Here is a 144,179-nt window from a genome sequence, read left to right on the forward strand (position 1 = left end):
GCCCGGCCCTGGGCTGAGAGAATCCCGCCCAGGACGTTTTCCAAGTTACAAACCCTTTACTCCTCTTTGAAATTGAACAGCTCAAGATCCAATCTCACACTTATCTCCCAGTACATTTTAGTCGGAAAAATGGGACGGCAACTTATTATCTAAATGGGGAGAGACTGTGGGGTGCTCCGTTGCAGAGGGATCTGGGGGTCCGCATTCATGAATCACAAAAAGCGAGCATGCAGGTACAGCAGATAATAAAGAAAGTGAATGGAAAGTTGGCATTTATAGCTAAAGGAATAGAGTATAAAGGTAAGGAAGTGTTGTTGGAACTATACAAGGCATTGGTAAGACCGCACCTGGAGTATTGTGCACAGTTTTGGTCCCCTTATTTGCAGAAAGATGTAGTGGCCTTGGCAGAAGTTCGGAGGAGGTTCACAAGATTGATTCCAAAGATGAGCGGTTTTTCACATGAAGAGAGATTAGACAGTTTAGGCCTATACTCTCTAGAGTTTAGAAAATGAGGTTAGATCAAATTGAGGTATACAAGATGATAAAAGGTATGGATAAAGTAGATGTGGAGCAGAATCTTCCTCTAGTGGGGCATTCTAAAATGAGAGATCATAGTCTCAGGATAAGAGGTAACACATTTAAAACAGAGATGAGGAGAAGCTACTTCTCCCAAAGGGTTGTGAAACTGGAATTCACTACCCCAGGTTGCGGTGGCTGCAGGGACAGTGAGTAAATTTAAGGAGGTGTTAGACAGATTTCCAATTGGTAATAGGCTGAAGGGTTATGGAGAACAGCCAGGACGGTGGAGTTAAGGCCAGTATGGGATCAGCCATGATCGAATGGTGGAGCAGACTCGATGGGCGAGATGGCTAATTCTGCTCCTATATCTTACGAACTTAGGAACTTATAATATAAATTTCTTCCCACTGCTGATTCAATTATGAAAAAATTAACTTGCTTACTTCAAGAGCATGCCTTTAACACCTACATTCATTTGATGTCCTAAACCGTGTAGACAATCAGTCCCCGGCTTAATTAAATTACGTTGACATAAGACACAGACACATAAGCCTACTTCACAAAATAACACAACAAACCAACACATATTAAAAATAATACTTTTTGCCATCACATAATTTGTTATTGGATTGAATGATTATGAAAATAAGGACTGCTCTTTCATTCAATAAGATCATTGTTGAATTTCAAGAATACTTCTGCATTCTTCCATATCCCTTGATCCCCTTGAGGCTCAAGATCAGTACATGTCCGGTTTGAATGAACGCAGATTCTGAGCATCTACAATTTTCTGGGGGAGTCATTTTGATATGAATTTTGAGATTTTCGCCATGTTGCGTGAATGGAGTTCAGAACTCAGAATTAAAGGCAGCGCCCGAACAGGGACTGGAACCCTGGACCTTCAGATTAATAGTTGGATGCTCTGCCGACTGAGCTATCCAGGCAAAGGGATAAAAAAAGTGGGCACCAATCAGTGGCCCACTCAAGCATTGCAATGTGAACTAAATGGGCACAAATGACTCATCAAGGAATGGTCAGGGACTTGATTTGGCATCTGGATTCCCTTTGTGGCAGACGAAGCACATGAGATGCGTGTGAAGACTGAAATTAGTATGCCGCCTTCCTCCTGAGAGGGCACCCTCATTCCCACAGCTCTCAAGCGCTGCAGATTAGCAAATCTTCCAATTTGAACAGTCAGCCACCAGGACACTAATCCCTGACAGCCTGGCTTTGAAAACCAGTTGCCTTCGACTTCCATTCATTTCATGCCCTCTGGTTTCACAATGCTGCCTGTGTGTGGGGGTTCATTCTCACTGCAGTTGTCCTCCCCCCTGTGTGAGGGTCTTCAGGCTTCATGAGGCTGGAAAACACGTCTTGTGAGAATCCCCCACTCTGTTCATGCAGCGTGGCCTCTCATGGGCCCCCCCATCCATGAATCTCAATGCCAGCCCAAGTGCTGAACCTATGGATTCACCTGCACTCACCCACTTCCCAGCTGCCATTCTGGAAGGGCAATCCCTCAGCGAGTAGCCCAGCAAGGTGGTTATGGGAAATGCTGCCTGCAAACCAGCCACCAGACCTCTTTAAACCTAAAGGATCACAGCCATGAAGGGTAATTAGGGCCTGTGAGCGCCCCCCCCCCCCCACCCCCCCCCCACCCCGTCCCTGAGATGCCAATACTGAACCCTACCACCCCTCTCCCTGCCCTGGCCCCAAGTTGAACTTATCTGGGTCAACCGCACCCTTTCTGTTGTCCACTCGGCGACTGGCACCCTGGAGGGTAATGGCGAACCTGAATGCTCACTCCCATATCCCCTTTGGAGGTGAGGTCGGCAAGTCCAAATTTTTATACAGGTGTTGTAAATCACCACCGATGTGACGTCACGACAGCTACCGCCGAACATTCAGTGAGGGGGGATGTCCCGGCAGGAAGAGTTGCTAATGATATCATAAAATATTTAAATAAGCTTCCTGGCCTTTTATGGCGGGATTGTTGTTACACCACCGACAAGAGACTTGAAAAATCAGAAAACGTGATCTTGTCAGCGAGAATCAACACATTTTACACCCACGTCGCTGTTCTCGTTGACAGCTAACCCGGATTCAAAATTCTGCCCTTTGTTCCTAATACATGCCATAAACTTACATTTCAGTAACTGAAATGTTGCCCTCTGATCCTAACACAGGTGTTATTGAAGACTATGAAAATGTTGGTAACCCCCGGAAGGTTAGCTTCAAGGGGCTTGGGTACTCACTTCATTCTCTCCCGAGTTTAATGCAAGACTCGTCTTCTTAAATGTTGACAAGATCCATTAAAAATTCATTCTTCTTCTTCACAAGAGTAAGATCAAAGTTTTGTCATTGTTCCTAGGTTGAATTGCCAAATGCTCTGCAATGCCATTGACATCAAATTAATCTTTAGCATCAAAAAATTGAAGTGTATTCAATGTTACCCCATAATAGCCTTGATATTAGAAAACAGTAAAATGTAATATTGTTCACCAGGAGCATTAGGTTTCAGATTGCAATCTGTATAATGTAGTAGAGAGGAATGGGATGACAGTAATTTCCTGAAGAAGAAATATCGTGCAAATGGGGAGCTTTCACAGAAAAACAACAACATGTGTGGATGATTCTGACTCTGCTCCAGTTGTTACAATAACACAGATATCTTTTATATGAACCATTAAACCAGCTGGTGATGATTGGGGCTCTTTTTGAGGAAGGACAGAGAGTTCTACCAGTGTCCTGCCCAACACGCCACACTTAACCAACAACAAAAGCAAATTATCTGGCAGCATCTGTGGGAGAAAAACATTTCACAGATGGGGGCGAGCCTGGGTACAGGTGGGCATGGAAATTCATGCCATCAGCTGGACTGCCAGTCTGCCAATAGAGTTACGTGAACTCTACCTACTCCGACCCCAGCAGCAATGGGGGACAACCAAGCTACCTAAAGGCGACCTCGTGACAGCAGAACAGAGAGGGGAGACTGGTGGGGAGGGCAAGATAGGCCTCCAGGCAGGCTCTGAGATCCACACCTTCTGACACCCCCATCTCTCTGGCCAGAGCTGCAGCTGATGGCTGTCCTGTGGAGGGCTCAGCTGCTTCATTTGTTTTACTTCGAATGTTTAAAATGTTGGAGCGAGAGCACCTCCATCTTATAGTGCAAAAAAGCAAATTACTGCAGATGCTGGAATCTGAAACCAAAAATCTGAAATCCATCTTAAAGTGTCCTCTCTCTCACTTACCTCCAAAATAGATTAGCAAGGCAGGTCAAAGGCTAGGCATCCTAAGGTGTGTAACTCATCTCCTGACCTCCCAAAGCTTGTCCACCATCTGCATGGTACAAGTCAAGTGTGTGATGGAATTCTCCACTTCCCTGGATGAGTGCAGCTCCAACAACATTCAAGAAGCTCAACATCATCCAGGGCAAAGCAGCCCCACTTGATTGCACCCCTTTCCACAAACATTCAATCCCTCCACCAACAATGAACTGTGGCAGCCATGTCTGCCACCTACAAGATGCACTGCAGTAGCTTGCCAAGATTTCTTAAACAACACCTTCCAAACCCACGGCCGCTACCATCTAGAAAGACAAGAGCAGCAGATACTGGAGAACCCCCACCCCCCCACACCTGGAGGTTCCACTCCAAGTCACTCACCACCCCAACTTGGAAATGTATCGCCGCTCCTTCACTGTCGCTGGGTCAAAATTCTAGAACTCCCTCCCTAACAGCACAGTGGGTCGACACCCCAGAACAGGCAGCAGTTCAAGAAGGCAACCCACCACCACCTTCCGAAAGGCAATTAGGGACGGGCTATAAATGCTGGCCTAGCCAGGACTCCCAGATTCTGTAAATTAACTTTTATAAAAGGTTGCAGCTTCTACTAAGTTGGAGGGTTCCATTTGGCTGTTTAGCTGCAAGAGCCTGCCTGACATTCTTAACTGGACGTCGAGCCTACCCTACGGGGCCACCAATTGGTTAGTTCATGGAAAACGAGTGATTGTTTCCCACACATTGGGAGCATCCGGTACCCTTTGACCCTTGCCTGTAGACCAGGGGGAATGTCCTGCCTGTTAACTCTGTTCTGCTCTCCACAGTTGCTGTCTGGCTGGCTGTGTATTGCCAGCATTTTCTGTTTTTACTTTATATTTCTAACAAGGCCAAACTTTGCCTTTGAGTAAAAGCAGATCAATTGGACATGCATCTTCCTGTCTGTATACAAAATGGCTTCCACAGTTCACCTTTGAATGGCTGCTCCTCTGCTTCAGAGTACATCATTGTATAAGAGGTGTCATGAGGCACTATGTAAATTACAAGCTCTTTTTCTCTTCGCTTGGTTTCAAAAAACCTTCAATTTTCGAAGGTAGAAAAAGTTTCAATATGACCCATAGAACGATAGAATCCTTACAGTGCAGAAGGAGGCCATTCAGCCCATCGAGTCTGCACTGACCCTCTGAAAGAGCACCCTACCTAGGCCCATTACCCCGCCCTATCCCCCACAACCCTGTAATCCCATCTAACTTGTGGACACTAAGGGCAATTTATCATGGCCAATCCACCGAACCTGCACATCTTTGGACTGTGGGAGGAAACCAGAGCACCCGGAGGAAACCTATGCAGACACAGGGAGAAAGGGCAAACTCCAGACAGACAGTCACCAAGGCCAGAATCAAACCCGGGTTCCTGTGAGGCAGCAGTGCTAACCACTGTGCCACCATGCAGCATACAGCACTATCATTGTCAAGCCTACCATCTCAGCAGATCATGCCTGTAGCTCAGGCTACCCCTCATAATGTTGATGGAGTACAGATATTAGTCTGTGATGCCAGCACAAAAAAGCAGGAACAGAAGCGAGAAACAAGACAGAAAAGAATATAATAATAACCTTTATTGCCACAAGTAGGCTTACATTAACACAGCAATGAAGTTACTGTGAAAATCCCCTAGTCGCCAATTCCAGCGCCTGTTCGGGTTCACAGAGGGAGAATTCAGAATGTCCAAGTCACCTAACAGCACGTTTTTTGGGACTTGTGGCAGGAAACCGGAGCACCCGGAGGAAACCCACGCAGACACGGGGAGAACGTGCAGACTCCACACAGACAGTGACCCAAGCCAGGAATCGAACCTGGGACCCACGTTTGATTCTGCTGATCCTGCGCCCGAGAATGCTACTCATCAGTGCAATGAGTACCAGGAATTTTGGGTGGATAGAATTACACATCTCTATCAGGCCGCTGGTCAGATTCACTGCCCAATCGAACAGAACAACAGTCAGGCTTCCTTAGACATGTGACTCTGTCGGGAGTTGAACTTCACCCTCAGGCTTGCAATCCTTCATCAGAACTCAGGCAACCGACGTGAATCATTTGAGAAATATATGCTTTTATTACAATCGAACATTTTCTGCAAAAAGTAATCATCGCAGGTCGGCACAGTACAACCTGGAATGTAAATTTTAAGCATGCAGCACTGCAATTCTGTATTCAAGTAAAATGACAGTGCACTAACATTATCAAACAGATTTGCTTTAATGCTTTCGCTCAGCTCATTGTTTTGGTAGTAACGATAAAAATCAGTCACTACTTAAGGCTTTTCTCAAGCCTGCAATCACATGCAAGTGCTTTGTTAAAAGAAAGCTTTCATAGCCCCTTCTTCTGCCAGTAAACTGAATCCCTCATTAGTGTTGGAGTTGACTTCCTAAAAGTGGCTGCTGGCTGCGATCATTAAGAAGTTTATTAGCATGATAAATGCCTCATTCTGTGAAAATCAGCCAGCGATTTTGGAGACCAAGGTCTTTCTGCTCATGGGCGATTTTGAAAAGTGTAAATAGGTGAATAAACCTTGGTGTTCAGCTGTACAAATCCTTAAAGGTGACAGGGCAAGTCTATTCGATGCTTAAAAATTAATTTGGGTCACTTGGGTTTGTAAATAAAGGAAGAGAAGACAAAAGCAAAGGGATCATTGTGGACAGTTCTGGGCACCACACTTCCAGGAAGACATATTCGCCTCAGGAAGGGTACAAAGGAGGTTCACAAAGACGTGACTAGGGATGAGGGGCTTCAGTTATGGGGGCAAATTGGAGAACTTAGGGCTATTCTGCAATGGGGAAGGTAAAGAAGTGACATAATAGAGGTGTTTTCGATAGTGAGGTGCTTTGACAGGTGTAGGTAGAGAAATATTCTTCCCTCAGGTGAATGAGTCAGTAACCCCGAGGTCATAGATTCAAAATCGCTGTCAAAAGATTGAGGGGCCACATGAAAATAATTTTGTTTTCATTCGAGAGTTATTGGGATCTGGAACACTCTAGGCAGGTTTCTCCGTCCCGCTGTGCCAGATTTCTGGTTCGGCACACCAGCGGGATGCTCCGTTTCGCCGGCTACTCAATGAGGTTTCCCGTTGTGGGGCAGCACCACTCCACCGTGAAACCCACAGGCTGCCAGCAAAACGGAGCATCCCGACGGTGGAGAATTCAGCCCCCTACCTAAAAAGGTGATGAAAGCTGATTTCTGTGTTCTCTGATGAGAGGGGAAGGAAATAATGTCTTCTTAAATTTATTGTCTGCCACAGCTAATAGCTTCCTCTGGATGGCCTCATTATTTACCCCGCAGACTAAACAGTCCCGCAGAATTTGGTTGAGAGTGTCTCCGAAGTCTCAGTGCTCTACGATCTGTATTAACTTGGATTGGATTAGATTTTGTTTATTGTCCAAGGTACAGTGAAAAGTATTTTTCTGCGAGCAGCTCAACAGATCATTAAGTACATGAAAAGAAGAGGAAATAAAAGAAAATACATAATAGGGCAACACAAGGTACACAATGTAACTACTTAACACCGACATGGGGTGAAGCGTACAGGGGTGTAGTGTTAATGAGGTCAGTCCATAAGAGGGTCGTTTAGGGGTCTGGTAAAAGCGGGGAAGAAGAACTTCAACATGACTTAATACTCGCGATCTTTGGACCACTTTTTTAAAATCCTCATTGCTAATGCAATATGTCCCATTCACCAGTTAGGTAAATAACAACTGCAATGTTTATTTACATATAACTACAATGCCGAGGTTTGTAGCCTTGTGGCAGCTAGTCAGCTTCCAGGATCGAACTGATACAGAAACCCAGGCTTGGTCGGGTGATCCCCCACTCTGGTCCCTGATTGGTTACCCAGATCATGTGACCCTCTTAGCTTGCCCTTAAAGGGGACAAACATCACAGGTTTGATGGGGTGAACGCTGAGAGATTGTTTCCATTGATCGGGGAATCTAAAATATGGGGGCAGAGTGTCAGGATAAGGGGATGATCGTTTAGGACTGCGATGTGGAGAAATTACTTCACTCAAAAGGTTGTGAATCTTTGGAATTCTCTACCCCAGAGGGTTGTGGATCCTCCATCGTTGAATAGATTTAAGCCTGAGATGGACAGAGTTTTGGTCTCTTCGGGAATTAAGGGATACGGGGAGTGAGCGGGAAAATGGAGTTCAAACCCAAGATCAGCCATGATCTTATTGAATGGTGGAGCAGGCTCGATGAGTCATATGTTCTACTCTTGCTCCTATTCCTTGTGTTCTTGTCATTCCTAAATAAGTAATTTGGGCTGGCAGATGAGAATGAGGAGGTTATCGGGCTATGGACAAAAATCAGGGAAGTGTGACTAAGCACAGCTGCTCTTTCAATGAGCCAACACAAACACGACAGGCCGGATGGCCTCCTTATGCTTTGGAAGTTTCTGCAATTCTTCTAATAACCATTTTCTTTTTTCAACCATTGACATTCAGTGAGTGAAACTCTAACAAGTAGATTCTTGCTTGGGATGATCTAATAAAAGGAGAGAAGGATCAAGGACCCCATAGCAGCAAGGTACATTGAATTAAAGTGAGATCAAGCTTCACTCTTGCCTCATTGTGGCCTCTATCACTTTGACGTGCAGTTGATTAACTTTACTATACTTTGATTATCTGAGTCCTTAGAACCACAGCATTTGGACCATCATGCCCGTTCAAAGAGCTTTCCGATTATTTGCACACTGCTCCTCTTCCATAATAGTCTTTCTTATATTTTCTTTTCACGTGTTCCAGGTTTTGACATTTAAGTAGACAAGAAGAAACGTAGAGCTCAGCCAATGCACCTGGACCTTGTTTCAAAAGCAATTTATAAAATCTATTTGGGGCTGTAAGATTAATTAATGGTTAGCTTGCTGCTGTAACGTAAGCACCAGATTCAGGGCTGATTTCTGATATGATTGGATTATTTTATTCAGTTACCAAAACCTGTAAGAATAAATCATGAACTATCACATCTGCCATTTAATAGAAGGGACAAGCACAAGATTAGAATTAAGAATGATTCAGCAATGAAGGTCAAGCCAACTCATCAATTGAGACTGCAACAATTGTTAAGATCCCAGACCAGACCTCAACAAGTGGTCATGCTGGCGCTGATTAATACTCCTTTTGAAAAACGTGAATCTTTAGGGAGCCAAGGAGGTGAGTATCCACCTTTGCTCACAGGCAGCAAGTCTGGAGGCGCTGTGCCTGCCACACAATGTTCGGCGGGGGGTGGGAAAACCCCCAGCTGGCGGTGGGGAACCCTTTGCAATGGTGGCCGCCATGGGAAGGAGGGGAAGATGCTGGGGGGGCAACTGGGGGAGGCAGTCGCTCACGGCACCACAATGCCAAGCCCTGGGTCGTGTGTACCAATTCCTGGGGCAACCCTTGTCCCTGCCAGTCTGCTCCACCGACCACCCATAACTCCCACCGACTGCTGAGGCCTTAAGCCATGCGACTGAAGGCTACCGCTAACAGGGAATTGGCAATAGTGGCTAAGTGAGCACTTCACACAACCCATGTGGATTCCCATAGGTATGCAGGCCATGTGGGAGTCATTGCCTAAGATCCCAATCAAACCTTGGTACCTGGCCATTGTGCTTCAACACTGCGGGAGGCAACACCACACATGTAACAGCCAACATCCGAACACCCAGGGGAGGGGACGCAGCTCTGGGCACATTTTTGCAGCGTCCGCCAGCCTCTGCGTTAGTGACCACTCTGTCCTCGGCCACACCGGTCTTCTCCAGGGCCTTCGCCTCAAAGGTGGTGAAGATTCTGATGTCTGGCACCCCTCTGACAGTTTGGACCCTCTGCCGGCGATTGTGAGAGAGGTTTTCCTGAGGAGACTTTGACGGCATCGTTAGCCACACGAATGGTTCACAGTGGTGGGAGGGTGTGTGTGAAGGAGGGCTTGGGGGGTTTGAAGGGGGAGGGGGTGGAGGAAGGGTTGGGGGGATTGAGAGGTTTGTGTCTACTCACTTGTACTGCCCGGTGAAGGTCATTGACCTTCTTCCTGCATTGGAGGCCAGTCCTTCTGGTCACACTCCCCGAGCTCACTCCTGCAGCCGCCTCATCCCAGGCAGTGCTAGCTGCCCTATGGCTGACCCTCATGGACCCCTGGGGGAACAGGACATCCCTCCTGTCCTCCAGAGCATCCAGCAGGCTCCCCAGGTCAATGTCCCTGAATCTTGGGGCTTGCCTCCTCGGTGCCATTGTTGCAAGCTGGCTGGGGTTGACTGAGCCTCAGTGCTGCTCGACCTTGTTAGCGAGGTGCTGGCGAGTGCGATGCCGGTGAATCAGCTGGTGAGCCTTAATTTGCAGCGAGAAGCCCGTAAGGCCTCATTAAGTGAACCAGTTAACATTGAATTGTGTTGCCGGCCTCGCTGGGCTGAGCACCTGGAATCACGCGGCATTTCCCACTCATTACAACACTTTGAAATCTTTCTGGAGAATCGTATCCCTTCACCTTGAACTGATACTTGCTCTATCTCCAATTAAGCAAAGCCTACCACAGGTCAAAAGTCAATTATAAATAAAGTTCTCTTTTAAAAAAAATATTTCTTGATTCTCCTCCTTTTTTGCATTTTCTCCCAAATTTACACCCACCAACAATAAACAATGATCAGTAATAAACAATAATCAGTAATAAACAATAATCAGTCACAAATATGTCAATCCCTATATCGATAACAATGATCCCATCCTCCCACCAAACCCAAAACATTTGCCCACATGTTCACATAAACAACTGGCAAAAAGGAATCAGGAATCACCCATGGCCACCATTAACACCCACCGCCCCCCTCCCCCCAACCGTCCCACCCACCCTCCCCAACTAATGTTCAATGTTATCCAGTTCTTGAAAGTGCATAATGAATAATGTCCATGCATTGTACAACCCCTCCATCCTTCCCCTCAGTTCAAACCCAACCTTCTCAAGAGTCAACAATTCCAACAGATCCCCCTGCCACGCCAGGGCACAGGGTGGAGAGGCTGCCCTCCAACCCATCAGGATCCGCCTTTGTGCGATCAACGAGGCGACGGCTACAACATCTGCCTCAGCACCCGTTTTCAACCCTGTCTGGTCCGAAACCCCGAACAGGGCCTCCTGGGAGCCCGGGTCCAGTTTCACGGGCACCACTTTAGAAATTATCCTTAACACCTCTTTCCAGTAATCCTTTAGCTTTGGACAGGACCAAAACATATGAACGTGGTTAGCGCCCCCCCCCCCCCCCCCCCCTCCCGCAATGTTCACACACATCTTCTACTCCTTCAAAGAATCGGCTCATCCTTGCCCTCGTGAGGTGTGGTCTGTATACCACCTTCAGCTGTATCAGCCCCAACCTCGTGCACTTGGTGGAGACATTCACTCTCTGGAGCACCTCGCACCAGAACCCCTCCTCCATATCGTAAATAAAGTTCTCTTTGATACTGATTTTACTAGGCTGTGATTGACAGTTTCCACACATTCATAGCTGTCAGCCTTGTTCCATTCACCTCTGTTCATGGTTGAGTAACTCTGAAGTGCTCTTACTGCAATGTTTCTAAACATCAAGCGTTGATTGACAGCTCCTGTGTCTGAGGCAGCAGGTGTATTGCCCACGTGAGTGTTACAGCAGTAATGTTTTTCATTGCCTCTGCCTGGACTGGTCTCTAGCTTCCAAACAGGGGTCTCTCTTCAGGGGGGCTTCCTGACAGAAGTTTATTTTCTGAGGGGCTACCTGACACTGGTTTCTCTTGCGGGGCAGGGGGGGGGGGGGGTGCTTCCAGATAGGGGTCTCTCTTCAGGGGGGACAGGGGTCTCTCTTCTGGTCTTGTGGGGGGCTTCTTGGCAGGGGTCTCTCTTCTGGCGGAGCTTCCTGACAGGGATCTCTCTTCTGGAAGGCCTGTGGGGGGTTGGGCACCAGAAGATAGAAACCTTTACAGCCCATTGTGTCCACATCTTCTGAAAGGCAGTTACTCAGTTTAATCCCGCATTCTAGCTCTTGGTCCATGGCCATCTAGGTTGTGTCACTTCAAGCACACATCCACATTTTAAAGTACGCTGAAGATTTCTACCATCCTTTCAGGCAGTGAGTTCCAGACCATCACCACCTGCTGAGTGAAAAAATTACTCCTCTAACTCTTCTACTAATTATCTTCAACCTTTGCTGCCAGATTATTGACCTCTCTGCTAATGGTCCTTCCTATCCATTCTATCCAGGTCCCTCATAATGTTACACACCTCAATTAAATCTTCCCTCAGCCTCCTGTGTTCCAAGGAAAATAAACCTAGCCTATGTAATCTTTTGACATAGTTAAAATTCGGAAATTCTGGTAACATTCTCTTTGGTACCTTCTCTAGTTACAATCACATCATTCCTGTAATGCAGTGACCAGAACTATATGCAGCACTTAATCTGTGGCCTAACACCTGTTTTTCGTAGTTATCAGCTATCGTGGGCAGATAAACTCCCTGCTCTTAATAATAATATTATAATCATCTTTATTAGTGTCACAAGTAGGCTTACATTAACACTGCAATGAAGTTACTGTGAAAATCCCCTAGTCGCCACACTCCAGCGCCTGTTCGGGTACACTGAGGGAGAATTCAGAGTGTTCAATTCACCTAACAAGCACGACTTTCGGGACTTGTGGGAGGAAACCAGAGCACCCGGTGAAAACCCACGCAAACACTGGGGGGAACGTGCAGACTCCGCACAGACAGTGACCCAAGTCGGAATCGAACTTGGGACCCTGGTGCTGTGAAACAACAGTGTTAACCATTTATACTCTAAGCCAGCACCAACAGTTTTAAAATATAGCAACATAGAATCCAGGAGTAGGAGTAGGTCATTCAAGCCTTTGCGCCTGCTCCACCATTCAATATGATCATGGCTGATACTCTATCTCAATGCCATATTCGCGCTTCCTCCCCATACCCCTTGATGCCATTAAAATTCTAAAAATCATCTATCGCTTTCTTGAATACATTCAGTGATTTATCCTCCACAGCATTCTGTGGCAGAAAATTGCAGAGGTTCATTGCGCTTTGAGTGAAGAAGTCATTCCTCATCTTAGTCCGAAATGGTCTACCCTGCATCCTGAGACTGCGTCCCCTAGTCCTAGATTCCCCAACAAGGGAAAACATCCTCCAAGCTTCTAGTCTGTCCAGCACTGTTATAATGACATACTTTCCAATCAGATCTCCTCTCATCCTTCGAAACTCTAATGAACATAGGACTAGTGAACCAATAATAATAATAATCTTTAATTAGTGTCACAAGTAGACTTACATTAACACTGCAATGAAGTTACTGTGAAAATCCCCCAGTCACCATACTCCAGCGCCTGTTCAAGCCCACTGAGGGAGAATTCAGAATGTCCAGTTCACCTAACAAGCACTTATGGGGACTTATGGGGAGAAGGCAGGAGAATGGGGATGAGAAAAATATCAGCCGTGATTGAATGGCAGAGCAAACTCGATAGGCCGAATGGCCTAATTCTGCTCCCATGTCTGATGGTCTTATGAACTAGTGGGAGGAAACCGGAGCAGCCAGAAGACACCCATGCAGACACAGGGAGAACGTGCAGACTCCGCACAGTGACCCAAGCCGAGAATCAAACCCAGGTCCCTGGCGCTGTGAAGCAACAGGCTGACTACTGTGCTACCGTGTAGCCCACATTGGACTCTCCACAATCTCTGCACATTGGACAGCCCCACTGTGATGAATGTAGGAAATTGCTCTATATATTTTGCATTATATATCTGTTGCAGCAATATTTTTATAAATCCTGGTTTAACATTCAGGCAGGCAGTGTGTTTGTAAAATATGCAATTAAGATGTCCTAAAAGTGAGATGATCATTAATTTTAACCAGTTAATTGTTTATCTATATAGGGCTAATGGACTTTTGTTTGTAGAAAGATGATTCCTTGGGGTTAAAATAATTGCTGGGTTGCATTTAGCCTTAATAAGATCGTCATAATTCAGTTACTGGGATAGAGATTATGTAATTAATTGGAGGAGCCAAGTCTGTAGCATGCAGTTTAGCCTTTAGTCTGCCAAAGACAGAGGACTAGTAGGTTGTGCCTGGAAATAATCTCTCTCCTTTGCTAAAAACAACTCTCTACACAAAGAGCAGCAAGTATCTCTGGTTTGCTCACTTTATTTACAAGTGGCTTTTGACCTGAAATAGGCTTTGATTAATTGGAGATAGAGAAGGTTTAAGTTAGAAGTAAAAATATTTTTTTTTATTGTTAAGAATTGTTCAACTGTTAATTGTAAGCTATTTTCTGTGATGTTAATGTACTTGGTCCTATGTTAAAAATACAGTTTGTTTTAATATAAATGATTCCTATTTGTCAGTGGACTTACTCCTGGGGGTGCTGTATCCTTTCCTCACAATTAACAAATTGCAACATTCTTGGTGTTTCTCATCCAGTTTCCCAGCATGCATGGGGCTCTGGTCCGGTACCGTAACGCCACAAACCCTGGCATCAGCCTAGCGAACCTCCGCTGCACTCCCTCTATGGCAATTATATACTTTCTTAGGTAGGCAGACGAAACATGCATACAATACTCCAGGTGTGGTCTCACCAATGCCCATGTATAACTACAGTTTTACATGAGTTGAATTTGTTGAGGCTTGACAGTACCTATTAAGATTAATACATTCTAGACTCTTAACTTGCTTTTAATTTTGCTTCAGAATTGCACAGTAACTCACTGATTCCTGTCTATTTAATGGGGAATATTTTCTGCTGTTCCTGTTAGTACTATTCAGAGAAATTATACAATCAAATAAATTTCTGCATTATCTTCAAACTATTGAAATCCAAATATAAAATTCTTCAATGTCAAAAGAAGTTTAAAAAAACCCCACAAACTATGAAAATCAACAAGGTGAGAGGGCGTTCATTCTTGACATTATTGTTGCTTTGTGGACTTTCATATTTTTGCAAATATTGAGTTCTAAATAAAGTCACCATAGTCCCAGATGACCATAGGCTGCTTTCCCCTTTTGCAGGGCAGAGCAGACTGCTGGTAATTTAACAGGCAAGGGACAAGGTTGAGAAGGTGGAACTTTCATGAATACTCCCTGACCGGTACAGGAATTGAACCTGTGATTAGACTCAATCTGCATCACAAACCAGACATTCAGCCAACTGAGCTAAACCATTCTGACTAGATCAGTTTGCTACTGACTAGTCTTTGAGATAACTCCCCTCAGTACTATGTCCCTGTTCTTGTGCACCAGGGTCAATTTTAGCTCACTGAAATCAGTGTTAATGAGCTTTGAGCATTAAATCCCGCTAATATGAAAATTGAGGTTCTGTGATGAATGCACAGCTCCCCTTCCTATCTGTTCCTGTATCCCTTTGAAAATTGTATCTCGTTTTCAGGAAATAACATATAAGTTAGGGGCTGGTTTAGCACAGTGGGCTCAACAACTGGCTTGTAAAGCAGAACAAGGCCAGCAGCGCAGGTTCAATTCCCGTACCAGCCTCCCTGAACAGGAGCCGGAATGTGGTGAGTAGGGGCTTCTCACAGTAACTTCATTTGAAGCCTAATTGCGACGATTTTCATTTCATTTCATTCAGTTGTAATTCGGTAACCTGGAGAAACATTTCCTTGTTCACTATATATAGAATGTGATTCATTTATGAAGACTCAGCACAGATTGTCCCTTGAGTAATTTTTCTCTATTGATTGTAGTCTGAAAGCAAGTAATAGTGATGGTTGCCAACTGCTTCTGAGAATCCTGGGAATGCTTTCAATAGGACCTCTGGTGTTTCAGGAATTAATCTACAAAATCACTAAGTGATGGTTGCATGGAGGGTTCATACTGAAAAGTGAAGTTTCAGGGTCACAGAATGCAATGGCCTTTCACTCCTGAACTATTGATAGCTTGCCCCTGCAAATTACTTACACTGGCCAACCTGAAAAGTAGAGGGAGCATTAACCTTCTCCGCAGGCACAACAAACATGGGTGGATTTACACTTGTGCGGTATTTCATTTGCAAGGAAAGCCATTTCCATGGGAAATTCTTAAACCATTTAGGGTAAACGTGCCTGAGCAAGGCTGCTTAGAAAATCTTCGGAACTCTTATCTTAACTTTGCAGCTTGAACTCAGTTCCGTGTTAACTTTATAATTCAGGGTACAAACTGTTTGCAAAATATTTAACTTTTTATGAAACCACTCCAATCAAGTACCTTTTTAAAACTTAAGAGTCTGAAATTTTACGAATCCTGCGTTCATTTAATTGGTTGAGGCTGGAATTTAATAGTTAGCCTTATCCTGCAGAAATATGCATCTCCATCGTGAGTTTTAAGCTATTGGTGAACTGGCAAGCGAAAGGACCCTTTGATGATTAAATCATTTGATAGGGTAGATTGAGAGAAACTATTTCCTCTGCTGGGGAATCCAGAATTAGGAGTCATAATCTTGAAACTGGAGCTCAGCCATTCAGGGGTAACGTCAGGCAGAATGTCTTCACACAAAACGGTTGGGGAATTCGGGAACTTTTTCCTCTCCCTCTCCATCACAAATAAAAATACCTCTTGAGGGTAAGTCAATGGCAAATTTCAAAACTAAGATTGATAGACTCTTGTAGACTCAGACCATTAAAGGTTATGGACAAAAGATGGATAAATTGAGTTAAGACACAGATCAGCCATCACTGAACACACCAGAGGAGCTGAATGGCTTACTCCTTCTCCTATGATCTTTTGTAAGCTGTAATTTAAAATCAAAGCACTGCATGGTTAATTTACCTTCCACAATTAATGCAGTGACTACACCTCAAAAGTACTTAATTGGTTGCACAGCACTTTATGAAGTCCTGAGGCCATGAAAGGCTCTATATAAATGCAAATCTTTCTTTATTCTCATTGTTCTGATCTTTCCAACTGAGCTGATGTCCTGCATTTGGAGACTTGGATGTTTACATTGACTGCTCAATTACCTGAAGAAAGACTTGCATGTCAACATTTTGCCCAGTACTGCTCTTGACTGTCAGCTCAGGCAATGACCATCACCAACAAGAGAGAATTTAACCATCTGCCCTTGACCATTGCTAAATCTCCCACCATCAAAATCCTGGCGTTTGCCACCAACCAGAATATAACTGGGCTGGCTGTACGCACACTGTGGCTGCAAGCTTGGGTCAGAGGCTAGGAATCCTGCGATGGGTAACTGACCTTCTGACTTGCATGGTCTGCCTACCATCTATATGGCACAAGTAAGGGGTGTGATGAAATATTCTCCACTTGCCTGGATGAGTGCAGCTCCAGCAACACTCAAAAAGTTTGAGACTATCGGCAATGAAGAAGCTTAGTGTTTGGCATGCCATTTTCCACCTAAAGCATTCACCCCCTCCACCATTGTTGTAAAGTCAAGTGGCCGTAATAGCAGATGACCATGGGCTGTTCTCTCCTTTGAGGGAGAGAGCTGACTGGTGGTGATTTATCCTGAGGATTACCACACCTCAGGCAAGGGGCAAGGTGGGCCTTCTAGAATAACCTCAGCTGGTGTAGGAATTGAACCTGTGCTGTTGGTATCCTTCTGTATCACAAACCACCTGTCCAGTAGACTGAGCACCCAGCCAGTGTTGTGCAGGGCCACCTGTGTCACCATTTGCAAGATACATTGCAACAACTCGCTAAGGCTTCTTTGATGGGGGATCTTGAAAATCCACAACATCTCCCATCTAAACGGACAAGGGCAGCAGATACATGGGAACACCGCCACTTTCAAATTGCCGTCCAAGCCACTTATCATCCTGACTTCGAACTATATCCCTGTTCTTTCACTATTGCTGGGTCAAAGTCTTGGAAAGAACTACCTAACAGCATTGTGCGTGTGCTTACACCACTTGGGGGAAGACAGCTCACTACTACTTTTTCAATTAGGGATGAACAATAAATGTTGCCCTTACCAGTGATGTCCACATCAATAAACAAATAAATGTCTCTGGAGTAGGTCTTGAACTAACAACCTTCTGAATGTGAGATTGCTGCTACTGATCCTTGACTAAGAATTTAAGTTTATTTTTGAAAAAATCTTTTTCAATATTCAAATGCTGCATCAAGAAAGTTGAATAGCTGCGCCCCCTGTTTGCATTAAAATCAGGAGAAGCAATGTCATGACTTCCTGCAACCTGCTTTCAAACTGTTAACTTCAAAGTCGGTCTAGTTGAAGTCGCAGTTTGTGGACAATATATACAAACTTATCTATTCCGAAAGTATAAATGACCACTGCCCAAATATTAACAACTGGGGCAATTCCATTTGCAATGTCTGCAAGGGGCAGCATTCAAGTCAGAAACAAAGTACCCAGGTAAACATCATTATAATTTAAGGGATTTACATGCAAATGTATTCCTGTTATCTATGAAAAGCATTTTGTGAATCAAGCTGACTGGGTTTACTTTCTTAATGTGATCACGATTTCAGAAGCGGTACTATTTGCAAACACTACACGCTGTTGGGATCTGCACCAGATTGTGGAATCATGCCAAGATACTTTGCGCTCTGTTGAAAAGAAATTTGGTTGCACTTTGCATTAAGCGTGTGCAGAATGCTTTCTTCTGACAGGACAGAATAAGGTGCTTGACGGTCAAAGGATTGACATTCATTGTAGCCGATTTAATGAAGAGGACAGTATTTACATTGGGTCACTGCATCAAATGCAATAGGCATTGCGCAGACAACAGGATTGACTACCAGTTATACCCCCTGCCCAGTTTGCCTTCGCACTGAAGTTCATCACCAGTTTTCTGCACAGAGGTGAAAGTTAAAATCTTATTATTACATGTGGATGGTGCAATGTTTTCTGTGTTATATGGCAGCAATATGGTTCCAGAAATGAACAGTCTCCACCATCCTGGCTGAAAAGTGTCCTCCTGATCTTGTGCTTGGGAAAGCTGTTGGACTCGTTGTCCATGCCAACAAGTGGCCTTATTCCGATACGAAGCCCCCTTTATAAAATTGGCCTGATGGGCTGGCCACGTTCAAGAAAAAACAGGCTTACATGTGGCCCGACTAGTTAAAGATCGTGCTAAAGTGGTAAGTTTGTTGAAAAGTACAAACCTGAATGTGGAGGCTGGGGGGACAGGAGCGGTCCTCCCAACTCCATGGCAGTGCTGAAGACTGTTCCCTTCTTCCGCTCAGCTCCAGCCCACCAATCTCTAACTCCTATCTCTGGAACTAGCTAAGGAGTGCTGCTGGCGACAAAACTCCAGTGCCATTTTGCTGATGGCTATTGCTGTTTCTGGGAGTTTGCTGAGCACATATTGGCTACCACCCTTCCTTCATTACTATAGTGGTTACATTTTGAAAGTATTTTATTGGCTGTAATTCTTTTTATAAGCTGCCTGGGATGCTCAGCATGTATTAGCAGCTCACCGGTCGCATGTGGCAAAAAAGGCACAGGCATTTCCAGCATTGGTATCATTCCCAGGAAGGCAGTGCAAACTAATAATAATCTTTATTGTCACAAGTAGGCTTAAATCAACACTGCAATGAAGTTACTGTGAAAAGCCCCTAGTCGCCACATTCTGATACTTGTTAGGGTACACTGAGGAATAATTCAGAATGTCCACATTACCTAACAAGCATGTCTTTCGGGACTTGTGGGAGGAAACCGGAGCACCCAGAGGAAACACACGCAGATACGTGGAGAGCACAGACAGTGACCCAAGCCGGGAATTGAACCTGGGACCCTGGCGCTGTGACGCAACAGTGCTAACCACTGTGCTACCATGCCGCCTAATAGCTTGGCCATGGAGTACGAGACGTGATTGGCGATCTTTGCGAGGCAATTAATCAAATGATAATGTCCTTTTAGTAGAGGGATACACTGAACACAGGCAGGGAGCACTCCTGATGTGAAATGCTTAGTAACCGCTAGGTATGCTGGGCACTAAATATGAAAGTACAGCTTGGAGCTAAGAAACTGCGGTGATAATCATTTGTTTCTAAACAAAGCGATATACGCTTTTGGGTTAAGGCAACAAATAGTGGCTAACCTTCAACTGGTTTCGAATGGAATGTTGTTTTTGCTTCTCTACTTAATCTCTTTAATCTGTTATTGATCAGCAAGGATCATGGGGCAATGCATCCAGGCATGAAAAAATATCAGGCCGCTTTCTTCAGAACCTGGCGCTATTTGTTCACATTACACGGTTAAACCTAATTATGAAAGCTAAGCTGTAATTTTCTGCTTTTATGTCTTCCTCCAGTAGACCTTTGTTGCAGTCAAACATGTGCCCTTTGAATTCACTGCATACTTTTGAAGCAAGCAGGCTAGATGTACGTTCCCTGTGACAATACTGTGCTAATGCAGGACAAGCATCCCTCAATGCTGATTGCTGAGATGCTATTTCATTAATTTTGGGAAAGGGCAGTGCTTCAGTGCACACAGAATAATTCCCGGTTGGGAAAAAGCCCATACAATAGCATACCCTCCCTCACTGACTGATTTAGTTTGCTGCCCGTTCCAGCTCTCTCGTCTCGCAGATGCCTAGAACTAATTAGCAATAATAAGACCACTGGGATCAGCACTGTGGGTTCATTGTGCTCGCGGAAGATCAAACCAGAAAGAATTTGACACCAAAAACCTCAGGTGCAAAATACTGTAGATTCTTACGGTTGATAAATCTGTCCATCACTCATCCTTCTTGCCACCTTTTGTCTCTTCACATGAAAACTGTGCTCTCTCACTCCATGGTTCTTTTGCTATGAATAATCAGCCTTCTATGGGGCAATGCCGCCTTCTACCCAAAACTGACCTCTCTCATTGTTTTCCGTGTCATTCGTAGCTAGCCTCCTGACAACAACGCTGTCGTGTTGAGCACCTGGTGCTGGAATCTGGGCTTGGTTCTTCTGAACTATAAATCATACACTCGCTTAAAAGTCAATAAGTCAACATTTTCTGTCGCCCTTGTTCGCTCAGGGACTCAGGTATTTGCTCTTTTGTTCAACTCAAACTTCACTAGCAAAGGACAAAGGGAAAAAAAAATCCATTCGGTGATATACATTTCTCAGGAAGACTGGTGGGAAAGGCAGTACTCAATCAAGTTCAGCGATCTCATCCATAAGATACTCCTTCATTCTGACTGTAACTGCTACACTCTACAGTGACACCAATTGAGACGAGTGGCCTAGGAACTTGTTTGCGCTGCCTACCAATACGAAGTGGGTATCTGTGTAGGCTGAGGCACATTTGACGTTGAGCCTCGCAAGCCTCATTCATACCTACTGGATGCACTGAGGCTGCTTGCCTTGTGTGGTGGGGGAGATAATTGGGAGTGTGGGAAGCAATTGAGAGGGAGGGGGAGGGCTGATGTGGACCTGGCAAGTGTCTTCAGCGTTCCTGTAACTCCCAAATCCACAAATAGCTAAGTACTTTTAAGCAAACTTACCATTTGGTGACTATCAATTATTACTTTTCAAAAGTTCCTCATCGCATGTGAAGTGTTTTGTGAAGCCTTCTGAATGACAATACACAAGATTGAGTGTCTTGGGTTACAGGAAGACATATATGGAATGCTCAAATGGGCGGATAAGTGGCGTATGGAATTTAACCCTGGAAAACGTTAGGTGATCCATTTTGGAAGGAATCATTTGACAAAAAGTATTCAATGAGCAACATGAAACTGGGAAGTTCCGAGGAACAAAGGGACTTTGTCCATAGATCTCTGAAGGCGGGAGGGCAGGTTAATAGAGTGGTGAAAAAGGCAAATGGAACACTTTCCTTTATCAATCGAGGCATAGGTTATAAAAGCAGGGAAGTCATGTTGGAGTTGTATAGGAATTTGGTGAGGCCACAGCTGGAGTACTGTGTGTAATTCTGGTTGACAAATTATAGGAAGGATCTGATTGCACTGGAGGGGATGAAGAGGAGATTCACTCAGCTGTTGCCTGGGAAGGAACATTTTAGTTATGAAGAGAGGTTGGATAGGCTTGGGTTGTTTTCATTGGAGCAGAAAAGACTGAAGGGCAACCTGATCAAGGTCTACAAGGTTATGAGGGCCATGTACATAGTGGATCGGGAGCAGCTGTTCCCCTCAGTTGAAGGGCCAGTCACGAGGGGACACATCTTAAAGGTGAGAGGCAGGAGTTTTAGGGATGGGATGTGAGGAAAAACGTTTTTACCCAGAGGGTGGTGACGCTCTGGAATGTACTGCCTGGGAGGGTGGTGGAGGCGGGATTCCTCACATCCTTTAAAAAGCACCTGGATGAACACTTGAAACATCACAACATTCAAAGCTATGGGCCAAATGCTGGCAAATGGGATTCAGTAGGTAGGTCAAGTGTCTTTCATGTATCAGTGCAGACTCGACGGGCTGAAGGGCCTGTTCTGCACTGTATTTTCTGTGATTCTGTGAAGTGCAACTACTTACGACTATGTGACAAAAGGAAAGTTTTGTTAAGTTGGACAGGACTGTCATCATGGAAAGAGATGTGTCAAATCTTAATGTTCCCCATCAATCTTCCATTTTTGCCTATCCACAAATCTTGCACCATTTGTCCGCAATTGGCTGCGCTGGAGGGAGCGTTACCCTTCATTGCCACAGTGTCAATCCAGTTCAGAGTCATCTCCATGGACACCTCTCAGAGCCAAAGCCATCATCATTTCCATCACAGTGTAAAATGACTTAATGAAAGCATATCACAAACCTTAGGGCCAGAATTACTTTGAACATTCCACCCAGTTCTGTGAACTTCACAGCACTTAACATACTGTATTGCCTCTATTAATGATGGGACTGTTTTTGTGGGAAGGCTGTGGATTAGGTGCTGCCACAATAATTTTCATCCTCTTGACCTCAGCACCTGTGATGTAGATAGCGGCATTCCAGAGTCAGGGACCACAACGCTGTTAGAAAGGAAACTATGTTCTGACATTAATGTTGTCAAAACAAAATGGAAAAAACAACAATATTTTTTAAAAAGGTAGCAGAAGCATCTAATTTGTCATGTATGCCTTTTCTCAACATTTACTTAGCGCCACATCACAACCTTCTCAAGGGCAATTAAGCAGGGCAATAAGTGCTGTACTTCTCAGTGAAACCCAGATCTCATGAATTAATTTTAAAAATCTGAATCCCTTAAGGGAACTGCAGTTTGCAATTTTTAAAAAAGCAATTTATTCTTTCTTATTACCTGGCAGTTTTCTGGTGGTGAATGATCTCCAGAAACCTTATGAGCCAATATATAATCACTTCATGTGCGGGACACTAATCTTTGGAAGTCTAGTGTGTGGGGATTGTGGAGGTGATTGGTGTCTTTCCTCACCAAAAGTTTGAATTTACAGTGCCTGCAATGTACAGAAATGGGCAATGCACAAGAAATGGGTGCTCAACTACAGATAAGAAAAAGTAAAATGGGAGATCAGAGGTCTTCTGCAAAGAGGTGAGCATTTAAGGAGGGATTTAAAAAAGGGGGGAGGAATATGGAGGGATAGTGGTTTGGGGGGTGGGGTGGGGGGGAGTTTCCAAAGGGGAAATCTGAAGGAATGGCATCTCACCAAATGTGCTGGATGCAGCAACAACCTGCATTTACATAGCAACTTTCGGGCAATGAAGTGTACTACAGAAGCTCACAGAAGTGTCATCAAACAAAATTTGGCTTCTAAGGACAGGCGCAGTTCGGTTTTATGGACGAGAGGAAGCCAGGTAGGTTTAATGTGAGAATTTCAGAGTTAAGGCTGAAGGACACAGCTACCATTGATGCCTCCTGAGAACTCCAGCATTGACAGCATTCAAATGCGAGGGCTCGGTACTGTGGAGTGTTGACATCAACATCATTAAAACAACACCAGCTGGAGAAATGGCACACATTATGACGGAGATTGGCAGCAGCTTGGCTTAAATCGTGACCTTGGAAAGAGGGCCAAAAAAATTTCAAAATTGGCAGAAAGACCCAAATATGCAGGCCCTGACCAAAACTCTGCTATCGCCTGTCACAGTCCAACCTTAGATCCAGCAGGATCACCCAGGTAAACCACGGACATCTGACATCTTTGGATTCTCAAACATTCCGAATTTTACAACTGGCAAAACTAAAGAGAAACAGCGAAGAAACAAAATAATTCCTCAATTATCTGTCAGATCAAAAGTAAAATGTATGAATTTCAATGTTGTTAAAGGGAAGAGAGACGTATGCTTTTATTGAAGCTACTCGGCCCAAATAGGTCTTGTTTTTATTTTTTTACTGAATCTTGCCTCGTAGGGAGAGGTAAATGTCAAGGTTACATTGGCAGTCACAACATTCATACCTCTCCAGCAAATGAGGCTGATTCTGTGCCAAGCCTTTGCATTATTTATAGCGGGGGGTGGGGGAGAGCTTGTTTAAACCATGCCATTTGTACAATTTAAGGAACAAGTAGATTGATTGATAACCCCCTCTTTCCATCCATCTGGACAATAGTGCAAGACTGTCTCGTAAACAAGAATCGGTGATTCCCCCTTTCTCGCTGCACATAATAATAATAATCTCTCATTGTCACAAGTAGGCTTCAATGAAGTTACTAATGAAAAGCCCCTAGTAGCCACATTCCGGCACCTGTTCAGGGAGGCTGGTACTGGAATAATTGGAAATAGTTTGGCGCCAGGAGGTAATGATCGAAGTTTACATCATCAACCAGCAGCGGAAAGAAAAAGCGAAGTTAACAGTTTACCAGGACGGATCTTTTCTGCCTAATTTATAGCTTTTCCAGATTCATGTTAATGTTGCTCTGCATTCCAGGATTATTCCAGATTTCCACTGTTGGTGGTTTCGCTTTTATCTATTTTCTTTTTATCTCCGTGACTTCGACAGATGTTAGCGTGAACTCGAAAGCCCTGACAGGCAAGGAAGGTAATGATTGAGCATGCAAAATAAAAGTGGGCACCATATGAACAAGCAGAAATAAATAGCAATGTCGGCGTTTAAAGTGTATCGGCTGGGATTCCCCGTTGCGGGTCCGACCCGCTACCGCTGCTGGAGAGGACGGAAAGTTTGGCGCTCAGCCAAATCTCCCATTCACTGCAGCAGGAATGGAGAATCCTGCTGCGTGAATGGTGGGAGAATCCCACTCCGATGCCCAGTGTATTTCACTATTGCACGGCCGGAAACATGCCACATACTGCAGACATGCCGTGCGCTGTTTGGTTGATTGACAGGATTATGCATTGAGGTGGAACTTTCCCCTTGAAAGCTAGTGCTTTATTTAATATAGTACGAAGTCTTACAACACCAGGTTAAAGTCCAACAGGTTTGTTTCGATGTCACTAGCTTTCGGAGCGCTGCTCCTTCCTCAGGTGAATGAAGAGGTCTGTTCCAGAAACACATATATAGACAAATTCAAAGATGCCAAACAATGCTTGGAATGCGAGCATTAGCAGGTGATTAAATCTTTACAGATCCAGAGATGGGGTAACCCCAGGTTAAAGAGGTGTGAATTGTACCAAGCCAGGACAGTTGGTAGGATTTTGCAGGCCAGATGGTGGGGAATGAATGTAATGCGACATGAATCCCAGGTCCCGGTTGAGGCCGCACTCATGTGTGCGGAACTTGGCTATAATTTTCTGCTCGGCGATTCTGCGTTGTCACGGGTCCTGAAGGCCGCCTTGGAGAACGCTTACCCGGAGATCAGAGGCTGAATGCCCTTGACTGCTGAAGTGTTCCCCGACTGGAAGGGAACATTCCTGCCTGGTGATTGTTGCGCGATGTCCGTTCATTCGTTGTCGCAGCGTCTGCATGGTCTCGCCAATGTACCATGCTTCGGGACATCCTTTCCTGCAGCGTATGAGGTAGACAACGTTGGCCGAGTCGCACGAGTATGTACCGCATACCTGGTGGGTGGTGTTCTCACGTGTAATAGTGGTATCCATGTCGATGATCTGGCACGTCTTGCAGAGATTGCCATGACAGGGTTGTGTGGTGTCGAGGTCACTGTTCTGAAGACTGGGTAGTTTGCTGCAACAATGGTTCGTTTGAGGTTGCGCGATTGTTTGAAGGCAAGTAGTGGGGGTGTGGGGATGACCTTGGCAAGATGTTCATCGTCATCAATGACGTGTTGAAGGCTGTGAAGAAGATGACGTAGTTTCTCCGCTCCGGGGAAGTACTGGACGACGAAGGGTATTCTGTCGGATGTGTCCCATGTTTGTCTTCTGAGGAGGTCGGTCCGGTTTTTCGCTGTGGCGCGTTGGAACTGTCGATCGATGAGTCGAGTGCCATATCCCGTTCGTACGAGGGCATCTTTCAACGTCTGTAGATGTCTGTTACGCTCCTCCTCGTCTGAACAGATCCTGTGTATACGGAGCGCTTGTCCATAGGGGATGGCTTCTTTAATGTGTTTAGGGTGGAAGCTGGAGAAGTGGAGCATCGTGAGGTTATCCGTGGGTTTGCGGTAAAGCGAAGTGCTGAGGTGACCGTCCTTGATGGAGACAAGTGTGTCCAAGAATGCAACTGATTTTGGAGAGTAGTCCATGGTGAGTCTGATGGTTGGATGGAACTTATTAATGTCATCGTGTAGTCGTTTCAGTGATTCTTCGCCGTGGGTCCAAAGGAAAAAAATGTCATCGATGTATATTTATTTAATATAGTTAAGGACATGAGCACAATTATTCTGAAGGGACTTGTCAGGGTAGACACTGAGAGGTTGTTTCCCCTGGCTGGGGAATCAAGAACATGGGGGCATCAGGATAAAGGCCCAATATTTTAGGCCTGAGATGAGGAGAAATTTCTTCACTCAAAGGATTGTGAATCTTTTGAGTTCTCTCCTTGAGAAGGTTGTGGTTGGTCCATTATTAAATATATTTAAGGCTGAAATAAACAGATTTTTGGTCAGTCAAAAAATCAAGGGGAGTGGGCACAAATGTGAAGCCAAGGGTCAGCCATGTTCATATTTAAATGCAGGGCAGGCTCAACAGGCCATCTGGTCTACTCCTGCTCCCATTTCTTATGCTCTAATGCAGTTAATTCTGAAGTGATCATTCAGTTGGTCTGGGCCAGTCTTTTTACTTAAGTTTTCTGAGGAAATGATCTGCTCGAATCTCTAATCGTTGGCTAAGTCCAAACAGGATTAAGTAACACTTAAGAAAGCTCAAAACTGTTGCTCATTGGATGCTGCATTTGCCTCCAGTGCCTTTCGCCAAGCAGCCAACATAATGTAGGCTGAGCTCACTTGTGATATTTGTGGAAGCATAGTGTGCTGCCAAGTGTTTCAGGATGAGAAAATGGATCATCTGGTGTCAGCAGCACTTTCCGGTCTGCTGGTCACCTTAAAAGTTACCCTGCTGCAAACAAAGGGCCAAAATGGATGGACCAAGGCAGCAGTCCAACATTATTCCATCTAGCGAAGCAAATTTGAAGCTCTTGCTGTGAGACAAAGAACAAAGAACAATGCAGCACAGAAACAGGCCCTTAGACCCTCCAAGCCTGCGCCGATCATGATACCAACCTTTGCCAAAACCCTCAGCACTTCCTTGTGCCATATTCCTCTCCACCCATTCTATCCATGTGTTTGTCAAGATACCTTTTGAATTCCATTAATGTATCTGCTTTCACAACCTCCCCTGGCAACGCGTTCCAGACACTCACCACCCTCTGACTAAAAAACCTGCCTCGCACATCTCCCCACGGACCTTAAACCTATGCCCTCTGGTGACTGACCCCTCCACCCTGGAAAAAAGTGCCTGCCATCCACTCTATCCATGCCCCTCATAATCTAGTAGATCTCTATCAGGTCACCCCTCAACCTCCGTGTTTCTAAAGAAAACAGTCTGAGTCTATTCAGCCTCTCCACATAGCTAACACCCTCCAGACCAGGCAACATCCTGGTAAATCTTCTCTGCACCCTTTCCAAAGCCTCCAAATCCTTCTGGTAGTGTGGCAATGAGAATTGTGTGCAATATTCCAAGTGCGGTCTTAGACAAGGTTCTATACAATTGTAGCATGACGTACCAATTTTTATACTCAATGCCCTGTCCAATGAAGGCAAGCATTCCGTATGCTTTCTTGACATCCAGAACGGAGGAGTAAATATCACATTCAATGAAGTTTGGTTGTCACAAGAGTCAATATGATCTCACCAGGAGCCAAATGAAGAGCAAGTCTGCTAAGATGACTATTACTAAGCTTTGCTCCAATCTTCAATGTTACTGCATAATGAATCTGACAAGATATTTAAAGGGAAGCAAATAGATAATGCTCTTTGAGTTGGATGAAGAAGAGTTAATATCAGTGGTGGTGGAATGAGGTCCTTAGGCGGTCATTAATTAGCCATTTAAGGGCCTCAATTGGCAGTGGGGCAGGAAGGCCGACCAAGTGCCTTCTCAGCCAGGACTAATTCTGGTGAAGGTGGGATCTGGGTACACCACCATCCCTCCTCAGTGCATGCCCTTTCTGCCTCCAAGCTGACTGACCATGGGAATTCAAAATTCCACTCAATGTAATTTTGTGTATCTATCTTAACATCGTCCTTCACTGCAGGCTTGCAGAAATATCACAGCACTTTGACAATTAGACATAGTCATAGAATCTTACAGTATAGAATAAGGCTATTCAGCCCTTCGAGTCTGCACCGATCCTCTGAATGAGCATTCTACTAGGCCCACTCCCTCGACTGATCCCTGTAACCTCACCTAATCCTTTGGACACTAATGGGCAATTTAGCATGGCCAATCCCCTAACCTGCACATCTTTCGACTGTGGGAGGAAATTGGAGCACCCGCAGGAAACCCACGCAGACACGAGCAGAACATGAAAACTCCACACACTCACCCAAGGCCAGAATTAAACCCAGGTCACTGGCGCTGTGAGGCAGCAGTGGTAAACACTGTGCCAAAGTGCCGATATTGTTCATGTATTTTCAAGCGGAAAGGAATGCTCATGCTTCACTGGTTATGTCGTGGAAACTTAAGTGATACTCAGCTTCACCCAGAGAGTGGTGAATTTATGATGGAATTGATGACCACAGGAAGTGGCTGAGGCCAAAATGTTGTGTAATTTTAAGAAGGAGATAGATATAGGTCTTGGGATTGAAGGGATCAAGTGATATGGGGGGAAGGTGCGATCAGGTTATTGAACTTGATGATCAGCCATGATCAAAATGAATGACAGAACAGGCTTGAAGGGCCGAATGGCCTCCTTCTGCTTATTTTCTATGTATGTTTCCATGCAATAGATAAGAATGTTGCAAATAAAATGAATGCAAGAAGTTTCAGTCGATTAGGTCTGTGGTCGTTGAACTTTTCAGGAGAGGATCCCGGATGTTCTAGGTTTGGAGGCAAGATAGGAAGTGTAGACATTGAGTCTGTGATTTCCCACAACTTCATGGTGAGTACAATCTTTTACTTCACCTACCTCATTTGCGCAATACCTCGTACACAGCTACACACTGCCTCATTCTGCATATAACTGGCAAGTTCTATTTGAAAGATGCCTTCGTGCTATAATTCTGAGATGTTCCTTTTCCTTTTCTTCCATTTGCCCAACAGGATGAGATTGCCTCCATCGCATCTGTTCCGATGATACCATTTTCCAAAATGGTGCTGCAGACGTGTCTTCATTCTTCCTCAATCGTGGTTCCCCACCAACTGTGGTTGACAGGGCTCTCAACCGTATCCGACCTATTTTCATCACCTCTGCTCACTTCCCCTCCCTCCCTCCCAGAACCTGGATAGGGTCCCCCTTGTCCTCACTTTTCACCCCACCAGCCTCTGCATTCAAAGGATCATCTTCTGGCAGTTCCGCCAACTCCAGCATGATGCCACCACCAAACACATTGTCCTCTCACTCCCCCTGCCAGCATTTCATGGGGACAGTTCCATCCAGAATACCTTGGTCCACTCCTCTATCACCCCCAACACCTCACCCTGCTCTCATGTCAACATGTCCGTTCTTGGCCTGCTGCAATGTTCCAGTGAAGCCTAGCGCAAACTGGAGAAACTGCAACTCATCTTCCGATTAGGCATATTACAGCCTTCCGGACTTAACACTGAGTTCAACAACTTTCGACTGTGAACTCTCTCCTCCACCTTCACCCCATTTTTATTATCAATTAATTTTACATTTCTTCCATTGACCTGTTTTTCCCTCACTATTGCAACCTCTCCCCCACCCCACCCCTCTTGGTCTATCTTGGAATCCAGCCTTTGGTAATCTAACTTGACTTTAAAATGAGTGATGAACTAGGTAATGCATGACTTCAATAGTTTCCGTACTGCCCATCTATCTGCTCTCACAACTATTGCTGCTGTATTGTGTGAATGCAGGGAGCTGGAGTGGCTCAGTGGATGGCTGTCCTGCCTCTGAGCTGCAATGTCCTGGGTTCAAATCCCACTCCAGGCCACAAATGAACCCAGTCATTGCTACAAGCAAACCTGCCTGTAATGGTGCTGGTCTCCCGCCTGGATTAATGGGACAACACCTCACCAACACTACGTGGAGAGGCATCGGAGGTCAATATAAATTTGTTAGATATGGTGAAATGTACTATGTTGAACGCTTCCTCTGCGGGAGCCTTCCAAGACCAACAATAGTGTTTCTTGCGCCAACATCATTGATAAGTATGGTTAAAAGAAACATCTACAGTAGTTTACCCTTGCCAAAAAGCGATTTGAGTTAAGTTCTGTTTTTGGGGTCAGGCACCTCCTTTATCGCTTTGACCGTGCCTTCCATGTAGTGTAATCCTTGTGCATCCACACGGTGCTCCAGTCGGTCCCTTCGGTGGCTTGAAAGGCGCACTTATCTTTCTTGAGGTGTACTCAAGCCTCCTGAAATCTCTTTAGCATCTTTTCTAAATTTCGAGATATTCGGCCTCTGTCGGTCCAGTTATAAAGACATCATTAATGTATACTACAATCTGTGGTAGCAGACTCTCCATTGTCCTTTGGGATATTGCATATGCTGAAAACACTCTAAAGAGCAGGGCATGTACAGGAATAGGCCTTTGTGTCTGTTTATTGTGTCATACCCCGGGAAGCATTAGCTAATTTGAGTTGCTGATATTCAGCTTTGTGTAAGTGTCGTGTGAGAGTACCTTTAAGAAATGGATGTGTAAGCAATGTACCTTTAAGAAAACAGTGATGTCAGAGAGTGGGTGGAACTCAGCTCAGTTCAGCCATTTTGAAGTTTCAGTTGTGAAAAGTGCCTGGCTGGTTTTGCTGAGAGCAGTTTAAAAGTGCCTGGCTGTTTTGCTGTGAGCTGCTTAAAAGGAGAAAGCCAGTTTGAGACAGCAGCTTGAGAAGTTCTGGTTTGCTGTGATCTGCTTGAAGGGAGAAAGCCAGTTTGAAAAAGCAGCTTGGGTGTGTCTGTATGTTTCCAGAGAGCTGCAGGAAGAAAGCAAGGTGCTGGAGCTGAAGTCAACCAAGCATATATATCTCTGCCATAAAACAGAAAATATATATTAACTGTGACTGGGGTGTTACTGTTCTGAAGGTTTGAAGCTTTTTGGATATTTGAAGGAACATTTTGAGGGATTATTTAGTGGTGTATTATTTTCAGGGTTATCTTTGAAGTCAGGGGTGTTAAGGGATCCGATGTTTATTTAAAAGGTTAAGTTGAGTTCATAGAATAAACATTGTTTTGTGTTTAAAACCCCACGTGTCCATAATTGCAATATCACACCTGGAGAACAAGCCGCGTGCTCGGAAAAGCAACAAATCCATTAAAGGGAGAGGTTGGTTGAACTCCATGATACATTTTGGGGTTCTAAAAACGCCTCGCCCATAGCATAAGATTGACCTCTGACAGTTTTGCATACCGGTCTTAAATTCCCTGGTTTGGATTTTATCCAGCCTGGTGGCCTAACTAATTGTTAGCTTACAATCACCACGTTCAAATGGACTAGACCAGTTTCAATACGGAGACTATAGTTGCTGTCCATTCTGATAACTCAACTGGCTGGATAATGCTTAGTTCTGTCAACCTGTTTAACTCAATATCCACTTTTTCTCGTAAGGCATTTGGTACTGGTCTTGCCCTAAAGAATCGGGGAGTTGTCTCTGGATCAATATATATCTCAGCTTGTAGCCCTTTGATTTTGATTAATTTATCACAGAAGACACTCTCATAGAATAGAATTTACAGTGCAGGAGGAGGCCATTCGGCCCATCGAGTCTGCACCGGCTCTTGGAAAGAGCACCCTACCCAAGATCAACACCTCCATTCTATCCCCATAACCCAGTAACCCCACCCAACACTAAGGGCAATTTTGGACACTAAGGGCAATTTATCATGGCTAATCCACCTAACCTGCACATCTTTGGACTGTGAGAGGAAACCGGAGCACCTGGAGGAAACCCACGCACACACGGGGAGGATGTGCACACTCCACACAGACAGTGACCCAAGCTGGAATCGAACCTGGGACCCTGGAGCTGAGAAGCAATTGTGCTATCCACAATGCTACCGTGCTGCCCACATACTCTTGGCATGGTAGCACAGTGGTTAGCACTGTTGCTTCACAGCTCCAGGGTCCCAGATTCGATTTCCAGCTTGGGTCACTGCGCGGAGTCTGCACGTTCTCCCCGTGTATGCGTGGATTTCCTCTGGGTGTTCTGGTTTCCTCCCACAGTCCAAAGATGCGCAGGTTAGGTGCATTGGCCATGATAAATTGCTCTTAGTGTACAAAAGGTGGGGTTACGGGGATAGGGTGGAAGTGTGGGCTTAAGTAGGGTGCTCGTTCCAAGGACCGGTGCAGACTCAATGGACCGAATGGCCTCCTTCTGCACTGTAAATTCTATCAGAAAAAATATATATTTTCAGATTGTGCAGTCTCGCTTCCCTTACTGGAAACATCTCAGCCCAATTCACTTGATTTCTTTAAACCAATCGTTGCCGAGAACACTTGGTCTTCCACCCGTCACTATTATGACTGGGAGTTGGGTAGACTGTTGTCTATACCTTAAAGATACCATTGTGGTGCTTTTTATTCTTATTGTTTCTCCCCTATAAGCCTTCAACTATGCAGAAGTGCTCTTCAGGTTCAATGATTGGGTTCCTTCTTTTAGGTACCAAAATGTATGCTCACCCATCACAGTGGCTGATACCCTTGCATCACTTCCAGCTTAAAAGGCTTCCCATTTATCACATGCTACCATTGAAAGATTACGTCAATGCTTTTCAACTCATGGACTACCTGAAGTCACTGAACCATATTCACAAGTGCTCAGTTCCAAAACTTCACCGTTCTCAATAATATTAAACATATTAGACCTGTGCCTTACTATTGTCATGTGAGAGCACCTTTAAGAAATGGGTGTTTATAAATGGGTGTGTATAAATATCTGTAGTGAGAGTACCTTTAAGAAATGGGTGTTTATTACTGCAGTGATGTCAGAGTGTGGGTGGAGCTGGGCTGTCTGTCAGCTTTTTACATTCGTTTTTGAGCAGGCTGCAGGGTGTGTTTTAGTTTCGTTTTCAGTGTTGGAGCTGAAGCCAGGCAAAGCAGGTGTGCTGCTGTTCTCTCTGCCATCAAAAGACTATCTCTTGATCATTTGGTGAATTCAGAATTATAAATGTTCTCAGTAGTGAATGTAAACCTAATGTGCTTCTGTTAAAAGGTGTTTATTTTGTCTGGATGTTGTTCGGGAAGTTATTAAGCATTACTTAGTGTTGTATTCTTTGGGGGTTGTATTTGAATTGATGGTTGCTAAGATGTTCACTGTATGTTTTAAAAAAGGTTAACTTGAGTTAATAGAATAAACATTGTTTTGCTTAAAAAAATACTTTTCCATTTCTGCTGTACCACACCTGTAGAGTGGGCCGTGTGCTCCCCATACCACAATCTATTAAAAGTTGTGGGTCAGGTGAACTCCATGTTACACTTTGGGTTCTCTAAACCCTGGCCCATAACACTATCCAGCAGGGCGGCACAGTGGCACAGTGGTTAGCACTGCTGCCTCACAACGCCAGGGACCTGGGTTCAATTCTGACCTTTGTCTGTGTGGAGTTTACATATTCTCCCTGTGTCTGTGTGGGTTTCCTCCGGGTGATCTGGCTTCCTCCCACAGTCCAAAAATGTGCAGATTAGGTGGATTGGCCATGCTAATTTGCCCCTTAATGTCCAGGGAATTGCAGGATATGTTCTGGGTTAGGGCAGGGTGGATGGGCAGTGTAAATGGGTAGAGTGCTCATCCGAAGGGCTGGTGTAGACTCGATGGGCTGAATGGCCTCCTTCTGCACTGTAGGGATTCTATGATTCTATCAAATGGACTAGATGAGGCAGCTGTCTAAACTTTCAAGTCTGTCCTCAAGAAACTGTCAGGAGAAACCTCAGAGACAAGAATCTTGTGATCCCTTCTTACCTATCAGACCACTCCACATGCAACAATGGGAGTTCCACCATCAGAACTGCCAATGAGACGTCACTTCATAATGAGACTGAGCCTCATATTTCCTAAATTTCCACGTGTACCGAGGTACAGTGAAAAGCTCAACAGATCATTAAGTACATGAGAAGAAAAGGGAATAAAAGAAAATACATAATAGGGCAACACAACATATACAATGTAACTACATAAGCACTGGCATCGGATGAAGCATACATGGTGTAGTGTTAATGAAGTCAGTCCATAAGAGGGTCATTTAAGAGTCTGGTAACAGTGGGGAAGAAGCTGTACAATAAGAATTGTACAGAAGCTTCATGGCAGTAGGCAGCTCGCAAAATACCTCTTTGATTAAAAGACATTCTCACCATGCGGTGATTCCACACTCTGAGAGTGGTTGCACAGGCCATGTGATCCTTACTCTGCTGTGCTGCCCTTAAAGGGACAATCACCACATCCCTCCCCCTTTAACCCCTTTATACAATTTTCAGTAATTTATTCACTCAGTCCTAAATTTTAACTAAACATTATGTACATGATTTGGACAGTTATAAATTGAGTCTTGGAGGGGGTTTTCTGTTCTTTGTAGAAGAGCGTAATTATGTTGGCTGAGATGCCTCCACAGGATTGATGATAGCAGGAACTGCAATAACCGGTACCTCTTCTGGCACAGGCGATTCATCACTATTTGTTTCCACGTTGCCATCAGTTATGTCAATAACAGATCGATCAGGTCGTTCGGTGCTTACGAGTTCGAAAACATTTGTTGATGGCAACGCTAACTGTTGGAATGTCTCTCCCCTCCTAAAGTGATCCACATGTTTGCAAACGATCCGCCCCTTCAAGTCCACTTGGTATGAATGGGGTCCGGTCTGAGAGACAATAGTTCCAAGGATCCAACTTGATCCACAACTGACATTTCTCAGGTACATGACTTCATTCATCATAAATGATCATGCTGTACTATATGAATCATGGTACGAAGTCTTACAACACCAGGTTAAAGTCCAACAGGTTTGTTTCGATGTCACTAGCTTTCGGAGCGCTGCTCCTTCCTCAGGTGGCCGCCGAAATCCAAAGGGCTGCTCCTGTAAAGGTAAGTGGTTTTAAAGTCGCTACTCACCTCCCAGAAGGGAGGGTCATACCATCATGGGGTATGGGGAGAGCGCTGAAGTGTGGAGTTGAGATACAGGATCAGCCATGATCACATTGAATGGCTGAACAAGCTTGATGGGCTGAATGACCTACTCCTGCTCCTATTTTCTGTGTTTTTATGGCCTAAGATCAATCTCAGCGTGCGCACTTCTCTGTTCTTGCAATCTGAGTGGTTTGCGTGTGTATGAACTCAGTGTGCTGCAGAGGTGCAATGGATTCGACAGAGGCTTGGATTGAGCCAGTGTAGGTCAACAGACCATGTTCAGAGAGCCTTAAAAGGAAGAGGGATCTGAGAATGAACATCCATATCTTTGTTTCTTTTAGCATTCTTTAGCACAAGTTGGCTTGAATGCGTATGCGCAGGATCTTAAAGGATTTAACTTCTATTCGGATGTAATTGCCTAACTTTCTGTCAATGGGAAGGTGTCCAAGTCTCCCAAAGTCTATTCACATGGTACTATGTTTCGTGGCATTTTACAGCATACTGTGTTTCCTCACACCATTCATTGAGAACATTACGAATTTCCAAAATTCACTGTCTGTACCTCGCAGCCTACATTCCACAATTGTCATATTGTCCTTGTATTTCCAGTATTTGAGGTCGGAAGAAGAGAGAACATTATTAATGAAGATTAGGAAAAGAATTGACCCTAGCCAAGTGTCCTGAGGCCAACCTATTGTTAACTAAACACAGAAAGAAACCACGGGATCTGCAGTCAATGAGGTAGGTGGGGGTGAGTGTGGTGTGGGTGATGAGGTAGGTGGGGGTGAGTGTGGTGTGGGTGATGAGGTAGGTGGGGGTGAGTGTGGTGTGGATGATGAGGTACGTGGGGGTGAGTGTGGTGTGGGTGAAGGGCGGGGCATCTCAGGATTGAAGTGACCTCTGAAGAACCTTCACTAACTTTGTGAATTCATAAAGGCAAACTGCATCCAGGTCATCATAATTGAGGGGGGACAGTGGTGTAGTGGTATTGTTGCTGGACTAATAATCCAGTGACCCAGGGTAATCCTCAGGGGACCTGAGTTCAAATCCCGCCATGGCAGATGGTGAAATTTGAATCCATAAAATCTGGAAGTAAATGTCTAATGATGACCATGAAACCATTGTGGCTTGTCATTAAAAACCCATCAGGTTCACTACTGACCTTTACGGAAGGAAATCTGACCTATATATGACTCCAGATCCTCAGCAATGTGGAAATGCCCTCTGAAATGGCTTACCAAGCCAATCAATTGAACAAATGTTGGCCCAGCCAGCAACGCCCACATCCTATGAACGAATACAAAAAACTATCTGTCACTGGGAAGCTGCCTCCATTCTTCCGCCGTGTTTCATCCTCAGGGAAATTTCCAGTCAGCGTCAGAGGAATGGCCTTATTGACCGAATAGACTACCCACTGACTGTGGACAGGTAACTGTCGGCACAGCACTACACCCCACCCTATACCACTACCCTCACCCCACCCGATCATGCCTGAACAAAAATAGCCCGGAAGAGTGACCATGGTGGGACGCTGGCACACAGGCTGATGTTATAAATTTGTAGCCTGCCCATCTGTCCCACCTACTGAACAAGGATTCAGCTCTCACTGTCTGTATATTAAACAGGCATTCGGCATCTACATGCTTGTTTTGTGTATTCCATGATCTGCGGCTCTTCTCTGCATCAATGTAGGAACAAATCTTAGGTTGACATTTAATGCCAGTCTGAATCAGGCTACAGTACAAATTCCATGCCCATTACCCATTCACAAATACCATGGTGAACTGTCCATTCATTATGTAGGAAGTGGCGAAGTGAGAAGAGAAAGCCTTTTTAACCATAGGTTGGGATTTCTCGCAGCTGAGCTTGATCTTATCCCCACTGGACGTACCTGCACTTTTCAACAATTCTTCCAGATACGGCCCTAGTTTGGAAGTGACGTGGTGGGTGTGCCAATATCAATCAGACGCAACCAATCTGCTGCTTTGTGTTGGAGTAACATACTCCTGCAATGCAACCCCTTTCAAAACTTTCCCCATACGTTTTCATTCCAACGGTCACACAGAGGAAATGAAGTAGATCTACGCAGAGGGTGAAAGGCACACATAAAATCTGACCATGAATTGGGTGCGCAAGGGAAATTAAAACCGTATTAAAAAGATTAAGTTTTTCCTATTACAACATTTCTCGCATTGCTGGTATCAAAATTGTTGAGTGAAGTGAAATATCCACTCTGAACTAGGTGACTTAAAGCACTCATATAAGTGATATTGACATTGCCCCAAAGTTACAGACACAATTTTCTGCATAAGTCATATTCTGACCAGTGGTAAGTCTGTGAAAAAGACTTGAGGGTTATTAAGAATTGATTAAGTTCTTGCGTTAATAATGGATTTGCAACGGAAATGTGTTGGCACAATTCCATGTGTGCCTCAGGCTGCCCATCTTTCTACCCAGTCCAGTCACACATCAGTTTTTACAAATGCGTAGTCACTCAGAAATGCCCGACATAATTAAAAAGCATCTTTTTAATGTTTTCTTTAAAACAAAATCGAAGTAACGGTGATGAAGTTTCCAAAACACACTGCGTTGCTTGTGGATTAAAAGCTGCTTGACGCAGAATTTTCATTTGCGTTGTACAGTCATATGGCAGAATGTCAAGCTTGTTTTAATAACTAACAAAATGCATAAACATTTGGCTGACGATCAGTGTCCCTTAGCAACCTAATAACATGAAATTCATTTTGATATGTTCGCTTAGCTCCCTGGAACACATCACAAATGGAGAAGGCAGACCTATCTGTTTCCTGTCACAACCATTTGTTTCCATAATAGACGAAAGCATCAATGCAAACCATAACAGAGAGCAGGCAAATAATTCTATGTCATCGCTGGCCCTTGGGGATCAGTTGTGATGATGATATTTTAATATTTGTTTCAATTGGTCACTCAATTTTGCACCGGCTTCTGCGATATGTTGCTTGTGTAGTTTGACTCCATGGTAGCAATCTCATCGCTGAGTCAGAAGATCATGAACTGAAGACTTGTGTTAAAGACCAAAGGAACTATTCAACACAATACAGTGAAATTCTCATTGTGTACAAGCCAGTATTCTCCCCTTCTCCAACACCACAAACACAACATTAATTTGTGATTTGAGACATTTCTGAGATACATGTTAAGTCGCTATATAAATGCAAACACATTCTTCCTTATATGTTCCTGCTATTTGTACCTACATTATCAGGGCCATTTTTTTGACTTCAGGATACAGCCCAACCCCTTCTCACTATCTGTATCTGGTTTTGCAGGAGCTCTGACTGAGTAAGTCAAACACAACTAATTAAGACAAAGCAACATGTCTGGCCTCTTGAGCATCCTCAATTGATTACTCCACAAATAGTTCAGGATGTATGGGGTAACACATTAGCATGGATGAAAGACTGGTTAGCTACCGGAACTAGAGCGTAGGCATAAATGGGTCAATATTGGTTGTAAAAAATGGATTGCCATAGGGACCAGTCCTGGGCCTCAACTATTTACAATCTACATTCAGAACATGGATAAATGGACTGAGTGTATGTTAGCTGAATCTGTCAATGATATCAAGATAGGTAGGAAAGTCAGTTGTCAAGAGGAGGTAGGGATTGAGACAGCTGAAGCAAGTGGGCAAAAACGTTGCAGTTGAATATCATAGAATCATTGAATCTACAGTGCAGAAGGAGGCCATTCAGCCCATCGAGTCTGCACCGCCCCTTGGAAAGAGCACGCCACCTAAACCCAAACCTCCACCTTATCTCCGTAGCCAAGTAACCCCACCCAACATTTTTGGACACAAAGGGCAATTTATCATGGCCAATCTACCTAGCCTGCACATCTTTGGACTGTGGGAGGAATTTGGAGCACCCAGAGGAAACCCACGCAGACACGGAGATAAAGTGCAAACTCCGCACAGACAGTGAGCCAAGCCAGGAATCGAACCGGGCACCCTGGAGCTGTGAAGCAACTGTGCTAACCACTGTGCTACCGTGCCCCCCAGTACAATGTGGGACAATATGAACTGGTCCACTTTGACAGGAAGAATAGAAAGACAGTATATTATTTGAACCAAGAGAGATTGCGTAATTCAGCAGTAGAGAGGGATCTGAGTATCCTAGTAAATGAATCATGAAAGCTTGGAATACAGGTACAGCAAATGATTAGGAATGTTGATGTTCATTGCAAGGGGAATGGAATAAAGATCTTTTGCTGCAGCTGCAGGACTTGGATGAGGTCACATCTGGAATGCTGTGCACAATTTTGGTCTCTTCATTTGAAAAATAATATAATTGCATTAGAAGCAGTTCAGAGAAGGTTCACGCGACTCATAGAATCATTACAGAATTTACAGTGCAGAAGGAGGCCATTCGGCCCATCGAGTCTGCACCGGCTCTTGGAAAGAGCACCCGACCCAAGGTCCACACCTCCACCCTATCCCCATAACCCAGTAACCCCACCCAACACTAAGGGCAATTTTGGACACTATAGGCAATTTAGCATGGCCAATCCACCTAACCCGCACATCTTTGGACTGTGGGAGGAAACCGGAGCACCCGGAGGAAATCCACGCACACACAGGGAGAATGTGCAGACTCCGCACAGACAGTGACCCAAGCCGGGAATCGAACCTGGGACCTTGGAGCTGTGAAGCAATTGTGCTATCCACAATGCTACCGCGCTGCCCAATTGAGGATGCTCAAGAGGCCAGACATGCTGCTCATTCCGAGAACGAAAAGCTTCTCTTAGGGAGAAAGGTTGAACAGGTTGGACCTTTGTTGTGGGGCTTGTCCCTTTTAAGGGGCGATATGCCCGAGGGGGTTACGTGGCCCAGGTAACCAATCATGGACCAGGGCGGGGTATCACCCGAGCAAGCACGGGTTTCTGTATCAGTTCGATCCTGGACCCTGACTTGTAACCACAAGGCTGCAAGCCTCTGCATTGTAGTTATCTGTCAATAAACTTTACAGTTGTTATTTACCTAACTGGTGAATGGGAAATATTACATTTATCCATTATACTTTAGAAGAATGAGAGCTTATTTAATGGAAATTTGTAAGATCCCAAGGGGACTAGGTAGGGTGAATGGCAGGAGGGTAGATTAGAAGGAGGGGAAACAGTTTCAAAATAAGGGCTGGATTCTCCCAAAATGAGGCTCTGTCCCCACGCCAGCATAAAAACGGTGGAGTTTCATTCCCGGAATTCCTATAAAATATTGAACTAATTCAGTGCCCGGCAGGGGGCTAGCAGGGACCCGGAGTAAATCTCGCAGCTTTAGCTGTGCATACAGACCCCTGCACGTCCGGTTTGGAGTCCGCGCATGCGCATGGCGGCGGCCTCGCCGAGCTACATAGCAGACTCGGACTGCGGAGCCACACCGAGAAAAGAGACCCCTCAACCCCATATCGGACTCGCGCCCGAGCCTGAAACCACGCAGATTTAATCCCCGCTGCCTATAAGGCCCCCCCTGGCCTCCGATCCCCCCGCCCCTGAACTGGGCGGCCACGGCCAGAGTCCGCAGCTGCCACGCCAGCGTCCTGACCGGCAATAGGTGGTTAGTTCCACGCCGTCGGGAACTCAACCGGTCGGGAGTGGAGGATTGCTGTGCGGGCCTCTGGCAATGGGCCCCAGCTGGGCGGCGTATTCACGGTCACGCCGATTTTCGGGGCCCGGAGAATCACCAGACCGGTGCCGGGCCCGATTACGGCGCACAAGTGGATTCTCCGCCCCCGCACCGGCCGCGAATTCGGCACGGGGTTGCGCAGAATCCAACCCAAGGAGTCTCCCATTTAAGACAGAAAAGAGGAGATTTTCTTTCTCCAAGAGGTTTGTTAGTCTGTGGAATTCTTTTCCTCAGAGAGCTGGGTCAAGGACTTTCTCAAGTCTGTTTGTTATGGATTCGTGATAGCATTGTGATCCGGCAGGTGATAAGTGCGGTGCGAACCAAATCCCAAAAAGGGAAACTTGACAAGCGATCACAACTATTTTCTATTTGTATTTTACCACGAGAAAATACATGTACTGAAGTCAGGAGTCACAAATTCCAGGAACGCTTTTGGAGATTTTAACTTCAAATACTTATTAATGAAAGAAAAGAAAACTTACACATCTCTGGAATGCTCTTCCTCAAAAGGCAGTAGAAGTAGAATCTTTGAATATATGTTTAAGGTAGAGCTGGATAGATACTTGATTAACAGGGCGGGTGAAAGGTTATCAGGGTGGGCATGAATGTGGGGTTGAGGATACAACCAGATCCGCCATGATCTTATTGAATGGCGAAGCAGGCTCGAGGGGCCGAATGGCCGACTCCTGCTCCTAATTCATATGTTTGTACAATATTACATTTGCACAGTTAAAATTTGCCTGACCGAGCACTCCCCCAAAAGATTCTTACATGGTTATAAATCCAGATAAATGCCCCTTTAGGCAACATACTTAATCTATAAAAATCCCAGTAATATTGCCACAAGGCACAACCCATTGTTGCTGTAGGGGAAGGTATTTCCCAGGGCCTCTCTATCTCACTCCGTCACCCACTCAACAGTTGAAATTCAAGATTTTAACTACGACCCTGCTTTCTGGAACTACTGAAGGCTGCGGCTCACTGCATTTCTTCACAGTTCTGTTCCAGCACAGAGCACTCTCTTAATGAGAACTTACATGGTCACCCCTATAGTAATCTCTGTATGTGAATTTACATTATCAATGTATGTAAATGCAGTACACTAATTTCAACACTAGATGTCTCATTATCAGATGGTATAAGAACAACTTTCCCGCTCATTCTGAGTGAGTGTGCTTCAGGAGAGTGAACAGACAAGACCTATATTATGTAGAGGGAGAAGTTGTAAGTTATTTCATTATTACATTGTATAGTTAGTTAGTTATCTTTACTGTATTTTATTTCTTTTACTAGTTGAGTATTAAGTACAAAGGACTCACAGAATATTATTTATATTACTCATTAAATTAGTTAATCTTTAAAAGAAGACTATTGCTCAGTTCATCAACTCGGCTGGTTCAAAGAGTGATAACAACCCCTAGCACAGCTTCCAACCCTTCTTTAAATATGTTTTTTTACCTCTTTCATCTTTTGCCATTGACCTTATCCTTCTTTGAAATTTATCTTTCCGAGAACATTAAAAACCCTTTATGTTCTCCTAATGCAAATTTCTGCCCACATCGCATTGACTTGTAGAACAGCTAACCTGACCATATTCAAATGCCTTCTTTTCACATCTAGCCCCTTTGATGATCTCAATTCTTGCAGCCCAACTGACTTCAGTTTAATTAAATTAGTCACAGACACACACACACAGAGGCACAGCCACTAGCCTGCTTTCAGAATACTACAGAAGGCCCCAAAATATTAATGACATTTTCTTCACAATAATCAAGGTTGTCAAGGTTGTCATGGGTTATTGAGAGCAGACAGTAAAGTGGGGTCGAGGGCACAATCAGATCAACCATGATCTTATAGAATGGTGGGGCAGGCTCGAAGGGCCGAAGGGCCTTCCCCTCTCCTATGTGCCATCTCCATCAACCGCCAAGACCTAGCCTCGGGAATTCCCTCTCTAAACCTTTCTGTCTCTCTCTACCTAACTCTTTGACCGAGCTTTCGGTCTCTTCTCTTTATGTGGCTTGGTCTCAATTGTATTTGATAATCTTCGTGGGAAGTGCCTTGGGAGTTTTACTACATTAAAGGCGCTATATGAATGCAAGCTGTTGCTATTGCTTAGCAGTAGGCACAACACGCTACACGCATACAGCAGGAAGGCAAGGCTCTGAGTTTAAAATAAAATGTGTAAACTGCAGTTTTACAGGTGGTAGAATGCTGAGCTGCTGGGATAAGCAGGTATTCTGTATTTCTCATATAGTAGTTTGTTCATTTACTCAATGTGCTCACATCATTGCATTTGCTAATTGTCTCTCATTGTACCTATTATTGTACAGAGGACAAAAGAGAGAGGGAAAGTTAGGGAAGAAGGACAAAGAGTTATGGAAATGGAACATCAAGGCCCAGTCCCTGATGATGAGAAAAATTCCCTTTGATCTATGCGCTCTGAGCCATATCCATGCTTTTGAAAGGCCTGAACCTGCCAGATTAGGTGAGGTTTGTTTATAAAAATGCCTTGGCTACGCTCCCTGCACAAATTGAGCCTTGTGTTCGTGAGGGTGTGAAATCAGCAGCGTGAAACCCTGAAATGACTACAGCTCACAAATGAAATGCATGCAGCCACTTAAAGGTCAGTCATCACACAAAGGTGAAAAAACACTGGAATCTTTCTGAAGCTTAAAAATTGAACGCCGGGTGGAGGGGGGTGGAACTGTTTAGATTAGGGTTGTGCAAACTGGTGAATAATTGATAGGTACGGTCAGAAGGATAGGTGATGCATTGTGGAGGCACTAAACAGTGACTCTCTGCAAAAGTTATCCTGACACCTGTTTGAGATATGGCTGCATGAAGTGGAAGTTCATCAGAGTACACAATCCCTGACAGGAAATAGGTTGGACACTGCCTAAAGTATGGGAAACATCCCGCACGAGCCTCCCTGAACAGGCGCCGCAATGTGGCGACTAGGGGCTTTTCACAGTAACTTCATTTGAAGCCTACTTGTGACAGACGATGGCGCACATTCAAGAATTTAGTATTATAATATGGTATAACATGGTGTAGCACGGTATGATGCATTTGGCACATACGAGATGGCACATGCTGCTGATGACATGTGTACCATCTACAAGATACACTGCAGGAACTCACCAAGGCACCTTGGTCAGCACCTTCCAAACCCACGACCACCACCATCTAGAAGGATAAGGGCAGCACATAGAAGTTCCCCTTCAAGTCACTCACCATTATGACCTGGAAACATAATAATCTTGATTAGTGTCACAAGGCTTACATTAACACTGCAATGAAGTTGCTGTGAAAATCCCCTAGTCACCACATTCCAGCGCCTGTTCGGGTACACAGAGGGAGAATTCAGAATGTCCAATTCACCTAACAAGCACGTCTTTCAGGACTTGTGGGAGGAAACCGGAGCACCCGAGGAGAACGTGCAGACTCCACACAGACCGTGTGACCGAAGCGGGAATCGAACTCGCGTCCCTGGCACTGTGAGGTAACAGTGCTAACGACTGTGCTCCCATGCATTGTTCATTCACTGTCGCTGGATCACAATCCTGGAACTCCCTCCTTAACAGCACTGGGGGCACACCTATACCACCTGGACTCCAGCAGTTCAAAAAGGCAGCTCACCACCACCTTCTCGAGGACAATTAGGGATGAGCAACAAAGGTTGGCCTCGCCAATGGCGCCCACACACCTCGAAAGAATCAAAGAAATGCAAGCTTTCCTTTCATTTACTACATTCGATGCAAGCACATATTTTAACACTACAACAGTCAAGATGTACACATGTACTTTCATGGCATGGCTGTTCCTCATTTTCCTCAGTGGGGAAGAGGAGCACACACCAGAGAATCTCAGGGAGGCTGTGATCATGACTGTATTCAAGAAGTGAGACAAGTCTGATTGCGGCAACTACAGTGGAGTCTCTCTGCTGAATGCAACAGGGAATATCAAGGCAAGGATCCTCCTCAATTTCATCCTCCAAGTAACTAAGGTACTGCCCCCAGAATCACAGTGTGGTTTTTGCCCATTTAGCCACACCACAGACCTTGACTTAATTGTGCGGTAAATCCAAAGAAAGCACAAGGAACAGCAGCCACCGCTGGAGATGACCTTTCCCGATCCCGTGAAAGCCTTCGACTCTCAACTGCAAGGGCTTATGGAATGTCGTCCTCAAGTTGTCTGCCCTCAGAAATTTGTCGCTCTCCTCCTCCAGCTACTCCATGCTGACATGTGATCCTCACTAATGGAGCCTTCTCCCAATGAAGAACCTGGTCAAACAAGACCTGTGTCATTGCACCAACTGTCTTCTCCAATTTCCGAGTTGAATTACTGCACCTCACCTCCAGCAAGTTACCCACAGGCTTCGGGATAATTCGCAGAAGAGATTGTTCGACCAACATCACCTTCAATCCAAAACCAGAACCACTCCAAACACAGTCATAGAGTTTTGGTATGCAAATGATGCTTGTGTGTGAGCTCATCCAGAAACTGATCTCTAGGCCATATTATTGACCCCTGCACTGAAGCAAATGAGAAAATGGACCTTTCACTAAGCACCCAGAAAACTAGGACCCTCTTGCGAACAGCTCCAGCACCTCCTGCTGTTGATTATGATCAATGATGAAATTCGGAGACGTGTGAACCATTATCTTGGGAGCCTCCTCTCAATGAAGCAGGCACAAGAGACAAAATTCACCATTGCCTCCAATGTGCTTGCTCAGCATTCAGCGAGTGGAAGAGAAGAGTATTTGAGGAGCACGATTTCAAACCCTTGACTAATGTCATAGTTTTCAGACAGCAGTGATCCCTGTGACCCCTGTGTTCCTATCTGCTTCGGAGACTTGGACAAACTTACAGCAAGCACCTCAAAAGCCTGGAGAAGCATCACCTGCGATGCCTTCACAAGATCCTCCAAATCCAATGGCAAGAAGGACTGTCTAACAGCAGGTCCTCTCCCAAGCCAACTTTCTCAGAATTGAGACACTATCACTGAAAACCAGCTCTGCTGCGCGTGGCATGTCGTTTGCATAGCTGACACCAAACTCCCAAGGTGACTGCACTACTTGGAGTTTCGTTGCAGCTGGGGACTTCCAGGAGGACAGTGGAAAAGCTTTTGGGATGTCCTCAAAGCATCCGTGAAGAGGTCTATCATCGCGCCAACTCATGGGAGTCCCTCGCTTGTGACTGACCAAATCATAGATTCGCTACAGTGCAGAAGGAGACCATTCGGCCCATCGAGTCTGCACCAACCCTTTGAAAGACTATGCTACCTAAGCCTAATCCCCCACCCTATTCCTGCAACTCCACTCTAAGTGGCAATTTAGCATGACGAATCAACCTGATCTGCAATTCTTTGGAATATGGGAGGAAACCGGAGCACCCGGAGGAAACCCACGCAGACACGGGAAGAACGTACAACTCTATACAGACAATTACCCGAGGTCGGCATCGAACCCGGTCCCTGGCGTGTGAGGCAGCAGTGCTAACCACTGTGCCGCCATGGAGAAGGTTCATCTGCAAAGTCAGCAAACACATCGGAGGGAATGCCCAAGCCACCAAACACCTCATTTGCACAATCCTTCAAGAACAAATTGCACTGCACCTGACAGAGTCTGCAGATTACTCATTTGACTCATCAGCCATTTTAGAACTTATCAAACTAGAGGAGAAGCAAGTCGTCCTCGATTCCGAGAGACTGCTGAAGATAGTGAAGGATAAGATCATGTATCTTAATCTAAAGGCACCATGACGGGTACATGGGAGCAATTGCTCGCTCTCTCTTTAATTTGGGAAATGCATCTGTGTGTGTATGTCATGGCGGTCAGAGGGAAAGTAGACAAAAGTGGTGGCAAAGTTGGCCAATGTATCTGATGCACTATCAATTACTACAAAGACGAGAGTAGTGAATAATCGAGGCTTTATTGAGCAAAGATGTGTGGCCTCCTGAAGCTGCTACCAGAATGGGAGCAGCTCTGGTGTGCACACACATTTATATTCCGCCTACTGGGTGGAGCCAGCAGGCAGGGATTTACCCATGTACCTCTAGTACAGGAGCCTTACCGTACTACATCTAATGCAGTTAGTGGTGACTACCACATTCACCCCCTGTTAAAAAAAGAGTCCGGCGGGGGTGGTGGAAAATTTACAAGTTCAGGCAAAATTTACAAGTTCAGTCGGTCGGGTGCCTTGATCCTCCGCTGTGATCGCCTCGGTCCCGGTGGTGACGACCACATTCACCCCCTGTTAAAAAACCATCCGGCGGGGGTGGTGGAAAAATGTCCAAGTTCAGTCTGTCGGGGGCCTTGATCCTCCGGTGTGATCGCCTCGGTCCCGGTGGTGATGCGGGCGCTGACTTGGTCATCAGTGACTCCGGGAGCGTGTTGTCCTCGTCTTCATCGCCCCCGAGTGGAACCAGTGGGAGGACGGATCCTCCTGGGGCGGGGGCTGTGGTGAGGTGCACTGGGGGGAGGGGGAGTGGTGCAGGGGCAATTGTAGGGGAGGGTGTCGGGTGGTGGGCCGTGGCTGGGGATCCAGCGGGTGCCAGGACCCGGAGGGAGATTGTGTCCTGGTGCCCATCGGGATGTGCCACGTAGGCGTACTGTGGTTCGCGTGCAGTAGTAGAACTCTTTCGACCAACGGGTCCGCCTTATGGGTCCGCACGTGTTTGCGAAGGAGGACGGGTCCAGGAGCTGCCAGCCATGTTGATAGCGAAACCCCGGAGGTGGACTTCCTGGGAAAGGCAAGGCGACATTCATGGGGGGTTTCGTCAGTTGCGGTACAGAGGAGCGATCGGATGGAATGGAGCGCGTCGGGGCAGACATCCTGCCAGCGGGAGACCGGGAGAGTTTTAGACCGCAGGGCCAGCAGGACGGCCTTCCAGACCGTCCCATTCTCCCTCTCCACCTGCCCGTTTCCCCGGGGGTTGTAGCTGGTCGTCCTGCTTGAGGCAATGCCCTTGCTGAGCAGGAACTGATGTAGCTCATTGCTCATAAAGGAGGAGCCCCGGTCGCTGTGGACATAAGCAGGCAAACCGAACAGTGTGAAGATGCTGTGGAGGGCTTTAATGACCGTGGCAGAAGTCATATCGGGGCATGGGATGGCGAAGGGAAACCGGGAGTACTCATCAACCACGTTCAGGAAGTACGTGTTTCGGTCGGTGGAGGGGAGGGGCCCTTTGAAGTCCATGCTGAGGCGCTCAAAGGGGCGGGAGGCCTTCACCAGGTGCGCTCGATCTGGCCGGTAGAAGTGCGGTTTGCACTCCGCGCAGACCTGGCAGCCCTGACCTCCACAATGGAGTAGGGCAGGTTGCGAGCCTTTATGAAGTGGAAGAACCGGGTGACCCCCGGGTGACAGAGACCATCGTATAGGGCCCAGAATCGGTCCACTTGTGCGCTGGCACATGTACCTCGGGATAGGGCATAGAGGCGGCCATCTGCTTCGAACGCAGTGTATTGGCTTCCCGGGGCGATACAAAATCTCGTAATTATAGATGGAGAGCTCGATCCTCCACCTCAAGATCTTATCGTTTTTGATCTTGCCCTGCTGTGTATTATTGAACATGAAGGCTACCGACCGTTGGGCCGTGAGGAGAGTGAATCTCCTGCCGGCCAGGTAATGCCTCCAATGCCGCACAGCTTCCACAATGGCTTGGGCCTCCTTTTCGACAGAGGAGTGCCCGCAGTGGCCCACCAACGTTGGAGGTCCGAAGTGCTACTTCTGCTGCCAAGGTACTCACCCCCGACAACGCTGCCCAGCACGGAACGCTACTTGTAACGGCTGTGGGAAGAAGGGCCACTTCGCAAAAGCCTGCCAGGCCCTCCCCTCCCCCAAATCTTCTAGGCTCAGCAGCGCTGCCTGCCGGTCAGGGCCACCCCCAGCTGCCACGCCACCCGCCATGTGCAACCCATGGGCGCCGCCATCTTGGACGCCAGCTTGCACCTCACCCGCCACATGCGACACACGTGGGCCACCATCTTGCACCTTGCCCGCCACGTGCGACTCATGGGGGCCGCCATCTTGGACGCCATCTTGCACCTTGCCCGCCACGTGCGACTCATGGGGGCCGCCATCTTGGGACCCTTCCGCTGCCTCCCGGGAACCCAGCTCGCCCGACCGTACGCCGACTGGTCCGCCGACCGTCTTCCGACACTCGCCTCCGTCACACTGGACCAGTTCCGGCCGCACCACCTCGCGAAGTGTACTATGATTGTCCGGATCAACGGGCTCGAGACGGCGTGCCTTTTCGACTCCGGAAGCACGGACAGCTTCATACACCCAGATACGATAAGGCGCTGCTCCCTCCCCATCCTACCCACGACCCTCAAAATCGCCCTGGCTTCCGGATCCAACGCAGTGGAAATCCGGGGTTACTGTGTCGCGACCCTCACTGTGCAAGGCATAGAGTACACCGACTTTAGGCTCTACGTCCTCCCCCATCTCTGCGCTGCCCTATTACTGGGGCTCGACTTCCTGTGCCACCTCCAGAGCCTTACCCTAAAGTTCAATGGACCCCTGCCCCGCCTCACCGTCTATAGCCTTACGACCCTTAAGGTCGCCCCACCCTCCCTCTTCGCAAACCTCACCCCGGACTGTAAGCCCGTCGCTACCAGAAGCAGACGCCACAGTGCCCAGGACAGGGCCTTCATCAGGTCAGAGGTCCAGCGACTCCTGCGAGAGGGGGTCATTGAGGCTAGTAACAGCCCATGGAGAGCCCAAGTGGTGGTCGTCAAGACTGGGGAGAAGCACCGGATGGTCATCGATTATAGCCAGACCATCAACCGGTACATGCAGCTCAATGTGAACCCCGCACATCTGACATGGTCAATCAGTTTGCACAGTATCGAGTCTTCTCTACAGTCGACTTGAAGTCTGCATACCACCAGCTCTCTATCCGCCCGGAGGGCCGCCAATATACTACCTTCGAGGCAGACGGCCGCCTCTATTACTTCCTCGGGGTTCCCTTCGGCGTCACCAACTTGGTCTTCCAAAGGGAAATGGACCGAATGGTGGACAAGTACGGGCTGCAGGCCACATTCCCGTACCTAGACAACATCACCATCTGCGGCCGTGACCAGCAGGACCATGACGAGAACCTCCGGCACTTCCTCCACACCGCGAAACTCCTGAACCTCACTTATAATAGAGAGAAATGTGTCTTTCGCACAACCCGCCAGTCCATCCGCGGCTGCGTCATGGAACACGGACTCCTAGGGCCCGACCCCGACCGCATGCGCCCCCTCCTGGCACTCCCCCTTCCCCACTGCCCCAAGGCCCTGAAGAAATGCATGGGGTTCTTCTCTTACTATGCCCAGTGGGTCCCCAACCACGCGGACAAGGCCCGCCCACTGATCAAGTCCACCACGCTTCCCCTGACGACTGAGGCCCGACTGGCCTTCGATCGCATCAAAGCAGACATCGGCAAAGTCGCTATGCATGCTGTGGACGAGTCCATCCCTTTCCAAGTGGAGAGCGATGCGTCGGACTTTGCTCTGGCTGCTACACTCAACCAGGTGGGCAGGCCCGTGGCTTTCTTCTCCCGTACCCTCCATGCCTCCAAAATTCAACACTCCTCCATTGAAAAAGAGGCCCAAGCCATAGTAGAAGCTGTGAGACATTGGAGGCATTACCTGGCCGGCACTCTCCTCACTGACCAACAGTCAGTTGCCTTCATGTTTAACAATACACAGCGGGGAAAAATCAAGAACAAGATCCTGAGGTGGAGGATCGAGCTCTCCACCTACAGCTATGACATCTTGTATCAGCCCGGGAATCTCAATGCGCCCCCAGATGCCCTATCCCACTGTACATGTGCCAGCGCATAAGTAGACTGACTCAGGGCTCCCCACAACGACCTCTGTCACCCGGGGGGTCACCCGCTTTTTCCACTTTATCAAGGCTCGCAACCTGCCCTACTCCATCAAGGAGGTCAGGTCCGTGACCAGGGACTGCCAGGTCTGCGCGGAGTGCAAACCGCACTTCTATCGGCCAGACCGAGCACATCTGGTAAATGCCTCCCGCTCTTTTGAGCGCCTCAGCATGGACTTCAAAGGGCCCCTCCCCTCCACTGACCATAACATATACTTCCTCAACATCGTTGATGAGTACTCCAGATTCCCCTTCGCCATCCCCTGCTCTGACATGACCTCTGCGTCCGTTATCAAGGCCCTGCACAGCCTTTTCACCCGGTTGGGGTTCCCCGCCTATATCCACAGTGATCGGGGCTCCTCCTTTAAGAGCGACGAGTTGCGTCAGTTCCTGCTCAGCAAAGACATCGCCTCCAGCAGGACAACCAGCTATAACCCCCGGGGAAACGGACAGGTGGAGAGGGAGAATGCGACGGTCTGGAAGACCGTCCTCCTGGCCCTAGGGTCGAAAAGTCTCCCAGTCTCCCGCTGGCAGGAGGTCCTCCCCAATGTGCTCCACTCCATCCGGCCAGTTCTGTGTACGGCCTCTAACCAGACTCCTCATGAGCACATGTTTGCCTTCCCCAGGAAGTCCACCTCTGGGGTCTCGCTTCCATCCTGGCTGGCAGTCCCGGGGCCCGTTCTTCTCCGCAAGCATGCGAGGAGCCATAAAACCAACTCCCTCGTCGAAAAGGTCCCGCTGCTCCATGCGAAGCCCCAATATGCCTACGTGACACACCAGGACGGGCGACAGGACACGGTCTCCCTTCGGGATTTGGCTCCTGCAGGCTCCCCAGCGACCATCATCACCACCCCCCACCCTACACCATCTCCCCCCACCTCCGCCCACCTCCCTCATGAACTGACTCCCGCAGGCCCACCGAGGACATGCACCACCACCCCCGCCCATACACCACCCCCTCCTTCGCCTACTGAACATCTGGGTGAAGAAGATGACAACATGCTCCCGGACGCACAGGTCTCGACGCTGGCGCCAACACTAGAGCCGGGACTGAGGCGGTCACAGCGGAAGGTCAAGACCCCCAACAGACTTAACCTTTAACACCACTTCGCCCTCGCCGGACATTTTTTAAACAGGGGGTGAATGTAGTAAAGCACATTATTGTGTTCATTGTATTATATTCACTGTGCTGTGTTGTACATGCCTGGGCTTGTCCAGGCTGGATCCGCCTGTGGCTCCTCCCCTCGCGGCTTCTGTATAAAAGTGGCAGGTCTCCCCTCTGGACCCAGTTCGGGTCCAGAGGCAGGAGGCTTGCTGTTTAGTGTATTAAAGCCTCAGTTACGTTTATCACTCGTCGTCTATTATTGATGGTGTATCATCAGGTAACCCATTGCTGTGCAACTATTGGATTTACACTTAGAATCGTAGACATGTCCCTTGTGGATATTTCTTCTTTGCCTCAGAGACTGGTTATCTAAACACTATCCAGCAATGAAGTTTTGCTTTCTTTGTACTGCTGTGCCTGGGAGTCTGGCATCATTTGCGGTGGAGACGTTTTCCGACGTCTTTTATTTTCTTTTGAAATTCGTGATCTTTTCACCAGCTCTAGGATCTTCAAAGCACCTCTGCTTCAATGCACACACCAGAGGAAGGAAAAAGACTGAAGTATTGTTACATATAAAACGGAAACCATTTGGCGCAGAATTGTGCAAGATTACCACTATGCTTCCAAACCTTCGGAAGTTGCATCTTAAATTATGTGGCACATCTATTTACCTGCTGTAGGATGTAACAAAAATAATCCTGGAACAATGTAAAACTACTGAATTGGTGGACACGGTACAGAGTTTGTTAACTTGGAATAGCATGCATAACTAATGTTTCAGGATTGATATGTTGTGGTCACGAATAAAGATGCAAAATATAACAACATCCAAAAGAACCATTGGCTAATGAACAGCAAAGCTGATAATAAATGATTAATTTCATGTCACTGCAAGGAAATGGCATAACCTCGCCTCAAAAATCACGAGTAGAACATAGAACATAGAACAATACAGCGCAGTACAGGCCCTTCGGCCCACGATGTTGCACCGAAACAAAAGCCATCTAACCTACACTATACCATTATCATCCATATGTTTCTCCAATAAACTTTTAAATGCCCTCAATGTTGGCGAGTTCACTACTGTAGCAGGTAGGGCATTCCACGGCCTCACTACTCTTTGCGTAAAGAACCTACCCCTGACCTCTGTCCTATATCTATTACCCCTCAGTTTAAGGCTATGTCCCCTCGTGCTAGCCATTTCCATCCGCGGGAGAAGGCTCTCACTGTCCACCCTATCTAACCCTCTGATCATTTTGTATGCCTCTATTAAGTCTCCTCTTAACCTTCTCTCTAACGAAAACAACCTCAAGTCCATCAGCCTTTCCTCATAAGATTTTCCCTCCATACCAGGCAGCATCCTGGTAAATCTCCTCTGCACCCGTTCCAAAGCCTCCACGTCCTTCCTATAATGCGGTGACCAGAACTGTACGCAATACTCCAAATGCGGCCGTACCAGAGTTCTGTACAGCTGCAACATGACCTCCTGACTCCGGAACTCAATCCCTCTACCAATAAAGGCCAACACTCCATAGGCCTTCTTCACCACCCTATCAACCTGGGTGGCAACTTTCAGGGATCTATGTACATGGACATAGTTGAATAGCTCAGATAATTATTTATGTCCTTATTTATGTCCCTAATGGTTATAGCATTGTAGATGTTGCCCGGTGGGTGGGGGGGGGGGGGGGGGGGGGTGGCGTTGGTTACAGAATGGTGTGTCTGAAAGAAGTGTTTGTAGCCTTCAGTAGGTCAGCTGTCAGCTGTAAGACCTTATTAACAACTAGGACTATTTACACATATACAGCAAAGGGTACAGGTGAGGAGCTACCTCAATGCTTAGGTCTCTGCCCGACACCACACTGACCCTTGGGTCTGGGCCAGAGATCCTCTTACATCAATGTGTGTGCAGCACAGTTCTCAGACCCGCATTAACCAGATATGCGTTGGGCCCTTATACTCGAGTAGACATCCTAACCTTTACCCTTTGTCCTGGTAAGAAAATAACTGTTCTTCATATCTATCTTCATGACAAGAGGTGAATGAAAATGATCTCAGGACCATTTAGTGGATGCATGTCACTGACTTGCATTTTTCCAATACCTTTTGTGACCTCGAGGTGGAGTGGGCCTAGGTAGAGTGCTCTTTCGGAGGGTCTGTGCAGACTCGAGGGGCTGAATGGCCTCCTTCAGCACTGTAGGGATTCTGTGGATTCTATGGAACAGGGGTCTACAGTGAAAATGGAGAGCGACTCAGTGCCCACAGTGAAGCTGTTCATAGTGTTAAGATACCCATATTTACCATAGTTTGAGGTTCAGAGGGCTGGAACATCAATGTCTAATGATCTTCATTCTTTTCGCACATGCACGGTTCAGAAACCAGCCTCACATATGCAGTCCGGTATTTTTTACTCTTCAGGCTGAGGGCTGGCATACACAGCTGTGCAGAAGAAAAGAAGAACAATGGCACGAAGATGAAGGTCAGCTGATCTGGAATGGAACACCATTGTGAGTAAGTGTCCCAGGTTCTAAACCAGTGAGGGGGAAAGGGCAAGGACCCAAATAGAAAGTCTCGGAGATAAGGAATAGAAATAGTTCCCATTAAATTACGTTAAAAGAAAGGAAGAGAGAAATGAAAGTCAGCATGGATTTACAAAAGGAAAATCATGCTTGGCAAATATACTAGAATTCTTTGAAGATGTAACTGGTAGAGTTGACCAGGGAGGACCAGTGGTTTATTTAGACTTTCAGAAGGCTTTCGCCAAGGTCTCACATGGCAGATTACTATGTAAAGTTAAAGTGCATGGGATTATGGGTAGTGTCTTGAGATGGATAGAAAGCCGGTTAGCAGACAGGAAGCAAAATGTTGGACTAAATGAGTTTTCTCCTGACTGGTAGGCAATGACGAGTGGGGTATTGCAGGGATCTGTGCTAGGACCCCAACTATTCACATTATGTGTCAATGATTTGGACGAGGGAACTATACGTATCATCTCCAAATTTGCAGATGATACAAAGGTGGGTGGGTGGGTGAGCTGTGAGGAGGATACAGAGACGCTTCAGCGGGATTTGGACAGGCTGAGTGAGTGGGCAAATGCATGGCAGATGCAGTATAATGTGGATAAATGTGAGGTTATCCACTTTGGTAGCAAAAATAGGAAGGCAGACTATTATTTGAATGGGTGTAAATTCAGAGAGGTGGATACTCAGCGAGACCTTGGTGTCCTCGTGCACCAGTCGCTGAAAGTAAGCACGCAGGTACAGCAGGCAATAAAGAAGGTGAATGGTATGTTGGCCTTCATAATGAGCGGATTTGCGTCTAGGAATAGTGATGTTTTACTGCAATTGTATTGGGCATTGGTGAGGCCACACTTGGAGTAGTGTGTACAGTTTTGGTGTCTTTATCTGAGGAAGGATGTTCTTGCTATGGAGGGAGTGGAGCAAAGGTTTACCAGGCTGATTCCTGGGATGGCGAGACTGTCATATGAGGAGAGACTAAATCGGTTAGGATTATATTCATTGGAGTTTAGAAGAGTGAGAGGGGATCTTATGGAAACGTATAAAATTCTAACAGGATTAGACAGGATAGATACAGAATGAATGTTCCCGAAGGTTGGCAGAGTCCAGAACTAGGGGGGGTCACAGTTTGAGGATAAGGTTTGAGGATTAGGACTGAGGTGAGGGGAAATTTCTTCCCCCAGAGAGTGGTGAATCTGTGGAATTCGCGACCACAAAAAGTAGTTGAGGCCAAAACGTTGTGTAATTTCAAGAAGGAATTAGATATAGCTCATGGGGGTAAAGGGGTCAAAGGATATGGGGGGAAGGCGGGTTCAGGGTATTAAACTTGAGACATGATCATAATGCAGGCTCGAAGGGACAAATTACCTCCTCCTGATTCTATTTTCTGTGTATGTTTTTATGTACGAATCGTGCCCGTTTGCTGTTTCGCTCTCTTTGGATGGTGTCAGACCGGCTGAGTTTCTCGTGCATGTCTGTTTTTATTTTGGGTTAGCGATTGTTAGTTTCCTGCTTTCTTTGCATGCACTTGAGGTAGAAATCTGTATTCCCTGTGTACAATTTACACTGTGCTAACCAACATTTTCTGTTCGAATAAGGTGGTTGGCAACAGCATTTAAGCAGTAGGGAACTTATTGTGAAAGCATTAAGAGATCACAAAGGAAATTAAAGAACATACAAAGAACAAAGAAAAGTACAGCACAGGAACAGGCCCTTCGTCCCTCCAAGCCTGCGCCAACCATGGTGCCCGTCTAAACTAAAATCTTCTACACTTCCGGGGTCTGTATCCCTCTCCTTCCACCCTATTCATGTATTTGACAAGACGGCCCTTAAACGTCACTATCGTCCCTGCTTCCACCACCTCCTCCGGCAGCGAGTTCCAGGCACCCACTACCCTCTGTATAAAAAACTTGCCTCGTACATCTCCTCTAAACCTTGCCCCTCGCACCTTAAACCTATGCCCCCTAGTAATTGACCCCTCTACCTTGGGAAAAAGCTTCTGACTATCCACTCTGTCTACGCCCCTCATAATTTTGTAGACCTCTATCAGGTCGCCCCTCAACCTCCGTTGTTCCAGTGAGAACAAACCGAGTTTATTCAACCTCTCCTCATAGCTAATGCCCTCCACACCAGGCAACATCCTGGTAAATCTCTTCTGCACCCTCTCCAAAGCCTCCACATCCTTCTGGTAGTGTGGCGACCAGAATTGAACACTATTCTCCAAGTGTGGCCTAACTAAGGTTCTACGCAGCTGCAACATGACTTGCCAATTTTTATACTCAATGCCCCGGCCAATGAAGGCAAGTATGTCGTATGCCTTCTTGACTACCTTATCCACCTGTGTTGCCACTTTCAGTTTCCTGTGGACCTGTAAACTCCAATGTGGTGGTCCTGTGACGTATCCGTGGGGTCTTGCGACGCAGCCTGCCTTTCAGCGCTCGTTTGCTGCTGTCGCTGCAAGGGTAAGGTTGTGTAGCACCTTTTTATGGGTGGATGTTTTTAAGAAAAGGATTTTAAATAGTCAACTATTATTGTTGTCACAAGACAGAAACAAAGGTTATTTTTGTGTAGTTTATTTGTTGATGGATTAGTCATCACCTGGTTAAGAATTCTCCACATGTTTGGTTGTCTTACTTTTGATGGCATGTGGTGTGAGAGCATTTTTTACCACTCGACAGTAGCAATGAAAGCTTCACCAGAAGACCCAGCATTGGAAATGGCGGTGTTTTTATTGCAATTGGTATTTTTTCATAGCTCAGCCATGCATTGATATTTTTACTTGATGGTGTTGAAGGTCTGTCAATCCCAGATAGTATGTCACAAATTTTATTTTGCCGTGTTACTCATTGCCAAATATAAGTTGGGGTTGTGTCTAGTAATCTGCATGATTTGGTTCAGGGACAATTATTTGTGACCTATATTTTTGTCTGTGCGCTGAATGGTTTGTTATATTTTCATTGTTTGGGGGTCCACAGTTTAACTCTCACTGTTTCCATTCGGTTACGGATTTACTGATTTTCTCACATTCCAAATGCTCCACCTTTGTACCTGTACAGGTTCAGCAGTTAGAAAGTTTCTCACAAAGGCAAAACTGAGTGTAATGTACAATGGTTGTGTGGTCGCTTCTGTAAAGTCATTGCTTATGATTTGATTGCACGCCTGTTTTTTGGACGTTGTCCTCCAATATGCATAACAAGTGCTACATTGCACATCTTTAACCATTTGTTACACTGCATTCCTAATTTAGATCTGTTCAATGTTTTACTCACAGAGTATTCGTGGAGCAAAGGTCACTTCACGAGCAGCCTTTTAAGAGTCCGTGAAGATTTCCTGTTTGTTTGATATTTCTTGAGATATCTTGAACACAATATTAGGCTGGAGATGCTAAACAAAGCGAAATCATCACACATACCTTTATGATATTGTTAAACATACCGGCTGGAAGAATTTTACACTTTGATTCTATTCATATATGAATTATGATGTCTGAACCATCCTGTTGCTCCTTTATTCTCAAATCCGAGAAAGAGAAACTGGAATGTCTAGATGATGTATCTTTTCTTCGAATGTTCCATCAGCAACAGGCGTACAAAATGATAGGCTGGACCCTGTGGGTGATAATCAAAGATGGGGAGGTATATTCTCTCAGGCAAAGACCCATAGTAATCTTGCAAAATCCTGAATCATGTGCAACAGAAAAGGCAGATGGCTCATTTCATCCCAAGAAATAAATGGCCTTGATTGTAAAACTAGCAGAATTGCAGAAATTTTCCCCGAAAAATTAGCGGTAACAGTTTCAGAATCTGGTAAAGTAAAAAGTGGAATTTAGTTTATTTGGTCAGCGTTATACCATGGTTTTGATTAGCATTTGATTTGCCAGGGACTATCCTGCCACCCTGTACTACATTCCACCCATTTAGTTACGTTGTAATGTTTACCCTTTAAGCAGAAGTATTCTGGCTCTCCTGTTTCTGAGCTAGAAGCTCTGGATTTAAGTCCCAAGCTCGGACTTGTTCACTACAGAAGGAGCATTCATGATGCAGCCAAACAGGTTGACAATCAGCCTGCTAATCTTTCCAAAATGTTCACTGCAGTCAGTAAGATTGGGAGATATTCCTCGTCAGCCATGTTTGGTGACGAATGGTGCCCCCTCGAGCTATAATCACTTCTCTTGCCCTGACTCAAAGAGAGATGCCAAGACCCCTTGTGAGCAATGGCTAATTATGGACAATTGAAATTACACCTTGACAGTAACGAACTGCCAGCAATAAATGGTGATGCCCAGTCAGATTTTACCGTTATTCTAATCCACTGCTCCTTTGACCTGCTTCAATTATTATAATGTATGTTAACAAGCGGGTGTGACCGGGTGCCCTGCTGAGGCCAGAAGAGACAAGTAATGGTTATGTTTTAATCACACTGAGTTATTGATTCTCATCGAACAGTTTACGAAAGACTGAGGCAATATTCTTTGGAATAATCACTTCTCTCTCACCATCCTGAGGATGTCACACACTTGGACAATGATTGCAAAAAAATTAACAAAGTCTCCAAGCATCATTGACCATTACAAGCTTGTCAGAAAATATTCAGCATTGCGAATTGCTGGCTTTAAAAAAGAATGAACGCAATGCTCAAACGTTTAAAGAGCTTCATCAACTCGTATTCCACCGAAGAGAAGCTTTACTGTACAGGAGAATAATGTTTTAAAATAAATCCTGAGGACAAAACTGTGAGATTCTAAGATGCCTGGTTATATTCAATTATCTCTCTCTCTCTCTCTCTCTCTGTATGTTAAAAGGTGTCCAGATCACTTGATAATTTAAAAGTGATAACTGTTTTCTGGAAAGAATTCAAACCTACTGTTTTGTTAAAAGGGATTTCCTGGTTTAGTGGATGTTGGTATAAAATTGAAACAGTTGAAAGTTATTTAGGGTTATATATATATATATATAGAGAGAGAGAGAGAACTGTAGCTATGTGGGGGATTTATGTTTGTAGTTGATTAAAAATGCTTATTGTGTGTGTTTATAAAATATTAACTGAATTCGTAGAATAAACTTTGTTTTTTTAAATGTGCTTAAAGCCTCCTGTTGAATAACATCTGAAAGGTAGGCCCTTATACTCCTCATAACCAAAATTAATAAACAGTTGTAGGTCAGGTGAACTCAATGATATACTTTAGAGATACTAAACCCTGCTCCATAACAACATTCTTCCCATGTCTGCGTGGGTTTCCTCCAGGTGCTCCGATTTGAACATAGAACATACAGTGCAGAATGAGGCCATTCGGCCCATCGAGTCTGCGCCGACCCACTTAAGCCGTCACTTCCACCCTATCCCCATAATCCAATAACCCCTCCCAACCTTTTTGGTCACTAAGGGCAATTTATCATTGGCAGTCCACCTAACCTGCATGTCTTTGGACTGTGGGAGGAAAACGGAGCACCCGGAGGAAACCCACGCAGACAAGGGGAGAACGTGCAGACTCCGCACAGTCAGTGACGAAGCAGGGAATCGAACCTGGGACCCTGGCGCTGTGAAGCCACAGTGCTATCCACTTGTACTACCGTGCTGCCCTACCGTCCTCCCACAGTCCAAAGATGTGCAGGTTAGATAGATTGGATATGGTAAATTGTCCCTCAGTAGGGTTACAGGGATAGGAAGGAGGATTGGGCCTAGGTAGGGTGCTCTTGCAGAGGGTCAGTGCCGACTTAATGGGTCGAATGCCTTCCTTTTGCACTGTAGGGATTCTATGATTCTAATTGCGATTTAATGCTGAGTAGGTTATGAAATTAGGTTTTGGCAAATGTAGGTCAGTACAACTCATTTGATTGCAACCCATGCTTTGTTTATGTGATTTCAAATTTCTGAATTTTAACTAAGTAATTTTTTAAAAAATTGCATTTTTCCACATCAGCTTCCACAATGATTACATAGAACGATACAGCGCAGTACAGGCCCTTCGGCCCACGAAGTTGCACCGAAACAAAAGCCATCTAACCTACACTATGCCATTATCATCCATATGTTTATCCAATAAACTTTTAAATGCCCTCAGTGTTGGAGAACAAGAGGTAAGAGTGACTCGGAGGTACTGGGAGTACAGGTGGCCACTGTGAGAGGACAACTGCCGAGCTGAATCTCTTTGCATTCATTTTAAATATGCTGAGCACTAAAGGACAGAGGTTCTTTGTCTGAATCCAGCTTCCAACAGTGTGAGCCGAAAGTAAAACTCAGAGCCACAGCCAGCTCCCAACTCAAAACGAAAGTTGGCAGCAAGTAGACTCCCACAATGGTCTTTATTATTATCTGCACATTCCGATGAGATCAAACATCATGGGCGGGATTCTCCGACCCCCCCGATGGGCCGAGCTGCCGTCGGTTTCTGGCCAGTCCCGCCGGCGTGGATTGGACATGGTCCCACATGGCGGGACCTGGCTGGTAGGCTGGCTGGTGCAGTCCTCGAGGTGGGGGGAGCACGGGGGGATCCGACCCCAGGGGGTGCCCCAGGGTGGCCTGGCCTGCGATCGGAGCCCGCCGATCTGCGGGTGGGCCTGTGCCGTGGGGGCACTTCTTCCTTCTGTGCCGGTCCTGTAGGGCTCTGCCATGGCCGGCACGGAGAAGACACCTCCCCTGCGCATGCGCCAGAATACGCCGGCTGGTCTGCGCATGCGCTGAACCACGCCGGCGGTTCTGTGCATGTGCTAACTCGTGCAGTCCCTTCGGCGCCGGCTGGCATGGCGCTAACCCCTCCGCCGCCGGCCTAGCCCCCGGAAGTGCGTCCTCACCTTCCGGTCAGCCCGACGCTGGACTGGTTCGCGCCGTTTTTTACGCCGGCGTCGGGCCATCGTGCCGGAATGGGAGAATCCCGCTTCTGCGGTCAGACAGCCATGCCAATGCTGATGAATTATCATATTTGCCTGCTGGGCAGATACCACTCAGTAGTGACAGTTTCTTCTACTGAAAGCAGATAGATCACATTCCAGTGACTGCAGCTCAGATCCAACGACATAACAGAAATGACCCGTGATGAGGAAGGTACTGGAAAATAGCGGGAATACCTCCTGAATAAAAGCCGTATATTTCCAGAAACCCCAAGTTGACAGTACAGGTAGGATGCCTATTGTAGGGGATGAGTATAATCCTCCAAATTTGTGACAAAGAATATCGGAATAATTACATGAAGGACACCTACATATGGACGGGACAGTGGCACAGTGGTTAGCACTGCTGCCTCAGGGCGCTGAGGACCCAGGTTCAATCCTGGCCCCGGGTCACTGTCTGTGTGGAGTTTGCACATTCTCCCCGTGTCTGCGTGGATTTCACCCCCACAACCCAAAGATGTGCAAGTCAGGGGGATTGGCCATACTAAATTGCCCCTTAATTGGAAAAGAATAATTGGGTACTCGAAATTTATTTTAAAAAAGGATACCTAGTTATAGTTTGAATTAAGGAACTCACATGGACCTACTTATGGTGGCCAGGAATCAATGCCCAGATAGAGAAAAAAGTTGGACTGTGCCAGTCATGTGCGTGGGTAAGGAACGCATCACCGTAGTCCCCATTGTATTCATGAGAGCGGCCTGAAATGCATTGGCAATGTTTGCGCATTGACTTTGTTGGTTCATATGAGGAGCACATGTTCATGGTTGTCGTAGACGCACACTCCAAGTGACCTGAGGTGGTCCCGATGAAGTCAACAATCACGGAACAAACCATCTCAATGGGATTTTCGCCACATTTGGGAAACCAGAACAAATCGCGAGTGACAACCGTCCACAATTCATGACTCAGGAGTTTGAGAACTATTTAAAGATGAGTGCTACCCAACTCGTTAAAACAGCATAAAACCAACCCATCCACAAATAGTTTAGCAGAAAGGTTTATCCAGTCATTGAAGCATGCACTGAAAGTTTCTAAGGACAAATTCATTACATCACTGCTTAAACGGTCTCTTGATGACGTATCGCAACAGCACACATGCGACTACTCAGAGTTCCCCAGCTTTATTACGAATGAAGAGGAATCTGAGAACTACATTTCATCTACTCTTACTGCAGGACACGTTGAGGCACGTAATCAGCAGTCGCAGATTCTGAGCAGAATTCTGAGAGGTAATTAGTGAACACACTTGTTTAAACAACGAGAGCATGTGTTGGCGTGCAGCTATACCACTAGCGAGAATTAGTTTCCTGCAACTGTATTGGCTCAAACTGCCCCTTTCTCTATATACAATACAAACTGGAGATGAGCTAGTGTGGAGACGACACCCAGATCAGTTGTTAGCTACAGGTATCGATGTGCCAGTATCATGTATGGCAGAACTACCTCAAGAGGAAACATGGTCCATATCATCAGATCATGTGACTGCAATTTCAAGTCAATCGGCTGAAACCGAGATTGCTGAAGAAGCCCCTGCTGCTACTAGTCTTCCTTCTGCAAAAGAGACTGTAACACCTTCCATGGTAGAGACATCCATAGAAGAACCTGAGTGTACATCTATGGTCAAGAACAACCAAATCCCTGAAGTACGCAGGCAACCAGTGCGGAATAGATGCTCACCAGTTTATCTTACCATTATTTGCATTATTATTGTGTAATGATTTAATGCCTTCCCTTCCATATATGTTTCAATGACTATGTAAAAATACTGCAGTTATTTGCTGTGTTGGACCTTATAAGTAAATGGAGAGGAATGTTATACCTGTGGGTTGTTGTTGTGCTGTTGCACGGTCACTTTAAGAGTTGATTTACGTGATAGCCCGCGAAGTCTCTGGCTACTTTGCGAGCTTAGAGACAGTTTAGACCAACCTTTCCACAGTTATCAACCATCGAATAAACCTCTGTTGATTACTACATTCAACCCACGTGCTTCAGCATTTCCATTCTTTTATCCTCTAAGTACAATGCACAACACCTTCCTCCACAGTGATGCAGTGGTTAGCACTGCTGCCTCACAGCGCTGAGGCCTCGGGTCACTATCCATGCGGAGTTTGCATGTTCTCCCCATGTCTGGGGGTCTCACCCCCACAATCCAAAAATGTGCAGTGTAGGTGAATTGGCCATGCTAAATTGCCCCTTAATTGGAATTTATTTTTAAAAAACTCCCTTTGTCATTCCCTTCCCTCTCTCTCTTCACTCCCTCCATCATTCCCTTCCCTCCCGATTTACAAAAATAAGGCAACAGAACCATTGTGGTAAATATATTTTATTGCCACAAATTAAAAAAAGTTGAGGTAGTTCTTATCCCAAATGTCATACTGCAGCTGCTTAAGTTAAACGTAAAGTTAACTGTTAATGTGGTGTCAAAACATTGTATTTATAACATTAATTTCTTTCATAAATGTTTTAAATTAAACTTTACAGACTGCCACAAACAATGCCTTATTGCAACAACAAAACGCAACATTTAAATACAAGATAATAATAACTGCATGACATAATTGAAATAAACAACATATTTGAACAGGAAAATGTTTGAATGAAGGCATAAGTATACTGATAAACAACACAAAGCAAAGTAAATGTCTAAATGTCTTTTAAAATTCTTGTTATCATGACTTGAAAGACATTCGGGAACTTCGAGAGACAACTGAAAGCTTGTGCCCAAGGGGACCTTTTCCATTACAACACTTATAAGAAATTCAGAACCATCTCCAAGGTAGCAGCATTTTATGACAACTCAGAAAGTTAGCAAGGAGACATCAAAGAGACATCATTGTGCGTTATCAAGATTGCATTTGACACATCAAAACTGAGTGGGCAGAACAACCATTATTCCCTTTCTTAACTTTCACAGCCAGAGACGATTTTAAGTCTGATTCAAAATGAAAACATACGAATAGTTTTGAGCACGCCACCCATAAAGTTATTTAATAACATTGCAGGTTTAGTTAGTTCATCACAGATTTAAAACAAAAAAACAAAATCTATGTCCACTTCTCAATATTGAATAATAATCATCTTCAATCATTAAAATTCAAATTAAAGATTACACTTTAAATGAGCCAGTAATAAAAATATTTTTCAATGCTTCAAAATACCTTTATAATAACATGGAATCCTTGTATCTTGACTTTAAAACTGCTCTTTTCACAGCATGCCCTTAATGGGCTTTCTCGATCTGGTCCCTCAATGCTGGAGCACGCGGAGCCTGTCTCACTGCAGGTTGAAGGTTGCTTCTCCAATCAGGAACTCGGTCCGGATTTTTCAACGCAGGTAAAATGGAATTCTTCCATTTCCGGCAGCTCACGGCTTTCCGTCGCTAGGAGGACGTAACGGGCCAATTAGAACATAGAACATACAGTGCAGAAGGTGGCCATTTGGACCATCGAGTCTGCACCAACCCACTTAAGCCCTCACTTCCACCCTATCCCTGTAACCCAATAACCCCTCCTAACCTTTTTGGTCACTAAGGGCAATTTATCATGACCAGTCCACCTAACCTGCACGTCTTTGTACTGATTATTATCTCCTTGACCAATCGAAATATTCAAGAGGGCACTGGATGATTATTCGAATAGAAAAAGTGTGCAGGGTTACAGAGAAAAGACAAGAGACTGGCTCTAAATCATAGTGCTCATTCAGAGAGCCGGGACAGACACAATGGACCGAATAGTCTCCTTCTGCGCCTTAACGAATCTGTGATTCTGAAAAGGATGGAAGTTATCTTCAGCACTAAGATTGGACTTCGCCTTCAGAAGGACTGTATGCTGGTGACTCCTACCAGTACGGTCCTGGACTGATTCAGTAATCAACTTCCGCTCCTATCCCTTATTTTCCTTTATCTGAATTGTCTCTTTCCATTCCTGTTCCTGAAAAATTTGTTCCTGTTTGTACCGCTGAACTTTTTTTTTCTTTTAAGACTCCACTTTCAAAAAAAAAGTGTCAATTTTCTTTTAAATTTTAAGCAACACCTTTCTCAGTGATAATCAAGTAGGTGTGATGTTCTCGCTCGCTCCCCTTTACTCTGTCGGTCTTGCCTTTTGCTCTCTTTCCCTTTCTCCCTACAACACACCTGAATGTCCACTCTGGAGGTTGAGCGCCTGATGCAAGGTATTTCCTCCACGGAAATGTTCGAGAGTCAGAATGTTTGGGTATAACAGTTAGAACCAGGGAATAGGCTTGAGGGCAGAATTGGCACACTGAGATTTTATTAAATAAAAATAGAAAACACTGGAAATACTCAGCGGCTCAGACAGCATCAGCGGAGCGATAAACAGAGTTAGCGTTTCAGGTTGGTGATATTTCAGAATCGGGGCGGGATTCTCCGACCCCCCGCCGGGTCGGAGAATCACCGGGGGCTGGCGTGAATCCCGCCCCCGCCAGTTGCCGAATTCTCCGGTACCGGATATTTGGCGGGGGTGGGAATCGCGCCGCGCTGGTTGGCGGGCCCCCCCCCCGTCGATTCTCCAGCCCGTGATGGGCCAAAGTCCCGCTGCTGGAATGCCTGTTCCGCCGGCGAGAATCGACGGGGGGGGGGGGGGGGGGGGGCGATCTGGCCCGCGATCGGGGCCCGCCGATCCGCGGGCGGGCCTGTGCCATGGGGGCACTCTTTTCCTTCTGCCTTTGCCATGGTCTCCACTATGGCGGAGGCGGAAGAGACCCCCTCCACTGCGCATGCGCAGGGATGCCGTGAGAATTCCGCACCTTTGGGGCGGTGCGATGCCGGACTGATTCGCGCCGTTTTTGGCGTCGGTCGGCAGACATCATGCCAATTGCGGAGAATCCCGCCCCAGATTCTGCGAGGTATAGGGCTGAATTCTCTCGTCCCCCAGCCGCGTGGTTTTCAGTGGCGCGCTGTCCGCTGTGGCGGGATTCTCTACTTCTGCTGCTTGTCAATGGGATTTCCCATTGGAGCCACCCCACGCTGCCAGGAAACCTACGGGCGGGGGTGCGCTGCCAGCGGGAAAAGAGAATCCCAAGGGGTGGAGAATTCCGGCCATAAATGACCTGAAACGTTAAAACTGGTCTTCTCTCTCTAAAGATGATGCCAGCTCTGCTGATTCCACCATTTTCTGAATTCATGTCAGATTTCCAGCATTTTGCTTTTTATTACGTTCCGTTGCTTATCGCAGCATTTGGCAGTCTGCAAACCAGAAGTAAATGTTCTGCCTCGCAGGTATGATATTTTGTTACTACTGATGCTCGTGTCCTACACGTGTTATTTCGATTAGGATCTGAAGCAGCTCGAGTCTCCCAACTGCTTTTGATGTGAGGTGTCAGAACCTTTCCGCTTTTCTGGAAATTATATGTTGTAGTGCTTTCGAGAAGCCCTGATATTTTTGTTGGAATGGTCGCTCAATCAGGTTCCCCTCCGTAAATTCCAAAACTTTAACCTTTCGGAGTCAGACGCAGCAACAGACACTTTCTTATCTTGAAAATTGACCTCTGTTCATTTTCAATCCAAACAAAGTACCCAATTCTATCACTTGGTGCATCGCGGAGCTTATCAAATTAACCCCTCCCGCCCTCTCGAGATCGACAGAAGCAACTCATTCAGAATCACATTTTGTGCAATTTGAGAAGAATTTGCCGTAGAATCCCGACAGTGCAGAAGGAGACCATTCAGCCCATCGAGTCTGCACCGACCCTCCGAAAGAGCACTCTACCTAGGCCCACTCACTCACCCTCTCCCCACAACCCCGTGCATTGGTCCACCTAACCTTTACATCTTTGGATGACATGCTGTAAGGTGAATTGGACATTCTGGATTCTCCCTCTGTGTACCCGAACAGGGGCTGGAGTTTGGCGACTAGGGGACTTTCACGGTAACTTCATTGCAGTGTTAATGTAAGCCAACTTGTGACAATAATAAAGATTATTGATTATTTGACACCAAGAGTCAATTTTTAGCATGGCCCAATGCACCTAATCTGCACATGTTTGGATTGTGGGCGGAAACCGGAGCACCCGGAGGAAACCCACGCAGACACGGGGCGAATGTGCAAACTCCACAGACACGCAAGGACAGAATCGAATCTGAGTCCCCGGTGCTGTGAGGCAGCAGCGCTAACCACTGTACCATTGTGCCGATTAAATAGTTACACATTTATTTTTCTCTCTCGTTTCACATTTCAACTCCTACACCTTCCTCTCGCTCCACTGTGATTCCCCAGCACCATTCAGCCAGGAAGCCAGAACATTGAGCAGCACAGAAGCCGTGACAAAATCCACAGCTTGCATCTCACCCCCTACCAACACCTCTTGGGTCCTCTACAGACAAGAGCAGCAAGAGATACGTTGGCCTCTGGCTGGTTGTTGGGCAACTCAACCGTGAACTTTTTATTTCTCTGCTAAATGCTTTCCTTCATATGTTTCTAATGAAAGATCTTTGTAACTGCTGTTTGTTTTACCCCCTGATTTTCCTCATTTGACCTGACTGAAGTTTGTGCATTCTGTTGCCCAGTCTCCTTCAGCCAGGAACCTGTCCACAATAGTTGTGAAATGCACCCCAGGACTCATCGTGGGGAATTAGGATTCAGCTTCCAACTAGCTCAGTTGGCTGGATGGTTGGTTCGTGACGCAGAACGAGGCCAGAAGTGTGGGTTCAATTCCCCTACTGGGTGGGGTTATCATGAAGGCCCGCCTTCCCATCCTTGCCCCTTGCCTGAGGTGTGGTGATCCTCAGGTTAAACCACCACCAGTCAGCTCTCCCCTCAAAGGGGAAAGCAGGCTACGATCATCGGGGACTATGGCAACTACCACTCCTCTTTCCTAAAACCTAACATCTCGTTATAATAAACTTCTCTGCCTGGAGAAGAACTGACAAAAACACCACTGTCAGTGAAAGGTAAATATCGGTGATACACAGTTGCTTGAAACTATCTCAATCGATTTATGAGGGAGGCCTGGGGAATTGTCATAAGTGGCAACGTCCGAAGGACACCATTCAGAACGTCATTTTCTTTCTCAATGTCAGCCTTGGTTCAATTGGCAGCACTCTTTCCTCTGACTCCGAGTCAGATGGTTGTGACTTCATGTTCGACTCCAGAGAACCGAACACCAAACCTCAGCCGAATTCTGGAGCAATATTGAAGGACTGCTGCACTGTTGTAGGCACCAGTTTTCAGATGAGATATTAAACTGAGGCTCAATTTACTGTCTTAGACGAATGTAAAATTTTCGGCGGAACCATTTTGAAGATGAGCAGGTGACTTCTGCCAGGTGTCCTAACCATTGTCCCACAGCAAATGTTAGTGCCAGTACTGTTTCCATTTCTTTAAAGCAGCTTACCCTCCCAGCGAAATGAAATGGGAGACTTGTTGATCATAAAGGGGAAAAAGCAGTGAACTATAGATAGAATTGGACCTGTCAGTATAATTGCACATTGATCCATCACGGTATGATTCACTGTTTAAAATGTAAAAACAACCTTCCATTTAGGCAACATCTTTCACGACCTTGGGACAACCCAAAAGCATTTAATGGCTAATAAAGTACTTATAAAGTGTTGTCGCTGCTGTAATGTTGAACAATGTAGCAGCAAATCAAATCTGGACCATTCCCTCTCGACAAAACTCAGTAACTTCACTGGATAAACTCACCAATGGTAACTGTGGTTCCTCTGGCAAGTCTGTAAAAGTTGTTAAAGCAGGAAACTTGGGTTTGCAGAGGACTGGATTGTAGCACATAGAATCTCAACAGTGCAGAAGGAGGCCATTCGGCCCATCCACTCTGCACCGACCCTCTGAAAGAGACCCCTGCCTATCCCCGCAATATTTATTCCTGCTGGCCACAGCAGATTCCAGATGAATCTCCACTGTTTAAGTGATTTGTCCAGGGGTTAAGAGATTGACTTGTATATTTTATTTGTAATAATAATAATAATCTTTATTAATGTCACGAGCGGGCTTACATTAACACTGCAATGAAGTTCCTGGGAAAATCCCAGAGTCGCCACACTCCGGCGCCTGTTCGGGTACACAGAGGGAGAATTCAGAATGTCCAATTCACCGAACAGCACGTCTTTCGGGATTTGTGGGAGGAAACCGGAGCACCCGGAGGAAACCTGTGCAGACCCGGGGAGGATGTGCAGACTCCACACAGACAGTGACCCAAGCCGGGAATCAAACCTGGGACCCTGGCGCTGTGAGGCAACAGTGTTAAACCACAGTGGTACCAAGCCATCCATTTACAAATGGTACGGATCCCCATTCTGCACCACCACTCCTCATGAAGCACAGAGCAAGACCACGAGGAGGCCAATTCCATTTGCAAACTTTGAGTGCGGTGTTGTTTCTGACCATCCGTTTCAACAACTAAAGCAGTCATCCACTTAATATGTTTTTCCAATTGTAAGTATTGATGAATAAGGTGCTTGGACTCTTCACGTTGTAAAAGTGAGACGATCAGATTGGGCACACTCTTCTGTACAACTCCACAATTTGAGTACAAAAAAATCAAGACTGCCACCCATAGAATCATAGAATCCCTACAGTGCAGAAGGAGGCCATTTGGCTCATCGAGTCTGTACTGACCCTCTGAAAGAGCAGCCTACCGAGGGCCACACACCTGCCCTATAACCATGACCCCACCTAACATTTGGACACTAAGGGTCAATTTAGAATGGCCAATCCATCTAATCTTCATATCTTTAGACTATGGGAGGAAACCGTAGCACTCAGAGGAAATTCATCAGAGTGCACTCACAGTGCACGATTGATGGAGAGCTGGACTGTTGCAGGCGCCATCTCTCCAATGTTAAACCGTGGTCTCGGGGCTGGCCCCTCATGTGGGCTTCAAAGATCAATGGCACCACTTTGAAGAAGGATGCAGTGTCCTGGCCAATATTGATACTTCAATCAACAGATGCAGGCTACCAGGCCATTATCACATTTCTGGTTGCGGCAAAAACACAGAAATGCTGGAAACCTGAAAGAAAAACAGAAAATGCGAGGAAAACTCAGCAGCTCAGGCAGCATCTGTAAAGAGAGAAACAGTCAATGTGCAGGGTTTTCTGGCCCTGTCCATCGCCAGGGTTGTTCAGTCCCACCAAAAGTCAATAGTCGATTGGCTGGCTCGCTGCATTCCAGTGGTGGGTCCCACCACGGCGTTGATGGAAAATCCCAGCCAATCATTCAGCTGTGTGGTCTTTCAATGTTGACCCGTTTTCTTTCCCTCTGGCCAGACCTGCTGAATAATTCCAGAATTTTCTGGTTTTACTTTGACTGCAGTGTTTGGAACTCATTTTGCTGACAGGTGTATCCGCTTCTCGACACTCATTTCATTAATCTTTACATTCCCCCGCCAGATTTCTTTGACGGATTTTCTTCCATATCCCCTTGTCCCCTCTGAATGTTTCTTGGCTCCTCGCTGAGGTACAAATGGTGACTACCCTGTGCAAAACCCTGCCACCAGGTGATATCAGACGACATGACCAGTGGGCCGCCGTCAGGCGCAATCCAGTCTTCCGTTTATGCTTCTCATGCCAGAGGATCCTGGATCAGATTTGGGAGAAGGGAGACACCGCGCATGCGCGGAAATTGTGCGGGTCCCACTGTGCATGCGCGGGCCTGCGGCGCCCATCTGACGCCGGGATCGGCAACTGGAGCAGTGAGGGTTGCTCCAGTGCCGTGCTGGCCCCCTGTAGGGGCCAGAATTGCTGATCCTGAGGCCACGTTGATGCCGTTGAGAAATGTGAATTTACTTAGCCTCAGGATCAGAGAATCCCGCCCACGAAGCCTTTCACATTCACGGTGTGCTCATTCATTTTGACAATTCAGCCTTTGCAGACAGGTGCAGGTTTTTAACGTGGAGAATCACAGTGAATCCTGGGCAGGATTCTTGTGGTAGTCACCCCTGGTGCATATATTGTATATCGAGGATGTCGGTGTAGATGCTTTACGGTAAGGCCCTGTACTACAGGTACGGGGGTAGTTCCCGGCCTGTTGGCTCTGCCCAGTAAGCGGAGTATAAATATGTGTACTCCTCGTACAGCAGCCATTTTTCCAGCTCCTGTAGGAGGCCACACATCTTAGTGTAATAAAGCCTCGATTGCATCCAACTGAAATTTATTACACTAAGTTTTCAGAAGATGGACCTCCGCATCAAAACCGACCTCTTTGGCAAAACGTTTGGCAACCTTTCCTGATATCTTCTTTCATGGCTCAGGGGCAACTTTGTTTGATAATTAATAGTTTTATGAAATGCCTTAGGATATTTTACTATATTAAAGGCACCATATAAATGCAAGTTTGCTCTTGCAGGGCGACAGCACGGACATCATCGAATCATAAAATCCCTATCGTGCAGAAAGAGGCTATTCGGCCCATCGAGTCTGCACCGACACATCGACTGACCACCCTAGCGAAGCCCAAATCCCCAAGCTGTAACTCCACCCTAAGGGGCAATTTACCCTTCACACAGGGCAATTTACCCCTTGGATTGTGGGAGGAAACCGGAGCACCCGGAGGAAACCCACGCAGACACGGGGAGAACATGCAAACTCCACACAGACAGTCACCTGAGGTCGGAATTGAACCCAGGTCCCTGGAGCTGTGAGGCAGCAGTGCTAACCACTGTGCCACCATGCCACCCCCCCTTTGACGGACCAAATAGCTTCTTTTTGTGTTGCAACCATTCTATGATTCAATGATTTGTTATTATTGTAATCAGTTAAGTCTGCTATCTGAGTTCCATGTCAGATGTGGCATCGTAAGTAACCAATTAACCTTGCCATCCAGCTAGTTTTAATGGTGACCAATTCAAGATAAGGTCCATTAAGTTAAAGGTACAGATAAACATAAAAGTAAAGGACATTGGTCTACCAATGCTGTCGGTTGATGCTCAATCCTGTCTTACATCCAGAGATAGGCCTGTCATGCATTTCGTGAGTTCTGTTGCAGACTAATTACCAGTCACAAGCACATGTACTTAACTGTATCTGTTATCAGCAGAGATATTTTCTCCTGCATGCTATGTTTAGCAACATCTTATAAACAAACGTGAGTATTTTTCTCTGGTCAGTATTTCTGGTGAAATCCTACAGGTGTTCTTTTGAAACAGATAGGGTAAATTTTGACTAAGTGTGATAATGTGAGACACACATTAGTGAATCGGCAGCCTAGTTTAAATCTCTCTTGTGTGATATTATCTTTGGCTTCTTCTGATTTGTTGGATGAAGCTAGTATCCATTCAGCTATGTCAGTTATGCTGACATAGTTAGCTTAAGACATTAAACGTTTTGGCGCACAAGCTCTGATTAAATGTAAATACAAAGAATTTACTGAATAAAATATTTTGTCAGAATATTCAAGTTATTGTTGCGTTGGTGATTTATTATTTTTGGACCCTGTTGGGCAACAAAGACACTAGCTCCTAAAATAAACGTTTGATGTTCAATATTTTGATATATGTAGGGAAATCCGATGGTTGTTAATCTCTGGTACCCACGTATATATTTAGATGGGCTATAAAACCTCTCGCAACTTGAACCACAATTCATCATCTTCTTCCAAGTTGTTTCGAGCATGTTTTCATGATAATACCTGTAATTACTTCATTAGAGAACAACAAAGCGTTTATTTATAAGGATCTACAAGAGCAGCAGCATGCCTGTAGCTAGTTCTGGAATATGCCCTTGCCTAAGAGAACTCCTCCCCTTGGGGTGATACCCCTCTCTGAGTCCTGATTAGTCACCCAGGCCAGGTGACCCTTACTCTACTGTGTTGCCCTTAAAGGGACAATCACCGCAACACCTTAAATACAAAAAAAGGGTAATTTAAAAAATGTTTGATATTTAAATGAATAGGCATATATGACGCACAGCTAGCGCAGTGTGGTTGCTGCTAGCTGCTGCTGGCATGGCGGCACAGTGGCTAGCACTGCTGCCTCACAGAACATGGGACCCGAGTTTGATTCTGGCCCTGGGTGACTGTGTGGAGTTTGCACATTCTTCCCATGACTGCGTGTGTTTCTTCCGGGTGTTCCAGTTTCCTCCTACAGCCTAAAGATGTGCAGGTTAGGTGGATTGGCCATGCTAAATTGCCCCTTCGTGTCCAAAGATGAGCGGGTTACGAGGGGTTATGGGGTTACGGGGATAGGACAGGGGAATGGGTCTAGGTAGGGTACTCTTTCAGAGGGACAGTGCAGACTCGATGGTCAGAATGGCCTCCTTCTGCACTGTCGGGATTCTATGTTCCCATGTTGTAATTTGGCAGGGGCGGACATTTTATTGCCCTGTCGCATCTTGGGCATGACCCTAAAATATAGCGAGCCGTTCAAATGTCCATTTTTCTTTGGTGGAACTGGAAGATTCCAGCAGAGGAAAGGAGCTCCAATTTCCACCCGAGGTGATATTTCAGATCACTCGGAATATCCAATGTTTCCTCTTTCAAATCAACATCTGACATGTGGGAGGCTTTCAAGTGTCAGTTGAAAGGAATACAGGACAGGCATGTTCCTGTGAGGAAGAAAGATAAATACGGCAATTTTCGGGAACCTTGGATGACGAGTGATATTGTAGGCCTTGTCAAAAAGAAAAAGGAGGCATTTGTCAGGGCTAAAAGGCTGGGAACAGACGAAGCCTGTGTGGCATATAAGGAAAGTAGGAAGGAACTTAAGCAAGGAGTCAGGAGGGCTAGAAGGGGTCATGAAAAGTCATTGGCAAATAGGGTTAAGGAAAATCCCAAGGCTTTTTACACGTACATAAAAAGCAAGAGGGTAGCCAGGGAAAGGGTTGGCCCACTGAAGGATAGGCAAGGGAATCTATGTGTGGAGCCAGAGGAAATGGGCGAGGTACTAAATGAATACTTTGCATCAGTATTCACCAAAGAGAAGGAATTGGTAGATGTTGAGTCTGGAGAAGGGTGTGTAGATAGCCTGGGTCACATTGTGATCCAAAAAGACGAGGTGTTGGGTGTCTTAAAAAATATTAAGGTAGATAAGTCCCCAGGGCCGGATGGGATCTACCCCAGAATACTGAAGGAGGCTGGAGAGGAAATTGCTGAGGCCTTGACAGAAATCTTTGGATCCTCGCTGTCTTCAGGGGATGTCCCGGAGGACTGGAGAATAGCCAATGTTGTTCCTCTGTTTAAGAAGGGTAGCAAGGATAATCCCGGGAACTACAGGCCGGTGAGCCTTACTTCAGTGGTAGGGAAATTACTGGAGAGAATTCTTCGAGACAGGATCTACTCCCATTTGGAAGCAAATGGACGTATTAGTGAGAGGCAGCACGGTTTTGTGAAGGGGAGGTCGTGTCTCACTAACTTGATAGAGTTTTTCGAGGAGGTCACTAAGATGATTGATGCAGGTAGGGCAGTAGATGTTGTCTATATGGACTTCAGTAACGCCTTTGACAAGGTCCCTCATGGTAGACTAGTACAAAAGGTGAAGTCACACGGGATCAGGGGTGAACTGGCAAGGTGGATACAGAACTGGCTAGGCCATAGAAGGCAGAGGGTAGCAATGGAGGGATGCTTTTCTAATTGGAGGGCTGTGACCAGTGGTGTTCCACAGGGATCAGTGCTGGGGCCTTTGCTCTTTGTAGTATATATAAATGATTTGGAGGAAAATGTAACTGGTCTGATTAGTAAGTTTGCAGACGACACAAAGGTTGGTGGAATTGCGGATAGCGATGAGGACTGTCTGAGGATACAGCAGGATTTAGATTGTCTGGAGACTTGGGCGGAGAGATGGCAGATGGAGTTTAATCCGGACAAATGTGAGGTAATGCATTTTGGAAGGGCTAATGCAGGTAGGGAATATACAGTGAATGGTAGAACCCTCAAGAGTATTGAAAGTCAAAGAGATCTAGGAGTACAGGTCAACAGGTCATTGAAAGGGGCAACACAGGTGGAGAAGGTAGTCAAGAAGGCATACGGCATGCTTGCCTTCATTGGCCGGGGCATTGAGTATAAGAATTGGCAAGTCATGTTGCAGGTGTATAGAACCTTAGTTAGGCCACACTTGGAGTATAGTGTTCAATTCTGGTCGCCACACTACCAGAAGGATGTGGAGGCTTTAGAGAGGGTGCAGAAGAGATTTACCAGAATGTTGCCTGGTATGGAGGGCATAAGCTATGAGGAGCGATTGAATAAACTCGGTTTGTTCTCACTGGAACGAAGGAGGTTGAGGGGCGACCTGATAGAGGTATACAAAATTATGAGGGGCATAGACAGAGTGGATAGTCAGAGGCTTTTCCCCAGGGTAGAGGGGTCAATTACTAGGGGGCATAGGTTTAAGGTGAGAGGGGCAAAGTTTAGAGTAGATGTACGAGGCAAGTTTTTTACGCAGAGGGTAGTGGGTGCCTGGAACTCACTACCGGAGGAGGTAGTGGAAGCAGGGACGATAGGGACATTTAAGGGGCATCTTGACAAATATATGAATAGGATGGGAATAGAAGGATACGGACCCAGGAAGTGTAGAAGATTGTAGTTTAGTCGGGCAGTATGGTCGGCACGGGCTTGGAGGGCCGAAGGGCCTGTTCCTGTGCTGTACATTTCTTTGTTCTTTGTTCTTATCCAGCCTGGACTTTTCTCAAGTTCCTTTCCTTTCCAGTCAATAGCTTGTGATCCTGACTTGCCTGGCCAGCCACAGGATGTGGCCAACATTTTGAAACCAAAACATGTGATTCACCATTGCATCAATGGCAATTGCTTTTTCATAAATTCTTCTTTTTCGATGGAAAAACATAAAAGATAGCGTTCGGCTGAATGCGAGCGACTCACATTTGTGAGTGAGTCATGCATTCCATCCTGCACATTGTCCATTTACCCATTCAGAAATGTCATTTAAGTTGGCATGTACCGCACAGTTTTCCATTCAATGACTTGCCTAAGGATGCCAATCGCTCATGTTTCCCGCTTAAATACATATACACCAGGGGACTTTGAAAGTTGGCGTTATAGAAGCAAGGTGAGAGATATTCAAAACTGTGAAGCAGCAGAGCCAGGGGGGGCAATACAGATCAGCAAATAAGCTGGTGTGGTAAAGCTTGTTGTAGCAATACTACCTCACTGATGCACTGAGCTGTCTGCCAGCTCATCCGAGACAGAGGAAGTGGGTGTATTGTGACACGTTTACAGATATCGCAACAAGGGGAGCCGTTCTGCTTACACAATCCTATGTGGGTTTCTGGTGCTGACATGCAGGAGCAGCCACAATTAATCCTGCTGTCTGTTTTCTGAAAGCTTTTAATCTCTCCTCAGGGAGATCTGCCAGATACCAAAGACAAGCAGCAGTCTTGCGCAATAGGAAATTCCACAGAGATCAAGCACAACCGCTGAGCACTACACTGGAGAACTTCTCCTGAGGGATACATATAGTGGAGCAATGTATTTTTAGACTGTCGACTGTCCCATCATATAACGCAGTGTGAAAACCGGAGTGGCTGCTTTATTAATCTCCAGTAACTTTGCTTCAAGTGAGGGTGGAAGAATTCAACTCGGGGTGTTACTTTTCTGTGTTACACTACCACAGTCACCTGACAGTGCAGAATTCCTCTTGCAAACAGCTAGGGACATGTAGACCATAATGTAATGTAGATCCAGGTAGTTGGCAAGCACGTGTGTGATGCACGATCAATTGCACAGAGACGAGAGTTGAATACAACTGAGGCTTTATTACTCTAAGATGCGTGGCCTCCTACAGCAGCTGGCGAAATGGCTGCTGTATGGGGAGCACACAGATTTATACTCCGCCTACTGAGCGGAGCCAGCAGGCAGGGACTACCCCCACACCTGTAGTACAGGGCCTTACCACAATTCTCCTAATATATACAACAATGGTGATTACCACATTGACCCCCTGTTAAGATTGAGTCTGGCAGGGGTGGTGGAGAACTATATACAGAGCAAGCTTAATACACAGAAGCAAAAAAAAACATTTCTTTCTGAAGTCCAGTACAAGGTGGTTTGATAGTCCCGAACAAATTATAGATTTAGCCAGTCCGGGGCCTTGATGTGGCGTTGGGAGCAATGCAGTGGTGGCGGCGATTCCGGTGTTGGTCTGGTCCTCGGTGACTCTGGGAGCGTGCCGAAATCCTCTTCATCCTCGGGCGGATGGTCCTGGGGAGATTTTTGCTGTGTGCGCCGGGGGAGGGGGGTTGGAGCCGGGCTGGAGGGGTGTTTGTGTGTGGAACCTGCTGGTTCCAGGTCCCTAAGGGAGACAGTATTCAGGCGGCCGTCGGGATACGCTACGTAGGCATACTGGGGGTTAGCGTGGAGTAACTGCACCCTTTCAACCAATGTGTCCGCCTTGTGGAGTCGGACATGCCTACGGAGGAGTACGGGTCGGATGTGGACGTCCTGGGGAAGACAAAGCGACGTTTATGGGGTGCATCGTTAGTGGCGGTGCACAGTAGCGACCGAATGGAGTGCGGTGCATTGGGGAGGACCTCCTGCCAGCGGGAGGCCGGGAGATATATGGACCTTGGGGCCGGTTGGATAGCCCTCCAGACCGTCCCATTCTCCCTCTCCACGTGCCCGTTTCCCCGGGGGTTATAGCCGGTCGTCCTGCTGGAGGCGATACCCCTGCTGAGCAGGAACTGACGCAGCTCATCGCTCGTGAATGAGGATCCCCTGTCACTGTGATTGTAGGCGGGGAAGCCGAAAAGCGCGAAGATTGTGTTGAGGGCTTTGATGACGGTGGCAGACGTCATATCGGGGCATGGGATGGTGAAGGGGAATTTGGAGTATTCATCAACCACACTGAGGAAATACGTGTTACGATCGGTGGAGGGGAGGGGCCCTTTGAAATCCACGCTGAGGCGTTCAAAGGGGCGGGAGGCCTTCACTAGGCGGGCGGTGACTGAGCGGGCCTAGCACACCGCAGCGAAGTGTCCCTTCTTGCTGCAGGCCTTGCAAAGGGCGGTGGGGGCCGGGCAGCGGTGGCGGGAGTGTTTCTGTTGCCCGCAGAAGTAACATCGGGGGCCCCCTGGGTTGGTTGGCTGGCATGTGGCACAGGTGTATTGGCTGGGCGAGGCCCCTGGTGGGCAGCCATCTGCGGAGTCCACGATGTGTAGGAGCGGTGGGCCGCACGGCTGGGGGTGTAGGCCTGAATATTGCGCGAGGCGACCGTCATCGATAGCGCCAGTTTTTTTGTTCTGCGAGGTCGAGTGTGGCCCCTCTAAAAGTCGCTGGCGTACGAGGTCTGAGCCTTTCCCCGTAACGAAGGAGGAGGTTTGAATGTTCCGAGGCCGTGATGGCCTGACAGTCACAGTCTCTGACCAGAGGAATTAAAGCATGCCAGAAATCTTCTACGGACTCACCAGGGAGTTGACTGCGAGTAGAGAGTACGTGTCTGGTGAAGAGCGTGTTCGTCTGCTGGGTGTAATTCTCTTTCAGTAGCGCCAATGCTTCGTCGTAGTTCAGCGCATCCTGGATAAGAGGAAAGACGTTGGAGCTCAGCCGCGAGCAGAGTATCTGGATCTTCTGAGCTTCCGGGATTGGGTCTGGTGCAGACCTGATGTCAGCTTCGAAACAAGCTAGCCAGTGTTGAAAGTCCTTTTTGGCGTCACGTGATTGCGGATCCAGCTGCAGGCGATCCGGCTTGATGCGGAGGTCCATCTTCTGAAAACTTTAGTGTAATAAATTGATGCACGATCAATTGCACAGAGACGAGAGTTGAATACAACTGAGGCTTTATTACTGTAAGATGTGTGGCCTTGTACAGCAGTTGGCGAAATGGCTGCTGTATAGGGAGCACACATGTTTATACTCCGCCTACTGGGCGGAGCCAGCAGGCAGGGACTACCCCCGTACCTGTAGTACAGGGCCTTACCAGACATCTCCTAATATATACAACATTGGTGATTACCACAGTGTGCAATTAGACTGCACACAGCACAGGCTCATAGACCGGAATTTTCCGGTCGTTGCGATTCAATTTTCCCGCTGGTATCTACATAGAACATAGAACATGGAACGATACAGCGCAGTACAGGCCCTTTGGCCCACGATGTTGCACCAAAACAAAAGCCATCTAACCTACACTATGCCATTATCATCCATATGTTTATCCAATAAACTTTTAAATGCCCTCAATGTTGGCGAGTTCACTACTGTAGCAGGTAGGGCATTCCACGGCCTCACCACTCTTTGCGTAAAGAACCTACCTCTGACCTCTGTCCTATATCTATTACCCCTCAGTTTAAAGCTATGTCCCCTCGTGTCAGCCATTTCCATCCGCGGGAGAAGGCTCTCACTGTCCACCCTATCCAACCTCCTGATCATTTTGTATACCTCTATTAAGTCTCCTCTTAACCTTCTTCTCTCTAACGAAAACAACCTCAAGTCCATCAGCCTTTCCTCATAAGATTTTCCCTCCATACCAGGCAACATCCTGGTAAATCTCCTCTGCACCTGCTCCAAAGCCTCCACGTCCTTCCTATAATGCGGTGACCAGAACTGTACGCAATACTCCAAATGCGGCCGTACCAGAGTTCTGTACAGCTGCACCATGACCTCCTGACTCTGGAACTCAATCCCTCTACCAATAAAGGCCAACACTCCATAGGCCTTCTTCACAACCCTATCAACCTGGCTGGCAACTTTCAGGGATCTATGTACATGGACACCTAGATCCCTCTGCTCATCCACACTTTCAAGAACTTTACCATTAGCCAAATATTCCGCATTCCTGTTATTCCTTCCAAAGTGAATCACCTCACACTTCTCTACATTAAACTCCATTTGCCACCTCTCAGCCCAGCTCTGCAGCTTATCTATATCCCTCTGTAACATGCTACATCCTTCCACACTATCGACAACACCACCGACTTTAGTATCGTCTGCAAATTTACTCACCCACCCTTCTGCGCCTTCCTCTAGGTCATTGATAAAAATGACAAACAGCAACGGCCCCAGAACAGATCCTTGTGGTACTCCACTTGTAACTGAACTCCATTCTGAACATTTCCCATCAACCACCACCCTCTGTCTTCTTTCAGCTCGCCAATTTCTGATCCACATCTCTAAATCACCCTCAATCCCCAGCCTCCGTATTTTCTGCAATAGCCTACCGTGGGGAACCTTATCAAACGCTTTGCTGAAATCCATATACACTACATCAACTGCTCTACCCTCGTCTACATGTTCAGTCACCTTCTCAAAGAACTCGATAAGGTTTGTGAGGCATGACCTACCCTTCACAAAGCCATGCTGACTATCCCTGATCATATTATTCCTATCTAGATGATTATAAATCTTGTCTTATAATCCCCTCCATGACTTTACCCACTACAGACGTGAGGCTCACCGGTCTATAGTTGCCGGGGTTGTCTCTGCTCCCCTTTTTGAACAAAGGGACCACATTTGCTATCCTCCAGTCCTCTGGCACTATTCCTGTAGCCAATGATGACATAAAAATCAAAGCCAAAAGTCCAGCAATCTCTTCCCTGGCCTCCCAGAGAATCCTAGGAAAATCCCATCAGGACCCGGGGACTTATCTATTTTCAGTCTGTCCAGAATTGCCAACACCTCTTCCCTACGTACCTCAATGCCATCTATTCTATTAGCCTGGGTCTCAGCATTCTCCTCCACAACATTATCTTTTTCCTGGGTGAATACTGACGAAAAATATTCATTTAGTATCTCGCCTATCTCTTCAGACTCCACACACAACTTCCCATCCCTGTCCTTGACTGGTCCTACTCTTTCCCTAGTCATTCGCTTATTCTCTTTTTTAAAAATAAATTTAGAGTACCCAATTCATTTTTTCCAATTAAGGGGCAATTTAGCGTGGCCAATCCACCTAGCCTGCACATCTTTTGGGTTGTGGGGGCAAAACCCCACGCAAACACGGGGAGAATGTGCAAACTCCACACGGACAGTAAGCCAGAGCTGGGATCGAACCTGGGACCTCGGCGCCGTGAGGCAGCAGGGCTAACCCACTGCGCCTCCGTGCTGCCCTCCCCGCTGGTATCTCAACCCCACCAACGCAGTTCGCGGCGGCCTGGGGTGGTTACAATGGGAAATCCCATTGACAATCGGTGGGGACAGAGAAACCCGCTGGCAGCGAATGGTGCGTGGCCGTGAAACACACGGCTGGCAGATCGGAGAATCCCGCCCATTGTAACTTTGTTCAAGATCCGGACATTCTGTGTTGGTGGAATAAAATTGGAGATCGTGGTTCAAGTGCAGAAATCACTAAAAGCTAATGGGAAAAAAAGGCTTCTGGAAATGTCGGTCCTTATATCAATAAAACCGATGGACGTTATAAGGGCAGCACGGTAGCACAGTGGTTAGCACTGTTGCTTCACAGCACCAGGGACCCGGGTTCGATTCCCGACTTGGGTCACTGTCTGAGCGGAGTCTGCACGTTCTCCCTGTATCTGCGTGGGTTTCCCCCAGGTGCTCCGATTTCCTCCCACAAGTCCGAAAGATGTGCTGTGAGGTGAATTGGACATTCTGAATTCTCCCTCAATGTAAATGAACAGGCGCCGGAGCGCGGCGACTTGGGGATTTTCACAGTAACTAATGTGAGCCTACTTGCAACATTAATAAAGGTTATTATGATACAGTTCTATCAAACCAAAAGCTCCATTTTGAGTACTGTGACCGGTTCTGGGCACTACACTTCAGGAACAATGAATTGTCCTTGGATGAGGTGCAGCGGAGTTTCCGCAGAATATTACCTAGGTGAGAAAGGTTATATTGGGTGGGTCGCAGTGACTATAGGCTTGTATTTCCTTGCACAGAAAAGATTAAGGGGCGATCCAATTGAGGTTTAAAATGATTAACGAGTTGCTGGGGTAAATGTGTGAACCTATTTTGTCCGGTTAGGAACTTAAAACTTGAGTTTGGTCATTCAGAGGAGAAAGTACTTAATCACACAAAGAAAATAAGAAAATAAGAAATAGGAGCAGGGGGTAGAGTATTTGGCCCCTCAACCCTATTCCACTATTCAATAAGATCATGAGTGTTTTGACTGTGACCTTAGTTCCACTTTCCTGCCTGTCCTCTTAACCCTTGACACCCTTACTGATCAAAAGGCTGTCAAACTCAGCCTTTAATATATTCAATGGTCCAACCTCCATGGCTCTTAGGGCTGGAGAACACCGGAAATGAATTCCTTGAGGCACGATCAATTGGACAAAGACTAGAGTTGGATACAACTGAGGCTTTATTGCTCTAAGATGTGTGGCCTCCCACAGCAGCTGGTGAAATGGCTGCTGAATGGAGGGCATGCATATTTATACTCCGCCTACTGGGCGGAGCCAGCAGCCGGCGAACCTGTAGTACATGTCCTACCTTACAGGTGCAACAGTGGTTTACCCCATTCACCCCCTGTTAAAATTGAGTCTGGAGGGGGTGGTGGAGAACTATATACAGCAATGAATTTATATTTACAGGATTTGATCAAAAAAAAAATGTCTTTTGAAGTCCGGTGCCAGTTAGAGATTTAACCGGTCTGGTGCCTTGATGTTCCGCTGGGAGCGACGTAGCTGTGGCAGCGATGTCGATGCTGACCTGATGTTCGGTGATTCCGGGAGCGTGTCGAAATACTCTTCATCCTCGGGCGTGGGCAGGGGAAGGAGGGATGGTCCTAGTGAGGATAATGCTGGGAGCGCCGGGGGAGGGGAGGGTGGCGCCGGGCCGGAGGGGTGTGTGTGTGTGGAACCTGCTGGTGCCAGGTCCCTGAGGGAGACAGTATCTTGGCGGCCGTCGGGGTACGCCACGTAGGCATACTGGGGGTTGGCATGGAGCAATTGCACCCTTTCCACCAACGGGTCTGCCTTGTGGAGGCGGACGTGCCGACGGAGCAGAACTGGTCCTGGAGCTGCGAGCCAAGTCGGGAGCGACACCCCGGATGTGGACTTTCTGGGGAAGGCAAAAAGACGTTCATGGGGTGTGTTGTTAGTAGCGGTGCACAGCAGTGACTGAATGGTGGAGTGCATCAGGGAGGACCTCCTACCAGCGAGAGGCTGGGAGGTTCCTGGACCGTAGGACCAGTTGGACGGCCCTCCATACCGTCCCGTTCTCCCTCTCTACCTGCCCGTTGACCCGGGGGCTATAGCTGGTCGTCCTGCGAGAGGCGATACCACTGCTGGGCAGGAACTGACGCAGCTCATCGCTCATGAATGAGGATCCCCTGTCACTGTGGATATAGGCAGAGAAACCGAACAGAGCGGTGACGGTGGCAGACGTCATGTCGGGGCATGGGATGGCGAAGGGGAACCTGGAGTACTCATCGACCACATTGAGAATGTACGTGTTACAGTCGGTGGAGGGGAGGGGCCCTTTGAAATCCACACTGAGGAGTTCAAAGGGGCAGGAGGCCTTCACCAGGAGCGCACGGTCTGGCCAGTAGAAGTGCGGTTTGCACTCCGCACAGACCTGGCAGCCCCTGGTGATTGTCCGTACTTCCTCGACGGAGTAGGGCAGGTTGCGGGCCTTTATGAAATGGTACAACCGTGTGACTCCCGGGTGACAAAGGCTGTCGTGCAGGGTCCGGAGACGGTCTACTTGTACCTCGGGATAGGATGTCTGGGGGCTCGTTGGGTTTGCCGGGGCGATACAAAATCTCGTAATTATAGGTGGAGAGCTCGATTCTCCACCACAAGACTTTGTCGTTTTTGATCTTGCCTCGCTGTGTGTTATTGAACATGAAGGCTATCAACCGTTGGTCAGTGAGGAGAGTGAAGGGACCTGCCGGTCAGGTAATGCCTCCAATGCCGCACAGCTTCAATGATAGCTTGGGCCTCTTTTTCGACGGAGGCGTGCCGAATTCCTGAGGCATGAAGGGTGCGGGAAAAGAATGCCACTGGCCTGCCTGCCTGATTGAGGGTGGCGGCTAGGGCGACGTCCGATGCGTCACTCTCTATTTGAAAGGGCAGTGTCTCGTCTATTGCGTGCATCCCGGCCTTGGCGATATCGGCTCTGATACGGGCGAAGGCCTGCTGTGCCTCGGCCGTCAGGGGAAAATGAGTGGACTGAATGAGTGGGCGGGCCTTGTCCGCATAGTTTGGGACCCACTGGGCGTAGTACGAGAAAAACCTCAGGCAGCGTTTGAGGGCCTTGGGGCAGTGGGGGAGGGGAAGCTCCATGAGGGGGCGCATGCGGTTGGGACCAGGCCCCAGAACTCCGTTCTGGACCACATAGCCGAGTATGGCTAAGCGGGTCGTGCTAAACACGCACTTCTCCTTGTTGTAGATGAGGTTGAGGAGAGTGGCGGTGTGGAGAAGTTTGGCAAGGTTGGCATCGTGGCCCTGCTGGTCATGGCCGCAGATGGTGATGTTTTCTAGGTACGGGAAGGTGGCCCGCAAACCGTACCGGTCAACCATTCAGTCCATCTCCCTTTGGAAGACCGAGACCCCGTTAGTGACGCCGAAGGGAACCCTGAGGAGGTGATATAGACGACCGTCCACCTCGAAAGCAGTGTATGGATGGTCCGATTTACGGATAGGGAGCTGGTGGTAGGTGGATTTGAGGTCTACCGTTGAGAAGACCCTGTACTGTGCAATCTGATTGACCATATCAGATAGGCGTGGGAAGGTGTACGCGTCGAGCTGCGTGTACCGATTGATGGTCTGGCTGTAGTCCACGACCATTCTGTGTTTCTCCCCAGTTTTAATGACTACCACTTGGGCTCTCCAGGGGGTGTTGCTGGCCTCGATAATGCCCTCCCTAAGCAGCCGCTGGACCTCGGACCTCATAGAATCATAGAATTTACAGTGCAGAAGGAGGCCATTCGGCCCATCGAGTCTACACCGGCTCCTGGAAAGAGCACCCCACCCAAGCCCACACTTCCACCCTATCCCCATAACCCAGTAACCCCACCCAACACCTAGGGCAATTTTGAACACTAAGGGCAATTTATCATGGCCAACCCACCTAACCTGCACATCTTTGGACTGTGGGAGGAAACCGGAGCACCCGGAGGAAACCCACGCACACACGGGGAGGACGTGCAGACTCCGCACAGACAGTGACCCAAGCCGGAATCGAACCTGGGACCCTGGAGCTGTGAAGCAATTGTGCTAACCACAATACTACCGTGCTGCCCACAAATGAAGGTCCTGTCATGGGCGCTGTACCGTCTGCTCCAGGTGGCGATGGGTTTGCAATCCGGGGTTAGATTGGCGAAGAGGGAAGGCGGATCAACCTTTAGGGCCGCGAGGCCGCACACAGTGAGGGATGGTAGGGGCCCGCCGCATTTGAGGGTTAGGCTCTGGAGATTACACTGGAAGTCCAAGCCGAGCAGTAGTGCAGCGCAGAGGTTAGGGAGGATGTAGAGGCGGAAGACGCTGAATTCTACGGCCTGGACTGTGAGTGTGACCGTGCAGAACCCCTGGATCGCGACGGAATGGGATCCGGAGGCCAGGGAACTTCTTTGGTTAGCGGGGTGTACCGCGAGGGAGCAGCGCCTTACCGTATCCGGTTGTATGAAGCTCTCGGTGCTCCCGGAGTCCAGCAGGCAAGAGGTCACGTGACCGTTGATTTTCACACTGGTGGCCAGGTTGTGCGGACGAGACTGGTCGATCGTCACTGAGGCGAGTCGTGGTCGGTTGTCGCTGATGTTGGATGATAGGGAGCCTGGAGGGCCCAGGTCCTGGAATGCTGTTGGTGTCCATGTCCCGTGGGGGAGACAAAATGGCGGCGCCTGAAGGTCCTGCAGGGGACAAAATGGCGGCGTCCATGGGCTGCACGTTGCGGGGGTTTGACAAGACGGTGGCGCCCATGGGCCACACGTGGACTGAGGGGGAGAAGATGGCGGCGCCCACTGGCCGCGTGTGGCCCCGGGAGGTGAAGATAGCGGCGCCCACTGGCCACGCGTGGTCTGGGGAGGTGAAGATGGCGGCGCCCACTGGCCGTGCGTAGTCCGGAGAGGTGAAGATGGCGGCGCCCATTGTTTGTTGGCTAGGGGGGTGGGGGCGATAGCGGCGACTGCGCGGGCCTGGCACACCGTGGCGAAGTGTCCCTTTTTGTCGCAAGCCTTGCAAAGGGCAGCGCGGGCCGGGCAGCGTTGGCGAGGGTACTCCTGCTGGCCACAGAAGTAACATCGGGGACCCCCGGGGTGCGCGGGCTGGCGTGTGGTGCAGGCGTACTGGCTGGGTAAGGCCCCCGCTGGGGCGGCCGTCTGTCGGGTCCACAACGGGTGGGCCACGCAGCTGGTGGGGTAGGCCTGTATGTTACGTGAGGCAACCGTCATGGAGAGCGCTAGCTTCTTTGTTTCAGCTAGGTCGAGCGATGGGCCGAAGTCCCGCTGCTGGAATGCCTGTCCCGCCAGCGAAAATCAAACCACCTCTCTTACCGGCGGGCCAAGGCAGCGCGGGTGGGCTCCGGGATCCTGGGGGGGGGCGCGGGCCGATCTGGTCCCGGGGGGTGCCCCCACGGTGGCCTGGCCCGCGATCGGGGCCCACCGATCCGCGGGCGGGCCTGTGCCGTGGGGGCACTCTTTTCCTTCCGCCTTCGCCATGGTCTCCACTATGGCAGAGGCAGAAGAAACCCCCTCCACTGCGCATGCGCGGGGATGCCGTGAGCGACCGCTGACGCTCCCGCGCATGCGCCGCATGGCAAAGTCATTTCCGCGCCAGCTGGCGGAGCACCAAAGGCCTTTCCCGCCAGCTGGCGGGGCGGACATCAGTCCGGCGCGGGCCTAGCCCCTCACGGTGAGGGCTCGGCCCCTCAAGATGCGGAGAATTCCGCACCTTTGGGGCGGCGCGATGCCGGACTGATTCGCGCCATTTTTGGCGCCGGTCGGCGGACATCGCGCCGATTGCGGAGAATCCCGCCCAGGGTCACCACTACTCTTTCAAGGGCATTTAGAGATGAGCGACAAATTCTGACCTTGTCAGTGATGCTCAAATTCCAAGCAAGAATATATTTAATAAATGGTAAGAAGAGAGTTGACTCGATCCCAGTCCTGGGTCACTCTTCGTGTGCAGTTTGCACATTCTCCCTGTATCTGCATGGGTCTCGCAAAAAGTTGTGCAGGGTAGGTGGATTGGCCGTCCTAAATTGCCCCTTTATTGGAAAAAAAGAATTGGATACTCTCAACTTATTTTTAAAAAAGAAGAAAGAAAGAATCACAGAATCTTGGCTAAACCATGATAATAATAATCTTTATTGTCACAAGTAGGCTCACATTAACACTGCAATGAAGATACTGTGAAAATCCCCTAGTCGCCACATTCCGGCACCTGTTCGGGTGCACTGAGGGAGAATTCAGAATGTCCAATTCACCTAACAAGCACGTCTTTCGAGACTTGCAGGAGGAAACTCACGCAGACACGAGGAGAGCGTGCAGACTCCGCATAGACAGTGATACCACTTTGTGGCTACATCTGCAGCTATAGAAGCAAACAGGTGGGATAGCTGTATATTTTAACAAGACATTGGGCACAGATGAGGTGGGAACATTTCACATCAAGTTACATAATCGTAATGAAAAGACGTTGGACTTTTTTTATTGGAACGGGGCAGGTTAAAGGATTTTCAGGAATCATAGAGATTTTACAATAAGGAAGGAGGTCATTCAGCCCATTCTGTTCCTGCTGGTCGACATTGGCAAGGACCTGCTTAGGCTGCCAGTCAGGGTGCCTGCAAGACGAGGCAGACCAACCTGACAGTGGGCTGAATGCCTGTGCTGCTTGTGTTCAGGTCCATCTGCTGCTGAGTTGGTCAGCATTGTGTCCATTAACTCCAAATCTGTCGGATAAAAACAAATCACTGCGAATGCTGGAGAGCTGAAGTAAAAGCAGAAAGTGCCGGTCGATCTAGGGATGTGCAATAAAGGCTGGCTTAGCCAGCGACACTGACATCCCGTAAATTAATTTTTAAACGTGAACGAGGTAGGTGCGGCAGCATCTGCAGAGACAGAAACAGAGTTAACAGCTGGAATTCTCCAGCCGTTTGCTGGCGGTGGGATTCGGGAACGCACCCCCTGCCCACATGTTTCCCAGTGGCATGGCTTCAATGGGAAATCTAATTGACAACGGCGGGGCCAGAAAATCACGCAGCCAGCCAACGGCGCGCCGCCTCCCTCCACTGAGAAACACGCAGCTGGGAGGCCACAGGATCCCCGTTTCAATTCAACCCTTCTTCAGCACCGAAGGGAGGGAGCAATGTGATGGCTTTAATGCTTTTGAAAAGAGGGCTGGGGAAAGGATTCCGTTCGATCAATCATTGCCCCATTGTGTATGCACTCAACAGCCTTGCCTGAGCATTTTGTCTTCAATGGATTTCCTGCGCTCTCCTTTCCGACTTGTTTCTTTTTGGCCCTTTGTGTGGTTTTCAATTCAGCTTGCTCAACACCACTTGCATTTGTAACTCGTTCTCGCTTTCCCACAGGACTGGCAAACTAAGGTGAGGTCAGCTCAGCAAGAGATTGAAGGAATGCTCCCACAGTGCTGCTGAGGCTCTGGAAGTCAGAATGACATAGAACATGTGGCAGCAGTTGTGGGAAGCTGAAAGAAGACTACATGGGAAATGGACAGGATGCTATAAACTAGCCATAATATCATTGGGAAGGTCAAAGAAAATGACAGGAATTAATTGAACACATCACCAAGATAAATTTGAGAAAGAGGTCACAATATTTGACCATATTACTTAAGGATGATTTCTTGCCTTCAAAATACTGCTATTATCCAGGTGTTTTTTTGCAGAATTCATAAACCAAGTGTAGTTATATGATTAACGTGAGAGCATAGTTGTGTTAAAAACATTGCATCTGCAGGTAGCAAATTGCCGAATTGGCACATTATACCAGAAGGGATTCAAACGAAAATGTTTTACCTTTGAAAAATAATGCAGACATTTTCTGAGTGGGGGAAAGCTGCTGATGCGAGTAATTTTTCCTCTGACTTGATCGTGGTCCTCTGGGCATTGCTTCATATTTGAGTAGGTTTAGACACCACAGAGTGGTAAACCCTTTTACACTAATGACCTAAAACTAAAAAGATAGAAAATCAACCTGTTATTGGAAGTGGAACTGGAAAACTGTTCCCCTGCTTGCCTGCTTGGCAACAGCAAATACACTTCAAATGAGCTGCGATGCTACGAGTGACTGGGCAAGCTTGGGTTCCATTCTCTGCGTATGGAGAAATTGAAGTGGGACCTGATCAGCATGGCGGAGTAGGCTGGAACCGACTTTTCCATCTTGCAGGGAAAGGTTGTGGTCAGCTGTAAATCCCCACCAAGTCAGGAGAGGCACACTAAACCCACCACCCCTTTGTCTCACAGCATCTTTAGTGATACTGTTCCTCGTTTGGACTGAACCAAGGCATTATTTTAGGAGATAGAAGCGCTACGTTAAACACCTGAGGAAGAATGTTACGCTCCCCCCCGCAAGACGGCTTCTGAGGTGGATTGGGGGCGCGGTGGGGAATTGAATGGAGAGGATTCCCACTCAGAACCTGCCCGCCCAAATCCAGACCCAATTTCACGCATGGGACGGCTGGACCTCGGATGGAAAAGTCGCCTAATCACATATTAAGGCCCATATGTGGCCACCTAAGGGCCTTATCCTGCCCAGCCTCAATCGTTTGACTTGTGGAAGCGGGTGAGGGGAGGGAGAAAATTACATTTTCATTTTTCTCCATCTCGGGCAGGAGGGTGGTGATGGGTGGGGGCTCATTCTGAAGGCCCCCTTAGGTTTGAAGCTCCCCCCCCCAAGATGTTGGAGCTTCTGGACCCCCTCGCTCACCGCAACCCCCCCCCCCCCCCCCCACCCGCCTACCCCTCCAATGTCACAATTGTTCTCCCTGTTCTCCCCTGGCGTTCTCTACCCTCCTACCCCCGGATCCCCCGGGACCTACCATTTAAAGGTCCATGGACTTAAACTCAGACAGAGCACTGCAGTACCACTTCTGGCCACTGCAGTGCTGTGCCTGGTCTGATTAGCTGACTGCGCTCACGGGCTGGACTCCATTTTAAGGGCAGACAGAGGTTCTGCCCACTGCCAATCAATGAACACGTCAGTATTAAATGGCAGTGGGAGTTTGAGAGTCGGCGGCTGCACGTTAGGGGCCGACTCTTGGGAAATCCTTAAAATTCTACCCCTGGAGAAGAAAATTGTGAGGAAAGTGTAGGCTGACTTACGTCTCCTTTTAATTTCCTTGTGAACTTCTGCTATTCATGAAGATTATGGTCATACTGGAAATGGTGTACTTACTTTTTGCTGACTTATGCCACCAGATGTTTATGTCATGTGCGGTCATGTGGATCCAAAGAGGTCTGATATGATTTGATGATCAGGGTGAATATTGGATTGATGCATTTCTCATTTGTTTAGAAGTAGTGGAGAAAGAGTTATGATGGTGATGATTGTGGTAAACCACTGTGTTCTGATATTAGGGGTTGTACGGTAGAACCTGCACTACAGGTTCACCTGTGGCCCCTGCATGCTAGCTCCGCCCAGGAGGCGGGTTATAAATATGCGTGGCGTCCAGATCGCAGCCATTTCGCCAGCTGCTGTGGAAGGCCACACAACTGATACTAATAAAGCCTCAGTTTGGATTCAACTTCGTCTCCAGTCAAATTGACCGTGCCTCAATTTATTAGTATCAGATTCAGAAGATGGACCTCTGGATTAAACCGGATCGCCTGCAGCTGGAACCACACGCAAACGACGCCAGAAAGGACTTCCAGCACTGGCTAGCTTGTTTTGAAGCGTATATCAACGCGGCGCCGACCCCTGTTCCAGAGGCTCAGAAGATCCAAATATTGTACTCCAGACTCAGCTCCAAAGCCTTCCCGTTGACCCAGGATGTGCCCATTAACGCTGATGCCATGACTCGACTCAAAGAAAATTATGAACAGAAGACGAACATGCCCTTCGCCAGACACGTGCTCGCAACACGTACGCAACTACCTGGTGAGTCAATCGAGGACTTCTGGAGGGCCCCGATCCCACTAGTTCGGGACTGTGACTGCCAGGACGTTACAGCTAAGGAGCACTCAGATCTCCTTATGCGGGACGCTTTTGTAACTGGGATTGGTTCTGATGTTATCAGGCAGCAGCTCCATGAAGGGGCCATGCACGGCCTCGCAGAGACTAAAATACTAGCGCTCTCCATGACGGTCGCCCTGCGCAATGTCCAGTCCTACGCCGCCAATCGTGCGGCCCACTCCTCCTACGCTTCATGGGCCCCACAGGCAGCTGCCCCAGCGGGGGCGCTATCCACCCAATACACCTGCGCTACGCGCCAGCCAGTGATCTCTGGGGGGGCCCGATGCTATTTTTGCGGACAGCAAAATCACCCCCGCCAACGCTGCCCATCCTGCGCTGCCTTTTGTAAGGCCTGCAGGAAGAAGGGCCACTTCGCTGCAGTGTGCCAGGCCTGCTTAGCGGCCGCGGTCGCACCCCCCCCCCCCCCCGGTCACCGACAATGGGCGGCACCATCCTCCTCCCTCCCTAGGCCATGTGCGACCAATGGGCGCCGCCATCATCTCCCCCGCACAACACGTGTGTTTCATGGGCGCCGCCATCTTGCTCCACCACCGCAATGTGTGTTCCATGGGCGCTGCCATTTTGTAATCCCCAGGATCTCCGGGCGCCGCCATCTTTTCCACCCCCCGGCACATGGCTACCAACAGCTTTCCAGGACCTCAACTCAACGGCCGCCTCACTACCCGACGATCAACCACGGCTCGCCTCCATGGCAATGGACCAGTACCGACCACATAATCTGCCGAACGCATCCACCAGCGTGAAAGTCAACGGCCATGTGATCTCCTGCCTACTGGACTCCGGGAGCACCGAGAGCTTTGTACACCCAAATACGGTAAGGCTCTGCTCCCTTAAGGTACACCCTACCAATCAAAGTATCTCCCTGGCCTCCGGATCCGATCGCGTAGCAATCCGGGGGTACTGCACGGTCCCACCCACAGTCCAAGGCGTAGAGTTCCACAGCTTTCGCCTCTACGTCCTCCCTAACCTCTGCGCTGCACTTATCCTCGGCCTGGACTTCCAGTGCAACCTCCAGAGCCTGATCCTTAAATTCGGCGGACCCTTACCACCCCTCACTCTGTGCCGCCTGGCGACCCTAAAAGTCGATCCTCCTTCCCTCTTTGCCAATCTAACTCCAGATTGCAAACCCGTCGCCACCAGGAGCAGACGGTACAGCACCCAGGATAAGGCCTTCATCAGGTCCGAGGTCCAGCAGTTGCTTCCGGAGGGCGTCATCGAGGCCAGCAACAGTCCCTGAAGAGCTCAAGTGGTAGTGGTTAAGTCTGGGGAATAAAATTGAATGGTCGTGGACTACAGCCAGACCATCAACAGGTACACGCAGCTCGATGCGTACTCCCTCCCACGCATTTCTGACATGGTTAACCAGATTGCACAGTACCGGGTCTTCTCAACGGTGGACCTGAAAGCCGCTTACCACCAGCTTCTCATCCGTAAATCGGACCGGCCATACACTGCAATCGAGGCAGTCGGCCGGCTATATCACTTCCTTAGGATCCCATTCGGCGTCACCAATGGGGTTTCAGTCTTCCAAAGGGAGATGGACCGAATGGTCGACCGGTACGGCTTGCGGGCCACATTTCCGTACCTAGACAATGTGACCATCTGCGGCCATGATCAGCAGGACCACGACGCCAACCTCGCTAAATTTCTCCGCAACACCACTCTCCTCAACCTCACGTATAACAAGGAGAAGTGTGTGTTCCGCACAAACCACTTAGCCATCCTCGGAGTTCTGGGGCCCGATCCCGACCGCATGCGCCCCCTCATGGAGCTCCCCCACCCCCACTGCCCCAAGGCCCTCAAATGCTGCCTGGGGTTCTTCTCATATTACGCGCAGTGGGTCCCAAACTATGCGAACAATGCCCGCCCACTCATACAGTCCACTCATTTCTCCCTGATGGCCGAGGCCCAACAGGCTTTCGCCCGGATCAGAGCTGATATTGCCAAAGCTGGAATGCACGCTGTAGACAAAACACTTCCTTTCCAAGTAGAAAGCAACACATCAGACGTCGCCCTTGCCGCCACCCTCAACCAGGCAGGCAGGCCCGTGGCATTCTTTTCCCGCACCCTCCATGCCTCTGAAATTCGGCACTCATCCGTCGAAAAGGAGGCCCAGGCTATCGTTAAGGCTGTGCGACATTGGAGGCATTACCTGTCCGGCAGGAGATTCACTCTCCTCACTGACCAATGGTCGGTTGCCTTCATGTTCAACAATACACAGCGGGGCAAGATCAAAAATGATAAAATCTTGCGGTGGAGAATCGAGTTCTCCACTTTTAATTACGAGATTAAGTATCGCCCTGGCAAACTCAACGAGCCCCCAGATGCCCTATCCCGAGGTACATGTGCCAGCGCACAAGTAGACCAACTCCGGATCCTGCACGACACCCTTTGTCACCCAGGGGTCACTCGGTTGCACCATTTCATTAAGGCACGAAATTTGCCCTACTCCATCGAGGAAGTAAGGACAATCACCAGGGACTGCCAGGTCTGTGCGGAGTGCAAACCGCACTTCAACCGGCCGGACCGCGCGCACCTGGTGAAGGTCTCCCGCCCCTTTCAAAGCCTCAGCGTGGATTTCAAAGGCCTCCTCCCCTCCTCCGATCGACACACGTATTTCCTCAGTGAGATTGATGAATACTCCCGGTTTCCCTTCGCCATCCCATGCCCTGACATGACGTCTACCACCGTCATTAAAGCCCTTAATTCTATCTTCACTCTGTTTGGCTTCCCCGCCTACATCCACAGTGACAGGGGATCCTCATTCATGAGTGATGAGCTACATTAGTTCCTGCTCAGCAGAGGTATCGCCTCCAGCAGAACGACGAGCTACAACCCCCAGGGAAACGGATATGTAGAAAGGGAGAATGGACGGTATGGAGGGCCGTCCAGCTGGCCCTGCGGTCCAGAAATCTCCCGGCCTCCCGCTGGCAAGAGGTCCTCCCTGATGCACTACATTCCATTCGCTCATTACTCTGCACTGCTACTAACAGTACACCACATAAACGTCTTTTTGCCTTCCCCAGGAAGTCCACATCCGGGGTATCACTGCCAACTTGGCTTACAGCTCCAGGAACCGTGCTTCTCCGTAAACACGTGGCATTCCCCGACGGCCGCCAGGCTACCGTCTCCCTCAGGGATCTGGCACCAGCAGGTTCCACCCCCACACCACCCCCGTCGCCCCCGGGGCCACCCTCCCCTCCCCCGCCACCCCCATCACCCCCCCTAGGACCATCCGTCCTCCCCCTGCCCACCCCCGTTGATGAAGAGGATTTCGGCAAGCTCCCGGAGTCAACTTCGACCACGACAGCGCCAACATCGCCGTCACCACTTTGTCGATCTCAAAGAACCATCAAGACAGCGGACCGGCTGAACCTCTGACCGGCCCGCCAGATGCCAAGAGACATTTTTTTACTGCTCTGTAAATATTAAAAAGTGCTAATTGTATTTAGTTATCTACCACCCCCGCCTGACTCAATTTTAACAGGGGGTGAATGTGGTAAACCACTGTGTTCTGATATTAGGGGTTGTACGGTAGAACCTGCACTACAGGTTCACCTGTGGCCCCTGCATGCTAACTCCGCCCAGGAGGCGGGTTATAAATATGCGTGGCCTCCAGCTCGCAGCTCGCTAGCTGCTGTGGGAGGCCACACATCTGATACTAATAAAGCCTCAGTTTGGATTCAACTTCGTCTCCAGTCAAATTGATCGTACCTCAGTGATAAAGGAATATTTTGCTGAATGCATGACAGTTGAGCACTGAAGAAAACCTGAAACGTTATCTTTGTTTCTCTCTCTACAGATGCTGTCAGACTGACTGAGAATTTCTAGCATTTCCTTTTTTGGTTACATTTCAAATCTCCAGCATCTACAGTATGTTGCTTTTGTAGTTGCCATTTGACATCCCTGGATGCCGTCACCATGGAACCTTCCAAATGAGGGTCTTCCTGGTATCCACCCTATTCCGTCCCAGGTACAGACACTCCATTCTTTCACCTGTTGGAGGGGCCTTTATCCAGAGTGCCAAAGTGTACACCTTGGGCTGGATTCTCAGATTTTCAGGCTTGGGAACGGTGGCCTTTTACGACTGAGAATTTGGCGCAAAACGGCTACCGATCCTCTGTCTGGCTGGGAGCTAGCAGGATGGCAGCGTAGAGCACCCCGCTCTAGTTGCCGATACGGCCCGGAGAATTGCCGAGTCCGTGGCTGCGTGTGTGCACGCCAGTGGCCTTCAGCAGCCGCACCGTGCAACACGGTGCCGGCCGCGCGTGGACCCAGTCTGCATAATAATGCACCGCCTTTGGCCGGCTCACGACCCCCGGACCACCCCTCCAACAGTGCCCCCAGCCCCTGCCAAAGTCCCCCATACCCGTTGATTGGCTCTCCCCCGACTGTGGTGGCGCTGGACTGAGTTCGCAGCCGCCACGACGAGTTCCCAACAGGTAAGACCATGAGAGAACCACGCCGTCACTCGGCCGGTCAGGGATTAACAGACTTTTGGGCACTTTTTCGACGTTTCCCGGTGTGGAAAGGAGTTAGTAATAGCCCCCCGTCAGTATATGGCTTTAACTAGGAGCGGGGCGACAAAAAAGGTGGTGGACCAGAAGAAGGGAGGGAAGAAGGACAAAGTGGTGGCGGACGGAGACCAGGCAACGTGGAGGCAGTGGGCGGAGGAGTACAGGAGGGTATCCAGCGCTGCCTCAGAGAGATTAAAACTGACTTGCTAGAGCCGATGAAGGCTTCTATTGATAAGCTTCTGGAAACCCAGGGGGTGGCGATCCGAGAGGCTCGACAAAAGATCTCTGACATTGAGGACGAGATCTTAGGCCTGGTGGTAAAGGTGGAGGCGCACGAGGCGCTCCACAAGAAATGGCAGGAGCGGTTCGAGGAGATGGAGAATCGGTCGAGGCGGAAGAATCTGCGGATTCTGGGCCTCCCGGAGGGGCTGGAGGGGCTGGAAGTGGGGGCCTATGTGGTCACCATGTTGAACTCGCTGATGGGAGCGGGGTCCTTCCAGGGGCCCCTGGAGTTGGAAGGGGCCCATAGAGGGTTGGCGAGGAGGCCCAAGGCTAACGAGCCTCTGCGGGCGGTGCTGGTGCGGTTCCATCGGTTCGTCGATCGGGAGTGTGTGCTCAGTTGGGCCAAGAAGGAGAGGAGCAGCAGGTGGGAGAACGCGGAGGTTCGGATATATCAGGACTGGAGTGCGGAGGTGGCGAAGAGGAGGGCCGGGTACAATCGAGCGAAGGCGGTGCTGCACAGGAAGGGGGTGAAGTTTGGCATGTTGCAGCCGGCGCGATTGTGGGTTACCTACAAGGACCGGCACCATTATTTTGAGTCTCCGGAGGAGGCGTGGGCCTTTATTCAGGCCGAGAAGCTGGACACAGACTGAGGGTCGGGATGGGCGATTGGGGACTGCGGTGGATATGTTATGCCTATTTTTGGTTCAGTGAGTTCAATGGTTCAGTGAGTTCAGTGGTTCAATGCCTTTGCATTGTTTTGGGTTTCTTTTTCCCTGTGTTTTTCTCTTTCAGGTTGGGGAGGGTGGATGGGGCGGGTTGGGCACTGTTTTAGTTGGTGGCAGGGCCTGGTAGGTGGAGAGCGCGAGCTTTTTTCCCGCACCGAAGACTGGGGGGGGGGGGGGGTCGGGGCGGGGATGCGAGGATTGTTTCCCGCGCTTAGAACGGAGGGGGGAGGGGGAGAGCCTGTGGATGGGGAGCGGGAGAGGAGGGTGTGCCACACAATGGGAGGAGTCAAAGGGGAGGCGGGGGTGGCCGGGTTCAGCAGGAGTCAGCTGACTGGCGGACGTGCAACGGGGGGAGTAAACCAGCTAGGATGGGTCCTAGCCGAGGGGGGGGAATCGAGTTGCTGCTGCTAAGGTCAAGGAGGCGCTGGAGCGAGTGGGGTGGGGGGGTCGAGAGGGGGTATGCCGCTGTGGGGAACGGACCAGGTGTGGGGTGCGGGCGCGTGGCTGGCCGAGGAGGGGTCATGGCTAGTTGGCAGGGGAGGGGGGCGGGTAGCCCCCTGATCCGGCTGATAACCTGGAATGTAAGGGGACTGAATGGGCCGGTTAAGCGGGCCCGCGTGTTCACGCACCTGAAGGGGCTCAAGGCGGATGTGGTTATGCTCCAGGAGACACACCTGAAGGTGGCAGACCAGGTAAGACTGAGGAAAGGGTGGGTAGGTCAGGTGTTTCACTCGGGGCTAGATGCCAAAAATCGAGGGGTGGCGATCTTGGTGGGAACGAAGGTGTCATTCGAGGCGTTGAGCATTGTGGCAGATAATGGCGGAAGGTACATAATGATAAGTGGTAAGTTGCAAGGAGAGAGGGTGGTACTGGTTAATGTGTATGCTCGGAACTGGGACGATGCGGGTTTTATGCGGCGTATGTTGGGTCGGATCCCAGACTTGGAAGTGGGGGGCCTGATAATGGAGGGAGACTTTAACACGGTGTTGGATCCGGCACTGGATCGCTCCAGGTCTAGGGCGGGTGTTGAGGGGATTTATGGACCAAATGGGAGAGGTGGACCCTTGGAGATTTGCAAGGCCGGGGACTAGGGAATTTTCATTCTTCTCACATGGCCATAAGGCTTATTCTCGAATCGACTTTTTCATTTTCAGTAGGGCGCTGATAGCGAGAGTAGAGGATACCAAGTATTCGGCAATAGCCATTTCGGACCACGCCCCGCATTGGGTGGACTTGGAGATAGGGGAGGAGAGGGACCAGCGCCCGCTGTGGCGCTTGGAGGTGGGGCTGTTAGCGGTCGAGGAGTTGAGCGAGCGGGTCCGAGGAAGTATAGAGAGGTAATTGGAGACCAACGACAACGGGAGGTCCGAGTGGGGATGGTATGGGAGGCACTGAAGGCGGTGGTGAGGGGAGAGCTGATCTCCATTAGGGCCCACAAGGAGCGGAGGGAGCGGGGGGAGAGGGAGAGGTTGGTGGGGGAGATAGTTAGGGTAGACAGGAGGTATGCGGAAGAGCCTGAGGAAGGATTGTTGAGGAAGAGGCGCAGCCTCCAGGCCGAATTCGACCTGGTGACCACCAGGAAGGCGGAGGTGCAGTGGAGGAAGGCCCAGGGGGCGGTCTACGAGTATGGGGAAAAGGCAAGCTGGATGCTGGCGCATCAGCTTCGGAAGCGGGACGCAGCTAGGGAGATCGGGGAGTTAAGGACAGGGAAGGGAGCGTGATGTGGAGTGGGGTTGGCATCAATGGGGTCTTCAGGGACTTCTACGAGGAATTGTACCGATCCGGACCCCCACTGGAGGAGGGAGGGATGGGCAGTTTCCTGGACCAATTGAGGTTTCCAAAGGTGGAAGAGGGTCTGGGGGCCCCGATTGGGCTGGAGGAGCTGATCAAAGGGATAGGCAGCATGCAGGCGGGGAAGGCACCGGGGCCGGACGGTTTCCCGGTCGAATTCTATAAAAAATATATGGACCTGTTGGGCCCGCTGTTAGTTAGGACCTTTAATGAGGCAAGGGAGGGGGGGGCTTTACCCCCAACGATGTCCCGTTTACTGATCTTCTTGATCCTGAAGCGGGACAAGGATCCCCTGCAATGTGGGTCTTACAGACCGATTTCCTTGCTAAATGTAGATGCCAAGGTGCTGGCGAAGGTCTTAGCCATGAGGATTGAGGATTGTGTGCCACAGATCATCCATGAAGACCAGACGGGATTTGTGAAGGGGAGACAGTTGAACGCGAATGTGCGGAGGCTTTTCAACGTTATCATGATGCCGGCGAGGGAGGGGGAGGCGGAGATAGTGGTGGCGATGGACGCTGAGAAAGCCTTCGATAGGGTAGAGTGGGGGTACCTGTGGGAGGTGCTGAAGAGGTTCGGGTTTGGGGAGGGGTTTGTCAGGTGGGTTAGGCTGTGGTATGAGGTCCCGATGACGAGTGTGGCCACAAATAGGAGGAGGTCCGAGTACTTTCGGTTGCACCGAGGGACGAGACAGGGGTGTCCCCTATCCCCCCTGCTCTTCGCACTGGCGATTGAAGCCCTGGCTATGGCACTGGGAGAGTCGAGGAACTGGAGGGGGTTGGTGCGGGGTGGGGAGGAGCATAGGGTGTTGCTTTATGCGGACGACCTGCTGCTGTATGTGGCGGACCTGGTGGGAGGAATGCCAGAGGTAATGAGGATCCTTAGGGAATTTGGGGACTTTTCGGGGTACAAGCTCAATATGGGGAAGAGCGAGCTGTTCGTACTTCAGCTAGGGGACCAGGAGAGGGGGATTGGTGAGCTCCCACTAAAAAGGGCGGAGAGGAGCTTCAGATATTTGGGGGTCCAGGTGGCCAGGAGCTGGGGGGCCCTGCATAGGCTTAACTTTACAAGGCTGGTGGAGCAAATGGAGGAGGGGTTCAAGAGGTGGGACGCGTTGCCGCTGTCCTTGGCGGGTAGGGTGCAGTCAATCAAAATGATGGCGCTCCCAAGGTTTTTGTTCCTGTTCCAGTGCCTCCCCGTATTTATCCCAAAGGCTTTTTTCAGGCGGGTTAACAGGAGTATAATGGGGTTTGTGTGGGCGCGAGGGACTCCGAGGGTGAGAAGGGTGTTCCTGGAGCGGAGTAGAGATAGGGGGGGGGGCTGGCGCTGCCCAACCTCTGTGGGTACTACTGGGCTGCCAATGCGACGATGGTGCGCAAGTGGGTGATGGAGGGGGAGGGGGCTGCATGGAAGAGGCTGGAGACGGCGTCCTGTGTGGGTACGAATCTGGGGGCGCTGGCAACGGCGCCGCTGCCGCTCCCTCCAAGGAGGTATACCACGAGCCCGGTGGTGGTGGCGGCGCTCAAAATTTGGGGGCAGTGGAGGCAGCACAGGGGGGAAGTTGGGGCCTCGGCGTGGACCCCATTACGGGGGAACCACCGGTTCGCCCCAGGAAGAACAGGTGGAGGGTTTTCGGGATGGCACAGGGCAGGGATACGAAAGTTGGGGGACCTGTTTGTGGACGGGAAGTTCGCGAGCTTGGATGAGCTGGAGGAGAAGTACGGGCTCCCCCCGGGGAACACCTTCAGGTACTTACAGGTAAGGGCATTTGCCAGACGGCAGGTGGTGGAATTCCCGCGGCTACTGCCACACACAGTACAGGACAGGGTGCTCTCGGGGGAGTGGGTGGGAGTGGGGAAGATTTCGGAAACTTACCAGGTGATGCAGGAGGAAGAGGAGGCCTCGGTGGTGGAGTTGAAAGGTAAGTGGGAGGAGGAGTTGGGAGAGGAGATCGAAGAGGGGATGTGGGCAGATGCCCTAGGGAGGGTAAATTCTTCCTCTTTGTGTGCGAGGCTCAGCCTCATACAGTTTAAGGTGCTGCACAGGGCACACATGACCGGGACAAGGATGAGCCGGTTCTTTGGGGGTGAGGACAGGTGTGTTAGGTGCTCAGGGAGCCCAGCAAATCACACCCATATGTTCTGGGCATGCCCAGTGCTGGAGGAATTTTGGAAGGGCGTAGCGAGGACGGTGTCGAGGATGGTAGGATCCAGGGTCAGATCAGGCTGGGGGCTCGCAATATTTGGGGTGGCAGAGGAGCCGGGAGTGCAGGAGGTGAAAGATGCCGGAATTCTGGCCTTTGCGTCCCTGGTAGCCCGGCGGAGAATTCTCCTTCAGTGGAAAGATGCGAGGCCCCCAAGCGTGGAATCCTGGATCAGCGATATGGCAGGGTTCATTAAATTGGAGAGGGTGAAATTCGCCTTGAGAGGGTCGGTACAAGGGTTCTTTAGGCGGTGGCAACCGTTCTTAGACTTTCTAGCAGAACGATAGACATTGGCCAACGGCAGCAGCAGCTCGGGGCGGGGGGGGGGGGGGGTTTACTTTATTTTTGTTTATGTTATTTACACTGGAGGGTCTGAGGGGGTGTATACACCTCTGGTGTTAAGTCGGGGTGTTAATGTTAATTTATTATTTATGTACAGGGGGGAGGGGTTTGGGAGGTTGCTTTTTTAGATTGTGTTTTGTACTTAACCCTGTTGGGTTCTTTTTTCTTTCTCATTTTGTTATTGATATTTTATGAAAACCTTTAATAAAAATTATTTAACAAAAAAAAATGAATTAATTCTCAACACGAGTGGCAACAGCTAAAGCCAACATACCAGTTACCACATTAGACCTCAGCCTTAAATCATTATTCGCAGAATTCATTTCATCATTTATCTTTTCAGTTTTGTTTAGTAATGTTTAATGCATGCTTGATATGACGCGATTATGGGTCGTCTATCCCAGTCAGCCACTTGACAGCTTTCGCATTTGTTTTTAAAATAATGAGGTGTGAACACATTGAACAAAGACTTTTTCACAAATTTACTGCTTTTCATTTGGCAATTTAGTCGGCACATCAGGTTAGAGAGATGTGGGTGCAGGGCTTCCTCGGCTAACACGAAGCTCCGCTTAACACAAGTTTGTGGGCGAATCCCCTGGGATTTGACTCATTGCGATTTTACTTACATTCAGCAAGTAACTCACCTCTTAACTCCTTAAAATTTCTCCACATTCTAGAGTGTGATAGAATACTTCCCACTTGCCTGGATAAACGCCACTCCACCAACACTCATAAATTTGCTACCATCCCCGACAGAGTAGTCTGCTTGATCGGCATCCCATCCAGCACCTAAATCATTCACTCCCTCCGCCAGTGGTGCACAGTAACAGCAGAGTGTAAAAAATCTACAAGAAACACTGCAGCTACTCGCCGGAGCGGCACGGTAGCACAGTGGCTAGCACTGTTGCTTCACAGCGCCAGGGACTCGGGTTTGATTCCCGGCTTGGGTCACTGTCTGCAGTGTCTGTACACTCCCCCCAGTTCTGCATATGTTTTCTCCGGGTGCTCCGGTTTCTTCCCTCAAGTCCCGAATGACGTGCTTGTTAGGTGAATCGGACATTCTGAATTCTCCCTCTGTGTACCCGAACAGGCGCCGTAGTGTGGCGACTAGGGGCTTTTCACAGTAACTTCATTGCAGTGTTAATGTAAGCCTACTTGTGACAATAATAAAGATTATTATTATTAGCTCCTTCAACAGCACTTCCAAACCCATAACCTTTACCACCTGGAAGGACACCACCTGAAAGTTCCTCTCACACACCATCCTGGCTCTATGGGTGGAATTTAATGTCCCTCCTGACACGGGTTTGCTGGAGGAGAAATTTAATTGGGCCACAGTTGCGGAGATGGTGATCCTGCCACCTTCTGACTTCTGCCTTGATTAATTTGGGGTAGGAAGGCATGTGTATGGCGTTCCCACCTATTGCCAATTGATGGCCTTAACGGGGCATTTATGCCCACTTAAGGGCCCCCATCCAACTTAACCAGTGGTGGGGGTGGGGGTGGAGGGCGGGGGGGGGGTCAGTCACTACTCGGGGAGTATGAAAAGCAACCCTGTCAGGTTTGCTTTCGGATCCTGCAAGGTCCTTGCCAGACACCCAATGGCTGCTCAAGGGACCCAGTATCAGGAAGGAAAGGCCTGCTGAGAGCCATCATCGTGCACTTCCATCCGACCCCCTTGCCCATTCCCACTTACCCGCTGCACCCAGTGAGCCATCCCAGTAATTTCCATCCACTGTTGCCTGGGACCCGCAACCTCATTGATGCTGGGCCTCTGGTGGGTGCATTACCGGCGGCTGCCACCACTCCTGGTGGCATGGCCTGTGATGATTGGCTTGCAGCTCGGGCTAGGATTTCCATCCCTGGAGCCCTGGATTCTGGGAAAGGCCAGAGGCTCGCCACATGATTGGCATTTGAACTTGATAAAGGTATTCAAAATCATGAGGGGCCTAGCCAGAGGAGCATCCTGACCAATATTTGCATCTCTCCTGACATTATTCAAACAGAATGGGTTGGATATTCATGGAGTCGGGGAGACACCGTGGAAGGGTAAAAATGCGAATCACGACCCCAATCCCGGGCTTTCTAATTTTCAGTTTAGCCTTTTAAGGGTACAGGGTGGCTCACACCCTACATTACCAAGCTGGCTGGCCCCATTGCGGGATTAGGCATGTCTCAACCCTTCGCAATGTTCATGGAGTTGGTACAACTTTTTAAACAGTTATGGTTCACGGCACCTTTAAGGTTTTCATTAACCATAGCCTGTATGAGTGGCCTTTTGAAGGGTAAGCTTCCAATGCCCTGCTCATGCCCCCCAAATGAAGGTATGCCCCCCAGACACCCCCATGGCCCCTCATGTCCCTAATGCCAAGTTATGTACATCCCACCCCACCTCCAAGACCCCTGTAATCTCTCATTGGCTGCCAGGTTTCCTATTATTACAGTGACTTAACATCAGAATGTACATAATTGGCTGTAAAAAGCTTTACGATTCACTGAGGTTGTGAATGGCACTATGAAAATGCTTGTATTTCTTTTAAATTCGGCACGAGGGACTGTTATTGGGCAGGGAACCCAGATTGACCTAGTTTAGGTGTTGGGACTTCAACATGGATTTGCTCTTATTGGGAGAGATCAGAGGGGCTTTTCACAGTAACTTCATTGAAGCCTGCTTGTGACAATAAGCGATTATTGTTATTAGGTATTCTGTCCTCAGTCATGCTAAGATGGTAAATTGAAGGTACAGTGATAATAATAATCTTTATTAGTATCACAAGTAGGCTTACATTAACACTGCAATGAAGTTACTGTGAAAATCCCCTGGTCGCCACATTCCGGCGCCTGTTCGGGTACACGGAGGGAGAATTCAGAATGTCCAATTCACCTAACAGCCTTTCGAGACTTGTGGGAGGGAATTGGAACACCCGGAGGAAACCCACAAAGACACAGGGAGAATGTGCAGACTCCGCACTGACATTGACCCAAGCCGGGAATCGAACCTGGGACCCTGGCGCTGTGCAGCAACAGTGCCAACCACTGTGCTACCGTACCACCCAGGGGTTAGTCGGAAACTCAGAATATCAGACTGTCTCCAACCAGGACACATATATAAATATTGCATTCTGCACTTGCTCCACAGCACATGTTTTAAACAGCACTCAGTTCTAATCCATATGCCCATTAATAAAATAAGTCAAGCAACACTATTGATATTGCTGTTCATCTCAACAGATACGAGATTCAGCTCCTTATGTGAGCTTGAACAGTTATTTTTTTTCTGGGAGTCTGTACCATGTGTTAAACTATCCTGTGGGGAAAGAAAATCAAGGCATTTGCTATGGGATCGCGAATTTCATACTTGTACCATTTAATGTTCATTGTACAGATATCAAACATATTTGTGGTGTTATGGGCCAGAGCTTAGAAACTCCAAAGTGTATTATGAAGTTCACCTGACCTACAACTTTTATGTTGAATTTGGCTCGGATGAGACAAGAGCCTTCACTTCAGGTGTGATTCATCAGGTCTCCCGCTTGGAACGGACTTTTGGGCTCTTTTTAGGGCCCCCAATGGCATTGTTTCGACATTTCCCAGTGCGGGAAAAAAACTGCAACATTCCCCCAACACTGTATGGCTTGGACCAGGAGCGAGGCGACTAAAAAAGTGGTGGTGAAGCCAAAGAAAGTGCGAGGGAAGAAGAAGAAGAAAGGCGGCGGGCGGGGACCAGGCAGCGTGGATGCAGTAGGCGCAGGAGCAGCAGGAGGTTATCCAGCACTGCTTCAGGGTGCTCAAAGCGGACCTGCTGGAGCCGATGAAGGCTTCTATTGATAAGCTGCTGGAGACCCAGACGGCTCAGGTGGTGGCGATCCGCGAGGTCCGACAAAAGATCTCAGATAACGAGGACGAGATCTTGGGCTTAGCGGTAAAGGTGGAGGCGCACGAGGCGCTCCACAAGAAATGGTAGGAACAGTTCGAGGAGATGGAGAATCGGTCGAGGCGGAAGAATCTGCGGATCCTGGGCCTCCCGGAGGGGCTGGAGGGGTCGGACGTGTGGGCCTATGTGGTCACCATGTTAAACTCACTGATGGGAGTGGGGTCCTTCCAGCAGCCCCTGGAGCTGGAAGGGGCCCATAGAGTGCTGGCGAGGAGGCCCAAGGCCAACGAGCCGCCGCGGGCGGTGCTGGTGCGGTTTCATCGGTTCGCTGATCGGGAGTGCGTACTCAGGTGGGCCAAGAAAGAGAGGAGCAGCAGATGGGAGAATGTGGAGGTTCGAATATATCAGGACTGGAGAGGATCCGCAGAGGCGGATAGATTCTTGGTAAGCAAGTGGGTTATAGGTTTTTGGGGTAGGCGGGATGCAGATTTAAGGTTATTATGAGCCATCATCTTATTAAATGGCTGAGATATGCAGATTCTTGATCAGTAAGAGAATCATGGGTTACGGGGGAAGGGCAGAGAAGTGGGCATGAGGAATGTTGGATCAGCCATGATCCAATTGAATGGCGGAGCAGGCTCGAGGGGCCAAACAGCCTACTCCTCACCCTATTTCTTATGGTCTTAAATAGCTGAATAGTCTCAAGGGGCTGAAGGTGTGATTCATCAGACTTCCTGGGCACTTATATCAAAACAAAGTTTATTGTAAGAATGTAGTTAAACATATATAAAACACAGCAAGAATGTGTTGTCAATTACAAACATAAAGAAAACACAACAGCTACAGTAATCTATGTACATAACCCTTAGCGAATCCCCCTTAGCTGTTCCAATTCAATAACAAAATCCAATAAACCAAAACCCCTTTCAAGGGCATGGCCCAGCACACTGTATTCTCACTTGAATGTGACTGGTCCTTTCCCTGAGATTCTGATCCAGTTCCAACCAGCAGATTTAAAATTCCTTCCGGAAAGTAACTCTATCTTTAAAGTTACCAAGGCAGTTTGCCACACCTGATGTGCTTTCATTTCCCTGGAACAGCTTTAAAATGAAAACAGGGAAACACTGCTTCTCTTCTGCAGTCCTAAGCAACAAACCAAGAAAAAAAAAAATATATATATATTTTGCTTGTCACAAGTAGGCTTCAAATGAAGTTACTGTGGAAAGCCCCTAGCCGCCACATTCCAGCGCCTATTCGGGGAGGCTGGTACGGGAACTGAAACTCAAACACTAAACCCCCTCTCACCTGACAGCCACAGCCCAGCACTTCCCACAAATGTCATCACTGAAGCCGTGCTACAAGTCATGTGGTCAAACAAACCTTTCTAAAAGGGACACTCACATGACAGGGGGGAGGGTGTCATGGTAGAAAGGAATTATTTGGATGATATCTTAGATTGGACAGAACATCAAATATATTGAGTATTTTTGGCAATGTCACTTGAGCTCCAGCCCCTTTCAACTTGCTTAACAAGCTTAATCTTCACTCTCAAGTAACCATTGACCAGAAACTGAATTGGACCAGGCATATAAATACTGTGGCTACAAGAGAAGGTCAGGGACCAGGAATCCTGCAGAGAGTAACTCACCTCCCCAAAGCCTGTCCACCATCTGGAAGGTATGAGTCAGGAGTGTATGGAATACTCTTCACTTGCCTGGATGAGTGCAGTACCAACAACACTCAATAAGCTCAACACAATCCAGCACACAGCAGCCCGCTTGATTGGCCCCCCCATCCACAAACATTCACTCCCTCCATCACCGATGAACCGTGGCAGCCGTGTGTACCATCTACAATATGCGCTGGAGGAACTCACCAAGGGCAGCAGATACAAGGGAACCACGCCCCCTGGGAGTTCCCCTCCAAGTCACTCAGCAGCCTGACTTGGAAATATATCACCGTTCCTTCACTGCCACTGGGTCAAGATACTGGAACTCCCTCCCTAACAGCACTGTGGGTGTACCTACACCTCACAGACTGCAGTGGTTTTAGACGGCAGCTCACCACCACCTTCTCAAGGGCAACCAGGGATGGGCAATAAATGCTGTCCTAACTAGCGCATTGGGATGGATGCATGACACAAAACCCCATAGTCATCTGCAGGACCAGAACATCCTGCTGGCCTCCAACTGTGAGCCCCTTCTGCTGCCAGAAAACACGTGGTATGTTGGGTGGGGGAGGAAACACCCAGTACATAGTCTCATTGATATACACTGGCTGCATTTCTTAGTAACTTTAATCCCATTTTACTATTGCATCTAATGACATTTCTAAATAATAGAGGTGTAGATAAATGGTCCATGATTAATAGATTAAAAGCTGGTTGGCCGCAGTAGCCAAAATGCACTCACTGACAAGTGGGATTTCAGACACATCATTAGTTGATAAAGATGAGCGGAGTTGGATTGGATTGGATTAGTGACCTTGACTTGCTTATTTAGTTTAGATCAATCAACCTGAGCCCATTGAACTCAAAGCCAGGGCGCATCTGGTAAATGTCGTGCCTGCGCGGGGAAATCAGTGGAGGAATAAAAACTTGACTTAACTCCAGGTTTGCAGTCAAAGTGTACAGTCTCTGCCAATGTACTCATCGACATGTGAACTCAACCAAGTCCCTTAGTGGGTTGAGTTAACTGGTAACTGGTTAAAAATATAAAGGCACATAACTTCCATGAGCGGTGGGCGATCTTCTATCTGATGAACATAAATGTGCAAGTAGCTGAATGCCAATGCTTCCTGTGTCATGTCACCATATCCCAGCAGGTTTGAGTTTTTTCTAATATTTTTTCTATGCAGTATATAACCAGATGCTACAGGAGCCAGTTGTTATGCAAATTGTGTTCTCATTGATTGCTGGAAACAGGGGAAGAGGACCCGTGTTGTCTTACAAACTTAGACAATTTAGCGACCTAACTCCTGCTTCTCTGGTTGAGAAAATGATAGCTAACTCGACTGAAACCCCCATGAACAAAGGAAAATCATTTTGATGCAGATACACTTGAAGCAGTTGGAATATAATTGCCAGTGATATTGATAGGTTAAGTAAGTGGGCAAAAAGTTGGCACATGGAGTACACTGTGGAAAAATGTGAAGTTGCTCCTTTTGGAAGGGGGAAGAATTATTTAAATGGAGAAAAACTGCAGAAAGTCTCAACACAAAAGGGGCTTGGGCAACTTGCGCACGAAACAGAGAGGGCCCAATCGAACCAAAAATAAAACATCATGGGCGTCATTCTCCGACCCCCCGCCGGGTCGGAGAATGGCCGTTGGCCGCCGTGAATCCCGCCCCCGCCGAAGTCTCCGCTACCGGAGATTGGGCGGGGGCGGGAATCGGGCCGCGCCGGTTGGCAGGACCCCCCCGTTCAACTCTCCGGCCCGGATGGGCCGAAGTCCCGCCCAGAAATTGCCTGTCCCGCCGGCGTAAATCAAACCTGGTATTTACCGGCGGGTCCAGGCGGCGTGGGCGGGCTCCGGGGTCCTGGGGGGGGGCGCGGGGCAATCTGACCCCGGGGGGTGCCCCCACGGTGGCCTGGCCCACGGGCGGGCCTGTGCCGTGGGGGCACTCTTTCCCTTCCGCCTACGCTACGGCCTCCACCATGGCGGAGGCAGAAGAGACTCTCCCCACTGTGCATGCGCGGGAAACTTTCAGCGGCCGCTGACGCTCCCGCGCCGCATTTCCGCGCCAGCTGGAGGGGCAACAAACGCCATTTCTGCCAGCTGGCGGGGCGGAAATCCCTCCGGCGTCGGCCTAGCCCCTCAAGTTATGTGAGCTTGTGGGCAGGATCCAGATCGCAACGTCTCACGAGATCTCATTGGGTCTCGCGAGGCGTAACGACCACCAGGATTCCCGGAAGAGAGCTCTCCCAGGATCTACCGGCCGAGTTTGCCCAGGATTCAGGACGCGGCCGGTAAATGCAGCCCAGAGAGCTAGCACACAGGTGCAGCAGGAAGTAAGGAAGGCTAATGGAATGTTGGCCATTATTTCAAGGGGGTTGGAGTATAAGTGTAGGGATATTTTCCTGCACGGGAGAATCCAGGGCCAGAGTCTCAGAAAAAGAGGTTCCAATTTAAGAGTGAGATGCGAAGGAATTTCATCTCTCAGAGGGTGTGAGTCTTTGGAAGTCCTTGCACAGGGAGCTGTGGGGCAGAGTCCTTGCGTATATTTAAGGTTGAGATGGACAGATTCTTGATCAATAAGGGAATCAAGAGTTATGGGGAAAGGGCACATCTTCAGGATACCGAAGCACCGCTCGATCACACTCTGGTCGCTTTATGAGCGTCATTGTAGTGGGTCTCCGCGTCGGCCTGTAGTCTCCGGATAGGTGTCATCAGCCATGGCCACAGAGGGTAACCCCACTCGCCCAGGAGCCATCACCTCAGCTGGAGGGGAGGTGCCCCTCGAACATGTCGGGAATCACCGAGTGTGCCAGAATGTGTAGAACCAGTGGCCGAGATGGGTGGTCAGAGGGTGCGCAGCAAGATGGCAGATGTAATGGTGGTCGGTGCCTGGCCACTGCCCCAGTCCTGTGGGCGGGGGGGGGGGGCACCCCGGCTGCTCGGCCTGACCTCCCCTCCCCCGGCCCTGGCAGGGGTCTTCCACCCCAGCCACACGGCCGGTGTCCCAGTCACTCCATGCCATTTCCTACCTCCTCTCTTTCCTCTCTTTCTCGCTCAGCAGCCACGGTGCCAGGTTCACGACTTTTGAGAGCACAAGTGAACCACGCCGTCGGGAACTCGGAGCATCGGCGGCGATGAATCTCGGAGGGCCCGAAGAATAGGGTACCAGGCCCGCTAATGATATGCCTACTGTACTTTGACCCGGCACAGCGAATGATGCATTTACACTATTTTCAGGATGCCAGAGCATGCCGGTTTGGCGTCAAACTGGCGCCTACTGCGATTTTGGTGTCGGAAGTTATTCTGCGTTTCGCGGTTTACGGCTTCGGCAAGCGGAGAATCCCGCCTGTAGAATCCCGCCCAGGGTACCAGGAGAAGAGGATCTCAGGTGGGTGTGGCGCACAAAGACTCCGTGAGACAAACAGAGTGAAGTCGATGAGGCTTTATTAAGCGTGTCTGTTCCCCAGCAGCCCGATAGTAAACTGGCATGCGGGGGAAGGCACCGGCTTCTTATACTTCGCCTTCAGGGCGGAGTATGAGGTCAACGGCCAACCAGGACCCGGGATCTGTCAGCCAATGACATTAGGGCTTCCAGTCCCACATGACCCCCAATACATACTACCACATTCACCCCTTGTCAAAAATGAACCCGGCGGGGTGATGCTTTGTATGGTGGTAAGGGTTTACAGTACTGGTCCTGGGAGGAGAGAACAGTTACATGGTAGTACAGTATTGGACAGTATCGTCCTGTTACAACTATTTACAGAGGATATAGGAAAAACAAAATGTTCATTGGACAGTCCATCTTTGTTTTACATCGACGCCACGAGTCGGTCGGGCGGTCTGGTCGTCCGTGTCGATCGCCTCGGCCCCGGCGGTGGTGGTGGTGCTTGTACCAGCGTTGTCGCCTCCGGGAACCGCACGGTTTCAGCTGTCGGTGCAAAGGGGAGGGGGACTGATCCTCCTGGGAAGGGGGCGGTCGCGGGGTGCGGCGGTGGCAGGAAGGGGGGCGGTTGGGTTGATGGTGCCGGGGGGGTGTGCGTGGTGCCGGCGGGCACCAGATCCCGCAGGGAGACCGTGTCCTGTCGGCCGTCGGGGTACTCCACGTAGGCGTACTGGGGGTTTGCGTGGAGGAGGTGAACCCTTTCGACCAACGGGTCCGCCTTATGTGCCCGCACGTGCTTTCGGAGCAGGATGGGTCCTGGGGCCGCCAGCCAGGTCGGCAGCGACGTTCCAGAGGAGGACCTCCTAGGGAAGACAAGGAGACGCTCGTGCGGCGTTTGATTGGTGCTCGTACATAATAACGACCGGATGGAATGGAGAGCGTCCGGGAGGACCTCCTGCCACCGTGAAACTGGGAGGTCCCTGGACCGTAGGGCCAGTAGGACGGCCTTCCAGACCGTGCCGTTCTCCCTTTCTACTTGCCCGTTCCCCCGGGGGTTGTAGCTGGTCGTCCTGCTTGAAGCTATACCCTTGCTGAGCAGGAACTGGCGCAGCTCGTCACTCATGAAAGAGGACCCCCTGTCGCTGTGGACGTATGCGGGGTAACCGAACAGTGTGAATATGCTGTTCAGGGCTTTAATGACTGTGGCCGCGGTCATGTCGGAGCAGGGAATGGCAAAAGGGAAGCGGGAGTATTCGTCCACTACATTAAGGAAATACGCGTTGCGGTCGGTGGAGGGGAGGGGCCCTTTGAAATCGAGACTGAGGCGTTCAAAGGGACGGGAAGCCTTAATCAGGTGCGCTCCATCTGGCCTGAAAAAATGCGGTTTGCATTCTGCGCAGATGTGGCAGTCTCTTGTGACTGTACGGACCTCCTCTAAGGAGTAGGGGAGATTGCGGGACTTGATGAAGTGGTAAAACCGAGTGACCCCCGGGTGGCAGAGGTCCTCGTGGAGGGCTTGGAGGCGGTCAATTTGTGCGTTGGCACATGTCCCGCGGGATAGGGCATCAGACGGCTCGTTCAGCTTTCCGGGCCGGTACAAGATCTCATAGTTGAAGGTGGAGAGTTCGATCCTCCACCGCAAGATCTTGTCGTTCTTGATCTTGCCCCGCTGTGCATTATCGAACATGAAGGCAACCGACCGTTGGTCAGTGAGGAGAGTGAATCTCCTGCCGGCCAGGTAATGCCTCCAATGTCGCACAGCCTCCACTATGGCTTGGGCTTCCTTTTCCACTGAGGAGTGGCGGATTTCTGAGGCGTGGAGGGTTCGGGAGAAAAAGGCCACGGGTCTGCCCGCTTGGTTAAGGGTAGCCGCGAGAGCTACGTCAGAGGCGTCGCTCTCGACCTGGAAGGGGAGGGACTCGTCGATGGCGCGCATCGTGGCCTTTGCGATGTCCGCTTTGATGCGGCTGAAAGCCTGGCAAGCCTCTGTCGACAGCGGGAAAGTCGTGGTCTGTATTAGGGGGCGGGCCTTGTCTGCGTACTGGGGGACCCACTGGGCGTAGTATGAAAAGAACCCCAGGCAGCGTTTCAGGGCTTTTGGGCAGTGCGGGAGGGGAAATTCCATGAGTGCGCGCATACGTTCGGGGTCGGGGCCTATTATCCCATTGCGCACTATGTAGCCCAGAATGGCTAGCCGATCGGTGCTAAAAACGCACTTGTCCTCATTGTACGTGAGGTTCAAGGCTTTGGCAGTCTGGAGGAATTTTTGGAGGTTGGCGTCGTGGTCCTGCTGATCGTGGCCGCAGATGGTTACATTGTCGAGGTACGGGAACGTGGCCCGTAACCCATGTTGATCAACCATTCGGTCCATTTCCCGTTGGAAGACCGAGACGCCGTTTGTGACGCCAAAAGGGACCCTTAGGAAGTGGTATAATCGCCCGTCTGCCTCGAAGGCTGTGTACTTGCGGTCACTTGGGCGGATGGGGAGCTGATGGTAGGCGGACTTGAGGTCCACGGTGGAGAAGACTTTATATTGGGCAATCCGATTGACCATGTCGGATATGCGGGGGAGAGGGTACGCGTCTAGTTGTGTGTACCTGTTGATGGTCTGGCTATAGTCAATGACCATCCTTTGTTTCTCCCCTGTCTTCACTACTACCACCTGCGCTCTCCAGGGACTATTGCTGGCCTGGATTATGCCCTCCTTTAGTAGCCGCTGGACTTCGGAGCGAATGAAGGTCCGGTCCTGGGCGCTGTACCGTCTGCTCCTAGTGGCGACGGGTTTGCAATCCGGGGTGAGGTTCGCAAACAAGGACGGGGGTTGCACCTTGAGGGTGGCGAGGCCGCAGATAGTGAGTGGGGGTATGGGGCCGCCGAATTTAAAGGTAAGGCTCTGTAGGTTACATTGAAAATCTAAGCCCAGCAAGGTGGGGGCACAGAGTTGGGGAAGGACGTTAAGTTTGTAGTTTTTGAATTCCCTCCCCTGTACCGTTAGGGTAACTATGCAGAATCCCTGGATCTGTACGGAGTGGGATCCTGCGGCTAGGCAAATCTTTTGTGCGCTGGGGTAGGTAGTTAAGGAACAGCGTCTTACCGTGTCGGGATGTATAAAACTTTCCGTGCTCCCGGAGTCGACTAGGCATGGCGTCTCGTGGCCGTTAATTAGGACCGTTGTCGTCGTCGTCTGGAGAGTCCGGGGCCAAGCCTGATCGAGCGTAACCGAAGCGAGCCGTGGTTGTAGTAGTGGGGTGGGGTCCGTTGTTGCCGTCCAAGAGGACGTCGGGGATGGATAAAATGGCCGCCCCCATACCTCGCCCGTAGATGAGGGGTCACAAGATGGCGTCGGGGGTGGACAAAATGGCCGCCCCCATGCGTCGTACAGGTCGGGGGCGGTCCAAGATAGCGGGGCCCCTCCTCCCCTCGTGGTGGTCGGGACCCAAAATGGCGGCGTCTGCGGGTCGCACATTGAGTGCTGGGGGGTCTGGGGGGCGCTAGGACCGCGCGGAGTTCCCGGGCCGCGGGCGCTAGGACCGCGCGGAGTTCCTTTGGTGCGAGCGCCAGGGCCGCGGGCGCTAGGACCGCGCGGAGCTCCCTCGCTGGGGACCGGCAGGTCAGTAGTGCGAGCGCTGGGACAGTGAGGAGGTCCCTCGCCGGGGACGGAGGTCGGGGTCCAGGTGAGTTGTATTGCCGGCGGGTCAGGCGTGGGGCGCGGGACGGGGGCGAGGGCCCAGGTCGGCGGGTCAGGCGTGGGGCGCGGGACGGGGGCGAGGGCCCAGGTCGGCGGCTCCGGCGGGTCAGGCGTGGGGCGCGGGACGGGGGCGAGGGCCCAGGTCGGCGGCTCCGGCGGGTCAGGCGTGGGGCGCGGGACGGCGGCGAGGGCCCAGGTCGGCGGGTCAGGCGTGGGGCGCGGGACGGGGGCGAGGGCCCAGGTCGGCGGGTCAGGCGTGGGGCGCGGGACGGGGGCGAGGGCCCAGGTCGGCGGCTCCGGCGGGTCAGGCGTGGGGCGCGGGACGGCGGCGAGGGCCCAGGTCGGCGGGTCAGGCGTGGGTCGCGGGACCCAAAATGGCGGCGCCTGGGGGTCGCACATGGCGTGCTGGGGGGGTTGGGAGGCATAGACTGCCTGTAGGGCTCCCTGTTCTCCCGGGACGGCGGCGACCACGCGGGACCGGCACACCACCGCATAGTGGCCCTTTTTCCCGCAGCTTTTGCAGGTGGCTGCGCGGGCCGGACAGCGTTGTCGGGGGTGCTTCGCCTGGCCGCAGAAATAACAGCGGGCGCCCCCGGTGCGACTCGGCGTTTGGACTGCGCAAGCCTGTGGGGTGTCCGGGGGGGGGGGGTAGGGGGTTTGCCGCGGCGGGTACGTACGGGGCCCAATGGCCTGCCGCGCGGTCGGGGCCGTAGGCGCGGGTATTACGCGCGGCTACGTCCAGCGAGGCTGCCAGGGCCCGTGCCTCTGAGAGTCCTAGTGACTCTTTTTCTAGAAGTCTTTGGCGGATTTGGGAGGATTGTATACCTGCAACAAAAGCATCGCGCATTAACATGTCCGTGTGTTCGTTTGCATTCACCGACGGGCAGCTGCAGGCTCGTCCCAAAATCAGCAGCGCGGCGTAGAACTCGTCCATCGATTCTCCGGGAGCTTGCCGTCTCGTCGCGAGCTGGTAGCGAGCGTAGATTTGGTTAACTGGGCGAACGTAGAGACTTCTCAGTGCTGCGAACGCCGTCTGGAAATCGCGGGTGTCTTCAATGAGGGTGAAAATCTCCGTGCTCACCCTCGAGTGCAGGACCTGCAGTTTTTGTTCATCTGAGACTCGGCCTGTGGTCGATGTGATGTAGGCCTCAAAGCAAGTCTGCCAGTGTTTGAAGGCTGCTGCTGCATTCACTGCGTGGGGGCTGATCCTCAGGCATTCTGGAATGATCCTGAGCTCCATAGTCCTTTTTAGGCACGCTTAATAAATTGTGGCGCACAAAGACTCCGTGAGACAAACAGAGTGAAGTCGATGAGGCTTTATTAAGCGTGTCTGTTCCCCAGCAGCCCGATAGTAAACTGGCATGCGGGGGAAGGCACCGGCTTCTTATACTTCGCCTTCAGGATGGAGTATGAGGTCAACGGCCAACCAGGACCCGGGATCTGTCAGCCAATGACATTAGGGCTTCCAGTCCCACATGACCCCCAATACATACTACCACAGTGGGTAAATTAACTTGAGCTGCAGATCAGTGGTTTGAGCAGCAGAATGACTTCCTCTTCCAGCAGCCATCGAACCACTTGAAATGAAATGAAAATCGCTGATTGTCACAAGTAGGCTTCAAATTAAGTTACTGTGAAAAGCCCCTAGTCGCCACATTCCGGCGCCTGTTCAGAGAGGCTGGTACGGGAATTGAACCGTGCTGCTGACCTGCCTTGGTCTGCTTTCAAAGCCAGCGATTTAGCCCTGTGCTAAACAGATATTACAGAAAAGGTCAGACATGCCAAGTGAATGCTTCTTTGAATGGCTTCAGGTGGTGAGGAGAGTTGGATTAAATTTTTGTACTTCTATGCAAACATCTTATCCATCTGTCAGTTCTTTGCCACTGAATTGGTTTTCGATTGCATGTAGGAAAATGTGACATTTACTTTGTACACTGAAAGTCTGGAATTACACTTCACACTGATGTATAAACCTTTAAACATTCTTGCTCCCAAGAAAAACTGCATCAAAAGGATAGATTTTAAAGAGCATTTCAAAGGAGGAGATGCTGGATAAACTGAGTGGGTCTGGCAACATCTGTCAAAAGGGACACATTTTTGGGACTCGAGACAACTCTCTTTCTCTCTCGACAGATGTTGCCAGATCCGCTGAGCTTTCCCTGTTTATATTTCACATTTGCAGCACCTGCAGTATTTGGGTTTTATCTTCAAGGAGGAGATGTGGAGAGGCTAAGACGGGGACGATTTTGGCCCGGTCATGGTGGGACCTGGCCCGGCAAATTTGGCAGTTCACCAAAATGTCTGCTGATTTTCGGCAGTGGTACTCTGCAGAGAAGGTGTGTGAAAAGATCAGATCAGTACATAAGAGGGTCTTTCAGGAGTCTGGTAGCAGCGAGTCAGAAGCTGTTTTTGAATTTGATAATCCGTGTTCTCAGACTTTTGTATCTCCTGCCCGATGGAAGAAATTGGAAGAGTGAATAACCCCGGTGGGAGGGGCCTTTGATTATGCTGCCCGTTTTGCCAAGGCAGCGAGAGGTGTAGACAGAGTCAATGGGTGGAATTCCTGTCCTCCAGAGATTAATGGGAATGGGTAATGATCTATAACAAAACTGAGTTAATAATAGTTTTAAAATCTCCACAATGATAAATTGTCTCAGGCATTAAGGATACTGCTGCCCCGTACCCACTTCCATTATAATTTCATGACCTTCAAGCTTTGAATATGCCCACAAATGTTATTGATCACTCCGCATTGACAAAATACCTAGCTTGAGCTCTTGCTCGAACTCGGTTTTGCTGTCTTTTGAGTAATCTTGAGTTTCATCCACTAATTTGCAGACATGACTAGATTGTTTTATTGTATTATTCCTACTTTCACTTCCTTGGTGTAGGAGAGGTTTTCTGAACCCAACACACCATGGCAACATGACCCCTCTTGCCACAGTTCCTGCATGTATTTGCTTACTCAAGCATTCCCCGCTGAGTGTCAAATCTGTGTACAATGATGACATGCTGTACCTTGCAGCCCTGTTCTTTGAGGCATCCATTCTGTGGATGTTCGCTCCAGTCCCTATCTGTGACTCCATACATGTAGCAACTTCCGCAGCAGCTTTTAGAGTTAAATTGCTTACAGTAAGCAACTTCCTCTGAGTAGTTTCAGAGTCCACAAACCAGCCTGTCTCGAAGAGAATCATCAAATGTTGTACCATATTCACAATATCCATCTCATCTTCTTAAAGATGCCACAAAGTGTAAAATGGTTTTGCCTGCTCACCTACTTCCTAACTATGGAGGTGGAACCAAAATCTTTCTACATTCAGTAACCGTTTAGGAGAGAAATGACCCTCTCTTCGATTTTATAACAACAATTAACAATTCTAACAATAACAACAACAATGACAATTATAATAACAACAATTATAACAACAACAACAATTAATAATTAACAATCACAACAATTAACAATTATAACAATAACACCAATTATAACAACAATCTTTATTGATTAATTGATTTTGATTCAGTCACTGTAGGATCTATTTCCTGGTTTCCTGGGTGAACTAGATTCTGTAGTAGTGTAAACATTTTATGGCCAACTGAGCTGAGAAATGTTGTGACTATTAAATCCATTTGATGTCTGATTAGCTATTGAAAGCAATTGGAATCTTTTGTGATATGAATTCCATGTTTCATAATCCTCATAAAACCTGTTTTTCCTGCCATTTTGGATCCCATTCGGTCGACACTTCTTCCCTTCTGACGGTGAAAAGTATGGGACAAACAATACTTTGAACACGCAGCTTGAAAATCTTTCCCTTTTTGCCTGAATATTTGAGTTTGCGCCCGAGTCGTGGCCTATTCAGTTGGCAGAATTCAAAATCTCCATTCCCCACAGCCCGTGTAGCTTCACCATGTGTGCGGTCCCTGCAGCCCAGATCCCACTCACTTCAATGCCAGCAAGTCTTCCCCGACTGTTGGCCTCCCTACTCACAGTTGCTCATGAAACATTTTGCTAAATCTTCAGATCGCCGGCAGTGCTTTACCCGAAATCCTTGTGTGTGCGGGTCCGGTCCGAGAATTTTTCCTTAATCCAGGTACTGTCCCACAGTTCGGCGACGAAAACCTTCTTTCCAGCAAATCTTTCTGCCCAAATCCCATCCTGGTCGCCAGTTTTCGCTCCTGTTATGTTTCTTTGTTGCCCAGGCTCTGAATTCTTGTAAAACACGATGAGAGATTTATTAAGTGTATTGCTGATACAATCAAGATGGTGATCTGCTCAAAGCCTGCGTAAACATTCTGCTCACTACACATCACATGATGCATAGCCAGCAGGAATGTATTCCCAGATACATAACAAAGGCAGAGAGAAGTCTATATAACAGCTGGTCCAAAGCCAATTCCATCTTATATTTTTGTGTGATCAGAAAATGTCCCTGTATCGCCACAGAAAAATACAACAGTCCATCCAAGGCAACTGGTCTGTTCCTTGGGATCGCCTCCACATAGACTCCACCCCTACCCTTCATCACCAAGACCTGGGCTGTTGGCATAGACACACCTGTATTCTCACCCTCTGCAATCAGAGAGCTCCATTGGAATATACCTACAACCAGTTGGGTCCATGCAAGGACAGAAGGCCTTGCATTTATATGGAACCCTTCAAAGCCTGAGGAAGTCCTGAAGTGATTTACAGCCAATGAAGTACTTTTAAAGTTTTGCCACATTTGTAATGTAACAAAAGCGACAGTCAGTTTGTCCACTGCAAGCTCCCATCAACAGCAATGAAATCATGACTAGGTAATTAGCTTTTGCGAGGTTGGTTCAGACATAATTATTGATCAGGATACCCGGAACCACTCCCCTGCCATACGTTGAAATAGTGCCGAGGGAAGCAGCACTGTACACTCATCAAAGATGACAATAATAATAATCTTTATTGTTACAAGTAGGCTTACATCAACACTGCAATGAAGTTACTGTGAAAAGCCCCGAGTCGCCACATTCCGGCACCTGTTCGGGTACACAGAGGGAATATTCAGAATGTCCAAATTTGCGAACAAATGACCTAACAGCACGTTTTTCGGGACTTGTGGGAGGAAACCGGAACACCCGGAGGAAACCCTCGCAGACATGGGGAGAACGTGCAGACTCCGCACAGACAGTGACTCAAGCCTGGAATCGAACCTGGGACCCTAGTGCTGTGAAGCAACAGTGCTAATCACTGTGCTACCATGCTGCCCAGGAACCACTGAGATGAATGGTGGCATAGTGATCGGCACTGTTGCCTCGCAGCGCCAGAAACCCACGTTCTGTAATTCTATAAATCTATGAAAGGAATATGAGGGAGGGGAGCCTGATTTGAAAGGGTCATCGCAAACAGAAAAGTTAATTCTGCCTCCCTCCACAGATGCTGTCTGACCTGCTCAGTATTTCCAGCATATGCAGGATTTTGCTTTGGAATTCATGTTGAAGACAGATGGTGAGCTTCAATTCTCTTTTTTCCACCTCTGGCCAAGGCTCTCCAGCTGAAAAAGCAGATCCATCTGTTCGAATTTCAGATTGACAGTTTCTTACAGCCGGAGGCAGATAGATCCCATTAACCTCTTGGGCCTTCAGGAGCAGTTTACACAGAACATTCCAACTGTGACACAACTGGTTGAACACAAGGCTATTAAACCTGTTTATTCTATTGGTCTGCTTGGACAAATTAAAGACAATATTATTCTATATACCCTCATGTGAATGTAAGCATTCCTGTGGTATTAGTTTCTGGTGTTTAAAAATACTCAGCTTTATCGTGCTAATAGATACCACTCTTGATTAGCAGCATTCAAATATATACAAGACAATTCACTTCCCTGATGTTGTCATGTGGTCCAGTATGTTCTTCGGTGTTGCTGCATTAATCCAATGTACATTCGACAGCGCTTGCAGACACACAAGGCTTTCGACATCATACGAAAAATGGGTTGAGTGCAGGCAGTAGAATAGCCACCCATTCCAACCTTTGGTCCTTCCTGCATTGAAACTACCTGGATGCTTGTTCTCAAAAACAGAACCCAAACTCTGCAGCATTCTCCAATGAAAATGTGCAGAGGTGCTGCATTGTTGTTTTGAGAATCTTGCAGGATATTCGAGTTTTAAAAAAACTTCTTTATCCCTTGTGGTGGTATGTATTAGGGGTATTAAGGTACCCTGTGATGCCGAGAGGCTATTGGTGGATAGATACTGGATCCCGATTGGATCAGCCGCCTGCTGGCTCCACCCAGTAAGGCGGAGTATAAGAGCCCGGGTTCTCCCAGCAGCCGCATTCTGTAACTGAGCTGCTGGGGAACAAGTCTGTGTGATAAAGCCATCGTTCGACTCCTTCTCATCTCGTCACGTGAGTGATTGATTGTGCTACATCCCTCCACCTTGCTGATTGTCAGACAGGAAAGTGGGCCTGAAACAAGAGAAATGGGGAGCCTGCGAAGAAGGTTGCCTCCATGGGCGATTTATGGCGAACATGTGCGAAAAAAGCATTGGTGGCATCAAAGTCCCATAGCCCCCAAAAAGGATATTGGGATCTCGGAGGTGGAGTGGGTTAATCTGTGTCTGTTCATTCTAATGCAGGCAGAACTCAAACTTTGAACTGACAACTAATTTAAATGACAAGAGCATGGGTGACACGCTAGCACAGTGGTTAGCACTGTTGCTTCACAGCTCCAGGGTCCCAGGTTCGATTCCCGGCTGGGTCACTGTCTGTGTAGAGTCTGCACGTTCTCCCCGTGTCTGCGTGGGTTTCCTCCGGGCTCTCCGGTTTCCTCCATAATTCCAAAGATGAGCAAGTTAGGTGGATTGGCCATGCTAAATTGCCCCTTCATGTTCAAAAATGTTGGGTAGGGTTACTGGGTTACGGGGATAGGATGGAGGTGTGGGCTTAAGTAGGGTGCTCTTTCCAAGGGCCGGTGCAGACTCGATGGGTCGAATGCCCTCCTTCTGCACTATAAAATCGATGAAAATCTGTAACTCAGTTTGCTGTTGAGTGGATGCATGTCTCAGTCAGGGAACCCAAGCTGTATGAGGCTGGCACCACGTAAATCTAGGCTGTCCTATTTAAAACCAGCCTGTGCCTTTTGTTTTTGAATTTAGAGTGTCCAATTGATTTTTTCCAATTAAGGGGCAATTTATCGTGGCCAATCCACCTACCCTGCACATCTTTGTGTTGTGGGGGCGAAACCCACACAAACACGGGGAGAATGTGCAAACTCCACACGGACAGTGACCCAGAACCGGGATCGAACCTGGGACCTCGGCGCCTTGAGGCTAACCACTGCACCATCGTGCTGCCCTCAGCCTGTGTCTCTTGAAGGAGAAGTGTGTTCTTGCTGCAACCCGAACTGGAAGTGGATGGGGAGGACATTCTGAGGAGAGTGAATAGAGTACTACTTCTCACGGAGCACTGGGGATCTTAGTACATGTGGACAGGCGGAGAGAGATCCTCTATAAACGGAGGCTAGGAAGCCCGCCACACATACACTGCAAAGGCAGTGGGGGCTGGCAACCATCATTGTCAATGCAAACAGTATAGCCAAAAGGACTTGGGTGTGGTGCAGGAAGAAGTTTGTTCTCACATAAGTAGTCAAAATCAGTATACTTCTGTCCTTCCAACTGAGGCCTCATACTCTGCTCTCCTTTCACTAACCCACCAAATATCTGTTATAATTGCATCTCCCGATTAGAATTCCTCTCTTGCGCCTCCCTTTTTGAGCACATGGTTCTTCTCTATATCACCTCTGCCAGTCCTCCAGGCCATGCTGCATGCCAAGAAAGGTAGAAGCATTTATGACCAGGAGCAAGTGGCCTGAAGAACCCTTGACGGCCTTCACCGTGTGCCACAACACTTCCTGTAGATATCACCAACTTTAAAGAATACAAACCACCAAACACTTCAACTAGCTCAGTAACAACCAGTAGACGTTGTTGTGTTGGGTGCTCTGGATCCGTGGAACACATACAGGCCACCAACACTTAAAATAGTGCAACACTATTTTATTAAATTAGAAACTGTTGAACATACTTTCACTGTGGGTTAACACGATGTTAGATCAAACTAAAGACCTATGCCTGCCCTAACCAATCTATTCACTCAGCACATGGTGAAGATCTGTGCTGTCAGCTGTGAGCTCTGTCCTTCTGAGAAGCTGCATCCCGAATGAGTGGGAACTCTGATGCCCCCTGTCTTTATAGTGAGTGTGCTCTAACTGGTGATTGGCTGCGGTGTCATGTGTGTTGATTGGTCTTGCTGTGTGTCCATCAGTGTGTGTGTCTGCACCATGATATACTGGCGTATATTATTACAGAAGTCAATCACCGTTTAAGCCGAGGGCGGTTTAAGTAGCATTGCCCACGAGTCCTTCCTGCTGCTGAGGTTGCACCGTGTAAAGTTAAGAGAGGGAATGTCTTACATACATAGGATTACTCAGAGGTGGGTTTTAAGCAGTATCTTAAAGGATGAGAGCATCAAATAGAGAGACAAAATAGTTTTGATGGGGGAGCCCCCAGCAGTAAACCTGAAGATGGATGAAGGCACAGTCATCAGTGTTGGGGTGAAAGAAGAGGATGCAGGAGAGGCCAGAGTTGGTGAAATGCGGAATTCCCGGCGGGTGGTAGGGCTGCAGGAGGTCACAGAGATGCGCATGAAGTTTTTTAATCAAACACTGCGAGAAGTAAATATATACACAAGAAAAAATGTGACCTGGGGCACGGCTTCCAGTCCTAGGTCAGGAAATAGGTAAAGTCCTTTCCCATTCATCATGCAACAGTCTTTCATCTTGAAGGATCAGGAGAACTCCTCCATATCAAACCGTCAACCAGGCTCCACTACAATGATAAGGAGCCCATCAGGAGAAATGCAATTCATCACCACATTCATAAGAAAAGTAATATTGAGTATCTGCGATTGAATGGGAGTTGTCCATTAAATTTCGGGGGTCAAGTGATACTCTTTAAGCAATTTGACCTTTGCTCTCGTGGATTATGATTTAATTCAGATCAATTGACTTTCATCCACTTCCATCCATCTAAGCGATTTTAACTTAAGGCTGACATTGATCATCTACTGAGCTTCCAGATGGAGCTTGAACCCGCAATCTCCGTGTTCAGAGACAAAACCACATCTAAGTGACTTACTACCACTGCAAGACATAATATATAAGCCGTATTATTAATAATGGCAAGTGACTGACCTTTCAGGTCTGCTCAGAAACAGGTTGTTGTACTGCTTGCGAGATATTTTATGCAAACCCCTGGTAATTGGGCACACAGTTGAAGTACAGAATCTGCAGTCATTTACTCCAGCACAGACAGATACCTTGAAGTTTGACCAACAGCTCCTAAACTATAATAAGCAAATAGATATTCAAGCAAAATAAAATGTCTGCGCCCTCTTCTCACCCCTCACCTTCATAGAGCTTTCCTTATTTTGAGTGGTATTTTGATTATCAAGGCATAACAAATTGATTCTTAGTGTTTGATTGTGATTAATTGTATTCCTTCAGGTTTCATCACATGACCTGCCCCTACTCTCCAGCCATTATTCAGCTTTGTGACTTACCGCCACCCGACGCCAAGTGGAAAACAATAAGTCTCATTACCTAATTAGATGATACTTGACTGTCAGTCAATGGGGGAGACAGCGTTGTCATGGTAATTGTCATGATATTCAGGTAAACATCATAGCACATACATACATACTGATGGACAGATCAACGGACCAATCAACACACACAACACGATAGCCAATCACAGGCAAGAGCATACACAGTACAAAACAGGGAACACGACACTTCCTGGGCACTCGAGCAGGAGACGGCTGAGGGCACAGAGCTCATTGCAGGCCACTCAGACATTCACCATGTGCTGAGTGCCACTACAAGATAGAATTAGGAATAGGTCCACAGAATCAAGGGTCATGATCGAACCTCAGTAAACAGTTTACCAGTGTAAATAGATGTTTGAAATAAAACTGCGTTGTACCATTCGCAACCGTGTTGGTTCATCTGTGTGGCAGAGTACCCAACACTTCAGTAATGTCACTGGATTCATAATCCAGAGGCCCAGGTTGATGTGCTGGGGGACAAAGTTTCGCATCACACCATGGCAACCAGTGGACTTTGAATGCAAGTAAGGATCTGAAATTGAAAAGCTAGCCTTGGCAATGATGACCACAAAACCACTGTGGGTTGTTGTAAAAGCCCATTTGGCCTGTGTGTGACTCCAGACCCACAGAAATTCGATTGACTCTTAACTACCCTCTGAAATGGTGGGGCAGGCTACTCATTTCAAAGGCAACGAGAGATGGTTGACAAATGCTGGCCTTGTTAGAGATCCTGCTATAGAATACATTTTAAAAAATACCACTTTCTTCCCCCTATTTTAAATATTTTTACAAGTGGTAAAGAAAAATGTTTGAGCAAAATTATAAAATGTCCTGAGGATATTTCTCCAGGATTGCACACAGCAGTGTCCTGGAGATTGATCTTCAGTTCCTGGAGACTCGAGATCAATCCTGGAGGGTTGAAACCCTCTCAGTGCCTTGAGAGCTTTGAAAGTTATGTTTGTTTTCTTTTTATGAATGACCAAGAATGCAGGAAATATGCCGGGCGTACTCCAGGTGAATCGGACTAATCACTGCTTTCCAGTCGTCTGTGGTTTACCTTTTCCATATATTCACATTTGGGGTTGAATTCTTCCCAAGAGAAGTGTGTGGTACCTTCCGGGAAATGCATTCCAAACTCCTGAACAATTCCTCCTGGGCTGGCTGTCAGGAATTAAAAGGGAATAAGTGCGCGATAGTTATGTAACATGACGGCACGGTAACACAGTGGTTAGCATTGTTACTTCACAGTTTCCAGGGTCCCAGGTTCGATTCCCGGCTTGGGTCACTGTCTGTGCGGAGTCTGCACGTTCTCCCTGTGTCTGCGTGGGTTTCCTCCGGGTGCTCCGGTTTCCTCCCACAGTCCAAAGATGTGCAGGTTAGGTGGATTGGCCATGCAAAATTGCCCTTAGTGTCCAAAAAAAGAGGTTTAGTGGGGTTACTGGGTTACGGTGTAGGGTGGAGGTGCAGGCGTCAGCAGGGTGCTCTTGCCAAGGGCCGGTGCAGATTCAATGGGCCGAATGGCCTCTTTCTGCACTGTAAATTCTATGATTCTATGATGACTGATAGACTCTTTCAAAATGATACCGAACGGTACGGAGGGGGAAAGATCTTCCCCAATCTTTATTTGTAGGAAAATCTTAAACGACGGTCGATTTTAACAAGTAGATCTTGGACAACTTCAGGACAAAGGTATTATAACAGGTGGGCAATGTGGATATGTGTGTTGTGAGGAAGATGCAAAGCGGCTTCAAGGAGATTTAGACAGACTTAGTGAGTGGGCAAGAAAATGGCAGATAGAACATCATGCGGAAAAATGGGAGGTTCCAAACTTTGGTGGGAGGAACAGGTGCACAGGGTATTTCTTAAACGGTGAGAGATTAGAAAGTGTAGAGGGACAAAGGGATCTGGGTGTCCTTGTTAATGAGTCACTGAAAGCTAGCATGCAGGTGCACCAAGTAATTCGGAGGTCTCATGGTTTGTTCGCCTTTATTGCAAGAGAAATTGAGAACAGGAACAGCAAAGTCCTTTTTCAATTGTATTGAGCCTTGGTTAGACTGCACCTGGAATATTCTGTGTAGTTCAGTCTCCTTACTTAGAAAAGATGAGCCCAATTTAATGGAAACGTTTCTAAGGGTGGGATTTCCCGGCTGTTTACACCAGCGGGATATTCCAGCCGCACACCAGTGCAAGAGATTCCCGGCAACAAGTGCTGCAGTCACCGGGAAATCCTGTTGACAATGGCGGTGTCGGTAAATCCCGCTGGCAGGCCACCGCCTCCACCGAAAAACATGTTGCGGTTTGGTCGGTAAATCCAACCGTTGCAATTTCTCTCATCACTGGGGAGCGGAACTCGCTGGCCAGACCTGCTCCTCAGAGATCGGGTCACCATTTTGAAAGGTGCGCCGATCTCTGACTGAGCGTGTGGGTGCCCCACACACCTCACCCATGGGCAATGTCACGCCCACACACATGGGCATAACCCTAAACCCCCCCCACCATGTGAGGACATCCCGCTATAGGGTCCTGGGAGCCACCCTCTTCAGGCCTCCACCACCCCATTACAGGGCCCCCCTTCCAGGACACCACCTGCCACCCCCCCAACCTCCGAGAGGCCCCTTATTACCAGCCCTTCAGCCCCTACCCTTCATACCCACCCCTTCACCCACCTTTCGTGGGTACGACTCCCTCACGCCTTGACCCTTGCTAGTGCCACTCTGGCACCTGGGCACCCTGGCACTGCCACCCTGGCAGCTGGGTTGTGCTCTTGCCAGATTGGCAGTGACATCCAGACATCTTGGCAGTGCGGCCCAGGCACATATGTCCATTATTGTAGAAAAACTAAAACTGGTTGCTTGGTCTACAAAATGTAGAATGAACCATTTCTGCCTTTGTGCCAAGGTGCCCTTCCATTGGGGCATGACGTGGCTGGGAGATCATGCCCATTATTGCCATTGTGGGAGTGCAACGGAGGTTCACCAAACTTGTTCCTGGGGTGGCAGGAATGGCCCGTGAGGAAAGACTGAGGACACTGGGCCTATTTTCTCCAAATTTTTGAAGAATGAGAGGTGGTCTCATTGAAACTTACAAAATATTTAACGGGATAGACAGGGTAGATGCAGGTACGATGTTTCCCTTGGTTGGGGAATCTAGAACCAAGGTGCATAATTTCAAAATTAGGGGAAAGCTACCTTAGGACTGAGATGAGAAGAAATACTTTTACACAGAGGGTTGGGAATCTTTGAAATTCATTACCCAAAGGATTGTGGAAGCTCAATCACTGAGTATGTTTGAAGCATAGGTTGGCAGGTTTTGAACTACCAAGGATATAAAGGGATATGGGGAAAGTGTGGGAAGAAGGCATTTAAATGGATCATTAGCCATGATCGTATTGAATTGTGGAGCAGACTCAATGTGTTGAATGACGGAGCAGACTCGATGGGTTGAACGATGGAGCAGACTCGATGGGTTGAATGGCGGAGCAGACTCGATGGGTTGAATGGTGGAGCAGACTCAATGGGTTGAACAATGGAGCAGACTCGATGTGTTGAATGGCGGAGCAGACTCGATGGGTTGAATGACGGAGCAGACTCTATGGATTGAATGATGGAGCAGACTCTATGGATTGAATGATGGAGCAGACTCGATGGGTTGAATGACGAAGCAGACTCGATGGATTGAATGTCGGAACAGACTTGATGGGTTGAACGACGGAGCAGACTCGACGGGTTGAATGACGGAGCAGACTCGATGGATTGAATGTCGGAACAGACTTGATCGATTGAATGTCGGAACAGACTTGATGGGTTGAATGACGGAGCAGACTCGATGGGTTGAATGATGAAGCAGACTCGATGGATTGAATGTCGGAACAGACTTGATGGGTTGAATGACGGAGCAGACTCGATGGGTTGAATGACGGAGCAGATTCGATGGGTTGAATGACGGAGCAGACTCGATGGATTGAATGTCGGAACAGACTTGATGGGTTGAATGACGGAGCAGACTCGATGGGTTGAATGACGGAGCAGACTCGATGGGTTGAATGACGGAGCAGACTCGATGGATTGAATGACGGAGCAGACTCTATGGATTGAATGATGGAGCAGACTCGATGAGTTAAATGATGGAGCAGACTCTATGGGTTGGATGACGGAGCAGGCTCGATGGGTTGAATGATGGAGCAGACTCTATGGTTGGATGACGGAGCAGACTCAATGGATTGAATGGTGGCGCAGACTCGATGGGTTGAATGGTGGAGCAGACTCGATGGGTTGAATGATGGAGCAGACTCGATGGGTTAAATGATGGAGCAGACTCGATGGGTTGAATCGTGGAGCAGACTCGATGGGTTGAATGATGGAGCAGACTCGATGGGTTGAAGGATGGAGCAGACTCGATGGGTTGAATGATTGAGCAGACTCGATGGGTTGAATGATGGAGCAGACTCGATGGGTTGAATGACGGAGCAGAATCGATGGGTTGAATGGCGGAGAAGACTCAATGGATTGAATGACGGAGAAGACTCGATGGGTTCAATGGCGGAGCAGACTCGATGGATTGATCGGTGGAGCAGACTCGATGGTTTGAATGGTGGAGCAGACTCGATGGGTTGAATGACGGAGCAGGCTCGATGGGTTGAATGACGGAGCAGACACGATGGGTTGAATGATGGAGCAGACTCGATGGGTTGAATGATGGAGCGGACTCGATGGGTTCAATGGCGGAGCAGATTCGATGGATTGAATGATGGAGCAGACTCGATGGGTTGAATGATTGTGGAGACTCAATGGGTTGAATGGCGGAGCAGACTCGATGGGATGAATGACGGAGCAGACTCGATGGGTTGAATGGCGGAGCAGACTCGATGGGATGAATGATGGAGCAGACTCGATGTGTTGAATGACGGAGCAGACTCGATGGGATGAATAACGGAGCAGATTCGATGGGTTGAATGATGGAGCAGACTCGATGGGTTGAATGACGGAGCAGACTCGATGTGTTGAATGGTGGAGCAGACTCGATGGGTTGAATGACGGAGCAGACTTGATGGGTTGAATGATGGAGCAGACTCGATGGGTTGAATGACGGAGCAGACTCGATGGGTTGAATGATTGTGCAGACTCGATGGGTTGAATGGTGGAGCAGACTCGATGTGTTGAATGGCGGAGCAGACTCGATGGGTTGAATGACGGAGCAGACTCGATGGGTTGAATGACGGAGCAGACTCGATGGATTAAATGTCGGAGCAGTCTCGATGGAATGAATGTCGGTGCAGACTCGATGGGTTGAATGGCGGAGCAGACTCGATGGATTGAATGTCGGAGCAGACTCGATGGGTTGAATGTCGGAGCAGACTCGATGGGTTGAATGGCAGAGCAGACTCGATGGGTTGTATGTCGGAGCAGACTCGATGGGTTGTATGTCGGAGCAGACTCGATGTGTTGAATGACGGAGCAGACTCGATGGATTGAATGTCGGAGCAGACTCGATGGGTTGAATGACGGAGCAGACACGATGTGTTGAATGACGGAGCAGACTCGATGGGTTGAATGGCGGAGCAGACACGATGTGTTGAATGACGGAGCAGACTCGATGGGTTGAATGACGGAGCAGAGTCGATGGGTTGAATGATGGAACAGACTCGATGTGTTGAGTGACGGAACAGACTCGATGGGTTGAATGGCGGAGCAGACTCGATGGGTTGAATGACGGAGCAGACTCGATGTGTTGAATGACGGAGCAGACTCGATCGGTTGAATGACGGAGCAGAGTCGATGGGTTGAATGACGGAGCAGACCCAATGGGTTGAATGACGGAGCAGACTCGATGGGTTGAATGGCGGAGCAGACTCGATGGATTGAATGTCGGAGCAGACTCGATGGTATGAATGTCGGAGCAGACTCGATGGGTTGAATGTCGGAGCAGACTCGATGGGTTGAATGTCGGAGCAGACGCGATGGGTTGAATGTCGGAGCAGACTCGATGGGTTGAATGTCGGTGCAGACTCGATGGGTTGAATGTCGGAGCAGACTCGATGGGTTGAATGTCGGAGCAGACGCGATGGGTTGAATGTCGGAGCAGAATCGATGGGTTGAATGTCGGAGCAGACTCGATGGGTTGAATGATGGAGCAGACTCGATGGATTGAATGTCGGAGCAGACTCGATGGGTTGAATGTCGGGGCAGACTCGATGGGTTGAATGACGGAGCAGACTCGATGTGTTGAATGACGGAGCAGACTCGATGAGTTGATTGACGGAGCAGGCTCGATGGATTGAATGATGGAGCAGTGTCGATGGGTTGAATGGTGGAGCAGACTCGATGGGTTGAATGTCGGTGCAGACTCGATGGGTTGAATGACGGAGCAGACTCGATGGGTTGAATGTCGGAACAGACTCGATGTGTTGAATGACGGAGCAGGTTCGATGGATTGAATGATGGAGCAGACTCGATGGGTTGAATGACGGAGCAGACTCGATGGGTTGAATGACGGAGCAGACTCGATGGGTTGAATGACGGAGCAGACTCGATGGGTTGAATGGTGGAGCAGACTCAATGGGTTGAATGGTGGCGCAGACTCGATGGGTTGAATGACGGAGCAGACTCGATGGGTTGATTGACGGAGCAGACTCGATGAGTTGAATGACGGAGCAGACTCAATGGGTTGAATGGCGGAACAGACTCGATGGGTTGAATGACGGAGCAGACTCGATGGGTTGAATGGTGGAGCAGACTCGATGGATTGAATGTCGGAGCAGACTCGATGGGTTGAATGACGGAGCAGACTCGATGTGTTGAATGACGGAGCAGACTCGATGGGTTGAATGGCGCAGCAGACTCGATGGGTTGAATGACGGAGCAGACTCGATGTGTTGAATGACGGAGCAGACTCGATGGGTTGAATGATGGAGCAGACTCTATGGGTTGAATGACGGAGCAGACTCGATGGGTTGAATGACGGAGCAGACTCGATGGGTTGAATGACGGAGCAGAGTAGATGGGTTGAATGAAGGAGCAGACTCGATGTGTTGAATGACGGAACAGACTCGATGGGTTGAATGGCGGAGCAGACTCGATGGGTTGAATGACGGAGCAGACTCGATGTGTTGAATGACGGAGCAGACTCGATCGGTTGAATGACGGAGCAGAGTCGTTGGGTTGAATGACGGAGCAGACTCAATGGGTTGAATGACGGAGCAGACTCGATGGGTTGAATGGCGGAGCAGACTCGATGGATTGAATGTCGGAGCAGACTCGATGGATTGAATGTCGGAGCAGACTCGATGGGTTGAATGTCGGAGCAGACTCGATGGGTTGAATGTCGGAGCAGACTCGATGGGTTGAATGTCGGAGCAGACTCGATGGGTTGAATGTCGGAGCAGACGCGAAGGGTTGAATGTCGGAGCAGACGCGATGGGTTGAATGGTGGAGCAGACTCGATGGGTTGAATGTCGGAGCAGACGCGAAGGGTTGAATGACGGAGCAGACTCGATGGGTTGAATGATGGTGCAGACTCGATGGATTGAATGTCGGAGCAGACTCGATGGGTTGAATGTCGGAACAGACTCGATGTGTTGAATGACGGAGCAGGCTCGATGGATTGAATGACGGAGCAGACTTGGTGAGTTGAATGACGGAGCAGACTCGATTGATTGAATGTCGGAGCAGACTCGGTGAGTTGAATGATGGAGCAGACTCGATGGGTTGAATGACGGAGCAGACTCGATGTGTTGAATGACGGAGCAGACTCGATGAGTTGAATGACGGAGCAGGCTCGATGGATTGAATGTCGGAGCAGACTCGGTGAGTTGAATGATGGAGCAGACTCGATGGGTTGAATGACGGAGCAGACTCGATGTGTTGAATGACGGAGCAGACTCGATGTGTTGAATGACGGAGCAGACTCGATGGGTTGAATAATGGAGCAGTGTCGATGGGTTGAATGGTGGAGCAGACTCGATGGGTTGAATGTCGGAGCAGACTCGATGGGTTGAATGACGGAGCAGACTCGATGGGTTGAATGTCGGAACAGACTCGATGTGTTCAATGACGGAGCAGACTCGATGTGTTGAATGACGGAGCAGGCTCGATGGATTGAATGACGGAGCAGACTCGATGGGTTGAATGACGGAGCAGACTCGATGGGTTGAATGGTGGAGCAGACTCAATGGGTTGAATGGTGGCGCAGACTCGATGGGTTGAATGACGGAGCAGACTCGATGGGTTGAATGGCGGAGCAGACTCGATGGGTTGAATGACGGAGCAGACTCAATGGGTTGAATGGCGGAGCAGACTCGATGGGTTGAATGTCGGAACAGACTCGATGGATTGAATGATGGAGCAGACTCGATGGGATGAATGACGGAGCAGACTCGATGGATTGAATGTCGGAACAGACTCGATGGGTTGAATGACGGAGCAGACTCGATGGATTGAATGTCGGAACAGACTCGATGGGTTGAATGACGGAGCAGACTCGATGGATTGAATGATGGAGCAGACTCGATGGGTTGAATGACGGAGCAGACTCGATGAGTTGAATGGTGGAGCAGACTCGATGGGTTGAATGACGGAGCAGACTCGATGGATTGAATGATGGGGCAGACTCGATGGGTTGATTGACGGAGCAGACTCAATGGGTTGAATGGCGGAGCAGACACGATGGGTTGAATGTCGGAACAGACTCTATGGGTTGAATGACGGAGCAGACTCGATGGGTTGAATGATTGTGCAGACTCGATGGGTTGAATGGTGGAGCAGACTCGATGTGTTGAATGGCGGAGCAGACTCGATGGGTTGAATGACGGAGCAGACTCGATGGGTTGAATGACGGAGCAGACTCGATGGATTAAATGTCGGAGCAGTCTCGATGGAATGAATGTCGGTGCAGACTCGATGGGTTGAATGGCGGAGCAGACTCGATGGATTGAATGTCGGAGCAGACTCGATGGGTTGAATGTCGGAGCAGACTCGATGGGTTGAATGGCAGAGCAGACTCGATGGGTTGTATGTCGGAGCAGACTCGATGGGTTGTATGTCGGAGCAGACTCGATGTGTTGAATGACGGAGCAGACTCGATGGATTGAATGTCGGAGCAGACTCGATGGGTTGAATGACGGAGCAGACACGATGTGTTGAATGACGGAGCAGACTCGATGGGTTGAATGGCGGAGCAGACACGATGTGTTGAATGACGGAGCAGACTCGATGGGTTGAATGACGGAGCAGAGTCGATGGGTTGAATGATGGAACAGACTCGATGTGTTGAGTGACGGAACAGACTCGATGGGTTGAATGGCGGAGCAGACTCGATGGGTTGAATGACGGAGCAGACTCGATGTGTTGAATGACGGAGCAGACTCGATCGGTTGAATGACGGAGCAGAGTCGATGGGTTGAATGACGGAGCAGACTCGATGGATTGAATGTCGGAGCAGACTCGATGGTATGAATGTCGGAGCAGACTCGATGGGTTGAATGTCGGAGCAGACCCAATGGGTTGAATGACGGAGCAGACTCGATGGGTTGAATGGCGGAGCAGACTCGATGGATTGAATGTCGGAGCAGACTCGATGGTATGAATGTCGGAGCAGACTCGATGGGTTGAATGTCGGAGCAGACTCGATGGGTTGAATGTCGGAGCAGACGCGATGGGTTGAATGTCGGAGCAGACTCGATGGGTTGAATGTCGGAGCAGACTCGATGGGTTGAATGTCGGAGCAGACGCGATGGGTTGAATGTCGGAGCAGACGCGATGGGTTGAATGACGGAGCAGACTCGATGGGTTGAATGTCGGAGCAGACTCGATGGTATGAATGTCGGAGCAGACTCGATGGGTTGAATGTCGGAGCAGACTCGATGGGTTGAATGTCGGAGCAGACGCGATGGGTTGAATGTCGGAGCAGACTCGATGGGTTGAATGTCGGTGCAGACTCGATGGGTTGAATGTCGGAGCAGACTCGATGGGTTGAATGTCGGAGCAGACGCGATGGGTTGAATGTCGGAGCAGAATCGATGGGTTGAATGTCGGAGCAGACTCGATGGGTTGAATGATGGAGCAGACTCGATGGATTGAATGTCGGAGCAGACTCGATGGGTTGAATGTCGGGGCAGACTCGATGGGTTGAATGACGGAGCAGACTCGATGTGTTGAATGACGGAGCAGACTCGATGAGTTGATTGACGGAGCAGGCTCGATGGATTGAATGATGGAGCAGTGTCGATGGGTTGAATGGTGGAGCAGACTCGATGGGTTGAATGTCGGTGCAGACTCGATGGGTTGAATGACGGAGCAGACTCGATGGGTTGAATGTCGGAACAGACTCGATGTGTTGAATGACGGAGCAGGTTCGATGGATTGAATGATGGAGCAGACTCGATGGGTTGAATGACGGAGCAGACTCGATGGGTTGAATGACGGAGCAGACTCGATGGGTTGAATGACGGAGCAGACTCGATGGGTTGAATGGTGGAGCAGACTCAATGGGTTGAATGGTGGCGCAGACTCGATGGGTTGAATGACGGAGCAGACTCGATGGGTTGATTGACGGAGCAGACTCGATGAGTTGAATGACGGAGCAGACTCAATGGGTTGAATGGCGGAACAGACTCGATGGGTTGAATGACGGAGCAGACTCGATGGGTTGAATGGTGGAGCAGACTCGATGGATTGAATGTCGGAGCAGACTCGATGGGTTGAATGACGGAGCAGACTCGATGTGTTGAATGACGGAGCAGACTCGATGGGTTGAATGGCGCAGCAGACTCGATGGGTTGAATGACGGAGCAGACTCGATGTGTTGAATGACGGAGCAGACTCGATGGGTTGAATGATGGAGCAGACTCTATGGGTTGAATGACGGAGCAGACTCGATGGGTTGAATGACGGAGCAGACTCGATGGGTTGAATGACGGAGCAGAGTAGATGGGTTGAATGAAGGAGCAGACTCGATGTGTTGAATGACGGAACAGACTCGATGGGTTGAATGGCGGAGCAGACTCGATGGGTTGAATGACGGAGCAGACTCGATGTGTTGAATGACGGAGCAGACTCGATCGGTTGAATGACGGAGCAGAGTCGTTGGGTTGAATGACGGAGCAGACTCAATGGGTTGAATGACGGAGCAGACTCGATGGGTTGAATGGCGGAGCAGACTCGATGGATTGAATGTCGGAGCAGACTCGATGGATTGAATGTCGGAGCAGACTCGATGGGTTGAATGTCGGAGCAGACTCGATGGGTTGAATGTCGGAGCAGACTCGATGGGTTGAATGTCGGAGCAGACTCGATGGGTTGAATGTCGGAGCAGACGCGAAGGGTTGAATGTCGGAGCAGACGCGATGGGTTGAATGTCGGAGCAGACTCGATGGGTTGAATGATGGTGCAGACTCGATGGATTGAATGTCGGAGCAGACTCGATGGGTTGAATGTCGGAACAGACTCGATGTGTTGAATGACGGAGCAGGCTCGATGGATTGAATGACGGAGCAGACTTGGTGAGTTGAATGACGGAGCAGACTCGATTGATTGAATGTCGGAGCAGACTCGGTGAGTTGAATGATGGAGCAGACTCGATGGGTTGAATGACGGAGCAGACTCGATGTGTTGAATGACGGAGCAGACTCGATGAGTTGAATGACGGAGCAGGCTCGATGGATTGAATGTCGGAGCAGACTCGGTGAGTTGAATGATGGAGCAGACTCGATGGGTTGAATGACGGAGCAGACTCGATGTGTTGAATGACGGAGCAGACTCGATGTGTTGAATGACGGAGCAGACTCGATGGGTTGAATAATGGAGCAGTGTCGATGGGTTGAATGGTGGAGCAGACTCGATGGGTTGAATGTCGGAGCAGACTCGATGGGTTGAATGACGGAGCAGACTCGATGGGTTGAATGTCGGAACAGACTCGATGTGTTCAATGACGGAGCAGACTCGATGTGTTGAATGACGGAGCAGGCTCGATGGATTGAATGACGGAGCAGACTCGATGGGTTGAATGACGGAGCAGACTCGATGGGTTGAATGGTGGAGCAGACTCAATGGGTTGAATGGTGGCGCAGACTCGATGGGTTGAATGACGGAGCAGACTCGATGGGTTGAATGGCGGAGCAGACTCGATGGGTTGAATGACGGAGCAGACTCAATGGGTTGAATGGCGGAGCAGACTCGATGGGTTGAATGTCGGAACAGACTCGATGGATTGAATGATGGAGCAGACTCGATGGGATGAATGACGGAGCAGACTCGATGGATTGAATGTCGGAACAGACTCGATGGGTTGAATGACGGAGCAGACTCGATGGATTGAATGTCGGAACAGACTCGATGGGTTGAATGACGGAGCAGACTCGATGGATTGAATGATGGAGCAGACTCGATGGGTTGAATGACGGAGCAGACTCGATGAGTTGAATGGTGGAGCAGACTCGATGGGTTGAATGACGGAGCAGACTCGATGGATTGAATGATGGGGCAGACTCGATGGGTTGATTGACGGAGCAGACTCAATGGGTTGAATGGCGGAGCAGACACGATGGGTTGAATGTCGGAACAGACTCTATGGGTTGAATGACGGAGCAGACTCGATGGGTTGAATGACGGAGCAGACTCGATGGATTGAATGATGGAGCAGACTCGATGGATTGAATGATGGAGCAGACTCGATGGGTTGAATGACGGAGCAGACTCGATGAGTTGAATGACTGAGCAGACTCGATGTGTTGAATGGCGGAGCAGACTCGATGGGTTGAATGGTGGAGCAGACTCGATGGGTTGAATGGTGGAGCAGACTCGATGGGTTGAATGATGGAGCAGACTCGATGGGTTGAATGACGGAGCAGACTCGATGAGCTGAATGACGGAGCAGACTCGATGTGTTGAATGGCGGAGCTGACTCGATGGGCTGAATGGCGGAGCAGACTCGATGGGTTCAATGGTGGAGCAGATTCGATGGATTGAATGATGGAGCAGACTCGATGGGTTCAATGACAGAGCAGACTCGATGGGTTGAATGATGGAGCAGACTCGATGAGTTGAATGATGGAGCAGACTCGATGGGCTGAATGACGGAGCAGACTCGATGGATTGAATGACGGAGCAGACTCGATGAGTTGAATGATGGAGCAGACTCGATGAGTTGAATGATGGAGCAGACTCGATGGGTTGAATGACGGAGCAGACTCGATGGGTTGAATGACGGAGCGGACTCGAAGTGTTGAATGGCGGAGCAGACTCGATGGGTTGAACGGTGGAGCAGACTCGATGTGTTGAATGACGGAGCAGACTCGATGGGTTGAATGATGGAGCAGACTCGATGGGTTGAATGACGGAGCAGACTCGATGAGTTTGAAGACGGAGCAGACTCGATGTGTTGAATGGTGGAGCAGACACGATGGGTTGAATGATGGAACAGACTCGATGGGTTGAATGACGGAGCAGACTCGATGGGTTGAATAACGGAGCAAACTCGATGAGTTGAATGACGGAACAGACTCGATGTGTTGAATGACGGAGCAGACTCGATGGGTTGAATGGCGGAGCAGACTCGATGGGTTGAATGTCCGAACAGACTCGATGGGTTGAATGACGGAGAAGGCTCGATGGATTGAATGATGGAGCAGACTCGATGGGTTGAATGGTGTAGCAGACTCGATGGGTTGAATGTCGGAGCAGACTCGATGGGTTGAATGACGGAGCAGACTCAATGGGTTGAATGGTGGCGCAGACTCGATGGGTTGAATGACGGAGCAGACTCGATGAGTTGAATGATGGAGCAGACTCAATGGGTTGAATGGCGGAACAGACTCGATGGGTTGAATGTCGGAACAGACTCGATGGGTTGAATGACGGTGCAGACTTGATGGATTGAATGATGGAGCAGACTCGATGGGATAAATGACGGAGCAGACTCGATGGATTGAATGATGGAGCAGACTCGATGGGTTGAATGACGGAGCAGACTCGATGGATTGAATGATGGAGCAGACTCGATGGGTTGAATGATGGAGCAGACTCGATGGGTTGAATGACGGAGCAGACTCGATGAGTTGAATGGTGGAGCAGACTCGATGTGTTGAATGACGGAGCAGACTCGATGGGTTGAATGATGGAGCAGACTCGATGGGTTGAATGTCGGAGCAGACTCGGTGAGTTGAATGATGGAGCAGACTCGATGGGTTGAATGACGGAGCAGACTCGATGTGTTGAATGACGGAGCAGACTCGATGTGTTGAATGACGGAGCAGACTCGATGGGTTGAATGATGGAGCAGACTCGATGGGTTGAATGGTGGAGCAGACTCAATGGGTTGAATGGTGGCGCAGACTCGATGGGTTGAATGACGGAGCAGACTCGATGGGTTGAATGGCGGAGCAGACTCGATGGGTTGAATGGTGGAGCAGACTCGATGGGTTGAATGTCGGAGCAGACTCGATGGGTTGAATGGCGGAGCAGACTCGATGGGTTGAATGTCCGAACAGACTCGATGGGTTGAATGACGGAGAAGGCTCGATGGATTGAATGATGGAGCAGACTCGATGGGTTGAATGGTGTAGCAGACTCGATGGATTGAATGTCGGAGCAGACTCGATGGGTTGAATGACGGAGCAGACTCAATGGGTTGAATGGTGGCGCAGACTCGATGGGTTGAATGACGGAGCAGACTCGATGAGTTGAATGATGGAGCAGACTCAATGGGTTGAATGGCGGAACAGACTCGATGGGTTGAATGTCGGAACAGACTCGATGGGTTGAATGACGGTGCAGACTTGATGGATTGAATGATGGAGCAGACTCGATGGGATAAATGACGGAGCAGACTCGATGGATTGAATGATGGAGCAGACTCGATGGGTTGAATGACGGAGCAGACTCGATGGATTGAATGATGGAGCAGACTCGATGGGTTGAATGATGGAGCAGACTCGATGGGTTGAATGACGGAGCAGACTCGATGAGTTGAATGGTGGAGCAGACTCGATGTGTTGAATGACGGAGCAGACTCGATGGGTTGAATGATGGAGCAGACTCGATGGGTTGAATGTCGGAGCAGACTCGGTGAGTTGAATGATGGAGCAGACTCGATGGGTTGAATGACGGAGCAGACTCGATGTGTTGAATGACGGAGCAGACTCGATGTGTTGAATGACGGAGCAGACTCGATGGGTTGAATGATGGAGCAGACTCGATGGGTTGAATGGTGGAGCAGACTCAATGGGTTGAATGGTGGCGCAGACTCGATGGGTTGAATGACGGAGCAGACTCGATGGGTTGAATGGCGGAGCAGACTCGATGGGTTGAATGGTGGAGCAGACTCGATGGGTTGAATGTCGGAGCAGACTCGATGGGTTGAATGACGGAGCAGACTCGATGGGTTGAATGTCGGAACAGACTCGATGTGTTGAATGACGGAGCAGGCTCGATGGATTGAATGACGGAGCAGACTCGATGGGTTGAATGACGGAGCAGACTCGATGGGTTGAATGGTGGAGCAGACTCAATGGGTTGAATGGTGGCGCAGACTCGATGGGTTGAATGACGGAGCAGACTCGATGGGTTGAACGGCGGAGCAGACTCGATGGGTTGAATGACGGAGCAGACTCAATGGGTTGAATGGCGGAGCAGACTCGATGGGTTGAATGTCGGAACAGACTCGATGGGTTGAATGACGGAGCAGACTCGATGGATTGAATGATGGAGCAGACTCGATGGGATGAATGACGGAGCAGACTCGATGGATTGAATGTCGGAACAGACTCGATGGGTTGAATGACGGAGCAGACTCGATGGATTGAATGTCGGAACAGACTCGGTGGGTTGAATGACGGAGCAGACTCGATGGATTGAATGATGGAGCAGACTCGATGGGTTGAATGACGGAGCAGACTCGATGAGTTGAATGGTGGAGCAGTCTCGATGGGTTGAATGATGGAGCAGACTCGATGGGTTGAATGATGGAGCAGACTCGATGGGTTGAATGACGGAGCAGACTCGATGAGTTGAATGGTGGAGCAGACTCAATGGGTTGAATGATGGAGCAGACGCGATGTGTTGAATGACGGAGCAGACTCGATGGGTTGAATGACGGAGCAGACTCGATGGGTTGAATGACGGAGCAGACTCGATGGATTGAATGATGGGGCAGACTCGATGGGTTGATTGACGGAGCAGACTCAATGGGTTGAATGGCGGAGCAGACACGAAGGGTTGAATGTCGGAACAGACTCTATGGGTTGAATGACGGAGCAGACTCGATGGATTGAATGATGGAGCAGACTCGATGGGTTGAATGACGGAGCAGACTCGATGGATTGAATGATGGAGCAGACTCGATGGATTGAATGATGGAGCAGACTCGATGGGTTGAATTACGGAGCAGACTCGATGAGTTGAATGACTGAGCAGACTCGATGTGTTGAATGGCGGAGCAGACTCGATGGGCTGAATGGCGGAGCAGACTCGATGGGTTGAATGATGGAGCAGACTCGATGGGTTGAATGGTGGAGCAGACTCGATGGGTTGAATGACGGAGCAGACTCGATGAGCTGAATGACGGAGCAGACTCGATGTGTTGAATGGTGGAGCAGACTCGATGGGTTCAATGGTGGAGCAGATTCGATGGATTGAATGATGGAGCAGACTCGATGGGTTCAATGGTGGAGCAGATTCGATGGATTGAATGATGGAGCAGACTCGATGGGTTCAATGACAGAGCAGACTCGATGGGTTGAATGACGGAGCAGACTCGATGAGTTGAATGATGGAGCAGACTCGATGAGTTGAATGATGGAGCAGACGCGATGGGTTGAATGACGGAGCAGACTCGATGGGTTGAATGACGGAGCGGACTCGAAGTGTTGAATGGCGGAGCAGACTCGATGGATTGAACGGTGGATCAGACGCGATGTGTTGAATGACGGAGCAGACTCGATGGGTTGAATGATGGAGCAGACTCGATGGGTTGAATGGCGGAGCAGACTCGATGAGTTTGAAGACGGAGCAGACTCGATGTGTTGAATGGTGGAGCAGACTCGATGGGTTGAATGATGGAGCAGACTCGATGGGTTGAATGACGGAGCAGACTCGATGGATTGAATGACGGAGCAGACTCGATGGGTTGAATGATGGAGCAGACTCGATGGGTTGAATGACGGAGCAGACTCGATGAGTTGAATGGTGGAGCAGACTCGATGTGTTGAATGACGGAGCAGACTCGATGGGTTGAATGATGGAGCAGACTCGATGGGTTGAATGACGGAGCAGACTCGATGAGTTGAATGGTGGAGCAGATTCAATGGGTTGAATGATGGAGCAGACGCGATGTGTTGAATGATGGAGCAGACTCGATGTGTTGAATGGCGGAGCAGACTCGATGGGCTGAATGGCGGAGCAGACTCGATGGGTTGAATGATGGAGCAGACTCGATGGGTTGAATGGTGGAGCAGACTCGATGGGTTGAATGACGGAGCAGACTCGATGAGCTGAATGACGGAGCAGACTCGATGGGTTCAATGGTGGAGCAGATTCGATGGATTGAATGATGGAGCAGACTCGATGGGTTCAATGGTGGAGCAGATTCGATGGATTGAATGATGGAGCAGAGTCGATGGGTTCAATGACAGAGCAGACTCGATGGGTTGAATGACGGAGCAGACTCGATGAGTTGAATGATGGAGCAGACTCGATGAGTTGAATGATGGAGCAGACGCGATGGGTTGAATGACGGAGCAGACTCGATGGGTTGAATGACGGAGCGGACTCGAAGTGTTGAATGGCGGAGCAGACTCGATGGGTTGAACGGTGGATCAGACGCGATGTGTTGAATGACGGAGCAGACTCGATGGGTTGAATGATGGAGCAGACTCGATGGGTTGAATGGCGGAGCAGACTCGATGAGTTTGAAGACGGAGCAGACTCGATGTGTTGAATGGTGGAGCAGACTCGATGGGTTGAATGATGGAGCAGACTCGATGGGTTGAATAACGGAGCAGACTCGATGGGTTGAATGACGGAGCAGACTTGATGGGTTGAATAACGGAGCAGACTCGATGAGTTGAATGACGGAACAGACTCGATGTGTTGAATGACGGAGCAGACTCGATGGGTTGAATGGCGGAGCAGACTCGATGGGTTGAATGTCCGAACAGACTCGATGGGTTGAATGACGGAGCAGGCTCGATGGATTGAATGATGGAGCAGACTCGATGGGTTGAATGGTGTAGCAGACTCGATGGGTTGAATGTCGGAGCAGACACGATGAGTTGAATGATGGAGCAGACTCAATGGGTTGAATGGCGGAACAGACTCGATGGGTTGAATGTCGGAACAGACTCGATGGGTTGAATGACGGTGCAGACTTGATGGATTGAATGATGGAGCAGACTCGATGGGATAAATGACGGAGCAGACTCGATGGATTGAATGATGGAGCAGACTCGATGGGTTGAATGACGGAGCAGACCCGATGGATTGAATGATGGAGCAGACTCGATGGGTTGAATGATGGAGCAGACTCGATGGGTTGAATGACGGAGCAGACTCGATGAGTTGAATGGTGGAGCAGACTCGATGTGTTGAATGACGGAGCAGACTCGATGGGTTGAATGATGGAGCAGACTCGATGGGTTGAATGACGGAGCAGACTCGATGAGTTGAATGGTGGAGCAGACTCGATGGGATGAATGGCGGAGCAGACTCGATGGGTTGAATGACGGAGCAGACTCGATGGGTTGAATGGTGTAGCAGACTCGATGGGTTGAATGTCGGAGCAGACTCGATGGGTTGAATGACGGAGCAGACTCAATGGGTTGAATGGTGGCGCAGACTCGATGGGTTGAATGGTGTAGCAGACTCGATGGGTTGAATGTCGGAGCAGACTCGATGGGTTGAATGACGGAGCAGACTCAATGGGTTGAATGGTGGCGCAGACTCGATGGGTTGAATGACGGAGCAGACTCGATGAGTTGAATGATGGAGCAGACTCAATGGGTTGAATGGCGGAACAGACTCGATGGGTTGAATGTCGGAACAGACTCGATGGGTTGAATGACGGTGCTGACTTGATGGATTGAATGATGGAGCAGACTCGATGGGATAAATGACGGAGCAGACTCGATGGATTGAATGATGGAGCAGACTCGATGGTTGAATGACGGAGCAGACTCGATGGATTGAATGATGGAGCAGACTCGATGGGTTGAATGATGGAGCAGACTCGATGGGTTGAATGACGGAGCAGACTCGATGAGTTGAATGGTGGAGCAGACTCGATGTGTTGAATGACGGAGCAGACTCGAAGGGTTGAATGATGGAGCAGACTCGATGGTTTGAATGACGGAGCAGACTCGATGGGTTGAATGTCGGAACAGACTCGATGTGTTGAATGACGGAGCACGCTCGATGGATTGACTGACGGAGCAGACTCGATGGGTTGAATGACGGAGCAGACTCGATGGGTTGAATGGTGGAGCAGACTCAATGGGTTGAATGGTGGCGCAGACTCGATGGGTTGAATGACGGAGCAGACTCGATGGGTTGAATGGCGGAGCAGACTCGATGGGTTGAATGACGGAGCAGACTCAATGGGTTGAATGGCGGAGCAGACTCGATGGGTTGAATGTTGGAACAGACTCGATGGGTTGAATGACGGAGCAGACTCGATGGATTGAATGATGGAGCAGACTCGATGGGATGAATGACGGAGCAGACTCGATGGATTGAATGTCGGAACAGACTCGATGGGTTGAATGACGGAGCAGACTCGATGGATTGAATGTCGGAACAGACTCGATGGGTTGAATGACGGAGCAGACTCGATGGATTGAATGATGGAGCAGACTCGATGGGTTGAATGACGGAGCAGACTCGATGGGTTGAATGACGGAGCAGACTCGATGAGTTGAATGGTGGAGCAGACTCGGTGAGTTGAATGATGGAGCAGACTCGATGGGTTGAATGATGGAGCAGACTCGATGGGTTGAATGACGGAGCAGACTCGATGAGTTGAATGGTGGAGCAGACTCGATGGGTTGAATGATGGAGCAGACTCGATGGATTGAATGATGGGGCAGACTCGATGGGTTGATTGACGGAGCAGACTCAATGGGTTGAATGGCGGAGCAGACTCAATGGGTTGAATGATGGAGCAGACTCGATGGGTTGAATGACGGAGCAGACTCGATGAGTTGAATGGTGGAGCAGACTCAATGGGTTGAATGATGGAGCAGACGCGATGTGTTGAATGACGGAGCAGACTCGATGGGTTGAATGACGGAGCAGACTCGATGGGTTGAATGACGGAGCAGACTCGATGGATTGAATGATGGGGCAGACTCGATGGGTTGATTGACGGAGCAGACTCAATGGGTTGAATGGCGGAGCAGACTCAATGGGTTGAATGATGGAGCAGACTCGATGGATTGAATGATGGGGCAGACTCGATGGGTTGATTGACGGAGCAGACTCAATGGGTTGAATGGCGGAGCAGACTCAATGGGTTGAATGATGGAGCAGACTCGATGGGTTGAATGACGGAGCAGACTCGATGAGTTGAATGGTGGAGCAGACTCAATGGGTTGAATGATGGAGCAGACGCGATGTGTTGAATGACGGAGCAGACTCGATGGGTTGAATGACGGAGCAGACTCGATGGGTTGAATGACGGAGCAGACTCGATGGATTGAATGATGGGGCAGACTCGATGGGTTGATTGACGGAGCAGACTCAATGGGTTGAATGGCGGAGCAGACTCAATGGGTTGAATGATGGAGCAGACTCGATGGGTTGAATGACGGAGCAGACTCGATGGATTGAAT

The 144,179-nt window shown here is 48.8% G+C and overlaps 2 long non-coding RNA genes and 1 other non-coding gene across 7 annotated transcripts; 1 reads left to right on the top strand and 2 right to left on the bottom strand.

Moving 5' to 3' along the window:
* Positions 1–1,390: 1,390 nt before the first annotated feature.
* trnan-auu (transfer RNA asparagine (anticodon AUU)) lies at positions 1,391–1,463 on the bottom strand. Its single transcript has one exon. It is a non-coding gene; the product is annotated as a tRNA-Asn (tRNA).
* Positions 1,464–18,519: 17,056 nt separating this feature from the next.
* LOC140429157 (uncharacterized) lies at positions 18,520–59,525 on the top strand. 4 transcript variants are annotated; one of them, XR_011948995.1, is made up of 4 exons: positions 18,520–18,616; positions 35,897–36,028; positions 54,349–54,441; positions 57,718–59,525. It is a non-coding gene; the product is annotated as an uncharacterized lncRNA (long non-coding RNA). The 4 variants fall into 4 exon arrangements; XR_011948996.1 differs by lacking the exons at positions 18,520–18,616; positions 35,897–36,028 and adding exons at positions 42,119–42,170; positions 43,277–43,431; XR_011948994.1 differs by lacking the exons at positions 18,520–18,616; positions 35,897–36,028 and adding an exon at positions 42,120–42,170.
* On the bottom strand, positions 37,819–56,894 carry LOC140429158 (uncharacterized). Of its 2 annotated transcripts, none has more exons than XR_011948999.1 (3): positions 56,785–56,894; positions 44,088–44,189; positions 37,819–38,352 (listed from the first exon to the last, which is right to left on the bottom strand). It is a non-coding gene; the product is annotated as an uncharacterized lncRNA (long non-coding RNA). The 2 variants fall into 2 exon arrangements; XR_011948998.1 differs by lacking the exon at positions 56,785–56,894 and adding an exon at positions 54,232–54,351.
* Positions 59,526–144,179: the final 84,654 nt, after the last annotated feature.

Source organism: Scyliorhinus torazame, chromosome 9 (genome assembly GCF_047496885.1).
Source record: "Scyliorhinus torazame isolate Kashiwa2021f chromosome 9, sScyTor2.1, whole genome shotgun sequence".
Taxonomy (NCBI): domain Eukaryota; kingdom Metazoa; phylum Chordata; class Chondrichthyes; order Carcharhiniformes; family Scyliorhinidae; genus Scyliorhinus; species Scyliorhinus torazame.